Below are 144,179 nucleotides of genomic sequence, written 5' to 3'. Positions count from 1 at the left end.
ATGGGGTGGTGGTACATTCCTACAGCACCCTTCGGCAATGTAAGAAGTAGCACACCGAACATCGGTGCGCGACCTCTTTTATATAGTTTAATAGCAATAAAAAGATAGGCGGTTACAAGTTACACATTCTAGGTACATATAAGGTCATTTTTGGAACACAGCCAGCATGTGGGAGGAGTTCAACAACACTGGTCAGTTAGTGCTAACATTCCTAAAGAGTGACCAGTTGATGCATAGTGCGCATGTGCGCTTGACCAGTACTAAAAATAGCCTGTTGCCGAGCAGGATAGGGACCATGGGTATCAAGAAAGGACAAAAGGGCACACTGACCACGAGGCAGCGTGTTCATAGGAAACGGAAGTCAGAGGGATTCAAAATGGCCCCCGTTCGTTTTGGTCAAGTTAACAGAAAAGACCGTGTAGCTGTGCTAAACGCTAACTCAGGAGCTGCCAAAACACGACACCGTCACTCCCATATTTACGTGTACGGACATCCGTTTGTGGTAATCACGGACCACAAGCCACTTCTTCCACTGTTCCAAGGGTCCTCCTCACGGCCCCCCCCCTCGCATCGAGAAGTGGGTACTCCAGCTCCAAGAATACCAGTTCACAGTAGAGTATCGGCCAGGCTCCAGAAATCCCGCCGACTACCTGTCGCGCCATGCCCGCCTGGTCACCGAAGCAGAAGCAGCAGAAGCTGACGCCACTGAAGAGTATGTCAGAATGATTGTAGAGCGGTCGAGGCCGCTGCCAATCTCCCTTGAAGACGTGACACGAGCTACCAAAGACGATGACTGCCTGCAAATTGCCATCCAGGCCCTCCAGACAGGAAACTGGAAACCACAACAGAGCCCGGCGTCGTTTCGCACCCCAGAAGCCCAGGCCACACTAAGAGCACTCTACCAAGTTCAAGGCGAGCTATCCATCTCCCCAGAAGGATGCCTCCTGAGAGGTCCCCGCCTAGTACTGCCAGACAGCCTCACCCAGCAAGCGGTCCTCCTAGCCCATGGTGCCCACCAGGGCATAGTGAAATCGAAGAATCGCATCCGAACCAAACTCTGGTTCCCAGGGCTTGACAAGAAAGTCGAAGAAGTCATCCAACGATGTCCAGTGTGCCTAGCGACCAGCCTGCCCAACCCCCCAGCACCCGTGATTACAGAGGAAGGGCCAACCACACCATGGGCCCGAGCCAGCGCAGATTTTGGCAGCCTCCCGGGAGGGAAATACATGTTTGTTGTGGTAGACGACTTCTCCAGATACCCCGAAATTGAAATCCTGCCCTCCACCGCAGCCTCAGATGTGGTCCCAAAGCTAGAGAAAATTATAGCGACCCACGGCCTCATAGGGGAACTACGCACTGACAACGGACCCCCCTTCAACGGCAGTGAACTGGCAGACTATCTACAATCACACCGCATCAAGCACCGGAAGATAACCCCCTGGTGGCCCCAAGCCAATGGCGAAGTCGAGCCACTTATGAGAACTCTAAATAAGACTATCCAAATTGCCATGGCAGATGGACAAAACCTAGAACTAGCCCTCTTCCAATTCCTGAGGGAATATAGACTGACACCTCACTGCACCACCGGGATCCCTCCAAGCCGCCTGTGTTTCAACCGAGCAGTGGTAGATACTCTCCCGCACCATCCCATGTGGGCCTCAGCTCCAACTCCGAAAAACCGATCCATGGAACAGCGAACAAGGTCCAACAGAGACGCGTCAAGGCGGAGGAGAGCTGCAGACAGCCCCATTCAAGTCAGCGACCTGGTGCTGGTGAGAGATCGCCACCCGGGAGGGAAATTCCGCCTCCCATTCGAATTGCACCCGTGGACTGTCACCAAGGTCAATGGTACCATGATCACTGCAACGAGAGGGAGAGGGACAGTCACCAGAAACGTATCATTTTTCAAACGAGTTTCAAGTGGAGAAGACGACGGATTCCCGGACTCAGTTGAACAATACCCAAGGCCGGCCCAAGATCCACAAGAAACGGAAGGAGAAGACGCTCCCAGCGAAGAAGAAGCCCCGCAAGCGGATCCGACCACATCGGTCAAGAATGAACAAGAACCGCCTGTTGCCCAAAACCACTCTGGAACTGCTGCAGCCAAAGACTCTGAAGAACTGGCTCCCACACAAACGGGCGAGCGCAGCCTGAGCAGATACAACCTGCGTACCTGCCCAAAGCCATCTCAGAGGTACCGGGACTTCGTAGCCTGTTGCAGACGCTGAGAGAGCTCGAGCTGCGCAGCTACTGTTGCACAAGTAAGACTGTTCCTTTTTGCATTTTTGAAAACCTCAGAGACTATGAGCGAGAAAGTTATGAGATAATGTCATGTTTGGTTTTGTTGTATTTTCCCTTAGGGTAAAGGAGGAATGTAGTGTTGTGCTAAGTGGACGCATCCACTTCAGCCCATGAACAATACTGCCCCAATTGTTGTCCCCCCCCCCCCAAGCGTAAGTTAAGTGGTTCCGCCCGACGTGAGACGGAGGGCACGTGTGAGAGCAAATAAAAAGCCCAGGACCCTGGGCGTGGCAGGCTATGTACTGACCACCACTGTCACACTGTGTGGTCTCTGTCCTTACCAGTTATAGGCCCAACCACGATACGACAGCAATCACCCATAAGGGTATGCTGGCGCCAAAGGACAGCCAAGGCAGAGCAATCTGACGCAAAGCTTCACATTCACGCTGAAAAGAGCAGGTTTCAAGGGCTTTGTGGAATGTATATGCTTGGAGATACGTCAGAGATGCAGAGGTAGCGAGTTCCAATGCTTTACAAGGAAGGAAAGCTCAACCTCCCAGCTGCTAAGGACGGATTCGGGAACTCTGATATAAGTGATGAGAACGTGAGAGCCTCAGAGGAGTAGAGTGTCCCACCGTGGCTCGTCGCCAGGCTAGCCCTGGGGATGGAAATGTGCCTGGGACACGCAGAGACTTGAAGAGAATGTGCTTAGGGATCGAAAGCCACTGCAATCTCCCATAGAGGGTGTTATAGGGTGTTTTCTGGCACGTCTTATATCAGGCCAAGGGGCGTATTCTGAACTCTTTGAAGATGAGACAGATCACTAGCAGATAAGCCTAAACAAAGCAAATTGTACATCCCCGGTCAGGGTACCATCATGAATTAGGATACTTGTCATCCTGATAAAACAGGTAAGAAAGGAAAATAACTCTGGAGAAAACTGAGATGGAAAAGACATGACACAGAAATGTTGGTAGGAAGGTGAGAGCTTGGTTAGTAAGGAAGCATCAGTTGTGAACTGCCTTAACCCGGAGTGGGTGGAGCAGGTCATTCAGCTGGCCACCGGTTGGCTGACCAGGCACAGGATAAGCGCATAACCTACGGGGTAAGTACACTCTCCAAAGCCAGTTTTACAAGATCCGTGTAACCTGGTCCCTTTGATAGCTTAACATAACATAATGTAACGTAACATAACAAAACATAACATAACAAAGAGGACTTTGTTCATCTAGTTTGCATTTAACCAAAACTATCAGAAGCACGAACCACGGGGCATATTATCAAGGGGGTTTATCTCCGCTTTTTTGGCTTTAAAAGCCAAGAAAGCGGAGATAAAATTATCTCCCTATTACCTAGCTGTCGCTAACACCAGTTAGCGACAGCTAGTAGGAGATATCGACCATCTTGGGCCCCGCTTTGCATGTCAGTGATATTTATCACTAATGACATGCAAAGTGGGCGTGCCAAGATGTTAGCGACTGGAAACAGTCGCTAACATCGCTATCTCCTATTACCAACTTTTGGAGATATTCGCGCTAAGCGCGAATTTCTCCAAAAGCTAACACTTGCCCCTGAGCAGTTCTTAGCCATGTTATCCAATGGTAGGTGGAGAACATGGCTAAGAGCATTAGCTCGGTAATGCATGAATATCGCTGACTTTTCAGCGATATTCATGCATTTTGGCCGATTTTTATCGCTTAGGAGATAAACCTTGATAATAGCAAGGTTCCTAAGCGATAAAAATCGCCGCAGCTCGGCGATAAAAATATTGCCGCTAAGCCAACATAGCGATAATTATCGCTAGTTGTTGGTAATATGCCCCCACCTTTCTAAAACATGCTATGAACTTCAGAGGCATAAGGACATGCAGATCCGCTATCATGGCAGGCTTGGGCCCAACAGGTACCCTGTTGAACTGCCACTTAATAAAGGGGCATATTATCAAGGGTGTTTATCTCCGCTTTTTTGGCTTTAAAAGCCAAGAAAGGGGAGATAAAATTATCTCCCTATTACCAAGCTGTCGCTAACACCAGTTAGCGACAGTTAATAGGAGATAGCGACCATCTTGGGCCCCGCTTTGCATGTCAGTGATATTTATCACTAATGACATGCAAAGTGGGCGTGCCAAGATGTTAGCGACTGGAAACAGTCGCTAACATCGCTATCTCCTATTACCAAGTTTTGGAGATATTCGCGCTAAGCGCGAATATCTCCAAAAGCTAACACCTGCCCTGAGCAGTTCTTAGCCATGTTAACCAATGGGAGGTGGATAACATGGCTAAGAGCATTTGCTCGATAATGCATGAATATCGCTGACTTTTCAGCGATATTCATGCATTGCGGCCGTTTTTTATCGCATTTGCGATAAACCTTGCTTATAGCAAGGTTTATCTGCGATAAAAATCGCCGATGTGCGGCGATAATTTTTGTCTCTAAACAAGTTAGAGGCAAAAATTATCTCTATTGGTTGGTAATATGCCCCAAAGTTCCTCCCGGCACATGCAAACATATTAAAAAAAATAATAATAATAATAAATAAATACACTATACGTAAACAATAAAAAAAATCATTCATAACATAACATCTCTGTAATGTAGAAAGCTGCCCTGCTGCAGACACAAAGCCAGGGGTCCTGCCCAAGGCCTGTGCTGCGGCCTTCCTTTCAAATAAACCCAAGCAACTACATCTGAGACAAGTTTTCAGGAGTCCCTGTATAGATGTGTAGTTAACTGTCTACAGAAACTGTACGGTAGGGCTCATAGCGTGCACAACCAGCTTCTACTGTGCCCATGGAGGGCCTTGTGAATGAGCCCGTGGCTGTCTCCAGCGGCCACGGAGACTTCTCGCGTGGGCTGTCACGTGGCGCTGGCTCTGTATTGAGGCTGCCATGTTCACCCTCCTCTTGAAATGCCAAGGGCTGTTCGTGAAATTAGTAAACCCTTCACTCCAGCCCAGAAGTGCTTGCAGTTTGAGCTGACAGGCACTTAGCCAAGCAGTGAAAACATCCTTAAAAGGCTTGCACTTCAGACTCGTCGCACATATAATCTTCGTTGTCTGCTTCTGAATAAAGACCCCCGAGAAATGCATTAGCCTTTTGTCACTTATACTAAGCAGCAGAATCCTGTTAAGGAACCGTCAGGTGGACCAGGTGCCGGATGAAAGGGGTGCAGTAAACGCGAATGAACACAGGGTGGCAGTGTTCCCCCTTTTACGCTATTATCAGTCAGAAAACCTGGCTGTCTCAAACATATTGAGGCTTACTTAAAAGACATTCAAGCAGCAGCACGCCGCCTTGCTGGGAAACGGAACATTATACAGCTCATTCCTGTCCTTTCCTTGCGCTGGCGCCTTTTGGCTGTCTAGCGCCAACCTGGCACACTTGCCCTGTGGTGCAAGGCCGGCCGGGAAGGGGAGGGTGGTAGCAGGGCAGGACTGGGGACCAAAACCGGCCCTGGCAAAGTGCTTGGACGCACCCGCCCTTACCGGGGGTTGGGGGTGCCGCCGAGCTCTTTGCCAGGGCCGGTTTTCGGACGGTTTTGTTACAGGGCCGCTATGCTGCAAAAGAGGCCCTGTAACAAAATCGGCCCCCAAGGGCCCAAAACTGGCCCACACCCGTGCGGCGCACTGGGGAATTGCCCGGTGCCCGCTAAGGCGAGTCCGGCCCTGGGTGCTAGTGGAAAGCACCACTTCCGTCTCACTGTTGCCACTTTTTGCTACAGGGGGCCGATATTGTGCAGCTATGCTTGAAAACCGGCCCTAGTAACCCCCCCCACTGCCGCCAGGGGTCCAAAACCAGCCCCCACCCTGGCGGCCCACCGGTGCGCGCTACATCCACTCCAGCCCTGCCAGGGTGCCTGTGTTGCATGCAAGATTGTTTATGTGCAGGACAGGGCATCTTCCTGCTTACAAACCATACTCAAAGTTGTTTTCCTCTTTCTAGGGAGCAAAATTGTGCTGCACTGCCCTGCGTCACAGGGAAAGGGGAGGAGTGCACCATATTATTCAGAGCAACACATTGCTGTCTTCTTCTCTTGCGGCATTTTGGCAGCAGAGTGTCAATGCAGACACCCTTGCACCATGGCGCAGGGGTGCCTGTGTTGTCACCTTCCTGCACAAAAACAATCTTGAGAGGCTTTTTCCTCTGAATGCAGCACACATAGAAAGAGGAAAAAACAAGGAGAACTATAGAGATTTCTCCTAGTTACACCTCACCAGAGAAGGCGTAGTATTTTGGTGCATTCAAAGGTTTGCAAGTCCTGAAAATCTAGGACTGCGTCAAAATCCATGGAAGCTGCGTGGGAACACCCACTGCAAAGCCCATCTAATGCTTACCCAGCGCAGGGTAAGGCAATGCAGTGATTTGCGCTCTGCGCTGCTTTACTCCAGAGTTAGAAAGTCTCTCAGAGCCACGCACAGTGGCTTTGCGTGGCTTCATAAATCTGCCTTAGAGATTTGCATCGTGCATGTACCACGTTGTGTGGTGCAAGCAGGACACAAGCATCTCATAAATATGCCCCTAAGTGTTTTGCAGGATGCAGCACACTTAGAAAGAGGAAACAACAGGGAGAAATAAAGGAATTTCCCCTCGTTCCACCTTCACTGGGGAGGCGTAGCATTTTGATGCATTCCCAGGTTTACCAGTGTTGATCAATCTGGGAATGCGCCATAATCCTTGGGTGGATGCGTGAGCAAAAGAATGATGGATTTAACCCAGATCCTTGTGACTGGGGGTGAATGTCTGCATCGTCCAGCATTCCGTCCATCCATTGTTTCTTTTGCATCTGTCGCCCTAAGTGGGAAGGGTTGCCCAGACGTGGGTCCCGTGCTCACTTTGCCACTGGATTCAAGTTGGCCTGGCTGATGAGGGTTGATGCCCTGAAATCGGTCCCAGGAGGGTTGTTTCCAGTCCAGGGAGGACTTAGTCTGGCAGTTTGGGTTGGACTGTTCTCATAAGGAACAGGGTCAAGACTGATTTGCATATGGCTGGGTCTGAACTGGGGTGGTGTGGTGAGCAAAAGAATGGTGGATTTAACCCAGATCCTTGTGACAGGGGATGAATGTTTGCATTGTCCAGCTTTCCGTCCTTCAATTGTTTCTTTAACACCCACGCTCCACCCATGGAACCCCTCCCTGGGCCAGTGTAACGCAATGCAGCAGTTTGTGCTGCATTACTACAGATTTATCAAGCCACCCAGGGCCACGCATGGTGGTCTTGCATTGCTGGATAAATCTTACTTTAGTGTTGCGTCGCCCTTGCCATGTAAATTTGGCCCCTGTAATGCAACAATCTGCATGAAAGGGGCGTTCCATGGATGTTGCTGTGGGTGTTCCCACGCAATATCCATTAAAACTAGTACATTCCCAGATTTACAAGGTTTTCTAAACCTGGGAATGCATCAGATACCTACGCCGCAATGAGGAGAAACAGCTTTATTTCTCCTCGTTTTTCATTTTTCTATGTGTGCTGAAGCACACATAGAAAGAGGAGAACACCTTTAATAATAACAATACCAGCTTTTGTAAAGAGCACAGCTACCTCCGGAGAGGTGTCCCGGCGCTGGGGGACGTTGGGAAGATTAAGCGAGCTATTGCCCAGAGTCACACGGTGCTGGGCCAACCTGCCGCCGGTGATCAAACCGTGAACCCCGTGGTCCGGAGTCAGGCACCCTGGCCGCTGTGCCACACCTCTTCCACCACTTCCAGGATCAGGCTCACCCCTACAATGCAGACTGCGTTGGCACATGGCAGCCCTTTGTGCGCCAGTGTAGGGGAAAAGGACAGGAATGCGCTGTATCTTACAAATACAGCGCATTCCTGCCCATTTATTTTGACACATGGCAGTGCAGCAGGAAGATTTGATGCCACGCGTCAAAATATTGTAAATGGGGACCTTCAATTTAAATGACTATAATGTTGCTCCATCAAAAATAATATTCCAGGCCAGATTCTGGTATAATGATACTGACTTACCTCTGAATTCACTAACGACATTGTCATGAGGGCGAGGTGGGGCACGAATATTTTAAGTTTGGGTGAGGAAAGTCAAGATGGGCAGCTGCTTTGTTGATGTTTTGGGGGGCGAAGCTCTGGAATTCTCTGCCTCTGCAGCTGAGGATGGAACCTTCAGAAACAGTCTTCCGTAAGAGGTTAAAAACCAGCCTCTGCCATCCACTCTGGAAGAGGGTCATGTTGGGTAGGAAGGCGGCAGAATGTCCGCCGCCATCATGTTCTGTTAGTGGGCAGGACTGTTGGGGTGTTAGGCATTTGGACTTTCTGTCGCCAGCGTGGGGAGACGTATTTGGGCTTAACAATGCGATTTATGAATTTTGTTATTAATTTTATTAATATTCTTAAGTTCATATTTTAAAAACTGTCGCTTTTAATAAATGCCTGCTATTGCAGTGATAGAATCTGGAGTATTAAGGTTAAATGTTTCTGCATGTTAAAGAAATCCATTTGTCAATTTTGCAGGGAGTTAATCATGATTTGTGTTGCATGAATCCATGCCAGCTATTTTCATGGTTCGGCTTGTGCAGTGCCTCTTAGAGCCAAGCCAGACTCTTGGCTTGGTTAGGGCTCGGCTTCGTGTTAAGAAGTTGGTTCGCCCATGTATACCAAGTCTGCAGCAACCCTGACTTAAAGTCAGTGTTGCTTAAATGGCAGATCCGACTGATATTGCCAGGCCAAGACCCAACTAAGAAATTATTAAAGAAGGCTAAAAATGTGGGGAATACCACACACGGCGTACTCGCTGCGAGATACAATTGAATTAACTGACGTACCAGGATGGGTACAGAGGTGGAGTTCCCCATACTTGAGGAGCCTTATTGGTTATATTCTGACACCAATTTGGGACATTACCAGGTCAATTGGGGAACTGGATTAGTTAGAATCTAACACTTCCATTTCTAATATTTGGAATTATGGGACGGAATTACAACTGGCAAGAAGGTATATTGGAAGAAGCTTTTAGCCCTGAGGAAGATGTGGATCAATTCTCCCATCAGTGCGACAAAACACGTGTTGGCTTTGTAAGGCTAAGGAGTGACACAGTTGAACAATAGAACAATAAAGAACAGGAAAAGAAGAAGACTACTGTTAAGTCTTGACTGATATCTGATATTGGCTGTTAGGTGTGTGCTGGGGTACATCATTTACTTTGCTATGTTGTCTTAGACCACATATTAGGGAGTAGGGTGGTTCTCCCTTTGTGGAAAAGTAAATTTTGCCATGTTCTGTGTCCCTACGCCTCATCCATCATATGTTATGTGTGCATGACCAATATGCATATGTTATTCCCCATGTCCGATTAATGACGCAATTATAGTTGTGTCCACCTCTAGTATGCCAGTTTCCAGTTCTCGTGAATACTACGAATATCAGGCCTATGTAAAGCTACGTTGCCACGTTCCCCAGTGTACACGTTATTCCATTATAAAGTCCCCGTTTCCAGGCCTCAACAGGGCCCGGACATCAGATTCAGCTCCTGTCTCCTGAAGCCTCGCTAAGGAGCGATACAGCCCCCACCTGTATCCTCGACCTTTCACTTGCTTCCTGCCTCACAGTGCCCGGTGCAGCTTGGCTCTGCCTCTGAGTCTGCCAAAAGTATGTTATAGTTCCAGTTATCAGTTCAGTCCTCCTTCTCTGCATTCCTAAGCTACTGAACTGCATCAATAGTTTCCGTCATTGTCTAGCCTTCACGTCTCCATATTAGAGAAATACTGTATTTACTGGTCATTTAATATTCTTCATCACGCACTACATGTAGAATAATGCATGGTCCAGTCTTAGAGTCAAGTTAGCTTTTCCCCTCATGACTTCTAGTTTATATCAACATGTTCCCTAAACATCAGATACTAGATAGGGTTTAGGTACATGTCGCTCCGACCCTCCAGACTTTAGTCTCTGCTCCTAGCACAGAGTTCATAGCCCCCAGCTTCTCCTAGTAACACGTCATTGCCAGTTTGCGCGCACCACCAGGTTAGAGGTCCCGGCTCCTTAGGTAGCCCCCTCCAATGTTTCCGCCCCATTCATGACATATTCTGTTACGTCTGCACCACATGTCTATGTATACGCCCAGTTACACCTACTTTTACTGTTATCTTTCGCGACTGCTACGCGTCACACCTTCTGCTCCACCCACTGCTACGCCTACTGCAATGTAATGCTATGTGTTCGCGCTATGTATATATGCCCGTGTATTGTTATTAAAAGTTAGCGCGCTCATCCCAGACCCAGCCCCGGCAGCTGCCGGGCCACTCTAGCCCTGCCATTCTGTTCCTATGCAGGTTGTCCTGATCCTGTCCTTATGCTGTAATAAACCTGCAGAAACTCCTACTACCTCGAATCTTGACTCTTATTTATTGAGCTATCTGTTATGATATATGCCTAGTCAAAAATAGGGTATTATTTATTTATTTACCACATAATGGCGCCCGAATAGGGACTTGCCCTTTCCCCACGCGTCGGTGAAGCCACGCCGACCCCCTGACCCTCTGCAGTCGTGACGGAACCATACTGGCCAAGTGCAGATATTTCTGCTTCAAGTATCCCTCAGGCCCACGGAGGAGACGGAGGAGGCGGTCCAGCATCCAAACGAGACGGTGGAGGAACGCGGCGAGTCCCGACCAGAGCCCAAGCCGAGAGTCCAAGGTCCGAGGTATCCGGAGGCCCACCCGTAACTGAAGTTCGAAGTCCGAAGTTCGTCGTCATCAGTCCAGTCCAGTCCGAGGCCTTCCGTTCCGTGCTGCCCGGTGAGTACCATTGCAGGGGTAGTATCTAGACAGGACCAATCTAAATTGACTCCTGGTCCGTGGGTTGGTGGTACCCAGACTCACAAACGAAGTGTTCACCTAGGTGGATACGGGTCTTGATGCGTCCCTTTATGGGACCGGTATGTTCCGTACTGTTACAGCAGTGCATCCAGTAACTCTAGTCTGTTCCGTTCTCGAGAAAATTCTTGTATTTCTGTTCTCAGTATTCCAGGTAATATTCTGTTCGAACTGTTATGTTATGATATTGTTTAATGTATTTTCAATGTCGTGGTATGCCTGAATTGTTTTCCCAATTGTTATTGTTCTTTGTGTATTGTATTGTGTTCCGATTCAAGTTTACAATGCCGCTCTTTTCCAAGTTACGTCAGTTAAAAACTAGAAAGGGTTTATTAGAAGAAGCAGTTCCTGTTCCGCCGAGGGACAGTCCAGGTCATTTTATGTATCAGAAACATGGCATAAGTGCCATATTGTATCTAGATTTATGGGTAGAGTATACCAAACAGTTAGAAGAAAAGTATAGATGGCCTGTATCGGGTACATGGGATGCCGAATGTATCATGCGAGTAGAAGAAGCATTATGGAAAAAGAAAGCCAGACAGTCACAGAAAGATGCCATCGAGTTATGGCGTAAAGAAGCGCATAGAAGAACCGAAAAGGAAGTCAGAAAGTCAGAGTTAAGTAGAGAATCCCAAGAACGAGCCCAAGAAAGAGAATTAATCGAGATAGGTGAACAAGTCAAAGCCGAACAGTCAGACAGACAGAGGCATGCCCTTATTAAGGGTATGTATCCTCTTCTTGCCGAGAGCTCGCCAAAAGCGACCCCAGAGACATCCAGTAATTTCCCGCCACCATTAGTTCCGACCAAGCTACGTCACAAACAGACCGCAGCTGATATTTTTATTTCGTCCTATTTGGACGACACAGTCCCAGAATATGCAAATCCTGTTCGCGCTCCGCCAGTCCCTGTAAATCCGGCACTTCCCGCTCTTCCAGACACCGGAGTACCTGCTACGGTACCCCCGGTCCAGCCAGCATTTCAACTTCCCGCTCCGCCACGAAGAATGTCCGTCGATGATTCTAGTTTAGGGGCCGCAGGAGGAGGTCCTCCTCAAACCCCGCCGCCACACAAGCGTTTAACGTTAGCCGAATTACATGCACAAGCGTCACAGCGTACGCCTAGACATCAGACGGTAGCAGAAATAAGAAAATCCCTTGCCGAATGTGTCTATGATCCAGTCCCAGGCGAGGATAATATGGTTTTATATTCGTTCCGCGTAAGAAAGGTGGCCGAGTATCTAGTCACCTTACCGAATATGAAAGAAGATCTAGACAGAATATATCGTTTCATCCGTACAGGGGATGATCCAGAAAGTATTCACGAAGCCATGTCTCAAAGGAAAGCCGAGATCCAGCTCATGATATTAAAGTTTCTGATTAATTGTCTAATAAGAGAACAAGATTACCCGTCTAAAGATTCTGCCGAAATGAGAATCCTGACAAGGTGGAGTGATAATATAGCCGAGGGTAAGCACAAGACCGTCGGTGCCATGGAAAGTATGTACAAGAAAATCCGTAGAGAGATAATAAAGATACACGAACAGCGTAAAGCAGCACAAGTAAGCGAGAAAGAAAGTACCTCTGATCCTGAAGAGGAAGACGACGAGAATTCTGCTAGAATAGCGTATGTAGGAAAATCTAGATTTCCAGATCGTCATTTACGTCTAGAACCCAAGTCTATTTTCCATCATTCAGTACCAGAACAAGGTTCCCTAGAACAAGTATTTCAAGCTACCGATCACATTCTGAAATCACGAATCGGTTACAGTGAATTAAGTACTAGGCATGAACAAGAACTAGTCCGATCAGCAGTCCGATGGATTACTGATTCTACCACTTTTCCAGACGAAATAGTGGCACAAATGTTTCTGAAACTGCCCCCAGCCGAACAACGACTGGTGGGTATGTATATGATCCAGCACCTCATTACTCTGTATGAGGGTCAGCACTCTGATCCAGGCCCGTTACATGATGTCCTGAACGAGTTACTCCAGTACAAATGGAGAGGTCTAGGTACCGATTTAATTAGTGTCATTCTAGAACAGCGTCACAAATATAGAACGTTCTTGAACCCGCATTTTGTTCATGTCTCACCCCCAGAAAGTAAACCGTTTTACATAGACAGACAGAATCCGTTACGAGAAGTCCACCCAGTCAAAGGAACGGGTGGCGAAATGCAACGAGTGTTTGTATACACTCCAATTACAAAGATGGAACTCCTCGAGATGAAGAAATTAATTCCCTGTCATGACAAAGATCCAGCAGGGTTCCATAGAGAATTAAAAGACATGCTCCGTATGGGAGAATACACTTACCCAGATATCATTAAAATGTTAAAAGTTCTGCTACCCGCAGGGGTGTATGAAAAGTTAAAGGAAAAAGAATGGGAGGTGGGAGAGAAAAAGATAGATTGGGCAGTTCTAGAAGCTGAAGACAAGGCACGTGTACCAGGTACCGGTCTTGGAGATAAATGTAAAGAATTACCAGAATTATTAATTCAAGTTTTACCCAGATTATTGACAACGAGAAAAGAAGACTGGGATGCAATCTCAGCCTGTAAACAGAAGCAAGATGAAGATATTAGTGATTTTTATTCTAGATTTGAAAAATGTTTCAGTATCAACAGTGGTCTCAAGACAAGTAGTGAGTCATACCCTCACCTTTTCGTTACTAAATTAGTCGAGAATTCAAGTCCACAAATTAAAAATCGAGTTTTGAAAGTCGAAAGCACCTGGCAAGCAAATACTCCGTCCCAGATGCTCCAGATGCTTCAGTATCACCAGAATAGAATCAGGGAAGAGCAAGAACACGAGAGAAAACGTATGAAAGACACGAAAATGAAAGTGCTAGTTGCACAATCTGTTCCTCAAGACAGCCAGAAGAGGGGTCCGAATCAAGCCAGTCATCCTGCAGCTCCCGTTAAAGGGAACTGCAATTATTGTAAACAGCCAGGTCATTTTATAAATGAGTGTGCAGTTCTGAAACACAACATAGCTACTGGTAAGACTAAAGAAAGACCACGTCCGCCTAGACAAGAACAAGTTTCACAGATTCCTCAGCCACAGAATGCACAACAGACAGTTACAGCACCGCAGCCTATTGCTGCAACGCAGCATGTCACATCACAGATGTACCAGTATGCGCAGTCTGAGTATCCAGAGTACCAGCCATATTCATGAAACAGCCTAGAGAGGGAGGTAGGCTTGCCTCTCATCGAGATACCTGTAGATCAAGAAGGTCCCTATGTACACAGTCAAGTATTAGGGAAAGACAGAAAGTTTCTGATTGATACAGGGGCAAGTAGGACCACAATTAGTCATGCCGAAGTTCCAGGGGCTCCGCTCTCAGGCTCAAGAAATGTTTCCCTTGGATTTTCAGGAAAACCTATCGTTAACGAGATATCTAAGCCAGTCACTCTAGAAGTAGGTCCATTGTCCCGCACTACTGATCTGTTACTTACTAAGTCATGTCCAGAAAATCTATTAGGCATTAAGACACTGAAAGAGTTGGGTGCAGTCATATGCTGTTCCCCAGAGGGAATACGACTGTTCCTACGTGACTTTAAGGGTCACTATGTATTACGAGATTTTGATTCAAGACTGTCTAATGTTCCGCAGCATTTGTGGGCGCAAGGTCCAACTGATGTAGGTTACATGCAAATCACACCCCATCGTGTGACTCTAAAACCAGGTGTAGTGTTACCACGAATCAGACAGTATAGATTGCCACCCGAGGCTGTAGCAGCCTTATCCAAAATTATAGACGAGCTCATTGCTCAAGGAGTAGTTGTAGAAACTGACTCCAATGTATGTAATTCTCCGATCATTCCAGTCATGAAACGTACTGACCCAAATGCACCCCCAGTATATCGATTAGTGATTGATTTACGAGAACTTAACAAATGTATTATTCCGCAGTACCCAGTTGTCCCAGATATCTCTTCCCTGTTAACAGCCATTGATTCCGAAGCCATGTTCTTCACTGTCATAGATCTCAAGAATGCATTTTTTAGTGTTCCCATTCATCCAGACAGCCAGTTTCTTTTCGGATTTTGTTTAAATGGAAGGAGCTATATGTTCACACGCGCTCCTCAAGGTTTCACAGAAAGCCCTAGTATTTACAGTCAAGCACTGAAGAGACAACTAGACAATATTCACATGCCAACTGACACTGCCCTGCTCCAGTATGTCGATGATCTACTGATCACAGCCCGTTCTGAACGTGATTGCGAGCGAGCGTCACTTACAGTACTGTATTTCCTAGCCGAGATGGGGCACAAGGTGTCCCCTTCGAAGCTTCAATTCTGTGTCCAGCAAGTGGTATACTTAGGACACTTGCTGTCCAAGAGGGGTAGGCAGTTGACACCAGACCGTATCCAGTTAATAGCGAGTCTTCCCCAGCCCAGAACCCAGAAGGAGGTACGTGCCTTTATCGGCCTTACTTCTTATTGCAGACAATGGATTCCCCAGTATGCATTTCTAGCCAAACCACTGATACAGTTAACGACACAGGAGGCAGCCGCATCGACTGTTCTCCCTTGGACATCTGAACATACACTTAGTTTCAATGAGTTAAAGACAGCTTTATGCCAAGCTCCAGTTCTAGCTACACCGAACTACAGTAAGCCTTTTACACTTTTCGTCACAGAACGTGAAGGTACAGCATTATCTGTTCTCACACAAGATCAAGCAGGTCAATACAAGCCCTGTGCTTATTTTTCGAGCACATTAGATCCAGTCGCCCAGGCGTTGCCTGCGTGCCTCAAGTCAGTTGCAGCCACAGCACTAGCTATCAGACAAAGTGATTCCATAGTTTTAGGACATTCCCTGACAGTACAAGTCCCACACTCCGTGGAAGTTCTTTTAAACCGAACACAAACTCAGCACTTGACAATTGCACGTTTAACAGGTTATGAATTGACACTGTTCCAGCCACACATAGAAATTAGACGCTGCAACGTCCTGAATCCTGCTACACTGTTACCATCAGTTAATTCAAATCCTGACCCACATGACTGTGTGGAAATAGTTAACATTACGACAAAGCCAAGACAAGACCTGACAGATATTCCATTACCAGATCCCGACCTGACACTTTATGTGGATGGTTCATGTATGAGAACTAGTACAGGAGAACTAGTCGCCGCGTATGCAGTGACTACTGACACCGAAGTTATTGAAACACACCGTATTGACACTCTGTCCGCTCAAGCAGCAGAGCTAGTTGCTCTGACACAAGCCTGCATACACGCCAAGAACCTGAAAGTTAATGTTTACACAGATTCACGTTACGCATTCGGAGTTGTACACGACTTCGGAGTGCTCTGGCAGGAGAGAGGTTTCATGACTTCTCATGGAACCAAGATTCAGCATGGTCTCCTTATTCAAGCCCTGCTAGATGCCATACATTTACCGACATCTATTGCTATCATGAAGTGCAAAGCACATACGAAAGTTACTGACATTATTTCTCAAGGTAATGATCTAGCAGATCGCACAGCCAAGCTTACAGCACAGACTCCAGACATTCCAGTTAACATGACACATACTCCAGATCTGACTACATGCATGACAGTTAAGGACCCTACACAAGATGTCATAGATATCCAGTTACATGCTACTTCCGATGAAATCAAGAAATGGTCCGAACAAGGAGGGGTCCAGACAGATCAAGGATGGTTAACAAAGGGTAGAGCCACATGGTTTCTCCCCGACTCTATGGTTCAAGTCATTGTTAATACCGCACATAGTCCAGCACATTTAGGAGAAAAAGCTATGTTAGACAGTATCCAGAACATTTGGTTCAACAAGCATTTACGAGCTGCAGCCAAGCAGAAAGTCCGTACCTGTATGATATGTTGTCAGTTTAATCCAGGTAAAAGTGTCCCGGTGGAGCAAGGTGGTTTCCAGCCTCCTGACCACCCTTTTGAAGTCCTCCAGATGGATTATATTCAGATGGAGCGATGTCGAGGTTTCAAGTATGTCCTTGTAGTTGTATGCGCTTTGTCCAGGTGGACAGAAGCATATCCAGTCTCAGATTACACAGCCGCGACCACTGCTAAGCAGTTGGTTCGTGAATTCTTCCCCCGTTATGGACTCCCAAGGGTCGTATATTCTGATAACGGCCAGCCATTCTCATCTGAACTCATGAAGCACGTTTCCCTTTTGTTAGGGTACCAGTGGAAGTTCCATTGTGTACGCCATCCCGAAGCAGCCGGTCTAGTCGAGAGACATAATCAGACTCTGAAAATCCGCATTGCCAAAGTTTGTAAAGAAAAAGGTGTGGACTGGCTAGTAGCTCTGCCAGTCGCTTTGTTTTATATGCGCATGGTCGCACATTCCAGATCAGGTCTGTCCCCGTATGAGGTCGTATTCGGCCGCCCCCCTAACATGTGGGGTACTCCTAGACCCCGAAGTATTACTGATGTTTCATGTAATATGCTGACAGATTACCTAGCTTCCTTGATGTCTGCCCTCAACTCATGTCGTTCACAGGTTGCCGCCGCATTTCCAGACAATACCGAGGTGGCACCGCATGAAATCGTTCCAGGTTCGCTGGTGATGATCCGAAACTTTGACAGATCAAGTCCGCTGGAACCTCGTTGGAAGGAGCCCCGTCAGGTCCTCCTGACCACCCGTACTGCCGTCAAGCTGGAAGGCAGGAAGGGGTGGATACACCTTTCTCATGTAAAACTTTTCAATGGATTGAAACCCGTTTCTAAAAATATTTCCAAGGATTCCCAGGATTTTAAAGACTGCCGAAATATTGTTCCTAAGGACTGTCCCGCAAAAGACATTGACACAACCCCTTCCCTGTTAGAGAAAACTCCGCAGCAGGAGTATAAGTTAAAGCTCCGGTCTAGTAAAATAAGTCAGTCAGTTTGATTGTCTAAGTCCTCCCCTAGGTGAAACGGTTAGGCTGTTTCTGACATGTATAAAATAGACCCCCATAGTGAGAGAGTCAGTCAAAGCTCAATTCAATGTATCATTTTTCTAAGCTTCATATTATTCATCAGCATTATGATTTCTTGCATCAGCTATGCATTTTTCCTGTATTTTTCAGTTTCTCATGTAAATAAGTCTGCTAATGTTACAGGAGAGCACACGTTTAGTGATCTGCCTCCTCACGAATATGCTTACCGCCTCGCTATGCGTAACAATTCATTTATCCGTATGTTACATTACTCACACCAGACCAGCAATACCACTAATTGTTGGGTGTGTGGTCGACTCCCCCCTTTCCAGACCCCGAAGGGAGTTCTGCCACTCTTTCCTTATCCATTCTCACATAATGGTTCGTGTGGAGCATGGTCCACGTTAACGTCATCCTCAACAGATATGTCTTTTCTTAACAGTACATGTTTCCCAGACAAGCAAGGTTTCCCCCACAGAACAGGTTTAGATCTAGAAAATGAAGTGTATAATTTAGGTAATTATTCGTCGAATTTCATGGTCCTGAATGTTCAGTCTGATACTACTCCAGACTCACCTGCTATTTCAGTACTACCAGTCAAAGGCGAATTATGTGTCCGTAGTCATGGTTCTATACACGTAGGACATAGTGATTGTACTACTATTATCCAGTATAGTGACAGTGGGAAATCTAATTTTAAAGCTTCACGTCATTCTTATTTTGTTTGTGGTCAAACTGCATATGTTCATCTGCCCCTCGATTGGGAGGGAACCTGTTACATTGCCTTCCTACTGCCACCTGTTTTTCTAGCCCCACCTGACTATCATAGAAACACACATCTAGTACATACTAGACACAAGAGAAACCTCCCGATTGTCGATTATACTGAAACCGCTGCAGAGCAATTCATTGATATTGATAAAGGTGTGTTCCCTTATTTAGGTACAGTTGTAAACAGTAAGCTAATCCGTAGGTTAACAAGAACCCTTGAAGCAGTAGTAGATGAGACTGCCTCCGCTCTAGGTAATTTAACCGAAGAGCAATCCTTTATGAGAATTGTTGTGCTCCAGAATCGTCTCGTTCTTGACGTCATACTGGCCGATAGGGGCGGGGCCTGTAGAGTTCTCGGATCTAGTTGCTGCATTTTCATTCCTAATAACGCGCCGTCTGTTTATTCAGCTATAACCAGACTTCATAAAATTGCCCATCTGTTACACCAAGATCCAGGCACCTGGACATGGTCCGGTTGGTTCTGGAATATAATTTCCGCATGGGGATGGAAAATCCTGTCCTTTCTAGGTATTGCAGTAGCGATCATATTCAGCTGTTGCCTCTGTATACAATGTGGCCCTGCGATTTGCGGCATTTGTGCTACCTCTTGTATTCCTAGTCCCAAGCCCCGTTCTAAATCCCGTTCCAAGACAATTCGAGATGAGCAAATGATACTATATGAAATGATAGATGGTATCATGAATATTGATGTTTCCTGATGGAAACGTAGTGACAAGGAGGGAATGTGGAAAAGTAAATTTTGCCATGTTCTGTGTCCCTACGCCTCATCCATCATATGTTATGTGTGCATGACCAATATGCATATGTTATTCCCCATGTCCGATTAATGACGCAATTATAGTTGTGTCCACCTCTAGTATGCCAGTTTCCAGTTCTCGTGAATACTACGAATATCAGGCCTATGTAAAGCTACGTTGCCACGTTCCCCAGTGTACACGTTATTCCATTATAAAGTCCCCGTTTCCAGGCCTCAACAGGGCCCGGACATCAGATTCAGCTCCTGTCTCCTGAAGCCTCGCTAAGGAGCGATACAGCCCCCACCTGTATCCTCGACCTTTCACTTGCTTCCTGCCTCACAGTGCCCGGTGCAGCTTGGCTCTGCCTCTGAGTCTGCCAAAAGTATGTTATAGTTCCAGTTATCAGTTCAGTCCTCCTTCTCTGCATTCCTAAGCTACTGAACTGCATCAATAGTTTCCGTCATTGTCTAGCCTTCACGTCTCCATATTAGAGAAATACTGTATTTACTGGTCATTTAATATTCTTCATCACGCACTACATGTAGAATAATGCATGGTCCAGTCTTAGAGTCAAGTTAGCTTTTCCCCTCATGACTTCTAGTTTATATCAACATGTTCCCTAAACATCAGATACTAGATAGGGTTTAGGTACATGTCGCTCCGACCCTCCAGACTTTAGTCTCTGCTCCTAGCACAGAGTTCATAGCCCCCAGCTTCTCCTAGTAACACGTCATTGCCAGTTTGCGCGCACCACCAGGTTAGAGGTCCCGGCTCCTTAGGTAGCCCCCTCCAATGTTTCCGCCCCATTCATGACATATTCTGTTACGTCTGCACCACATGTCTATGTATACGCCCAGTTACACCTACTTTTACTGTTATCTTTCGCGACTGCTACGCGTCACACCTTCTGCTCCACCCACTGCTACGCCTACTGCAATGTAATGCTATGTGTTCGCGCTATGTATATATGCCCGTGTATTGTTATTAAAAGTTAGCGCGCTCATCCCAGACCCAGCCCCGGCAGCTGCCGGGCCACTCTAGCCCTGCCATTCTGTTCCTATGCAGGTTGTCCTGATCCTGTCCTTATGCTGTAATAAACCTGCAGAAACTCCTACTACCTCGAATCTTGACTCTTATTTATTGAGCTATCTGTTATGATATATGCCTAGTCAAAAATAGGGTATTATTTATTTATTTACCACACCTTCCTCTTTAGCACCGCTGTTTCCTAGAACTACATAAATATATAATTTGTGGACTTTCTTTTAGGGCACCATTTCCCTACAAATCTACCACCCACCATTTCTAAGGTAACTCCCTGGTAAAGTGCACTACATGTGCCCAGGGCCTGTAAATTAAATGCTACTAGTGGGGCTGCAGCACTGATTGTGCCACCCACTTAAGTAGCTCTTTAAACATGTCTCCCGCCTGTAATTGCAGAGTCTGTGTGTTCAGTTTACACTGTCGACTTGGCATTTAAAAACCCTTGCACAGCCTTAAACTCCCCTTTTATTACAAATAAGTCACCCCTAAGGTAGGCTTTAGGTAGCCCATAGGGCAGGGTGCTGTGTAAATAAAAGGCAGGACATGTACTTTTAAGTTATACGTGTCCTAGTAATAAAAAACGACTCAATTCATTTTTCACTACTGCAAAGCCTATCTCTCCTGTAGGATAAGATTGGGATTACCTTATTACATTTTATAAATGTAATTTCCAATTGAGAAGAGTTTTTATCCCAAGTTTGGTATCTCTGGAATCACTTATATTCATGTAATGGTGGATCTACCTGGAACCCGCCTCCATGCCCCTTCTACCCCTTTTTTACACACTGTTCTCCTTCCCAACCCATCTCCTCCTTCTTTCTTTTTTCCCCCTCTCTTCTCACATTGAAGCTCCTCTTCCTCTCCCATACAGCAATTGTACCTGATTTAGAATACGGGTGGCTTTGACCACCTCACAGACAATACTCTTGTTGTTGACGTACTTTCCAATTTCTCATAACGCAGTTCTGCGATATCTATACTTTGTACTCTGCACTTCTGAAATCAAAATAAAGAATAAAAAGAAAAGGAAACAATGGCTTCACTCAGTGAGATGTGACCTTACATCATCTTATCCCGTTTCATAAACATGCCTCACAGAGCTGCTTTCATGGAGAACAGTCTTCCTGGTTGCCATGACCACTGCAAGTTGCATTATTGCAAACCAGATGCAGTCTTACACCATTTCCTCGCAAGGCACTGCACTAACAACACATCCACAAGGATATTACTGTTTTTTTCATCTAAATAAAGAGAGTTTCTCTCATTTTTCTTTAAGTAACCACAGTCAGCTGCACTTTCAGATTTAATCTGACCAGAAAAAGTGACCGTTCATGCCGGACTGACCATCTTATCCAATTCCCATTGTTATTCTCTTCCAGTAAATCTTTCCCAAAAGGGTCTTGTTCGCGCTATATAACACTCTAAAAATCAAAACAATAAAAATATTCAACCAGAGCCAACCCATTGCCTGTGGCATTCCACAGGTAGGATGTGCAGGACAACCACCTGGATCACCCACACACATTCTGCAAGCCGGACACACTTGCAGCTCCTTCCAGTGGCTTTGCACAATTTGATGAGACATCCCAAGGGATTAGGTCTTGCTATGGGCAGTTGCTGCTGTTTGGGAGACCTCATGTTACCAATATTTCAAAAAGAAAATGTAAGAAGTAGTACAGAGAGAGTGGGCTTTAGGTTACCCCAGTTCAGCCATTGGCTTTCATCGGATTTTTTACAATGAACTAAACCCTTTTTGTGATTTCAGAAATCCATCAGCTGTTTTGCAACTCTTTCCTAATCATAGTTAAGACGTAGCCGGAAAGGAGTGCTCTTCCCTGTTTGCAATTTGCAATAACATGGATCAATAACATGGATCAATCATTTGTGACTTCAATTGCAGTTGCAAACCATTGGTCCCACAAGACCACTGCCTTCTATCAATCGTAGTTTTCCAAAATTATTTACATTTTGATTGCAACCCTGGTTGCTATAAGCAACTCTGGTTCTTTTTTTCTTTTCTTTACATGTTAGAATGTGATCATAGGGGTGGTTGTCTACTGTCCCTTGCTGGCCACCTTCCCTGTAATTGCAGACAATTGCAGTGGGTAGTAAGCTGCGACCTGTTTAATAAATAATAATGAGGCAGGTCATTCTGCGGTCACCTGATATTCATCATATTAAAAACTGAAAGAGTTTTACATAAGTGGGTTTGCAACATAAAATACTGGTCTCCCAGAGTTGTGCAATCTGCCGCTGTTTTTTTTAACCAGTATGTTAGTACATCTGGCTGAAAGTCACTTATGTTCATTTACCCTGCTCCTCTTAAAGCATTGACAACCTTTAGTTTTCAAATCAGGCAGGAAGCAATCTGCTAACTAAACCCTGGACTTCAATTTCTTATTTAACTCAGAGGATTTCTGTAAAGAATGTATATCTTTCTGCCAGTGCACTAGTGAAAAACACTGAGGGGCATATTTACGCCACCAGAACTTCAGTTTTCTGACATTCTGGTGGCTTAACGCTGCCTTGTAAATAATGTCTCTATTCACGCAGCAATTAGTGTGAATTGGGTGTGCAATGAGTTTTGCAATGGGGGTTCCACCGCAACACCCATTGCTTTTTTATGCTACCCAAGATTTACAGGGTGTGGGGCAGGGCAAAAATACCCCAGGGGAATACCTGGTCTTAAACAGGCAATACGAGGAGAAATGTTTTATTTCTACTCGTGTTTTGCTCTTTCTACATGTGCTGCATTCTGCAGCAGGCATAGAAAAAGCAAATCGCCTGTAAAGATTGTTTGCATACTGCAGATAAACAATCACCCCTGCGGCGCAGGCACCCTTGCAACATTGTGCAAGTGCATACACTGGTGCTAAGCAGCTTCTTTAGTGCCAGCGCTAGGGAAAACGCAGGGGGGCACCACATTCTTGTAAATCCAGTGCATCCCAGCATTTTTAAACTGATGGAACGTGGCATTACGAATTTTGGCGTAACACCGCACTCCCCCAGTTCCTAGTAAAAATGTTCCTGAATCCCCTTGACTCAAAGGAGCGCAAAGTAGCGCATAGAGGTACATTGTCTTACTTTAGACAACTTTCCAGCTCAACTCAGGACATTCATTGGAAAGTAAATCTCAACACGGCATTTTGCTTAGTCACCTCTGTTATGCAAACCCGGCGCAAAGTGTTAGTAAATCAGGGTATTCTTGAGTTGAGCTGTGGTGGCAGCAGTCCTGTAAATGGCTATCTTTCTAAGCAATCTTGAAACATGCGTTTTTTCCCTTAGGAGTAACGTCTCCAAGTAGGCACACCTTCTTATAATATCATACCAGTTCAATGAATTTCATGGAGAACTTATTTTGCGTGCTACGAATTTTCATCCGGGTCACTTATTCACCATTTTTACTTTGTGTGCACCGGTCGATTTCAGTGTCGTATTCACAAATCTTGACACATTACCATATTCTAAACAGGTCTTCATCCCAGTAATTTCGTTGCGTGTGCACCCACACTGTTTCGAATAGTTCCATGGTCCCTTATTATTTTCACGCACGAATTCACTGCACTTTTTTCACTTGCACAGAAATACACTGTAAAAACGCTGAGTGCACTTTGTACTCCTACATTTGATACATCAGAACACTTTAACAGCATACGTTGTTTGAAGCAAATACTGTTTGATTGCTCGTTGTCCACCTTTTATAATGTGTCACTTTGACATTCTTTATGTTTTATCTGAGTTTTGTGCTTAAAAATGTTGGGGCACATTTACAATAAGTGGCGCATCCCTGCATATCAGCAGGGATGCGCCAGTAATTGTGCGCCGCAGCACCGCCACCCTGGATGTGCCGCATTTACAATGCGGCGCACCAATGGGCAAAAACGGCACAGATGCGTCAAGCATCTGCGCCGTAAAAGCGGCACATTACTGGAGTTGCGTCACAAGCGCGACGCAGCTCCAGCAAGGCTCTGGGGGGCCCTATCTTGTTAATGCTGCATCAATCCTTACGCCTGCTTCAAGCAGGCGCAGGGTTTTGACGCAGCATGGGCCCCAAAGTGACTGAGTGAAATCTTGTAGATTTCACTCAGCCACTTTTGGGAGGCGTTCCTGCGCCGGAACCCCCCGCCCGCGTGCAGGAACACCTCCTTCTGGCGCAGGGCTTTAAAACATGACGCATCTCCCAGATGCGTCACGTTGTAAGTACCCCGCACCATGGCGCTTCTTTTGTGCCGCCGCTGCGTCACAACAGTGACGCAACGGCGGCATAAAAGGGGCGCAAGGGGCTTGTAAATTTGCCCCGTTATACTTTCATGCTTTCAGAAGTAAAGTCCCCTGAAGAAGGGCTTTAGCCCGAAATGCATAGGGCAGAAAAAATGTGGAACAAGATATAAATATAATGTACTATAAAAATAATAGTATGAAAAACATCTAAAAATAAAATACAACAGATTGAAAAGTTCTCCATGAAATTCATTGAACTGGTATGATATTATAAGAAGGTGTGCCTACTTGGAGACGTTACTCCTAAAGGAAATAACGCACGTTTCAAGATTTTCTATTACCCTCATGCCCAGGAGGGTTATCCAACTCGGCACCCACCACCTAGAGGTATCTTGTATAAGATTTAACCCACCGGAGTGCGATATCCACATCTAATTGGATCATAGGGCCTCATTTATGAAAAGTGATGCATCGCTGCGTGAAAACAGCGATGCGTCACTTTTCACTGCGTCCTCCTTGCGACACCAATGATGCGTCATATTAACAGTATGACGCATCATGGCGCAAGGAGTTACAGATACGTCAGGATTTCTGACGTATCTGTATGGCGCAAAAGTGACGCATTGCTGGAGTGTGTCACAAAAGTGACGCAACTCCAGCAATGTATCCTTTCCCATGTGAAAGGGCCTGCGCCAGTCTTACGCCTGCTTAACAGCAGGCGTAAGAAATTGACGCTTTTGTGTCCTAGAAGTGGCACTGTGAAATCTTATAGATTTCACTGCGTCACTTCCATGACCCTTTCTTTCGTCAGAACGCCCCCCCTGCATACATTATACCTGGCGTAGGTATAATGTAGCGCAGGGGTTTACAAAGTGACGCATCTAGGTAGATGCGTCACTTTGTAAATATGGTGCAACAAGGCACATTTTTTTACGCTGCTGGCGGCGTAAAAGTGACGCACGGCCTCATAAATGAGGCCCCAAATATCTTCCTAAGCAGCCAGATATCTGTACCCATTCTTACCAGACTCTCAGAGATTACCATGAAATCGGCAATCCTCACGCAAAGACGAGACAAGTGGAGCGTGTGATCTGATCTGACAGGTATTTAGCGATCATGCAAAATAAACATGCTTTAATTTAAAAGCTGCCACTTCATCATGCGCCTTTAGACCTGCTGCGGTCTCCTAGCGAGCATTGTCAGCCTCTGAATAATGACCCTGAAAATGCATTAACGCCCCGTGATAATGAGCAGCGCAGATTATTAGGAAAAGTCACGCGGGCCAGACAGCATTGTGTGCAGTACACCAGATCAGCACCAGGTGGCGATGTTGCACATTACAAGTTGGAGAGTTTTGTCATACAAACGGAATCCCTGTACAAGCATTTGAAATGCAATAGGTCTCGCATTTACGCATGTCTGAGCTATTGGCATTGTAAATGACAATGCCTTTTATTTATGTTTTGGTTTTTAAAACATAAATAAAATACATTGTTATTTGCAATACCAATAGCTTCAACTCGCTTAAATGAGCGACCTATTGCATTGCAAATGCTTGTTTCATCCCAGCTACTTGGCGCTGCCCTGCATGGGAATTCCTACCTGCAGAATGACAACGCTGTCCAGAACCGCCCATTCCTTCCTGACTTCAGTGACCATGCATGACCTCCACTTTTACCCTTACTTTATCAGTACCACAGAATCAGTACTTCTAGGTTATTTTTTGCCCAAATATTCTTCTGGGGACAGTTCCATGGATTTACAACACAGTCAGTAAATCAAGGCCATTACACCACAAGTCTATGCTCATAGGCAGGGCCACTGGAATAACGCAATATTGTGGCCGCCTCGTTCTCGGAGTATTTACATATTTTCCACACTTGCTGCATGATTCAGATCTCCTGTATCAGTTGCAAACATATATTCTAGCTCAGATGGATCAAAAGAGGCTTTAAAAAGCATAAGCCGTGGTTCCCCGGGGGGACAGACGCTTTGCAAAGATTAACTGTCACCATTTCATTTCTGACGGCTGTATTCGGGCGTTAGAGTGCTGCTAATGAGAAGAAAGGTTTCCCCAGACAGCACTACTGTGTTGTAAAATGACAAACTAGCAAAATACTGCGACAGAATGTGCCATATTGCGCTGCATCATTGCACCTCTTCTGTGTCTGTTTACGTTTGTACCTCTCAAGTCCCTGCCACACCTGTTCTGACCTGGTTCTCAGCCTCTAGAGCAGCTCTGCTGACCTGGTTCTCTGGCTCTACAGAGGCTCTGCTGACCTGGTTCGCTGGCTCTAGAGCGGTTTTGCTGACCTGGTTCTATGGCTCTACAGCAGCTCGGCTGACCTGGTTCTCTGGCTCTATAGCAGCTTGATGACCTTGTTCTCTAGCTCTACAGCAGCTCTGCTGACCTAGTTCTCTGGCTCTATAGCAGCTCTGCTAACCTGGTTCCTAGGCTCTCCAGCAGCTCTGCTGACCTGGTTCTCTGGCTCTACAGCAGCTTGCTGACCTGGTTCTCTGGCACTACAACACCTCTGCTGATCTGGTTCACTGACCTGGTTCTCTGGCCCAGTTCTTTGGCCGTAGAGCAGCTCTGCTGACCTCGTTCTCTGGCTCTACAGCAGCTCTCCTGACCTAGTTCTCAGGCTCTAGAGCTACTCTGCTGATCTTGTTCTCTGGCTCTACAGCGGCTTTGCAGACCTGGATTTCTGGCTCTACAGCAGCTCTACTGGCTTGGTTCTCTGCTGATATGGTTTTCTGGGTCTAGAGTGTCTCTGCTGACATGGTTCTCTGGTTCTAGAGCAGCTCTGCCGACCTGGTTCTCTGGCTCTACAACAGCTCTGCTGACCAAGTTCTCTGGCTCCAGCGTGGCTCGGCTGACCAGGTTCCCTGCCTTTCAGTAACTCTGCTGACTTGGTTGTCTTGCTCTAAAGCAGCTCTGCTGATGTGGTTCTCTGGTTCTACAACGGCTCTGCTGATCTGGTTCTCTGGCTCAAGAGCAGCTCTGCTGACCTGATGTTCTGACTATAGAGCGGCTCTGCCAACCTGGTTCTCTGGCTCTACAGCAGTGCTGTGCTGATCTGGTTCTCTGACTCCAGAACGGTTCTTCTGGCCTGGTTCTCTAGCTCTACAGCGGCTCTGCCGTCCTGGGTCTCAGGTTGTACAAAGGCTCTCCTGATCTGGTTCTCTGACTCTAGAGTGGCTCTGCTGGCCTGGTTTTCTGGCTCAAGAGCAGCTCTGCTGACCTGGTTTTCTGGCTCTAGAGCGGCTCTGCCAACCTGGTTCTCTGGATCTACAGCAGTGCTGTGCTGATCTGGTTCTCTGGCTCCAGAACGGTTCTTCTGGCCTGGTTCTCTGGTTCTACATCGGCTCTACCAACTTGGGTCTCAGGTTCTACAAAGGCTCTGCTGACCTGGTTCTCTGGCTGTACAGCAGCTCTGCTGATGTGGTTCTCTGGCTCTACAGCGGCTCTGCTGACCTGGTTATCTGGCTTTACAGCATCTCTGCTGACCTGGTTCTTTGGCTCTACAGCAGCTCTGCTGACCTGGTTCTCTGGGTCTACAGCAGCTCTGCTGACCTGGTTCTCAGGCTCTAGAATAGCACTGCTGACCTGGTTCTCTGGCTCTCCAGCAGCTCTGCTGACCTGGTTCTCTGACTCTACAGCAGCTCTGCTGACCTGGTTGTCTGGTTCTAGAGCGGCTCTGCTGACCTGGTTCTCTGGCTCTACAACAGCTCTGTTTACCTGGTCTCGGACTCTACAGCCACTCTGCTGACCTGGTTTCCTGCCTTTAGAGCAGCTCTGCTGACCTGGTTCTCTGGCTCTATAACAGCTCTGCTGAACTGGTTCTCTGGCTCTAAAACTGCTCTGCTGACCTGGTTCCCAGACTCTATAGCCGCTCTGCTGACCTGGTTCTTTGGCTCTACAGCAGCTTGGCTGACCTGCTTCTCTGGCTCCAGAGCAGCTCTGCTGACCTGTTTCTCCGGCTCTACAGCAGCTCTGCTGATCTGGTTATCTGGCTCTACAGCGGCTCTGCTGACCTGGTTTTCTGGCTCTACGACGACTCTGCTGACTTGGTTCTCAGGCTCTAGAGCGGCTCTGCTGACTCGGTTCTCTGGCTTTAGAGCGGCTCTGCTGACCTGGTTCTCTGGCTCTACAACAACTCTTCTGACCTGGTTATCTGGCTCTACAGGAGCTCTGCTGACCTGGTTCTCTGGCTCTACAGGAGCTCTGCTGACCTGGTTCTCTGGCTCTACAGAGGCTCTGCTGACCTGGTTCTCTGGATCTACAGCGGCTCTGCTGACCTGGTTCTCAGGCTCTACAGCTGTGTGCTAAAACCCCGAATACAAATACCAGACCAGCTGTTGCCATTGTTTAAAAAGGAGATAGTGTAACGCTGCAAGTAAAAGATCCAGTCCTGATCCCTAAAGGAGACAGGGCGGTAACAAGGAGGGACAAAGAAACCTCATTATCAATCAGAAGCCAGCATTTACCATGGGCGATGATGCCAGCCAATGAAAAATATGGGCAGGGCTTCCACTCCACTTCTAAAACATACCCTAATACAGCACGCCACACAATCAACCTAAAAAGGTGGAGAAGGTTCAGAATGACACTGAGGGACAGGACAGGGCAAATCCATCTTCTAAAAACATATTATATGCAGCTGCCAATGATGGTCAGAAATCAACCAGTTTCTAAAAATAAGATATGCGGTAACTGCTGGGTCCCCAATGAATACAGACAGTGAGTGACAGGATTCCTCGGTGGGCAATTGTACACAGCCAAAAAATGCTTTCGCTGTTTTGTTTTGACTTGGACGCCGATCTCCAATGGTGTTGCTCACATTCGACAACGCAAGGGTCGATTTGCTAAATCTAAAACTTTTCCTGACTGCGCAATGTAATTTAAATATGCCACCACCACACACAATTGTCGATTTGGCAAATGTCAATGGCGAAATTATACTAAGATCTCGCATAGAAACTTCAGCCCATCATTGGCAATCATGTCCTTGAGGTCTCCATTATTTATCCGGACTAATTGCTTTAAGGTCCTTAGCTGATCCTATCTTGAGGGTCTTAAGCCCAAATATGATTTTTTTTTGTCCTGAAGATGGTCTACTAGATGTATCAAAAGACAAGACTGAACCGTCAACATATCTAACCCATGTTTTTCATGAAAAATGTTTATATAGGAATTTGTCATTGCATGTTGAATGATAATTTCTATTTGTAAATAGGTGAAAGAAATGGGTTTTTCACAAAAGTGATAATGAGACAATTTTAACTGAAAGACAATCAATCTCTATCATTTTTATTTATGTTGAATGTTCTTTTGTACCCTTTCAATTGAAATTATTCAACTACACACATCTTTACAAAACAGTATACACCCGTTGTTGTTCTCATTGATACATTCACTTTTGATTTCTTTTATTGATTTCTATAATTCATATATCTGAGGCCACTAATCTGGGCACTCCCAATTGATTTTGATAAATTAAGCTTGAGTATTTTTAAATGAAATTCCTTGTAGGCACTATTACCTGATACAAATCTTTATGTCTGTTGAGGTATACTTAGTAATAGCGCCTTAAATAAGGAGGAGAATGACTTGCGGTGCTAAGAATGCTCTTATTAATTAATCTCACCAATGTGGTGAGACCTAGGTGGGGTGGCGACGGTGACCCAGAAGTAACCACACAGACACAGGTGTCAATCAATCAGGTTTCTTATAAAGTGCGACTACTCATCCGTAAGGGTCTCAAGCCACTAAGTGAGGGGTGAATCTACGGTTCAGTCTAAGGGCTAGGTCTTGAGGTCCTCCTTGAATTGCGGCAGTTATGGTGATTGCCTGAGGTGAAGAGGCAAGGAGTTCAAGTCCTTTGCAGCACGGTAGAAGAAAGATCATCCTCCAGCCGAGGTCTTGCGGATCCTTTAGATGGTGGCCAAGGCCAGTTGGGCGGAGAGTAGATGTCTTGTGGGAGTATGGAAGGAGAGGCGTTGGTTGAGGTATGCATGTCCGGCATTGTGGGGGGCTTTGTAGACGTGCGTGAGGATCATGAAGGTAATTCTTTTTTGATAGGTAGCCAGTAAAGGTCTCTCAGGTGGCCGGTGATGTGGCTGCAGCATTGGAAGCTCAGGATGAGTCTGGAAGAGGCGTTCTGGATTTTCTTCAGTCCCTTTAGGAGTTTCTGGATGGTGCCAGCCTAAAGTGTGTTGCCGTAGTCGAGTCTGCTGCTGCAACTTGAACATCTTACGGAGCAGGCAGAGCATGTGGAAGCAGGAGGACGAAACAGCGTTGATTTGGCAGTTTATTGAGCGCAAGTAGTCCAGGATTATGCTGAGGTTTCGTACGTGGTCAGTGGGTGGGGTGGGGTTCCGAGCGCTGTGGGCCACCAGGAGATGCCCCAGGCAGAGGTGGTGGATCCCAGGATGAAGACTTCGGTCTTGTCTGAGTTTAGCTTGAGGCAGCTGTTCTTCATCTAGGAGGTGAGTGCCTTCATCCCGTTGTGGAAGTTGCTCTTGGCAGCTGTGGGTCTTCTGTGAGGTAAAGAATTAGCTGGGTGTCATTGGCGTAGGAGACAATGTTGAGTCAGTGGCTTCTGATGATGTCTGCAAGCAGGACCATGTAGATGTTGAAGAGGGTGGGGCTCAGAGAGAATGCTTGAGGCACTCCGCAGCTGATCTCTGTGGGTCCTGAGTTGAACGATGGAAGTCTGACTCTCGGTGTTTGGTCAGTGAGGAAGGAGCAGATCCATTCTAGGACTTTGTTATGGATGCCGGCATTGTGAAGTCTTGCTCAGAGGGTGTGGCGGGAACAGCAGACCTGCTCTCTTCCCCTGCAGCTCTACTGTTAAGTGCCGCTGCCCTGTGCACTGCTTTGTACAGGTAGGTGTTCGAAGCCCTCCTCCACCGGCAGGCTCCTGTCTGCACCTCATCCCTGGTGGTTCAGTGGGAGAGCCTTGCTCATCTGCTGGTTTCACTACTGTGTGTGCCCGTTTTCTGTTGTTTTTCTGTCTTTGTCTTCTGTCTTTATTATTGTGCCTATTTTCTTGCCTTTTACCTCTGTATTTGTTTTGGTTATCTGTTGCCTTGTCTCTCTCTATATTCTGCCCCTTTTCCCATTCCTGCCACTGCTGCCTCTGCAGACTCTCCCCTGTCCTGCTTCCCACTCCTGGCTCTGAGCTGCGCTTCCCTCCCCCTTCCCTAATAGATGGCAGTCGCTGCACACCAAAGGCAAGCCTATCTGCGCCCGTCCACGACCCGGCAGCGGCCAGGGACCCTGGATCTCTGACCATCTACTGCTATGACTCAGCTGCCATCCTCACACTCAATCCCAGAAGGAACAACAACTGACAGCTATTCATGCCGAGCACCACCCATGAAAAAAATTCAAAGTGGGGAAGGATCACTTGTCCTGAGTAACCAGGGTTTTGTAATTATTCGTTCCGGTACCGTTAAAACCCCCTCATTTACGTACTTAGGCTCGAATGGCGGTATATCTTGATTCTCCGCCTTTCTTTGGTTTCTAGCTACATGACAGCATCATTATTGGGTTGATTTGTGTGCTTCCTCCACCCGGAGGTGAACCACTGGTTAGTACAGCAGTGATTTAGTGATGAAAAAGGATTAGTGTTTAAGGAAATGTTCTTGCTAAAAAGCCTGGGTACCCAAAAAGAATGCAGTTTTATTAGGTCTGGTATCAGGCTTGTTAAAAAATATTTTCGTGTGCGTAGGAAGGAACGTTATGGGGCTTCCGCACTATTTAGAGTCCGTAAAAAGGTTGACATGTTTCAGCCTTAGTCTGCCTCAGGGGGGGTCAAGTAGGCTTTCTTCAGGATCTAGAAACTAGTGGAAATGAAAAAAACAAAAGAACCTCCTTTTTGTGAGGGTTGGTCTAGGTATATTATCCTGACCTGTATCAAGGTCTATGAGTACCTGTAAATAAAAGAGGAAACATAACAAATAAACGTAGAAAGTGGCAGATTGTGCTTCATCTCATGATAGTTGCTGTTTAAGTACCATTTAGACGGAAGAAAGTCAAGAAACAAAGAAATGGCAATTCTTAATATGGCAAAATTCACCCATTCCTTCTTGGCAAAATATCTCTCATTGTCCACAATGTGTATGTTCAATGGTAACCCCATGATATTAAGGTGGCATTGTTTTGTTTAATCAATCGTGCATCAGGGGTTTCAAACTTTTAAACCATTCACAGATCATGTGTCAGCTTCGTGTGTATTCCTGGATAGCGGGCATATATAATGCGCAGTTGTTTTGAAAAATGTATAACCGGGGTCGTTTCAATGCGTAATGTGGCCACAATTGTGTTGGTAAATATGATACTTGTGGTATTCGATTTGTGTGAGTATCAGAATGCATGCGTTTTGTCAAACGTATATTAGCAATAATATTAATGGTTGGCGTACTATGCCCGATAGTGCGAAATATGGTACTAATGTTTATAATTTGCATGAGTATCAGAATGCGTGCGCTATGTCAGCCGTATGTTAACAATAACATTAATGGTTGGCGTACTGTGCCCGATAATGCAAAATGTCATTAGGGGTTGTCGGCTGCGGGCAGGCGTTCTTGAAATGAAGAACGTTCCTTAAGGTGGTACGCAGTTAATTAAAAAAGAATAGATTAAATTAAACATGCTGCTTGCTGCCGTACTCGCGTACCTTGTGAGATTTATTCGAAACTTCGTCGGGCTGCCAAAAAAGGGGGGACCTGCTCTTGCGCAGTATTGCAACACTTGTGCTTACTCTGCCCTTCTGGACCCGGATTCGGTAGGTGGGCCGTCTTCCGGTGTATTCATGTCTTATTTCAAAATTGTTAATTACTCCTCATTTTTTGGCGGGATCCTAATGACATAATTGAGTAGGGCTATATTGAGCTCTATACATGGATACAGAACTTGAGAGATACATTTGATGTTTTGTATGTATATACAGCATTTGTGCATGTTTATCCTGTTTTGCCGTTGGTGCTCAACTTTTCAGTTTGGTTTCATTTAAGACCCAAGTGAGCGAGGCTAAGTTAAAAAATATGGTACACATCACAGTATACAAAAGGAAGCTCCAGGAAATAAATCGCGAAATGAACGAAACAAAGGAATGTCTGACACAGAACAAAATACAGAAACTCGGTAAAGACCTGAAAAAGTTCCCAATGGAACATATGCACCCCTAGAGCTCATAAGAATATAAAGCTCCAGACAGAACGTCTGATAACAATTCCAGTGCAGGAACATCCACAGATGGCTCAGATTGGAGTAGTGAGGATTCATACACTCCAAGAAGAAACAGAGACCAGAATCGCCGTCCGAACCGCCGCAGCCCCTATATGTGGCAAACCCCACACCATGTGAACCAAGAGACACCCTTCCAGCCATTTAATCAAACCTTCCCTGGTTGGATGAACCCCTACTTCCATGGTCCACCACCGATGGGACCACCCATGGCACCACAGATGGGACAAGAATATGCACAAAGGATTCCTTTTTTAGAGAGAGGCCGCCCAACCAGAGAACAAGATGAAAAGGTTAACCTGGACAGAACAAGGGCCCCAAGTACACACAAAGAGCATGACAGGGAGCAAACCAAGCATGAGCACGACAGCCTCATCGTCAACTTGACAGAACACGTCTTAACTGAGGAACAAATTAAAGTCCTAAACAAGGGACTAGGTTTTGTCCCTACTCCCCCCTTGGACACCTTCAAACTTCAATGTGAAATGGCTGAATTTTGCCGCAAGTTGAAATTAAAGGCTTTCTTCAACCATCTGGAAGAATACACCAGAGTTGGAGATACCTCCCTACGACGAAAATTAAGATTTTGCCCAATGAATAGCCAAACACCGATTGAAATTTTGACTTTCGAGCAAGCGGTGATGAAAGAGATAGATGACTTGAAGAACCAAACAACTCAACCATTTAAGAATATCACGAATGCCAAACAAAGAGCATTAGATGAACTATGAAGAATTCCGAAATAGTCATCAAGCCCGCGGACAAAGGCGGAGGAATCGTCCTACTAAGCAAAGAAGGATACAATATACAATGCACAGAACTGCTCGCAGACCAAAAATTCTACAGAAGAATTACAGTTGACCCAACAGAATGTCTACAAAGGACCATTGCACTAATGGTGGAGGAAGATGAAGTGAACAATTGGATTTCCAAGAATGAGGCAGAATTTCTACAAACGACAAAGCCAAGAACACCCTACATTTACTCACTTCCAAATACCCACAAAACCCGTAAACCACCACCAGGGAGACCAATTGTCTCGGGCATAGGGTCGGTTCTAGAACCACTATCCCAGTTTGCTGATCAGTATCTGAAACCTTTCGTTCAAAGAACCCCCACATACCTGAAAGATACTAGGGATTTACTAAATCTCATAGCTCAACCAACCTACTCGGAGGAAACCATATTACTTGTAGGGCTCGACGTAGAGAGCCTTTATACAAGCCTCCCCCAAAAAAAGACTCTAGAAACCCTAGAGAAAGTACGGTTTAACATTCAATGGAACCACAAAACACCAAGACACTTTGTCCTGGAATGTTGCAAATTTGCTTTAACCGAGAACTACTTTGAATACAATAACACCATGTATCAATAGTGCCATGGAACTTCTATGGGCAGCACTTTTGCCCCAAGTGTGTATGGGCTCTACGTGAGCGATTTCGAAGAGACCCACATAAAAACACGACTAACCCCTGCCAAAAGAAGATTCTTTTTTGGAAGCGCTACATCAACGACATCGTCATGATCTGGGAAGGCGACAAAACAAGCCTGGAAGAATTCCATAAATGGCTGAACACCAGAGACGATTGTTTGAAATTCACCCGCTCAGCTGATAAGAAGAACCTAGACTTCCTAGACATTACCATCTATGCGGAGAGAGGCACCCTACAGACGAGAACCTTCTTAAAGCCAACTGCAAAGAACAGTCTGCTCTCTTAGAAAAGCTTTCATCCCTGTCCTCTGAGGGGAAATCTCCCTTACAGCCAGTTTTTGTGACTCAGGCGCTACTGCAGCAACATACATGTCTATAAGAAACAAGCAGAAGATCTCTGTACCAAACTCAAAGCACAAGAAAATCCAGAGAGGGCAATCAACAAATGCAAGAAGCGAGAGAGAAATCAACCCAGAGAGTGTCTCTTAGAAACCACTACAAGAATACCAGAGAACAACACAATAACCAGCGTAACCACCTACAATGCCGACTTCAACAATGTAAAAAAGATTGTAAACAAAAACTGGAGAATCATAACGTCTGGAACACTGACCTGGCCTAAACAGAGATTCGCCAATAAGAGGACTCAAAATCTTAAAGACATACTCGTACATACGAGACCACCACCACAAAAGAGAAATGACCACACCCCACAATTATGGAACTACCCACCAGTAATGGGTCACTACCCTTGTGGGTCATGTTCAGTCTGTAAACTGACAACAACAACAAAGACTATAAAACTCCTTCCTAACCTCAAATGGACAATCATATACCACACCAATTGCAATACCACTAACGCAATATACATGATCATCTGCCCATGTAACCTACGTTACATTGGGATGACGTGCCGCAAAGTAAAACAGAGGATAGTTGAGCACAGAAGCAACGTTAAATGTCAAAGGAACACCACCAAAATGAGCAATCACTATATCCTGACAAAAAACAAACTAAATGATTTACGATGGGTCATTCTGGAAACTCTCGCCACAAAAGACCACAACGCAGAGAGAATCCTTTTTGAAAAAGAACAAAGATGGGTTCACCGCTTACAGACTAATACCCACGGTCTCAATGATCAAATTCCCTGGCTGAGCTTAAATCGTTGAACACATATAATGTTGCCTATACATACCACCATGCAAATAACAATTAGGCATGCTTAGCAATAAGTCATACTTATCAGCTGAAGCTCAATCATGTACGCACATAAGTAAACACCTCCTGTGCTATCCAAACGACACCAAACTGAAAAGCTGAGCATCAACGGCAAAACAGGATAAACATGCACAAATGCTGTATATACATACGAAACTTCAAATGTATCCCTCAAGTTCTGTATCCATGTATAGAACTCAATGTAGCCCTACTCTATTATGTCATTAAGATCCCGCCAAAAAATGAGGAGTAATTAACAATTTTGAAATAAGACATGAATACACCGGAAGACGGCCCACCTACCGAATCCGGGTCCAGAAGGGCAGAGTAAGCACAAGTGGTGCAATACGGCGCAAGAGCTGCACCCCCCCTTTTTTGGCGCCCCGACAAAGTTTAGAAAAAACTCCGACAAGGTACGCGAGTTCTACAGCATGTTTAATTTAAGCTATTCTTCTTTAATTAACTGCGTACCACCTTAAGGAACATTCTGCATTTCAAGAACGCCTGCCTGCAGCCGACAGCCCCTAGTGACATTTTGCATTATCGGGCACAGTACGCCACCCATCAATGTTATTGCTAACATACGGCTGACATAGTGCACGCATTCTGATACTCGTGCAAATCATAAACATTAGTACCATATTTCGCACTATCTGGCATAGTACGCCAACCAACAATATTATTGCTAACATACGGCTGACACAACGCACGCATTCTGATACTCACGCAAATCGAATACCACGAGTGTCATATTTACCAACACGATTGTGGCCACATTACGCATTGAAATGACCCCGGGTATACATTTTTCAAAACAACTGCGCATTATATAGGCCCACTATCCAGGAATACACACGAAGCTAACACATGATCTGTGTATGGTTTAAAAGTTTGAAACCCCTGATGCACGATTGAATAAACAAAACATTGCCACCTTAATATCATGGGATTACCATTGAACATACACATGGTGGACAATGAGAGATATTTTGCCAAGTAGGAATGGGTGAATTTTGCCATATTAAGAATTGGCATTTTTTTAGTTTCTTGACTTTCTTCCGTATAAATGGTACTTAAACAGCAACTATCATGAGATGATGCACAATCTGCCACTTTCTTTGTTTGTTTGTTATGTTTCCTCTTTTATTTACAGGTACTCATAGACCTTGATACAGGTCAGGATAATATACCTAGACCAACCCTCACAAAAAAGAGGTTCTTTCGTTTTTTTCATTTCCACTAGTTTCTAGGTCCTGAAGAAAGCCTACTTGACCCCCCCTGGGCAGACCAAGGCTGAAATATGTCTACCTTTTTATGGACTCTAAACAGTGTGGAAGCCCCATAACGTTCCTTCCTACGCACGAAAATATTTTTTAACAAGCCTGATACCAGACCTAATAAAACTGCATTCTTTTTGGTTACCCAGGCTATTTAGCAAGAACATTTCCTCATGCACTAATCCTTTTTCATCACTAAATCACTACTGTACTAACCAGTGGTTCACCTCCGGGTGGAGGAAGCACACAAATCAACCCAATGATGATGCTGTCAAGTAGCTAGAAACCAAAGAAAGGCGGAGAATCGAGATATACCGCCATTCGAGCCTAAGTATGTGAATGAGGTGTTTTTATCAGTACCGGGACGAATAATAACAAAACCCTGGTTACTCAGGACAAGTGATCCTGCCCCACTTTGATTTTTTTGATTATGAACAAGGAAGCTGAAGGGATCACAAACTCTTCCTTCTCCCTCTTTTGATTTAATCCATCTCGAGCACCACCCATGGCCAGTTCTACTGCCGTTACTGCCGCCAGACCTTCGCCACCATCCGCACCCCCACGGCAACCACCCCCACGTCAGACGCCAACACTACTGAAGCCCTGAAGTGCATCCTCCTCAATGTGCACTCCCTGCACAGACAAACTGTAAATATATGGGACCTTCTCGACACCCTGTCGCCAGACTACGCCTTCTTCAAAGAAACCTGGACCAATGCCTCTTCTGCCCCCGACATGGCCACCACCATTCCTGACATGTACAAGATCCAGAGGAAGGACCGCCCCAACCGCCCAGGAGGAGGACTCGCCATTGCATACAAGAGCTCCCTCTGACTCTCCACCGACCCCTTCTCCACCACAGAACACCTTCATTTCCAGATCCAGACCAGCCCTAGAACCTCGCTTCGCCGGCACCCTCGCATACAGAACCCCAGTGCCTAGCGCTTAGTTCACCACAACCATCGCTGACCTCATCGCACCCCACTCCATCGCCTCCATGGCCTTCATACTCATCGGAGTCCTGAACTTCCACCCTGACAACCCCAGCGACCCATTACTCCACCACCATTGTTGACAACCTCGCCAACACCGGACTGAAACAGCTCGTCACCTACCCCTACCCACAAAGCAGGACACACCCTCGACCCCATCTTCGCAGGTGGTAACAACATCTGATTCATCCACACCACGCAACCACTATGGATAGACACCCACTGGGTACATTTCCTCGTCAACAAACCCACGCCGCCCAAACCTGCACCCATCCCTCCACGAAGAAACTAGAGCAAAGTCACAGGGGAGCAGCTCAACTCCACCCTCAACTGCGATGCACCCAGCACCTCAACCAATGCCAACCTCGCAGCCAAACAATTCCACAGATGGATCACCAACTGCGCAGATGAGCTTGCACGCCTACGCAACCCAGACAGACAGCACCCCAGGAAGTCCGCCTGGTTTACCGCCGACCTCCAAGAATCCAGACACACCAGCAGATGCCTCGAGGAGAACTGGAAAACAGTAAAACCACAGAAGATCGCACCACCTACAAGAGCGCCATACCAAACCCCCCAGTGAAACCACAGACATCGCCCCCTCCCATGACCCCTGCAACAAGATTGGCTCCTACTCCATCTGAAAATCAAGGGCCTCTACGACAACTTCAATGACCAGACACCTGACTCCGAAACCTCTCCCTCCTCCAGCAAACCTGGCAGAACCCAAAGAATCAGACTGCCGCCCTTCCTCTCCGACCCCACTGAAATCAACTGCGGAGTATCCCAAGGATCATCGCTCAGCCCCACGCTCTTCAACATCTACATGGCTCCCCTTGCCACCATCGTCAGACAGCGCAGACTCAGCATAGTATCCTATGCCAGCAACACCCAGCTCATCCTCTCCTTCACCAAGGATCCCATTACCACCAGACTCAACTTCCAGAATGGAATGAAAGACGCTGCATCCTGGATAAGCAGCAGCTGCCTGAAGCTCAAATCAGAGAAGACAGAGGTCCTCGTCCTCTGACCCTCCCCCTCTGCATCGGACCACACCTGGTGACCCACTGCCCTCAGCAGTCCCCTAACCCCCATGGACCATGCCCGAAACCTCAGCATTGTACTCGACTCCTCCCTCTCCATTGCCCGACGGCTCAACACCGTCACCTCCACCTGCTTCAACACCCTCCGCATCCTCCCAAATCAAGGAAGACCATTACCCACGCACTCATAACCAGCAGACTGGACTAAGGAAACACCCTCTACGCCGGGATCAACAAGTCTCTGCTCCGCAAACTCCACACCATACAGATCACAGCATCAGACTCGTCCTCAGCATCCCTCGACACGAACACATTACCCAACACCTGTGTAACCTCCTCTGGCTCCCCGTTGAGAAGTGAGTAACCTTCAAAATACTCACCCATGCCTACAAATGCCTGCACAACACCAGACCTCAATATCTTAATGATAGAATCTCCTTCCACGTACCCAAGAGGAACCTCTGATCCATCCGCCTCGCCCTCGCCAAACTCCTGTGCATCTGCAGAGCAAGAACAGAGTGGAAGAACTTTCTCCTACATCGCGGCCAAGACCTGGAACGAGCTCCAGATCGACAATAGACCCTCCCCCACCCTGCACATCTTACATCTTCAGGAAGACCCTCAAGACCTGGCTCTTCGACTGACCAGAGCTGTACCCCCCACAGGGCCTTGAGAACCTCACGGGTGAGTAACGTGCTTTAAAATCCCCTGATTGATTGATTGATTGATTGATTGATTGATTGGACAACAGCACCAGTGGAAGGCGTCCATGCACAGCATCACCTGCACTTTAATGAAACCATTGTTTAGGATGCTGGGACGTATGAACGTGAGAGCGCATTTCGGGTGTCATGTTCCTTCCCAAATGATACAATACCGGTTGTTGTGGAATAAATAACTTATAGATTTTGGTGTTTCATGCACCACAACCCACATAGAACAGTAAAAACCGTACGGGTTTTCCCATTAAATTTCAACAGATTTGACATTCTCAAATTTAATGAAAGTTGAATTATTTAGAGTATCCAATAATTATCAGATGTATTAAGTACCTAACAACTTGTAGTTCCAACCTGTGCATAAACAGGGTTTTAAGTGCAGCTCAGAAATAAGCCCCCAACCCACAATCAGTCCCTGTTAGAAATTGGGTTTCTGGTTTGCAGAAGTATGCACCCTGTCCAAGCATGAACCACAATCCTAGTCAGGGTAAGTATCAACATACCCTAAATTATTCTGTACTTACCCTCTGGTAGCTTGGCACAGAGCAGTCATGCTTAAATTAAAAGGCAATGTGTAAATATTTGTGCAACTCTTCAGTCAGTAACACAGTGAAAACACCACAAAAAGACTCCACACTAGGTTAGAAAAATAGAGAATACATTTATAAATAAAGCAATACCATAACGACAAAAATCCAAGTAGAAGTCGAGATATGATTTCTCAAAGAATAAACCGAAAAAGCGCTTAGAAACAATGCGCGCTTAAATGGGATATCTGGTCACGACAGACCGGGCAAAGTCAAAAGTTCATGCCGACCACAACGGAGCGTGAGCAAGATACAGTGACCCACTTAGGCCCTCTGAACAATGGCACCTCCATCCAGGTTGGCGTCGACATCGAAGAATGTCGATGTTGAGCCACACAATGGACGAGATGTATCAAGTTTCTTTAAGCAACGGCGCTGCTTCGTCAGTTATAAATGCGATGCACTGGTTCTGAATACAATGCCTGGATACTCTCCACGGAACAGGTCCTGCCTCCCTGCAATCGAAATTTGCTTGGTACGCTCCAACTAGACAGCTTCGATCTTCCACTGCCAAGTTGGTGCAGGTACCAAGATTCAGGAAGGTCAGAGCTGGAGGCAGATCCTTTGAGGTGGCTGCTGCCAAACTCTGGAATCTGCTCCCGCTCAAGATCAGGCAAATTTCTGAACTGCTTCCATATAGGAGAAAGATCAAAACATGGCTGTTTCCCAAGGTAACTCTTTGAAAGATCACGCTCTAGTTGCTAACGTCCGTTCTGAACCAGTCAGCGCCAGGATGCCTGCAAGGTGACAGTGCGCTTAATAAATGTCTTAAATAAATAAATAACACTGCTTCCACAGCAGAGGATGCGTCAATTCCATAGGCGATGCACTGGTTTCAAATGTGATGCGCAGGCTCTGCTGCACGCTTAGATGAGGATGCACAGGTTTTGACACACGCAAAGTCAAAGATGCGCCGGTTCCGGTGAGGATGCGTGGGTTGGCTTGAGAAAGTGTCCAGGACGGGGGTGGTACCACTTAGCAGGGCAGTCTGACAGCTTTCAGAGTCCTGATGCAGGTGGAAGTCTTTTGTATACCTGAGACTTCAATCAGGAGGCAAGCCAGCAAGCCCCGGGAGTCACTATGGCTTCTAGTGATGCAGGTCCAGTCCTCACCCAGGCAGGATGAGAAAAGCAGGCAGCCGGGCAGTTCATCAAGGCAAGGGCATATCAAGGTAAAATTCCGGCAAGTCAGCCGTCCAGCTGAGTGGCAGTCCTTCCAGAGGTACAGCAGTTATTCTTGGCAGAGTGGTCACAGGTCCAGAAGTGTACTAGAGCCCCTTGCACTGCTTGTACGTCACTTTTCTTTATGCACTGGCGGCGCAGTGTGGTGCTTCATATTTACAGGGCCACGCAAAGTCACACTGCATGGCTTTTGGTGGCCTTGTAAATACGGCCCCTTTTCATGCAGCACTTTGCGTGACAGGGGCCTGCCATGGTTGTTTCTTTGGGTGTTACCATGCAACTCCCATGGATTCTGCCCTACTCCTGGATATACAGAATTTCATAAAACTGGGAATGTGTCAGAATCCTACGCTTCCCCAGGGGAGACATAAGGAGGTGTAACGAGTAGAAATACTTATATTTCTCCTCCGTTTTTTCCTCTTTCTATGGGTGCAGCATTCTGCCAGCACTGGGGAAAGCAGAGGGATCCAGCATATTGTTGTAAATATGACGCAACTCTGTGCTTTGAAAGTGAAGCAGCGTGGCACAGCCAAATGGCTTGTGGTGCCGCACTGTGTCACTTTCTTGTAAATAAGGCACATGGTGTCAGAGGTCCAGTACTTATACCCAGTTGCACCTTTGAAATGGGGGAGACTTCAAAGAAAGCTTTGAAGTGCACAGAGTCCTCCCTTCATGCCCTGGCTCCAGACTCACTAAAGGGGGTATGTAGCCCTTAGTGTGTGGGCAGGACACAGCCTATTCATGTGTAAGGATGAGGCTGTGTCCAGCTCCCCCTCTCATCTCCCACGATCGTCCATCCAGTCACACCTAAGCTCCCTTTGTGTGTGGCTGTTTAAAGGGAATACAAAAACCCAGCTGACACACTACCCAGACTGAACAGAGACAGACCCTAGGCCAAAAATGGCTAAAGTAAGAAAATGCTAACTTTCTAAAAGTGGCAATTTCAGAACTACAATTTCAAATCCGACTTCTCCATAAGTTGTGATTTTAAATTGTGAGTCCAGAGACCCAAACTTGAAAAGTCTATCTCTTCACAAGTGGGCATTACACTTAAAAGATGTAATAAGTAACCCCAATGTTATTCTTTAGGAGGGATAGGCTTTGCAGTTATATGACGTTACAACGCATGCTTTTAACCCACATTCAGTTACAACACAAGTTTTTACAATGACGTGCTGTCGGGGTGCGCTGGAGTTTGGAATAGTATAATTTACTTTTCCAACTCTAGTCTGTGCGACAGTAAGGAACGTGTTGGAGTTAAATACAATACCTTATATTCCCTACAGCAAGCCATTTCTGTGTAATGGCATGCGGGGTAAAAGCATGCGTTGTAAAGCATGCGCTGTAACGGTTGTTTCCCAGGCTTTGCAATAGTAAAATGTGACTTTAGGAGTTTTTCACTACCATGGCATGTGAAACTTTAAAGAACATGTCCTGCCTTTTAAGTGCATTGTACCCTGCCCTGTGGGTTATACAGCGCCTATCTTAGGGGTGGTTTAGATGTATAACAAGGGACGGTTTAGGGTTTATGTTGCCAGGTCAAAATAGCAGTGTAACTGCATACACAGGCTCTGTAAAGGCAGGCCATGTACATGGTTAGTGGACTACTTAAGTGTGCGGCACAAGCAGTGCTGCAGGCCCACTAGTAACATTTAATGTACAGGCCCTGGGCACATGTAGTGCACTTTAGTAGGGACTTATAATGAGCCAATGTTATCACACACTTTAGCACTGGTTAGCAGTGGTAACATGTACAGAGTCCTAAAGTAAAACAAAATGAGGTCATAAAAAGAGGAGGAGGAAAGCAAAAAGTCTGGGACTGACCCTCCAGATAGGGCCATTTTCCTACCGGCTCTCTTCCTTTTTCACAAAAGAGGGATGAGAGGTCATCTACCCGGACCTTTCTCAATATAACCGAATGCACATCAAAAAGATCTGACTTTTCTCAAAGATTCCTTTTCTGTTTCTCTCAGACTCAGCTATCCCTGGGAATTGCAAGGCCCTTGCCCATAAGAGTGTGGCATGCTTCAACGTTGTGCTTCCCACATCCTAGACCCCATAGAGTTGAAAGAGATTTCTACCACTGTAAGTGGAAGTGAGGGGATTTTTATATAATTACTTATTTGCGGGATTTGCACTCCACAAAAACCAACCAGAGATAACATATGTAGCTGCTAGCAATATCTAGAGCTATCCTAAAGTGATTTTATTGTTGGATGTCCTGATTAAATAAAAGATGGATAACAACATGGGATGCTAATTATCCTATTATCCTATAGTATTGTCAACATGTTTTGGCCATCTGTAAAATGCCCATAAAGTCAGCAGCCTTTTTAAGGAACTAAAGTCTCTGGTTCACACAGTGGTAACTAGTCACTAGAGGCTACCTTAGTTCACCCTACTGTCCTATACAGGAACATCAGTGGCCTGTTGTGTCAGATATCTGTAGATCCACAACCTATGCAAAATGAATTACTAAAAATACAAGAAACATGTTGACAATAATATAGGATGGTAGGGTATATTTGATCTCTGGTTAGTTTGCGTGGAATGGAAGCTACACAAATAAGAAATTATAAAGAAAACCTTTGCTTCCACTTACAGTGGTTGAGCCCACCTTGAACTTTCCAATTCAAATACATCATCAGCTGCACCAGCTACATAGAAACTCCTACCTACTACATGGAACACCCTATGTTCAAGATACACATTGCAGCCAACCTCTCTGAGGTGGAACCCTTGACTTATACCGGACCCTCCACCAGTTTTGGTGAGGACATCACAGACTTCTTCACACCGCTCATCATCAATAGCAGTACCTTCATCATCCTTGGAAACATTAACTTTCACCTAGAAGAGTTCACTGACCCAAACTCTATAGCGCTTTAAAAAAACTTCAGAAACGTAGGTCTCCTCCACGCAGCCGGACTGGGAATAGAGACAAGCCCTGGCAGCTCCACTTGACCGGCCCTTGGGGTGGAGGGGGCGGGTGCTACAGAGAAGCTACAGCCCGCGGGATGTGCGCTAGTGTCAAGTACCACTGCCGCATTTGTTACAGGGGTGCAATATTGCAGCACAGCTGCAAAACCGGTCCCCAGTAACAAAACTGCCCCCCATTGGTAAAAAAACTGGCCCCACCCTTCCGCCCACCATGAAAATGCTACAGCCAGACCAGCGCTGCTGCTCCAGTTCGTTACTGAACTCACCCACCACGGACACCTGTTGGAACCAATTTTCTTCTCAATCACAAACATCACAGTCAACATGTCACCAGCTGTGACATTGACAGACCATGAACTCAGCCGTTTTAGCATACCCATTCTGCACCACCACAGACCTATTATCACTGGACCAGCCCACTGCTCCTAGAAAAGCATCACAGAAAAGGGCTGGGCTTGTGCCCTATCTGTGCAAAGGCCCAAGCACACCAACAACTTGCTGAAGCCTCAAGGACCTCAACAGCTGGATGACTGCATGCACCAACAAACTGGCTCACCTCAAGCGCATCCTGATAGCAAGAGCCCAAACACAGGCCAGCTGGAACACAAAGAAACTCAGGCAGATGGAACACCACTGCAAGCTACTGGAGCACAAATGGAGAACAAGTCAAGACACCACATCTAATTTCATCTTCAAATCCGCCCTTAGAGGCTATCACCAGCTGATACGGAACACCAAATGAACAGCTCTTGCAGATACCATTGACACTGGTACAAACAACAGCAAGGAAATCTTTGCCATCATCAAAGATTTTAAAGTATATCCTTCCATCGCCAACAATATCACATCCTTGCAAGACCTGTTCAACAAGCTCTTATAATTATTCAGTAACAAAATCACCTCTTTAGATAGCAACTTACACCCTCAAATAAACATCGTCACCATCACAACTCAAGTACCTATCTTGGCTGAAGAACAAATCCTGAACTTGTCATCTGCTGACACCACCATCAAACAGCCCTCAACCATTAAGACCATCCACTTGGAGGCCCAATCTATCCTTGGCCCCTCCATCTCCCTCTTACAATACCTCACGGTTTTACAGAAACAAATCAATCAATGCCTCACTGACCACCTCAGCAGCGACAAGTTCATCGATGCCATACAGTCTGGATTCAGCTCAACTACTGCAAAAACACAGCACTCATTACCACCACAGACAACATCTGCATGATCCTTGACAGTGGAGACACTGCAACACTCATTTTCCTGTACCTGTCATCAGCATTTGACACCGTATCACACCCCATCCCCATCAGGCATCTGGCTGAGATTGGCATCCAAGGCACTGCTCTCTGCTAGATTTGCTCTTTCTTAACGGATAGAACACAACCGTAAAGCCTGCAAATTAATTTGCGGGGTGCCTCAAAGTACCTCACTCAGCCTCACCTTCTTCAATGTATATATGATTCATCTAGCCAACTTCACCCACGCACACAACATCAACATCGCGCGACACGAACATAGATGGCTTGCAACTCATAATCTCCCTCCTGAAAAAGACACCAAATGCAAGAAACAAGTTCACCACCGCTGCAAGACCAATGTCACTAACTGGATGAAAGGCAACTGTCTAAAGTTCAACACTGACAAGAAAGAATTTGTGATATGCAGCAAGAACACCTCGCCTTGGGATTTTAACAGGTGACTGGCTGAACCTAGCACCCATGTATGGAACCATGGAATCATCAACAGGAAAAGGGACATGACCACGCAAGTCCAACGCCATCACTGCATCCTGCATCCTGCTTCCACACCTTGAAGAAGATCTTCTAATGGCTCCCAAGCCACACAAGAAAAAACGTCATTCACGCCTAACTCACCAAGTTGCACTACAGGAGCATCCTCTACTAAAGAATCACCAAGCAACTCACGTGAAGACTACAAACCACCCAAAACTCAAACTCAGCCTCACCCTTCCACATAGAATTCACTTCACACCACATCTCAGGGAGCTCCGCTGGTTCCCACTACACACACGTGCTAATTTCAAACTACTCACACATATTCAAGGAACTCCACATCTCAGGCCCCACTCACCTGAACAGTCACATCTCCTTCCACCAACCACCCAGACACCTCTGCACTACAGGACTCCTACTCACACACATCCACACCTACAGATCAGGAGGACGGCTGCACTCTTACATCACTCCCAAAGCATGGAGTGACCTCCAATTCCACATCAGACCTCCTCCTCTCATCTTAAATTCCGCAAGAAGCGGAAGACCTGGCTTTTCAATGAGGCAGGGCTAAGCACACACACCTGCACATCAACAGGGTACCTTTGCGGGTGATGGGGCTTTACAAATGCATACAGTACAACATAACTTAACAGCAGGTGACTAACAGTGAGGGATCTAAACCCGGCACCAAGATCAATAGGAAGGAATCTTGAACTGAAGAAATGCTGAGTCTCCAACAGCAAGCTGACTAAAAAGAAGTCTCCTAATGTCAGAGCCTAAGCCAAGCAAACTTATGGTAGCAGATGTTGTTTACGCATGCGTACGTCACTGAAGGAGGATGTATAACAACACCAAGACTTGATGGAACCCAATGGTACCAGAGTACAGAGACATTTATAAAAGACACAAACATGCAGGGTTTCAAGCACCACTGACAACACCATGCAATATCTACACATCTTCCATGTTTCTACGAAGAAATAACCTGGAAGTGATCAAGGACTGTACGACAAGTAAAGTGAAGAACTCACAGGTATATTGGATGTCTAGCATCACTGTATAAAGTCCACCCCAACCTCAACACCAGTGTCTAAAAAAGGACCCTACTGGATGTCTCAAACTTTTGACCATTGAATGGGAAGATTAAATGAATTCGCAAAAGAGAGTGAGGAGAACAACATCCTTCCAGGCTGCTGTCCCCCAAGGGTGATACTGGTTCCTTAACACTATGGGCCACCACTTGTGGAAGACGTGGTATGTAATGCTTAAAATACTGTGCAGAACATGCGTATAATGTGAGTGATGTGTGTGGAAGAGTGGGCACATGCATAGTGTAATGGGAGAGAAACTAAAGAACTTGGAAACATATATTTCAGAAAGCAAAGAAGTGATTTGATATAAATTGAATGTGAAATATAGAACAGTGACTTTTTATGTTTTTATAAGCAGGACCGAATATAGTCCTGAGAGACATTTTGTTATATATAAAGAAAAACTGAAACAAGTTCATCTTGTTTATCACTATTATAAAATATAAACTGATGTAAATGAATCTCTAATTCAAATGTATTTGAAGTATTGATATAAATATAAAATACATCTAATGCAAAATAAACAGTGTGGGAGATTATACTGAAACAGATGTACAAATGTAAATTTGTGGGAATAATAAAGTAATTTGAGCATCACTCTTTCATAAAGAGGGGGGTTCAAAGCTGGATATATTTTACCCGTCACTGCTGCACTGAGAGCCTTTACAGGATACAAAGCGGATCCACAGTTGGATACATGCTTGCCCGTCACTGCTGCAGAGAGCCTTTACAGGATAAAGAGGAGATCCATCATTGGATATGTTCATGCTGATCACTGCTGCACTGAGAGCCTTTACAGGATGAAAAGGAGATCAATTGTTGGATATGTTCTTGCACTTCAATGCTGCACTGAGAGCCTTCAGAGGATGAAGAGGAGATCCATCGTTGAATATGCTCTTGCTGGTCATTGCTGCACGGAGAGCCTTTTTAGGATAAAGAGGAGATCCATTGTTGGATATGTTCTTGCACATCAATGATGCACTGAGAGCCTTTATAGGATAAAGAGGAGATCCATCGTTGGATACGTGCTTGCCCGTCACGGCTGCAGAGAGCCTTTACAGGATGAAGAGGAGATCCATCGTTGGATATATTCTTGCACATCAATGATGCACTCCGAGATGAGGGCCATGGTAGACACACTTGAAGACTTGCTTAGTAACCACTCAAACAGCGGGATCATATTGGCTGGGGACTTCAACACCCAGAATCTGGGGAAAGTAAAAGATGAATCACTGCACATGGATCGCGCTGGGACCTTATTAAACATCTTTTTAAACACATACCGATTAAGGTCAACGCACGACCCACAACTTATCAACTATGCCACGAATAACGCTTCACAGGGGAAGACCAAACCCTCAATTGATTATATCTTTATGTGCAATTGCCTGTATGAACAAGCAGCAGATTTCCGCAATCCAGTGCTACAGACCAGTGATCATTTTCCATTAGCCATAGCCATCTCGCTGCAGACAGCCAGTCTTTTGAATATTCCCTTCTAAGGCCACTCTAAAGGAGAGGAAATACATGTACTCCCGAGAAGGCTAAAATGGAATAAAATAGATACAACTGGCCTGTCTAAGTGGAAAAGCAATTGGCCCGCACTCGCTAAAGACTTTACAGCTGGCAATATATGTGAGAATTTGACCAACTTGGCACCAGAACTGTATCGCCTTTTGTCAGGCAAAAGACCACACCAGCAGCAAGACTCTGTAGAAAAGGTGTGCTGCAAAACTCAACCAAGATGTGAAAATATCGCACAAAGCAAGCAGGACTTAAGACAAGCCAACCGTGAACATACGAGAGAGGGTAATGATAAAACGCTTCAAAACCGGTTGTTAGCAAGAAAAGCTCACAGGAAAAACATATGGGCTCACAAAAGGCAATTGCAGTACTCACAATGGCTGCATATCTTCTGGTCACATATCAATAGGCTGTCCAGCCACGGCCACGACCGGTGCAATGGGGTCGCCAGCCACACATGGGTTTCCTATGTGACTACACTGTACTGTAATGTTCTGGACAACAGACCAGTAAACCATCAAAGAGTTTCTACCAACATCAGTTCAATTAACCCCCGTATAATGACCACGAAGGAAGCTCCTGAAACTCTTGACGCAGGCCCTCGGGTGACACTAATATTAAAAAATATTTGAAAGGATGGGGCCCCGGGACCCAATGGTATGCCTGGATGCCTCTTTAAAGAAGACAGTGATTTCTGGGGAACTTTACTTACTCCACTTTATCAGTTCTCCCTGAATAACTCAATGGTGCCTGAAGCCTGGAAAGGCTCCCTGCTTCAACCGATACACAAAAGGGGGGACACTGGGGATCCAACTAATTATAGGTTGATAGCCCTCTTGGATATTGAGGCAAAAGGATATACAAGCCTCCTCCTGCAAAACCTGCAAAATTGGGCTAACGAGAATGAAATTCTTCCAGTATATCAGTCCGGTTTCAGGCCAGGAGTTTCAACACTAGACAACATCATAGCCCTCGCCTATCTGGTAGAACAGTCCTCCCAGGAAAACCAGGGGGCATATTACCTATGATTAGCGATATTTATCGCTAACGATGCTTAGCAACGAATTTTTTAACGCTAAAGCATCGCCGGAAATTATCACAGAGATAACTTGCTATTAGCAAGGTTTATCTCAGAAGTGATAAAAATCCTCAGGCTAACTGCCAAATGAGAGATTATCGCTGGAAAACCAACGATAATCTCTCGAAGTTTGGCGTTAGCTTGATGATAGGGGCTCACAAACTTAGCCATGATATCCACCTTCCATAGGATATCATGGCTAAGTCAGGAAAATACCAGGTGTAAAAAAGCAATGCTAACCGCGGTTAGCGCTGCTTTTTTTATCACTAACATGCAAATTTGCGTGTTAGCACCCTGTTGCTGATAGGGAGATAATTTTATCTCCGCTTTCTTGGCTTTTAACGCCAAAAAAGCGGAGATAAATCCCTTGATAATATGCCCCCAGCTTCCACTTTTTGCATGCTTTGTGGATTATTCCGAAGCATTCGATGGAGTCAACAGGAATTTGCAGTGGAGGAAATTACAAGATTGGGTGATTCCGACTACCCCGCTGAAAGCAATTATTGCTCTTTATACCGGAACTTGGGTACGCGTGAAGGTATCGACGTATGCAGTAACCCAAAAAATCTACACATATCGAGGTTTAAAACAAGGGTGTGTACTGGCACTGTGGTACTGAAATTCTGCACCCGTGTCAAAAGAATCGCCGTATCATGACGATTTTGGTAACATCAGACCGAAAATGACAAGTGTAAGGTGTGCGAGTATTTTTCGTCACATTTGAGTGACGAGATCACCATGAAATCAGGGATTCCGTTCTGAACCCTCAGATTCCATTTTGTGTACGGCAGCCATTTTGTGGTTGCCCTCACATAGGCCAACGATTAAGGCCGAACGAGTCTTAGAAACACGTACACTCTCTGTTGACTTCTGTGTGACCTGGGCAAGCTGACTCAACTGCCCGAAGCCAAACCTGTTCGGCCAGTTCCTTCTCCAGTGGCCGATCGAGATTAGGAATCAAGCCACAACATGCCATAAACCCTGTATTGCACACAACTATGTCTACTCTTACTCACACCTGTCTCTGTTCCTTTCTTTATGGCCTGCTTTACGATGAGGAGGTGCCCAATTTTATTAGGGGTCCGTCCGATTATCTGATGAAAAGTGTTGGGCCTTGCCGGGTAATTGATTGTGGGCTGGACAAACTGAAATATGGGCTTGTCATCATGATTCTGCTTTTTCTTTGTCGTGAAAATATGTGAATGGTCAACTGTAAATAAGGAATGTTTGCCTCAAGCATAATATTTGGTATAAAAGGGATGACCAGCTTTGTAAAGTTGAGCAGTCTCCTGAGAACATACACCGTGTTGTACTTCTAGGATACCTGTTACTGGTTGCAGCCAATAAATCTGATCTTAGACGTCACCAAGAAGTCTCTGCATTTCTGTAGTCTGAGACAGGAGAATCCGAAGTCTTTGGGTGTGTCCCCTGGCACCGCTGGGTTCTAACTAACCCGGTACTTTAGCACCCTTGCTTTTTAATCTCTACACTGCCGACCATGGCAAAACAATATCTAAAGCCAATCTGGTACCCCCAAAAATTGGATCTACTAGACCAGTGGTTCCCAAAGTTTTGACTCCTGAGGACCCCCAATGAGTCACCACTGGAAGCCGGGGACCCCCAAGCAATTTGTATGATTTAAATTTTAAACATAAACCAGTAATTCAGAAAAAATAAACACGCGTGCACACAAAACAAATACTCGAATTACTAAGGATTTTAGGGGCATATTTAGAAGCCCCTATCTCCTTGGGAACATCACTTTTTGCAACGTTCCCGTGGCGATAGAGGCTTTGCCTTATTTACAAGGCAGCGTTAAGCAACTTAACATGGCTTAATGCTGCCTTGTAGATAAGGTCCCCTGTCACACAATGTCTAGCGTGAAAGGGGTGGGCAGTGGGTGTTGCGGTGGGAGTTCTACCGCAACACCCATTGATTTTGACGCTGCCCCCTATTTACAAGGGCAGCATTAATAGGCGGTAGTGCCAAAATTAAGCCAGGGAAAACCAGGTCTTAACTTGGCAAAATGAGGAGAAATCCTTAATTTCTCCTCTTTTTTGATTTTTCAATGTGTGCTTCTTTGTGCAGAACACATGGAAAAAGGAAAACGCCTTGGATTGTTTATGAACAGGAAGGTGACCCTTCCTGCACATAAACAATCTTTTTAAAAAAAAATGCAATTTTGTAACTTCCATGTGTGCGGCATTAGGCAGCACACATAGAAGTGACAAAACGGAATTTCAAGATTGAAGCAGGACCTTCCTGCACATAAACAATCTTCCACTGCATACACACACCCTTGCACTATGGTGCAAAGGTTCCCCGTTGGCGCTACACTGCTAAGTGTAGCGCCAGAACAGGGGAAAACGCAGGGCTGCACCATATTCTTGTAAATATGGTGCAGCCCTCTGTTTGCGAAGTGGCGGAGCGTGTCGTTAAGCCAAGGAGGCTAACAACACGCTCTGCCACTTCTATTGTAAATATCCCCCTTAGTATTTTATATTCAAAGAATTTGCAAAAAACAAAACATTTTAATGGGAAAGTTGTTGCTGCATCTCCGTGACTAACATTTAAATGGTTGGTTTTATTTCGCAGTACAAGGCTCCTGCTCCTGCTAGGGCCAGACTGGTAACCCAAAGCAGCCCTGGCAAATCTTATCAGACCAGTCGCAAACGGTGCACCCCAAGTGCAGTGAGTGAGCCTGACCACCACAAAGGGGGCTTTGGGAGGCTCTCCCTCCAAGAAATTTAGGAAACATTGGCGCAGCCTAAAACACATATATCATTATGTATTAAATTGTATTGGCTTTTAACGAATACTAAATGAAGACCTTACTATACACCAGTATACGACAATCTTTGTTGGGGTTCTTCAATGATTCCCTAATTATCATCCTTCAGCAGTGCCTCTCATCTCTCCATAGCCTCTGTCACATGTATTTCATTTGTTTTATAGTATCTCTCATACCATTGTAGGATGTCGGAGCACTTTACATCACATACATGTAGAGACAATGAATCATACGTGTAAATCAGTGTATAGAAAAGGTTACATAAGGCAAAGGGTACTACAATGTGTAGGATTCACATGTCATTCATACTAGTAGGCATTTTTAAAGAGTGCTTGATCCGGAGAAGCGCACACTTGGGATTCAGAACATCAGCTAGTGGTTAGCATTGACTTTAAAAAATAAAAATGTATTTCTGCCCATATAAACCTTTTTAGCAGCATCAGGATAATGAAAGACTGGGAAAAAAACATAAGTTACTAACTTGTACCATGCAGTTTGCAAGCAGCTCTTTGATGACAGTTTATAGGTCACTGTGCTATATTACGATTGTCCCTTATGAACTGCAGAGTAACAAAAACAATCTGTGACAAAAGCAGCAACCTACTGACCAATGCACATAAAACACTGTTTTTTTAAATGCATAGTACACGTTCTTTACACCCTCTGTTCTGTGCTACGTTAGATAACTCAAAGCTGCAACTGGACAAAACTCTCATCTCTCCAGCAGGTGCATTAATCACTGGCGTTATTTTGACACTTTTATTGTTGCTCTAAAAATGCTAATTAGACAAGGAACTTTGCAGTGCTTTTAAAACTGCCTCTTGCAGACCCCCTAGGAATGTGTCACGGACCCCTGGGGGTCCGCGGATCACAGTTTGGGAAACACTGTACTAGACTGTTTCTACTGCAGTATGCAGACGACATGGCGCTCATGAACCATACCAAAATGGGCATGCAACGAACACTGAATGCATTAAGCATCTATAGCGACGGAAATGATTTAAGAGCAAATGCAGGGAAAACAAAGGTAGTAATTTTCGGGAAGTATGCAAATAAACTAAAAAAACAATGGAGAATGGGTAACCTGAAAATAGCAACAACAACTAAATACAACTACCTAGGGGTCTGGATTATGAGCAGTGGGAAAACAGCAGCATACACTGCATCCATGGAATCAAAAGCTAAGACAGTGACATACGCCCTTTGCAAATTGAACTCCAAACTAAGTAGCCCGACAACTGGACCCATTAGAAAGGTCATAAAAGCTAAGTTACTCCCTTCAATTACATATGGCCAACTAGCTTTCCACGTGGCATCAATCAACATCATGGAGCGTGCCAATTGCCAAGCATTTAAGCAGATCTTCCATATACCCGCTTATGCTTGAAACATCTTGGTACGGCTTGAATTTGGGCTAAACAAACAGTGCTATGAACACTGGGCGTCGATTGTTCGGTACTATCGAGGGATCTGTGCTATCCCCTCAAACGCAATGAAGGCAATATTGGAGGACATTTTTATGAAAAGTAACAACTCGTGGGCCAACGGCCTTCTAACTGCTTGCACTGAATTGCACCTTGACTTGTCCGATTTTATTTACCAACCTGGAATTTTAAAAACCATTTTAAAGAAGCAAGTTAGACTACTATCCAAGGAAATGGACATGAAGGAACTTGAATCCTCTAGTAGCAACATCAGTCCACTAGCCAGTTCCTTTCATGATAAACTGAGTCAGCCATACCTTGACTCCACCTTGAACAAGTCTATTTTAAAGCAAATTCTGTCTGTGATATTGATGGTATTACCGATAAAAGACATCAACGGGCGTTGGAAAACACTAGAGTCGGTTACTACTTGTAGATTGTGCCATCAGTACGAGGAATCCATGACCCACATGATCTGCTCATGCCATCGCTTGTATTATGCACGTCGCACTTTACTGAAACCCCTCTTTTTAAAATATGGGATACGCACCTGCACAGACGCTATGAAACTCCTCTTCAAGATGGAGATCCCAATGGAATTAGCAAGATTAGCGATATTTGCACATAAGGTGAAAGAACTACTACACAATGACTCAGTCAAAGAGTAGAAACAGTAATTTTAACCCACGTTTCATTGCTGTAATTATGAGAATAACTGCAAACACAACAATGATGGACAGAATGTGGATCAATGTCACACATTCACCCCAGTCCAAAGATCTGGGCCCAAATCCATCGTTTTTCCACTCCACACCACCCTGGGTTAGACAATGGCGATATGCAAATCAGCACTGACCCTGTGCCCCATGGGAACAGTCCAGTCCGAACTACAAAAGCCATGTCCTTCCCAGAACGGAAACAAGCATCCGAGGACCGGCCCGGTTTCGAGATAACACCTCTCTTCAGCCCGGCTAGCTTGATTCCAGTGGTGTGGAGTGCCTGGGACTCACGTCTGAGCATCCCCAGTACACTTAGAGCGGTAACTGCAAACACAACAATGATGGACAGAATGTGGATCAATGTCACACATTCACCCCAGTCCAAAGATCTGGGCCCAAATCCATCGTTTTTCCACTCCACACCACCCTGGGTTAGACAATGGCGATATGCAAATCAGCGCTGACCCTGTGCCCCATGGGAACAGTCCAGTCCGAACTACAAAAGCCATGTCCTTCCCAGAACGGAAACAAGCATCCGAGGACCGGCCCGGTTTCGAGGTAACACCTCTCTTCAGCCCGGCTAGCTTGATTCCAGTGGTGTGGAGTGCCTGGGACTCACGTCTGAGCATCCCCAGTACACTTAGAGCGGTAACTGCAAACACAACAATGATGGACAGAATGTGGATCAATGTCACACATTCATTGTGGTAGGGTATGCTCAGATGTGAGTCCCTTGCTCACTGCACCATCAGGATTCAAGCAAGCCGGGCCGAAGACGGCTGTAATGCCAGAAACCGGTCCCCGGAAGCTTGTTTCCTTTCCAGTGAAGAATTGGCTTGGTAGTTTGGTCTGCCCTGTTCCCATGATGCACTGGGCCAGGGACAGACTAATTTGCATATAGCCAGGTTCTGAACTGGGATGGTGCAGTGAGCTAAAAAACGGTGATGGATCAAGCCCTGATCTGTTGACTGGGTAGGAGTGTTCTGATTAACTCAGATACTCTGTCCATCACCACCCCCTTTTGAAATATTTTGGCCACCATAAGTGTGGAAGGGTATGCTCAGACGTGAGTCCCTTGCTCACTGCACCATCAGGATTCAAGCAAGCCGGGCCGAAGACGGCTGTAATGCCAGAAACCGGTCCCCGGAAGCTTGTTTCCTTTCCAGTGAAGAATTGGCTTGGTAGTTTGGTCTGCCCTGTTCCCATGATGCACTGGGCCAGGGACAGACTAATTTGCATATAGCCAGGTTCTGAACTGGGATGGTGCAGTGAGCTAAAAAACGGTGATGGATCAAGCCCTGATCTGTTGACTGGGTAGGAGTGTTCTGATTAACTCAGATACTCTGTCCATCACCACCCCCTTTTTGAAATATTTTGGCCACCATAAGTGTGGAAGGGTATGCTCAGACGTGAGTCCCTTGCTCACTGCACCATCAGGATTCAAGCAAGCCGGGCCGAAGACGGCTGTAATGCCAGAAACCGGTCCCCGGAAGCTTGTTTCCTTTCCAGTGAAGAATTGGCTTGGTAGTTTGGTCTGCCCTGTTCCCATGATGCACTGGGCCAGGGACAGACTAATTTGCATATAGCCAGGTTCTGAACTGGGATGGTGCAGTGAGCTAAAAAACGGTGATGGATCAAGCCCTGATCTGTTGACTGGGTAGGAGTGTTCTGATTAACTCAGATACTCTGTCCATCACCACCCCCTTTTTGAAATATTTTGGCCACCATAAGTGTGGAAGGGTATGCTCAGACGTGAGTCCCTTGCTCACTGCACCATCAGGATTCAAGCAAGCCGGGCCGAAGACGGCTGTAATGCCAGAAACCGGTCCCCGGAAGCTTGTTTCCTTTCCAGTGAAGAATTGGCTTGGTAGTTTGGTCTGCCCTGTTCCCATGATGCACTGGGCCAGGGACAGACTAATTTGCATATAGCCAGGTTCTGAACTGGGATGGTGCAGTGAGCTAAAAAACGGTGATGGATCAAGCCCTGATCTGTTGACTGGGTAGGAGTGTTCTGATTAACTCAGATACTCTGTCCATCACCACCCCCTTTTTGAAATATTTTGGCCACCATAAGTGTGGAAGGGTATGCTCAGACGTGAGTCCCTTGCTCACTGCACCATCAGGATTCAAGCAAGCCGGGCCGAAGACGGCTGTAATGCCAGAAACCGGTCCCCGGAAGCTTGTTTCCTTTCCAGTGAAGAATTGGCTTGGTAGTTTGGTCTGCCCTGTTCCCATGATGCACTAGGCCAGGGACAGACTAATTTGCATATAGCCAGGTTCTGAACTGGGATGGTGCAGTAAGCTAAAAAACGGTGATGGATCAAGCCCTGATCTGTTGACTGGGTAGGAGTGTTCTGATTAACTCAGATACTCTGTCCATCACCACCCCCTTTTTGAAATATTTTGGCCACCATAAGTGTGGAAGGGTATGCTCAGACGTGAGTCCCTTGCTCACTGCACCATCAGGATTCAAGCAAGCCGGGCCGAAGACGGCTGTAATGCCAGAAACCGGTCCCCGGAAGCTTGTTTCCTTTCCAGTGAAGAATTGGCTTGGTAGTTTGGTCTGCCCTGTTCCCATGATGCACTGGGCCAGGGACAGACTAATTTGCATATAGCCAGGTTCTGAACTGGGATGGTGCAGTGAGCTAAAAAACGGTGATGGATCAAGCCCTGATCTGTTGACTGGGTAGGAGTGTTCTGATTAACTCAGATACTCTGTCCATCACCACCCCCTTTTTGAAGTAATTATGAGAATGGCTCAGAAATGATTATGTTTTAGATATGTTTAACAGTCTTGTTAATTGAAATGACCATGCTTAGTTATGATCGAACCCAAGCAGTTTCCTTTTGTAACAATTTTAATTAATTGAAACAATAAACAAATACTTCAATGATGCACTGAGAGCCTTTACAGGATAAAGAGGAGATCCATCATTGGATATGTTCATGCTGGTCACTGCTGCACTGAGAGACTTTACATGATGAAAAGGAGATCAATTGTTGGATAAGTTCTTGCCCGTCACTGCTGCTGAGAGCCTATGAAGACTAAAACAGGAGATCCATCGTTGGATATGTTCTTGCACTTCAATGATGCACTTAGAGCCTTTAAAGGATAAAGAGGGGATACATCGTTGGATATGTTCTTGTCCGTCATTGCTGCACTGAGAGCCTTTACCGGATAAAGAGGAGATCCATCATTAGATATGTATTTGCTGGTCACTGCTGAACTGAGAACCTTTACAGGATGAAGAAGAGATCCATCGTTGGATATGTTCTTGCACATCAATGATGAACTGAGAGCCTTTACAGGATAAAGAGGAGTTCCATCGTTGGATAAGTTCTTGCTGGTCACTGCTGCAGTGATCCTTTACAGGATATAGAGGAAATCCATTGTTGCATATGCTCTTGCTGGTCACTGCTGCACTGAGTGCCTTTACAGGATAAAGAGGAGATCCATTGTTGGATATGTTCTCGCACATCAATGAAGCACTGATAGCCTTTACAGGATAAAGAGGAGATCCATCGTTGCATACGTGCTTGCCCGTCATTGCTGCAGAGAGCCTTCACAGGATGAAGAGGAGATCCATCGTTGGATATGTTCTTGCTGGTCACTGCTGCACTGAGAGCCTTTACAGGATGAAAAGGAGATCCATCATTGGATATGTTCTTGCTGGTCACTGCTGCACTGAGAGCCTTTACAGGATGAAAAGGAGATCAATTGTTGGATAAGTTCTTGCCCGTCACTGCTGCGAGAGCCTTTACAGGATAAAGAGGAGATCCATCATTGGATATGTTCTTGTCCGTCATTGCTGCACTGAGAGCCTTTAGAGAATGAAGAGGAGATCCAACATTTAATATGTTCTTGCACTTAAATGATGCACTGAGAGCCTTTACAGGATAAAGAGGAGATCCATCGTTGGATATGTTCTTGCACATCAATGATGCACTGAGAGCCTTCACAGGATGAAGAGGAGATCCATCGTTGGATATGTTCTTGCTGGTCACTGCTGCACTGAGAGCCTTTACAGGATGAAAAGGAGATCCATCATTGGATATGTTCTTGCACATGAATGATGCACTGAGAGCCTTTACAGGATAAAGAGGAGATCCATCATTGGATATGTTCTTGTCCGTCATTGCTGCACTGAGAGCCTTTAGAGAATGAAGAGGAGATCCAACATTTAATATGTTCTTGCACTTAAATGATGCACTGAGAGCCTTTACAGGATGAAGAGGAGATCCATCATTGGATATGTTCTTGCTGGTCATTGCTGCAGAGAGCCTTTACAGGAGAAAGAGGGGATCCATCGCTGGATATGTTCTTGCACATGAATGATGCACTGAGAGCCTTTACAGGATAAAGAGGAGATCCATTGTTGCATATGTTTTTGCTGGTTACTGCTGCACTGAGAGCCTTTACAGGATAAAGAGGAGATCCATCGTTGGATATGTTCTTGCACATCAATGATGCACTGAGACCCTTTACAGGATAATGAGGAGATCCATTGTTGCATATGTTTTTGCTGGTTACTGCTGCACTGAGAGCCTTTACAGGATGAGGAGGAGATCCATTGTAGGAAACGTTCTTGCACATCAATGATGCAATGAGAGCCTTTAGAGGATGAAGAGGAGATCAATCGTTGGATATGTTCTTGCTGGTCATTGCTGCACAGAGAGCCATTACAGGATAAAGAGGAGATCCATTGTTGGATATGTTCTTGCACATCAATGATGCACTGAGAGCCTTTACAGGATGAAGAGGAGATCCATTGTTGGATAAGTTCTTGCCCGTCACTGCTGCTCTGAGAACCTTTAAAGGATAAAGACCCTATCCATTGTTCAATATTGACGTATTAGGAATCCCCAATCTCCTTCTCAGGGGTCTTACCAATAAGTAGTCCATTCAAAAGCAGCAAAGAAATCAACAGAGAATCTGAAATATGAAAAGACATCTTTATTACAATTAATTGTGAGGCTACGTCGCCCAGCCACGCCTAAAGCGACTGAATGAGATAGCCTCCTGAATGGTCTGAGCACAGACCCTTTATACAAATTATTGTGCCCTAGGCACATATTTGAAGTACATTCCCAGAACGTGCACACAGATGCAAAACCCACTTTCAAGATAAGTCCAGGCCATAAACAATGTCCACATAATGAATACATTCTTTAGCTGACAAGGCCCGATAAACCCAAAACAGTAAGATCACAGCCCATGTCATAAATAGCTCGTGGAGGCAGGAGCAGGAACAGATGGAAGTAAGATAAGGCAGGGTGTGTGTGCGATGAAAAGGTTTATGGCATGATGCTATCTTGCTCGGCCACTGGGAGAGGAACTGACCAAACAGGTCCGGCCTGGGGCAATGGTTCCAACATGCTCAGGTCAGGGGAAAGTCAATCAAGGTGTACGTGGCCTTTTGGAATCGAATTTAGCTGTGTGTTATAGCCTATGTAAAGGGCAACACACAAAATGGCTGCTGTACACGAAATTGGGAGCCAGGGGTTTCAGAACGAAAATGACGATTTTGAGGTGAAATTGTTACTGGAATATGACGAAAATGCTTGTACATAGTGTACTAGCCATTCTCGGTCTTTTGATATAAAAATCGTCATGCTACGACAAAGTTTATTACACGAGTTCAGAATTTGCAGTACTACAGACGCACCTTTTGCCCTTACATAGGCAATAACCTATACTCACGCTAGTCTGAGTCCAGATCTATATTTTATAAAAAATCCTCAAGATGTTACTGAAGCATAATCCTATTACCTAGCGACTTTCTCGGGACAGGTCTCCCTACACACGCAGTTGCACAAAGGCCATATATGGCAGGACCAAAATAGGGAATGCCTCCATCTGCAGTATGTGGCACAAGACCACACACCCAACAATCAGTGATGTTCACTACTAACTGGTGTCGATGCAGAAACTGTACAAGAGGAAAATCAGTAAACTCTGATCTCCTAACTATCCGTGTTCGGGTAAAATCTAGAAAGATGCAAAGAAGTAGAAGTAGGAAAGGACATAGGTTTGGGAGGTGGGTACAGATGTCAATTGGGCAGCAAAAACAAACCCACCCATAAAGACAATGCCATGTTTAAAAAAACACTAGAAAACACGTCATTAAGAACATATAGACAAAGTAGTGACCGCTATTACAAATGAATCATAATTTTCCACAACCCTAAGCAAAAGTAAATCCTAAAATTATCTAGTACGTTTTTAGGTCTTCCTATGCATTTCTGTAATTCATTATATGTTCAAGTGAAACAGTGGTGACCCTCATTAATGCTCTGAGGTGAAAAGGGGATACTTTTTCACAGAAAATTGACTTCATTCTGCTTTTTCTAAACAGAATACTACTTTAAAACAATGCCAGCAAAGCAGCAAAAATTAGTTTCCAAACTCCAATTCTATACAAGCTCACAGAAAATACCCAGAGTCCGTCAAAGCCTCTGCTGGCAGGCTTCTATTGTCCATCAAATCCGCTTCCAGTGTCTTCTTCGCGTTGGGCCTCTTCATTCAAGCTTTTCATGACTCAGTATCCGTTGGAGTGCCCTCCTGGCAAACACTCATAGCTCAATTACAAAGTCTCAATGTCTCAAGGCAGTGCACCAGTGTCTCTTCTTCGTGGCAGACACTACAAATGATGTGCCCTTCATTGATCAAGGGAACAAAGCATTTCATGCAGATCCAAGCACTACTGAGAAACAACCCAGCAAGATCAGCAGCACTTTCAGACTCCAACACTCATCATTGAGTGTCAGAGGACGCTCAAGCTGTTCTCTCATGGGCACCGGAATGTAGTGCCTTTTTATCCTCAGGTGCACTGCCTTTCCGCTGGAGCAAAGGAAAAGAGGTGTGTGGGGGGGCCAAAAACTCAGGCCAAGGGGATCAGGGGACCGCGCGCTGTCAGAGGTTCAAGCACATGACAGTTGAACAAACTGAACAAACTGGATGACAGCCCTGCCATCAACAACAGGGATCCTTCGCATCTTTGAAACCAGCTCCTCTTTACTTTTCTTTGTACAACGCCTTCTGATGAAACAAATGGCTTGCTTGGGAGGTACTATTGGGGGCACGCTGATGATCGCTGTCACGCTGACGATTGCTGTCACACTACTTTCTGGTTGCAGGAATTGTAGAGCCAAGAAGTCTGTCTTTCATCTGTCATTGATGGAGAGTGGGCTTAGTCTCGATCACAGGTCTGCAGGGTATCACTCTTCCTTTGACTCTGGAAGATCCCACAGAACCTAGTGATATAGGAAATGTGACACAACTGTTAGTTTCCTTCAAATCAAGCACAAAAACAGTTCATGGGTTTTAACAAGGGGACTGCAAGCAGGTGGCCTGCAATCTACAAGGGAGTGGCCACACGCCATGGGACAATGTTGGTCTAGAATGCACTGTCATTTTCAAAAAGCAATTTCAAACATAAAGGTAGTAGGCAAAACAGTGTCTCTGGGCTTTTCAATTGGGTTTTCGTGTGAGAGCATATCCTTCATCATCGAAGGGTAAATACCTACAAGAAAATTCTATCTAAACGGATGTTTTTACATTTGGTGGCATTGTCTAATGGTGCAAATACATATTTTCCTCAATGATTAAGCCTAGGTGTTCTAAATTCCTTATCTAGAACATCTCAAATAGAGAAATGACATAATACAGATTATCAAGGACATGAAGAAAAATCCCTTTAAAAGTTGTGCATTAAGTGCACTATGCAATACAAAGGCTAATGATCAAATGTGCAGGCAAAAGGACACAAACTAGAGAGTCCCTTGTATTTGTATGATTAGAACACATCTGATCCCACCAAAAATTAAAGCAGCAGGAATAAAAGAGAACTGAGGAATTAAAATAGACATTGAAATTTTGTCATGTTCAAAAGGTAAACTTAAGATATCTCCTATTGAGATGGAAAACGTGTCTTGCTATAACATTGGGTCAGTTAACCAGCCTGTCACTACCCCGATAGTCAGTCTGAAAAAAACATTTTACATAACATGGGGTCCCTAATACATCACTTCAATCTAGAAGTGTGCACATAAACAATACACCCATAATAATAAATGGGCTGACTGGTGAAAGGAATATGAAAAAGAGAAATGGAAATAGGACACAACTAAAATCCCCAATAACTAAGCATGATGCGACATCGGTCAGGGGAGAAGCAACAAAAGAAAAATCTATAGGAAGAACAAAAATTACTTGAGTGATAGTCAAGTTTGTGACATAATACCAAAAGCATGGATACAAAAGTTACAAATAGTGCAGAAATTTGGACTCTACCACTGGCCCTTACACCATATACAGTAATGTCAGTTAATGGTCCAGTTCCTTCTGCAGGGAAAAAATGAAAAGTTTAGGTCACCTTTAACAAGAGCCACAAATCTATAATTTCATCCTTAGGTCCAATCAAGGATACATAAATTTAGAATTACCTGGTCCATGAGGGAGAGGGCAGTATTGTGACTCCTGTATATCTCTTTTATTTTACTTCAATACTATTATGGCCAAATTTTGACATACACTGGTGAGGTGTTGTCTATTCGTGTCCACAGCATGCAAACATCATGTCTGTGAAATTTAGTATCAGCACAAATTTTACCTAATTATTGTAAAAGTGACACATATCGTCATATATGCCTCCTTACAACACAGGAAAACTTGTAATAATTTCTTAAGCAGCAACATAAAACACAACCAACATATACCAAGCCATCAAATATACATGCAGTATAGCAAGCACAAAAAGGCATGGACAAATTACAATAGCACATGTAAAGAAGCAGTGACGCATGTATTCATGCAGCCCAAAACACAGAAATGCAGGCCTGCTTAATTTGTCAGGTTTAGAATCAAAATCAAAATTGCACCAAAATTATACTTTCATTTAGTCTCAAAATTATACTTTCACTTACTCCCACCCTTTTGACAGGAGATCACCAGCACTGGAGATTGAACTGTCAAATAAAACTTACAGCAGGAACGGTTCATAAAGGGGAAAATGCTAAATCATGAAAAAAAAACACACCAACATTTCCTTGCAAAGAAGTCATAATAAAAACCCATCTCTTTTCAACATGCTGCCGACTGCACATAACATACAAAATGCCAACTGCAATTAACCATCTTCAATAAACATACTAAATCCCAACTTTCCAAAAGTAAAACACATTCACAGACACTCTACGTCCCCTGCGCCAGGATGCCCTGAGGTCCGAAAGGCCCTCAGCAGAACATCTGGTTTCACTTACTCCTAAACCCCCACCTCACTGACCTTCAGGTCAAACTCTGCCTGACATACTCCGTGCGTTCCTTGACCACCCTCCTATTCGTCTCTCGAGCTGACAAAGGCAAAAAACTGTCCAACTCTTTTTAACCCTCCTATAATCAACCCTATTGAAAAACACATGTTTATAAATGAATTCTTTTATATGCTAAAAATTCATTTATGATTAGATTATTAAAACATTCACTGTGAAGAATTTGCTGAGCACAACACTTGTTACCACCCTATGCAATGATACTCATTTCATCAACCCTAAACATGAATGCCCAAGTAGGCCCTGCCAAAGCTAGAACCTTCAATCCTGATATTAAACAAAACCCGTGCACCAGTCACATTGGCTCACTGAGGCAGCATAGCAACCCCGAATAAGAATAACTGGCAAACTTGTATGATACCTAAATGTATGTATTTACTAAAGCCTAAGACACTGTAAAAGTTACTTTAATGGCAAGAAAGCCTCTTTAAATAGTCTAATTTACCCATTTTCGACTTTGGAATTTAGGGAACTTAAAAGTTAATATCCTGTGATTGCTTTACATATTAATCATCCTCAGAATGTCCTTTACACATTACAGAGGTTGAACATGGGGCATCTCTCATGTAAATCCTAGAGAAAAAATGTTTTACGCCTGCGCCAAGCGAAAACCAACATGCAAATTACCTAACTATTCAGTAACACATAACTTAAATCAAATTTTAATGCTAGGGGGTCATAGCATGAGTACTAAGCTTTATAAATATCAAAAAACGATATTAAAAAGCACTTATTTTTTTTCAGATAATTTTTTCATATTTAATAATTTTTCTTTCAAATATACCAATTATCTTTTTATGAGAATTCCATATATAAAGGTAAGTTGCATCCCTGGCCTATAATTTTAGATGAGTTCATGTATGCGCCGAAGCATAAAAACCTAACTTTAAACACGGTTTATGCAAAGTTCCACCCATCTTTAACTGGAAAAGTGCTGGCTGAATGAACATTCCTATCAAATGTACTGCAGCTGAAAGGCTTGCCTGTAAACATCTAATACAGTGCAACTAAGAAAAAAATGCTGTTTATTTATTTTTGCAAAAATAGACAATTTCGGTTTTTTCTTTTTGGGGCCTTTTTATATCCATTGAATGTTTTTCCTAATTTTATCGTTTTTAAGCGTGTAACGGCAGTTTTGTATGCGTGCATATACTAATGCATGTAGGTACAAAAAATGTTATAAATTCGTTTTTCTATAAAACACACAATTTATTTTTGAGGCCTTTCATATTCCTAGTAAATGCGAATTTTAAACTTTATCTAATTTCAATCCTTCAACATTTTGCATAGCGATTTTAGCATGTCGCATGGTAAACTGCTGCATTGTTCATGTAATTTTCGACCTAATATTAATTAATCCAACATTTCACTCAACAAATGAAAAACATCAAGAAACTCTTAATACACACATTGAGCTAATTTCAAACAGAAACAGAAAGTGTTGAAACATTCAGGACACACAATACAGCGCTTTTAGGCATTTTGTTTCATAAATTCGCGCCAACGCTATTCACAACAGAAGTTACAGTAACGGCAAAAACCACATTTAAACACACATGGAACCCACAGGTCAATACATAGGACTGAAACAGGACAGCCCAGACTGTACTCAAAACCCAACCATTGTAGCTGTAACCATATTTACAAGAAACACTTCTCAATAGTGTTCAAAAAGACTGCATAAACAGCTCAACAGACCACTGTATGTGCAGGAAACCAAAAATACACTCAATACACTAGCTTTAGGTGGCAGAACACCAAAAATCGTTTTGCATGTAAAATTGCCCAGAGCAAAGGATCCTTGTTTTGCATTATGTCATATTTTAATTCCCTGGGGATACAAAGTCACCAAGGAAGAAATATGTTTGTATATCTAAACCTATTTAGATATTCCCTTTAGGGGAAGCCGGCAAATCCAAACGTATATAAAGTTGGCCAACACAAAACTCCAAATATGCTAAGATCAGCCATCTTATAGCTCACTAATCTAGCTTCCAAACTTCAAGGGGGCTATCTCTATCGATACACTCGTAAATTTACAAGACCCTCGGTTATGAAAATTGCAATGTTCAAATAAACTTAAGCGCAAAATACCAAAGAACTGGGAGCGACCCAGTTATACTCCAAGTAAAGCAGATGGAGAAAAGTCTCTTCATTATCCGCCTACACAAATTGCAATTCGCATATCCAAACCTATACAAACCTTCAAAGCTATAGCAAACAAATAGTTGTCCAAATTCTAACTGCCAAGTTCAAACTGCAAAAACACTTAAGCCAAAATGGGTTCCTCAGTCGTGAGTGACATCTTTTGGAGAGTTTAAGTCAGAAAAATCAAAAATATACTGGGCCGCAAAGACAGAGAATCCCCCAGAACCTCTGTGCACAGAGTACCTCTTTTAGTAGATTTCTGTCTTGCCTTCCCCAGTAGTTTTCCGTCCTCTGACAAAGTTACTTCTCCAGATAATCACTGCTTGACGAGGCCCGCTGTTGGGGCGTCATTTGACGTATTAGGAATCCCCAATCTCCTTCTCAGGGGTCTTACCAATAAGTAGTCCATTCAAAAGCAGCAAAGAAATCAACAGAGAATCTGAAATATGAAAAGACATCTTTATTACAATTAATTGTGAGGCTACGTCGCCCAGCCACACCTAAAGCGACGAAATGAGATAGCCTCCTGAATGGTCTGAGCACAGACCCTTTATACAAATTATTGTGCCCTAGGCACATATTTGAAGTACATTCCCAGAACGTGCACACAGATGCAAAACCCACTTTCAAGATAAGTCCAGGCCATAAACAATGTCCACATAATGAATACATTCTTTAGCTGACAAGGCCCGATAAACCCAAAACAGTAAGATCACAGCCCATGTCATAAATAGCTCGTGGAGGCAGGAGCAGGAACAGATGGAAGTAAGATAAGGCAGAGTGTGTGTGCGATGAAAAGGTTTATGGCATGATGCTATCTTGCTCGGCCACTGGGAGAGGAACTGACCAAACAGGTCCGGCCTGGGGCAATGGTTCCAACATGCTCAGGTCAGGGGAAAGTCAATCAAGGTGTACGTGGCCTTTTGGAATCGAATTTAGCTGTGTGTTATAGCCTATGTAAAGGGCAACACACAAAATGGCTGCTGTACACGAAATTGGGAGCCAGGGGTTTCAGAACGAAAATGACGATTTTGAGGTGAAATTGTTACTGGAATATGACGAAAATGCTTGTACATAGTGTACTAGCCATTCTCGGTCTTTTGATATAAAAATCGTCATGCTACGACAAATTTTATTACACGAGTCCAGAATTTGCAGTACTACAATATTTTCTTGGCCTTCACTGCTGCACTTCGAGGCTTCATAGGATAAAGAGGAGGTCCTTTGTTGGATATGTTCGTGCCCGTCACTGCTGCAATGTGAGCCTTTACAGGATAAAGAGGAGATCCATCTTTGGATGTGCTCTTGCACATGAATGATGCACCGACTGTCAGGTATACCTCCACGGGATCCAGTTGATGCACCTATGGTTCCACCTCCAAATGTCACCAACACCCCGAATTGAATATACAGGGTGTTCGAGCCATTAGGCGAGGGAAAAAAATAACAAACTAAAATAAAAAAAACAAAGGGAGGAAAAGGTAAGGGTCTGCAGGGAAAGGACACCTGTAAAAGAAAGCAAGACACATTCAGTAATTGCTAGCATTTAAACATACTGCTACACTCATAAAGTCCCACTAAACATGCACAAGTGTACCTGTTTATAAGGGAAGAAAAGACCTTTGATAAGGAACCAATCTATTCACTCCAGTACTGCCTTTAGGATTCCCTATGGAAAACATAAGCAAGATATGAATGTGGCCTTCTCACACTTTGATACTTCAAACAATACTGTGACTCTAAGCAATCCACCTCCTACATACCACAGGGTAGCACCGAGGACATGTGGTATACGGGGGTCCATGGAGTCTAAAGCAATCAATACAGATTTAGTCAACAAGCAAAGGGCACGGAAGTGTGTAGGAGGCAAGAACCACAACACTCCGCCCCTCAAAACACCTGTCTTGGCGTACAATATCCACAATCAATGAAACAGCAACGCGTAGTTGCGTCCACCACAGCGTTCTGTTTACTTCCAGAACACTTTCCCTTTGAAACACGGTAACGCGTAGTTACATCACTACAGCGCTCCGCTGCTGAGTTCAGGTTTTTTTATATATATAAATAGTACATTGCCAGGTAATCACGGTAACGCGTGGTTTCGACCGCCACCACGCTCCGCAACAAAAGAACACAGCCAGTATGTGTACTGATACTATCCTCGTATCAGTGTAGTAAAGAACAAACAAAACACAGTAACAAGCCACCGCAGCAGCGGTTGAAAAAAGTACTCGGTAATAAATTCACCAGTAAATATGGAATACTGTCTTACCGCTGCCGGAAGGAACAGCGCGATGCACCAAGGAACTCCCAGGACGAGAGATCCGACTTATGACTCACCGATACCTCTAACCGGTGAAAGCAGGCAAACAGGAACTGGCGTGCAGAGCATCCGCTCACACGCCGGGGGACGGAATCAGAATAACACGCACCCGGAAGCGTGTCTCCACCTCTAAAGTACTTCCTTAGGAGAGCAAGAAAAGATCATGGGAACTGTAGTTTTCCGTGTCTAGGTAGGCGCAATACGGCGGAATGTGACACCGACAGCCTTTACAGGGTAAAGAGGAAATCCATCATTGAATATGTAGCTGCACATCAACGATGCACTAGTGCCTTTACAAAAAAAAAATGGAGATTCATCATTGGATAATTTCTTGCTGTTCACTGCTGCACTGAGAGCCTTTACAGGATAAAGAGGAGATACATCATTGGATATGTTCTTGCTGGTCACTGCTGCACTGAGATCCTTTACAGGATAAAGAGAGGATCCATCATTGGATTTGTTCTTGCTGGTCACTGCTGCACTGAGACCCTTTACAGGATAAGGAGCAGATCCATCGTTGGATATGTTCTTGCACATCAATGATGCAATGAGAGCCTTTACAAGATAAAGGATAAAGAGGCGGTCCATCGTTGGATATGTTCCTGCCCATCAATGCTGCATAGAGAGCCTTTACAGCATAAAAAGGAGATCCATCGTTGGATTTGTTCTTGCACATCAACAATGCACTGAGAGCCTTTACAGGATAAAGAGCTGGTCCATTGTTGGATATGTTCTTGCCCGTCAATGCTGCATTGAGAGCCTTTCAGGGTAAAGAGGAGATCCATCATTGGATATGTTCTTTTCTTGTGACTGCTGCACTGGGAGCCTTTACAGGATAAAGAGGGGATCCATCGTTGGATATGTTCTTGCACATCCAGTAAGCACTGAGAGCCTTTACTGGATAAAGAGTTGGTCCGTTGTTGGATATGTTCTTGCCTATCAATGCTGCACTGAGAAACTTTACAGGGTAAAGAGGAGATGCATCGTTGGATATGTTCTTGCTGGTCACTGCTGCACTGAGAGCCTTTACAGGATAAAGAGGAGATCCATTGTTGGATATGTTCTTGCACATCAATGATGCACTGAGAGCATTTACAGGATAAAGAAGAGGTCCATCGTTGCCTATGTTCTTGCCAGCCACTGTTTCACTGGGAGCCTTTGCAGGATAAGGAGGAGATCCATCATTAGATATGTTCTTGCCGGCCACTGCTGCACTCAGAGTCTTTACAGGATGAAGAGGAGATTCATCCTTGGATATGTTCTTGCCCGTCACTTCCTTACTGAGAACCTTTACAGGATAAGGAGGAGATCCATTGTTGTATATGATCTTGTCCGTCACTGCTGCATTGAGATTCTTTACAGGATAAGGAGGGGATCCACATCACTGCATTACTCTAAAACATTAGTCATTGCTCCTACATAATATTTCAAACTCAAGGTAAGTCTAATGAAAGGCCCTTAAAACGTGCATTCCAACGGTGACTCTATGAGATAAGTGCCCACTACTGTTATGCAAACTGCATCAAAAGTCAGGATGCATAATGAGGGTAAAGATCACTTATGCTCTTATAATGCCATCTGGTATATTTGTTAGTGCTGTCAGATCATGCTGCCTTTGAGTAATAGGTGGGTAGTGTAGGGAACACATTGTGTGCCTCCAGTTTCAAAAAGAGACCAACATAAACTGTGTCTTGCCTCTTGCAATCAGTAAACAATACTATTTGACATTATGTTATGATATCTTAATGAGTGAAGTCTATTTAAACCTCAGAAACTGTTTAACTTTCTGATTGGTTGGCAGGGTACAACATCATTACATCACATGACTTAAAGCTGCAGAGAGAAGATATTTAGTGTAAGTTATTGTCCTCTTTCACAGCCTGAGCACTTAATAGCGCCACAGCTTGCTTCAATGAGCTGTAAGCGACTGCTTGAGACCTCTTTTTCATTTCAGTGTCTCTGGATCTGAGATAAACTGAAGGTAAGATGTGTTTGTGAGTCTGGCGTGAAAAGTCACATGTGAGGTTGTCTTGCCTTGTTGTCTCAAGTCCTGCTATGGCTGCTCCTGCATGGAGTTGTGTCAGTTCTGTCACGTGTTGTCCCTGCACACAACAGTTTGTCTCTTCATCCATTTAAATTTGGCACTGAAAAAGCTGCCTATCACCAATGCAGACACGCTTGCACCATAGTGCAAGGGTGCCTGTGTTGCAGGGACTCCTGCACATAAACAATCATTAAAGGCATTTTGCTCTTTCAATGTATGCTGCATATCTTTGTCGATACGTATACTCATTCTGGTCTCTCGTTCGGCCTATTCCTGGTACTGTACGGGAAGCATATCAGGCATAAATGGCTTCGAGTATGGACCCAGTGAGTGAGACACTTACGCCTGGACTCCCTGGCTCCTTTGTCCTATCAATCCTTTGCTGCACTCTCTTCCACCTCACTGTGTATAGCTCACATTGCTGTCTTCCTCTTTCACTGACACCCATGTACACACTGTGGGACTTATTTACAAGCTTATATTATATGGGAAAAAGTGACAAACCAGTGCCGCTAGGGGCATGTAAATTAGCCTTGGTCTATCTATCTATCTTTAATCAGGAGGAACTTCAGCCACCTTAGTGCAGACACATGTAAATAAGCCCCTGTATACCTCTCCGTCTGCTTGGATCCTCACTATCTCTGTCTCCCTCTCTCTATCCCTGCCTCTTACCCCTTCTGCCCTCTGACAGCCTCTTTCGCTTCCTCCTTCATGTGCCATCTACCTCTGCCTCATTTCTATCTCTTTCTGTTTCCATATTTCTCTTCCCTTTTACATCATTTTTAGGCTTGTCTGTTTCCCTCTTTCTCAACTCACCTATCGCTACATCTCCATGCCTCCTTCATCTACTGCTCTGGCCCTTTTTGTACCTCCCTCTTCCCCTACCGCACTACTGGCTCCTGTTACCCAATCACTCTGCAATGTGTCATGAGTGGATTGCACCCCGAGTGCGGAGAATCCACCACGCGTGAGGAGACTCTGCCACAAATGTGTGGCCACTGCGCACTCATAACTTCACGACAAGTAAGTACCTTTGTAAATTGGGCCGTTGGTGTGGTATTTCTGTAAGGTAGTTATGGGTACTTAAAGGTTTTATATAGCGCTGGCTAGACCCAGTGGTATCAGAGCGCTTTACATGAGCATCAGATCATAGTTACAGGTTACATCGTTACAACGGTAACACAGTTATTAGAGCATGGCAACATGGTTACAGCGCCAGGATGCCTTTTTGGTGGTAGTGCGCTTTATAAGTTAAATAAATAAATATTAATAATAAATAAATAGTACTTGTATGGTCGAGATAAACAATAAGCACAAATACGACATTAAAATACACAAAACACACACAAATCCAAGAATTAAAAAAAACATAAAGATTCAACAGATTAGGAGTAGATAAAAAAATTAAATAAATTCGGGGAACCCAATGCTTTCAGAGACAATCAGTACAATTTGTTCCTTCCCTAGATACATGCGCCTTATAGCGATCGGTCAGTAGGAGTTGGCCAGACATATGTTAAAACAACTAATTTCCCCACCCTCTTCCTTTGGATAGTAGCTGCAATTAAAAAATCAAAGATAGTTTGTCAGACAGCATCGGATTGAAAACTGCTGCTGATATTTCATTGCGTCCTTGCATTTCCGAATCTGCAATTATCTTAAAATTTGTTTTTAAAATGTGGCTGTGTTGAGCAGTATACGACTCACACAAAAGTGTAGTTGTGAGTGTAGGGCTAAAGAAATGCAAGGGCATGGGATCAGATCTTTGCTCCTGTAAACATTAGAGGGATAGGACACCAAGTAGTGGGCCATTTAAACAAAAAATGTCTAGCAATTTCTAAAGACCCTGTCCTGGCCATAGGGACACAGTCATCCGCACACATCAACATAGGGAGCAAGTGAGTCCCTGCCTTTGGAGGATCAGCTGAGGCAGCGATAAGTATCTCGTCCACGTCATAGATGTAAAACCTGAATAGAAAAGGGGTCAATACACAGCCTTGCCTGACACCATTTCTGATCTTAAACAGGGAGGTGCATTCCCCGCCAGGGCCAAAGCAAACACTGCCCTCAACATCCTGTTGCAGCTGGAAAAGAAAAATAATTATTTGGGGATTAGCACCCTTAGCTGATAGCATGTTCCACAGTTTAGTCCTGACTATGCTGTCAAAGGCTGCACTAAGGTCCATGAAAGCCAAATAGAGACGGGGAACATCCATGACAATGCGGTCAAAACACCGCGCTGCCATTACCACACGTCTTTTACAATGCAGGTCGTTACCACGACTGCGCTGGAGGGCGCTCTAGACTAAGGAATAGTAGATTTACTATTCCAACACCTTTCCTACTGTACGTAGGCTGGAGTTGGAATAGTAAATCTTACTATTCCTAAGTCCAGCACCCTACAGCGCAAGTCGTGGTAACGACTTGCGTTGTAAAAGATGCGTTGTGATGTACCGCGATCTAAAAGATTGCGTTGTAACATCATACAACCAATAGAGACAGCTTTTTTGGTATGGGTGTATTTGGACATTATTAAGTGGAGGTTCAAGCACTGGTGGACAGTACCCAGACCAGACATATAGCCGAATTGAACTTGGGTTAAGATAGTCCTCTCAAGAGCCCAACATTCAAGCTTATTTAGCAGTACCGTACGTACAAATTTAGGTGTGATGTCCATTAAAGATATGGGCCAATAGCAATACAGATCGATCTTGTCCCCCTTCTTGAAGATCAGAATGATAATCGCCCTAGACCAGGATTTAGGAGGACCAACCAGGGACACACATATGAATAATCTTGTCAGCAAGGGAGCCCAGAATGTCAGATTGCACTTAAACATTTTGGCTGGAATGTTGTCTGGCCCGGGTGCCTTGTTACATGGAGACCTGTTTATTGCTGAGGTATATTAAACATACCTTGAGGCCGGGTTCCGCGTCTTCTCTGCTCCTGCTCTCCTGCCTCGGACAGGTAGCAGGGAGCCAGGCTAACTTCACCTAAGCCAATCATAACGCTGCAAGCAATGCCGTGACATGGCACTTAGCCAGGGGCTGGAGGGGTGGGTATGATCTCCATGCAGACTGTATTGAAGCCTACATGGAGAACAGGGAAGTGCGCATGACCAAACAGTCATTGCGCACTTAGGAGTAGGCAAACCACTCCTCCCCTGCTCCCAGAGTAGAGTAACACTGCCCACCCGCCCTCCCGCATGGCAGGCGGACACAAACCCTAAAATGATAATAACTAGTAGGTAAATACTATTTACCGATTCTAAAATACCGAATTTTACCGATTCGGTATTTCAGATTCGGTAAATGGTTTGTAGGTATTGATTCGGTAAATTTTATCGAATTGGTAAAATTCGGTACTTACCAAGTCGGTATTTACCGATTCGGTAATTCCCATTTATTCCTATGGGCCTGAAGGCCCATAGGAATGAATGGGAATTACCGATTCGGTAAATACCGAATCGGTAATAGGGGGAAGATTTACAAGGGTGGCAGGGTGTTACATTGACACCCTGTTGCACCCCTGAATAGTACATGGATGCACATGTGGCACACATACATGCCCTAAGGGCATGTATGTCTGCAACATGGCACTTTTGGAAATGCACAAATTTGCTTTTTCAAAGGTTTTCAATATTTACCACCAACTTTTAGTTGGTGGTAAATACCGAATCCTTAACTCAGAAATGCACTCACTTGAGTGCTCCCTACATTAAGGATTCGGTAATTTACCAAATCGGTATTTTAAGGAATCTGTAATTTACTGATTCCTTAAATTACCGATTCGGTAAATTACCGAATCCTTAAATTTAGCCCCTACATCTCAAATGCCCAATACCGGTCGGTAACAGCCGAAATTCGGTAATTTGGGCTACCTACATCTGGCCCTAGGTTATTATCATTTTATGTTTTTAAAGTTGGCACTACTGTGAAGCAGTGGGGAGATGCTCCTCCGCCATAGCAGAGGAGCTGCCACTGCCTGCCAGCGTTTGAGGGCTGTGTGCTCGGTAGATGGAAGCCTGCTTACATATATCAGCTTACGCACCTATGACTGAATCGGAATCGGAGCCCTGGTTCCTGGTTAAAATGGATCATTCTTTACATCCTTGAGTTTGTTAAAAGGGAGCCTTGCTCTGCATACTGCCATCTCCTCCCCCTCTGAAGAAACTCAAATATTAATTCTTAGGGGTCTCACTAATACAAAAAGAAGAATCTGACACAGAAGCTGGAATATAAAGAGAACATTTTTATTAAACTCAAATGAGTGAGACTACGTCACACAGAAGCCTTAGCAACTGAATGAGGCAGTCTGCTAGAATGGTCTTACTTCACATATTATATACTCTTTATCCTGCCCCAGGCATGTAAATAGTTGTACCAATTACATTCCTAAACAAATGGAAAATCTGGAGGGTCAGCAGGTGAGTAGCCTTTGGGATTTTAGCAGGATATGGGCAAAACATTATAATTACATAGTTCACAAAGGTTAATCTGATTTAGATGGCACTGCAGGGCATGGCATGATTACATGTACAGTATACCAACCCAAAAGTTAATCATTAGGAATGTCCCAAATTCAATCTCCAAAAGCCGGACAAACCTATAATTGAAAGCATAACCCATGTAATGTCAGAACATAAAGGAAACAGTAATAGATGCTGAACAAGATAAAACATGTGCAAGGAAACTAAAAGGTAACGATGTCCTGAACATTGATTGGCAATCTCAGACAAAGATCGATCAGGGAAATTGGCTTTGCGAGGTCAGTTTCAGGTGAAGAGGTCAGTTTCTTACAGTTTATTCCAGAGTCAGAAAGAAACCAAGTTAATGTATACATGGACTAAGAAGGCCAGGCCACTTTGTTCGCCAGGCTACCTTCACAGGCCTACATGAGGGCAACACAAAATGGTGGCACAATATAAAATGGAGTCAGTCTCGAGAATTACAGAACCTCAGTCCCTCCTTTTGCCATTACGTAGGCAATAACCTAAACTCATGTGAATCTGAATCTAGGTCTATATCGATATTTATTAGGTCGTCAAGGTGTTGCTGTAACATCATCTTATTATTCTCTACTTCTCTCAGGACAGGTCTCCGAACACACATAGTAGCACAAAGACTTACTTCTTGTGGACCATTTTTGGATGCTAGAGGCGGAGCCACTTCCTCTTCCATGGCATTTCAGTCAAATGAGAACTTAATTAACATTTACTTTATACAATTGCACTGGAACCGCTTGTGCAACTGTGCCCAACGTCCGTTCAAAGCCTCTCTGGCAGGCTTCTATCGTCCATCAAATCTGCTTCCATTGTCTTCTTCCGCATTGGGCCTCTCAATTCAGGCCTCTTCATGAAAATAGTACTGCTTAGTTGGAGTGCCCTCCTGGCAAACACCCACAGCTCACTCGAAAGTCTCAATGTCTCAAGGCAGTCCACCAATATCTTTCCTCTGCGGCAGGCACTACAGATACCATGCTCTTCGGTGGTCATGGTTGCAGATCACATCGTGCAGACCCAAGTACTATTAATCGAGAAAGAGCAACAGACTTTCACGCTCAGCAACACTTTCAGGCTCCAACACTCACTATTCAGTGTCAGAGGACGCTCGGGCCGCTGTTTCATGGGTACCACAAATGTAGTGCCTTTTGCCAACCGTAGATCCTCCAGTGCACTGCCATTCCGTTGGAGCAAAGGAAAAGGGGGGGTGGCCAAAACTCAGGCCAAGGGGCTCAAGGGACTGCACACTGTCAGAGGTTACCAGCACATGACAGGTAGAAAACTGAAGCCTCAAAACAACAGGGATCCTTCTCTTTCGCTCTTTTGCACTGAAACTCATGTTCTGCGTTGAACAGGCCTCCTTCTTCTCTGGAGTCCACCGCCGTCTAATGAAGCAAGCACGATGCTCTGGAGATGCAGTTGATGAAGCACCGGCAATCGCTGTCCAGCTTTGTTACTTTCTGGGTGTTGAGACTGTAGGGCCAAGACGTCCGCCTCTCATCTGTAGCTATCATTGATGGGAGTTAGGATTCGTCTTGATCACCGTTCTGCAGGGTATCATTCTTCCTTTGACTCTGGAAGATCCCGCAGAACCTAGTGATGTAGGAAATGTGACACAGTTGTTAGTTTTCTTCAATTTAGTGAAAAAACAGTTCATTCCATTTAACAAGGGGACTGCAAGCAGGTGGCCTGCAATCTTCAAAGGAGTGGCCATACGACATGGGATTATTGTGATCTAAAATACACTGTCATTCTCATAGAATACAAAGACAAAGGCAGTAGGCAAAACAGTGCTCCAGCCTCTTCAATTGGGTTCTCTTCATTATTCTCTGCCATCTAAGGGTAGATAGCTACATGGGAATTCTATCTGAATGGATGTCCTCACACATAGTGGCATTGTCTAATGGGGTAAACATTTTTTTTTCTCAGTTATTACCTCTAGGTGTTCCTAAATTCCTTATCTAAAACACCTCAAAAGAGAAATCACATGATACAAATTATCCGGGACATGTAGATACCGCCCTTTAATAATTGTGCATCAAGTGGACTATGCAATACAAAGGCTAATGATCAAAATGTAGAAACAAAAGACAAGAACTAGAGAGTCCTAGTATTTCCATGATTAGAACACATCTGATCCCACCAAAAATTAAAGCAGCAGGACCAAAAGGGAACTGAAAACCAAATTAAAATAGGCATTGAATTTGTCATGTTCAAAAATTAAACGTAAGGTATCTCCTATTGAGGTGGAAAACTTGTCTTACTATAATATTAAGTCAGTTAACCAGTCTGTCACTACCCTGACAGTCAGACTGGAAAACATCGAAGTAGGCCTAAAGAAAATTATTGAAAACCAGTCAGGTCATGCAAAAGGGAATTATACATAATATGGGGGTCCCTGGTACATCACTGCAGTCTGGAAGTGTGAACCTTAACAATACACCAATTATAATAAATGGGCTGACTAGTGAAAGGAATACCGAAAAGGGAAATGGAACTAGGACACAGCTAAAATCCTCAATAACTAGGCACGATGCGACATCGGTCAGGGGAGAAAAAGAAAAATCTATAGGAAGAACAAGAAATTACTTGGGTGATAGTCAAGCATGTGACACAATACCAAGAGTATGGGTGATACACAAAAATCTAAAATAGTTCACAAATGTTAGCTCTGCCACTGGCTGCTAAACCATATACGGTAACCTCAGCTAATGTTCCAGTTCCTTCTTCAGGGAAAAAAATGAAACCTTGTTTCCTTCATGGTACAAAGCCATACATTACTTAGGAAGCAGAACAAAACTGACTAATGTAATATAGAAATTAGGTCACCATGTACAAGAGTCACAGACCTATAATTTATCCTTACGTCCAATCGGGATACGTAAATCTAGGGCTGCCTGTTCCTTAAGGGAAGAGGGCAGTAACGTGACTAACAGCAGGTGACACACTTTGATCCTGTATATCTCTTTTATTTTTCTTCAAATACAATTATAGCCAAATTTGACATACACTGATGAAGTGTTGTCTGTCTTGTTCACAGCATGAAAATATCATATCTGTGAAATTTAGTGTCAGAGCATATCTACCCAACTGTTGTGCAGCGATATGCACCGTCATGTATAACCCTTCACAACACAGGTAAACTTGTATTAGTGTCAAAAGCAGTAACAGAAAACAAAAACATGCAAAAAATAAAAAAAAAACGCACATGTCAAGCCATCAGATATACTTGCTGTATATCAAGCACAAAAAGCATAGACAAAACAATAGCATATATAAATGAGCGGTGACGCACAACACCATGTCATGTACTTTTATGCACTGTGAACCTGCAGCCCAAAACCCAATATTCGGGCCTGCTTAATTTGTCAGGTTTAAAATCCCCACCCTCCGTTTGACAGCAAATCACCAGTTAGTGGAGATTGACTGTCAAATACAACTTACTGTGTTTCTTCCGACACACAGGACCAGCAGGAACAATTCATAAAAGGATAAAATGCAAAAATATGTAAAACGCACGAACATTTATTTTCAAAAGAAGTCATAATAAAAAAAACACATCTTTTTTCAACATACTGCTGACACTGCACATAACACACAAAATATCAACTGTAACCAACGATCTTTTGAAAACATGCTAAACCACCTTAATTTTGACTTTCCAAAAATAAAACTCTTTCACAGACAATCTGCGTGTCCCGTGCGCCAACACCCTTTGAGGCTCTGCTTTTCCAAGCAATGATTTCTCCATCTGTTTACACTTACTCCTAACTCCCACCTCACTGACCTTAAGGTCGAAATCTGCCTTGCGGGTTCCTCAGCCCTCTCCCTCCTTCTCACTCTGAGGCTGACAAAGACAAAAAGCCTTCCCAACTCTTTCTAACCTGCAATAACCAACCCTATTTAAAAACACATGATATATATATTACTCCTGTTAGGGGCTACAATTTATTCATTCTTAGATTACTAAAACATTTACTGTGAATAATTCGCAGAACATAATAACATAACATACCAGCTTTAGAACAAATGTTTGCTACTACCCTATGCTATGGTACTCATTTCAGCAACCTTAAATGGATGAACGTCCCAGTAGGTCCAACTAGAGTTAAAACCTTCAACCCTGATATTAAACTCAAACCTCTGCACCAGGCACATTGGCTCACTGAGCCATTAAAAGCAACCCCAAATGGGAACAACCTGCAAATTTGTATTATACCTAAATGTATGCATTTACTGAAGCCTAAGGCACTTTAAAGCTATTTTAAATGGCAAGAATGCTGTTTGAATAAGGACAATGTTACCCAAATTCGACTTTGATATTTGGGGCACTTAAAAATAAATATCCTATAATTGTGTTACATATTAATCATCCTCAGAATGTTTTTTTACAGATTACAGAGATTGGACATTAGACATATCTCATGTAAATCCTTAGAAAAATTAGTTTTTTAAGCCTGCGCTAAGTGAAATTCCATATGCTAATGTCCTCATTATGCAGTGCAACACTACTTAAATTAAATTATAATGCTAGGAGGTCACATTATGAGCATTAAGCTTCATGAATAGTAAAAAACGAATTTTGTAGCCCATATTTTTAATATTTATATTTCATAATTAATCATTATTTTTAATAAACCCAATCATTTTTGATAATTTCACTTATAAAAGCAAGCTGCATCCCTTGCCTATCATTTTAGACGCATTCATTTATAAGTCTAAGCACAGAAGCCTAACTTGAAACATGACAACATTTGGCGCCACATTTTTTCTTTCTAAAAAGGACAATTTTTATTTAGCAACAGAACCAAGAATATGCGTACAAAAATGCTTAAAGAGAGGAAAACCCTTAATTGAAATGTCTTCCTGTAATACAAAATAATGAACCTTAGTTTTGGAACCTTTTGAAAACACCATTCTGAAATGCAAAGATTCACCCGTGTTTAACTGAGGGCAAAGTCCTGGCTTGAGTAAATATTCCTGTCTATTCTGTGACCTACAAAGACAACAGCTATTTACTCAGTGGCAATAAAAGCTCTCCTCTCAGTATTGTAACATGAGCATGGTGGCAGTCTTTTTTAAACTAAGACATGTCAATGCGTGTTCTATAATATGCGTCTGAGTTCAGCAAAAAAAAAAATTACTTCAGCTGAAGTGTTTGCCTGTTAATATCTAATACAATGTATGTAAGTAAAAAATGCTATAAGGTTGTTTTTCTACAAAACACATCATTCGTTTTTGAGGCCTTTTTCATTCCTAGTGAATGTGAATTTTAATTTTATTTTTTTAAGCATTTGGACATTTTGCCTAATAGACTGAAAACATCAAGAAAAACCACAACCACACATTGAGCTCATTTCAGACATAAACAGAAAGGGGTCAAACACTCAGCACACACAATACAGCGCGCTTTAGCCATTTTATTTCGTGAATAGCGCCACGCTATTCACTTACAGAAGTTGCACTAATGGGAAAACCACATAGACATTTAAACACACATTTAACCCACAAATCAATACACAGTACAGAAACAAAGGACAGCCCACAGACTCTACTTAAACCAAACCATTTGTAAATACTAGTTGTAAGTCATATTTACAAGAAACGCTTCTCAATAATGTTCCAAAAGACTGCAAAAACAGACTGCTATATATCCAAGAAGCCAAAATACACTCAATTCACTAGCTTTGGCTGGCAGAACACCAAAAATCGCTCTGTATATCTTCATTCATAAATTGCGCAGAACAAAGGATCCTTGTTTTGTATTATGTCATATTTTAATTCCCTGGGTATACAAAATCACCAAGGAAGAAATATGTTTTTAAATCTAAACCTATTTAGATATTCCCTCTAGGGGAGCCGGCTAATTTACTTCACATCACACTATGGTACCTTCCAAAAAGCAACACATTCTCTGATGTGAGCTTGAAAACAGGTATGCCAAAAATACTGCAGAATATGCAATATTATACCCAAAGTAGTGCTTAAAGTACTGTTCGTACGTGCACCGTTCAACAAAATCAGATGGAGAAAAATCTCCTCATTACCTGCCTACACAAATTGCAATTTGCATATCAAAATCCATACATATCAAAGTTGGCCAACACAAATTCCAAAATTCCAAAGCTATACCAAACAAATAGTTGTCCAAATTCTAACTGCCAAGTTCTAAGTGACCTAACGGTCTTTTTTTTTTAAATACTCACGCCAAAAAGGTTCTCAGTCAGGAGTGACATCATGTGGAGGATCAAAATCAGGAAGATCAGAAATATACTGGGCTGCAGATACAAAGAATCTACAGAATCCCTGTGCACAGAGTACTTCCGTAGTAGAGTCTTGTCCTGTCCTCCTCAGTAGATTTCAGTCTCCTGACAAGATCACTCCCTCAGAAAGTCACTTCTCTGATGAAGCCCACGTTGGCCGCGCCATTTGAAGAAACTCAAATCTTCATTCTCAGGGGTCTCACTAATACAAAAAGAAGAATCTGACACAGAAGCTGGAATATAAAGAGAACATTTTTATTAAACTCAAATGAGTGAGACTACGTCACACAGAAACCTTAGCAACTGAATGAGGCAGTCTGCTAGAATGGTCTTACTTCACATATTATATACTCTTTATCCTGCCCCAGGCATGTAAGGGAGTTGTACCAATTACATTCCTAAACAAATGGAAAATCTGGAGGGTCAGCAGGTGAGTAGCCTTTGGGATTTTAGCAGGATATGGGCAAAATATTATAATTACATAGTTCACAAAGGTTAATCTGATTTAGATGGCACTGCAGGGCATGGCATGATTACATGTACAGTATCCCAACCCAAAATTTAATCATTAGGAATGTCCCAAATTCAATCTCCAAAAGCCGGACAAACCTATAATTGAAAGCATAACCCATGTAATGTCAGAACATAAAGGAAACAGTAATAGATGCTGAACAAGATAAAACATTTGAAAGGAAACTAAAAGTTAACGATGTCCTGAACATTGATTGGCAATCTCAGACAAAGATCGATCAGGGAAATTGGCTTTGAGAGGTCAGTTTCAGGTGAAGAGGTCAGTTTCTTACAGTTCATTCAAGAGTCAGAAAGAAACCAAGTTAATGTATACATGGCCACTTTGTTCGCCAGGCTACCTTCACAGGCCTACGTGAGGACAACACAAAATGGTGGCACAATATAAAATGGAGTCAGTCTCGAGAATTACAGAACCTCACCTCTCCTGTTTTTTTTGGTGTAGTTGATCGGCCCAGACAGTGTAAACTGTGTTGTGGACAGACCTACACAAAGGCTAAGGGCCAGGGGGTTATGATCGCTCAGAATAGTAGACAAACTCTGATACCCCCTCACCTTCCACCCCCAGTTCTTTGGGAGTGCAACTAAATCAATCCAATGCCCGCTATGTTCCAAAAGAGTAGGTTCAGGTGGGTGCAAAAGTTTCAGCATTGTCTGCAGATGGATTGACCTAGTTGCTCAGAGAGGAGCAAGTGATACTTGTAGAATTTACAAGCTGCCTACTTGGGACAGGAAGGTTGTCTTTGGACATAAAAGACAAAAGTCCACATTTGAAGTACTTTGCTCATAACCACATGCAGCCATAAGAGAAAAGGAAGAGCTCTCAGAATTGTCACAGTCTGCAATGGAAGGTGTAGCAAATATTGGTTCAGCATCCGCAATGGTAAATGGGGAGCCCACCTTTCACAAGGCAAACCTCTGGATAGCAAGGCAGTCGGTCAACCTCCTCAAGGACATCAAAGCGGTTAAATGTTGGAATAGAAAATTACCTGTTAGCACCTGGTCCAGGTCCATGCTTGCAAGGAAAATTTGCAGGATTGGACCAATAAAAAAGCCCAAAGGGACCAGCAGAATTTCTTGTGGAAAGCCTTGGTAGCTTGCAAGTCTATTAAGGATAAACTCCACCAAATTGCGATCATGGATGCCCCATTTAAGGGTGCCTTGGGAGGGGCACACTTCAAAAAGTGACATCGGCGAATGTTTCAGTATAAACTTCTGTGATCGCAATTTGGTGAAGTTTATCCTTAATACCAAACATCACTAGAGATGCTCCCATGGGGGAAGGTAAACCAATGCGTTGCTATATTTTTTAGCTGATCAAATGTTTCATGTTGCGCAGGGCGCAAATGAGATACATTCTTCAGAACAACGATGTAGGGAGTGGACTCGGGTGGCAGATGTAGGATCTGGGGTGGATAATGACGATGGCTATTGTCGTGAGTCTCCCTGGTCATAGAATTAAAAGGAGGGGATAACCGAACTGTTGGGCAGCTGTATCCATCCGGTAAGTCAGGATAGGGGCCAGGAGTTATATGAGTCAATCAATCAATCAATCAGCATTTGTAAAGCACACTCTGTCACCCCAACAACTATCTAGGCACTGTGTCTCTGTCGAAGAGCCAGGTCTTGAGTCTTTTCTGTGAAGTCTGCCAGTGAGGGGGCTGTACGGAGCTAGAGGGTGAGGTCATTCCAGTTATTGGCTGCGATGTAAGAGAATGAGTGGATACCGCTAAGCGTGTGTCAGATGCGGGTGTGTCTGTGAGGGCGAGTGAAGAGTAGCGTAGGGGTCGAGCGGGTTGGGGAAGGTTTAGTCGATGGTTGAGGTAGGCAGGTCCTAAGTTGTGAAGGATTTGTAGACTTGTGTGAGGATCTTGAACTACCATCTTTCCTGGAAGGGGAAACAGTGGGGGTCTCAAAGTCTGGGGGGTGATGTAGGTTCATTTAGGGAGGTCCAGTATGAGTCTGGAATAAACGTTCTGTATGGTCAGGAGTGTTCTGAGGAGCTGGAGGAGGATGCTGATGTAGAGGGTATTGGCGTAGTCGAGGCGGCTGATGATGAGGGCCTCTGTGAGTAGTAGAGGTGATAGGAATTTTGTGACACCCCTCAAAAGACTCCTTGGAAGCCGCTTTATCTTCCCCTGAGGGTTGGAGCCGAGAGCTCTGACTAGGGTGGAAGTCATTCTGTTCTGGTAAGTGATCAGGATTAATCTGAGTTAGCAGGGCTGTCAGGGATTTATTAATACTTTGCAGGGCCCCAATCACAGGGGGTTAGGAGAAAAGCTTTCTAATTGCCTCAGGACACTACTAGTGCTAACATCACCAGAGTACCCAGACAAAGCTTTGGTCAGATTTTTAAAGGCAGGAGGACCATCCATACTCGCCGTGGGCCCCACCACCTGGTGTTATTTTTACTCCACACTTGGGCACAGGGTTCAAGCTGCTCTTTTTCTATTTGGTAGGAGGAGAAACAACCTCCTCAGCGTTAGAGTGGTTATCAATACGAGGTTGGGGCTCCTCGCAAACTGTAATAGTATCAAGGTCCTCAATAACTGCATAGGAATTTCCGGACGCTGGTAAAGTATCATTTATAGTTGAGTTGAGTCAAAGGATCTTGCATCTCTGGCTCATTCTGGGGAGTTGGTATTTTGCTCAATATTGGAGGTCACTATTAAACATCTCTTAGTTGCCCCCCAGCTTCTCTTCCACACTCTTTATTTCTGATCCAATGGCCATCATGGCAGTAGTCAAGAAGTTGGTGATAGTTCCAACCCCCCGCTGATCAGCCCTGGGACCCACGACAATGCTTACCTTCCACGCACCCATTCCTCTAAGCGGGGCAAAATCAACTTTGATGGTCATCGCTCGCTGAGCTTGGAGGGGTGGCCCAGCCTTCTTTGACGGGTCTGCCCTTGGCCCGGGCTCTGCCCGGGAGCATCCCATGCAGCAGAGCTCTGGGGCCATTTAAGTAAGCTAAATCATACTCAGCTGATGAGGCGGCAAGTAGTTCTGGGCTATGGAGTACCCAATGGCTGAATAATGGAGCAGAACTGTAGCAGAGCCAATGTGCTAGCACTGCCCACAATCTACAATGTTACTCTGGAGGGGCAATGTAACTCTCCTTATACTTATATTCAAGTGACCAAAAATCAAGTTGATTTTCAGAACACATACAAGTCTGACCCACATCTTCAACCATGAGTGGTATTCAGAGGGTGCATCTACAACTATGCAGACCTCTTTATCCTGTAAAGCTTATTTGTTGCTGGCAAAGGGTTGTGTTACTGGAATCAGATGGTTGTTGATTAGAACATTTCGCGTTCTCTAGCACTCTGATCTCAGTGTAGGAAGCATTGACTTTTAAGGTAGTTACTCAGAACTCATTCATCAATGGATCGAGGAAGTGAACTGACCCTGAGGAGTCTGGAAGCAGGATGAGGGAGAGACTAAAGAAAATTGGAGAGACGACCGAGGACACTAGACTCACCGGCAAAAGGATCTGACGTGATATGGTCAGCAGGACCATGCAGGGTGAAGGAGATCCCGCCTAGAATGCTTCACTAGATCCTGAGGGGCATACATGTACAAGCTGGTATCCCCACCATGATGTCACCTATAGTGATGTTGTAGTGGCGATAGGGGCTGCGCCTTTTGTAACTTGGCTTAACGCTGCCTTGTGAATAGGCACCCTTTCAGGCTATGGTTAGCCTGAAAGGGGCCTGCAGTGGGAGTTGTGGTGGGCGTTCCACCGTAACACCCATTGTATTTGACGCTGCACCCTATGTACAAGGGTGGTGTACATAGGAGGCAGCGCCAAAATTAAGAACAGGAAAATCTTGGTCTAAAGTCGGCGAAACGAGGAGAAATGCATTATTACTCCTCGTTTTTGCTTTTTTCATGTGTGCTGCCTTGTACAGCACACATGGACAAAGCAAAAAGCCATGGATTGTTTATGTACAGGAAGGTATTCCTTCCTGTACATAAACAAACCATGTTAAAAATGCCATTTTGTAACTTTCATGTGTGCTGCATGAAGCAGCACACGTGAAAGTTACAAAATGACATTTTAGGATTGTTTATGTGCAGGAAGGTACACCTTCCTACACATAAACACTGCTTCCCTGAACGCAGACACCCTTGCACTCTGCTGCCAGGGTGTCTGCGTTGGTGCTAAGTTGTTAAACTTAGCGCCATCGCAGGGGGAAATGCAAGGCTGCACCACATTCTTGTAAATATGGTGCAGCCTTGCGTTTCAGAAGTGGCGGAGGGTGTCGTTAAGCCAAGAAGGCTAACAACACGCTCCACCACTTCATTGTTCATATCCCCTGAGTTCCTCTAGTCTCAAAAGTAAGATCTAGTGGTGGGTGGCATCAAAGGTGATGGATAGATCCAGAGTTCGTGCTGCAGTCACTGTCCACTGTTGGCATCCCAGACAGATATCAGAGCAGATTCAGCTCCTCTACCTGGGCAACGCCTATTTCATCATAAGAGAATATTTTGCTTCCTTCTATAAAGTGAGATAACCAAGAGAAGTCAGATCGTTCAATCAATTTCCAGAAGACCAGACCAGTGTAGATTAGTTAGTACAGGGTTGTATCTCCTAGTTCATGGTTCTTTATCTTTGATGAGTCATCTAACCTATGAGGTTTTACTGAAATCAAATTAGTATCAAACATCATGAGATTGAAGTCTACTGTTTTCAAGTTCAAGTTCAAGTTCGGCATTTGTATAGCGCCTTATATACCCAGAGGGTCTCAAGGCGCTTGAAGGGAGGGGTACTTTATTTATCGAAAATCCAAGTTTTCAATTGTTTTCTGAAGGAAAGGTGGTTCTGAGTAAGGCGGAGATGGGTGGGGAGAGAGTTCCAGGTTTTGGCTGCTAAGTAGGAGAAGGATCTTCCCCCCATGGTGGATTTGTGGATGCGTGGGATTGTGGCAAGGGCTTGAGTGGATGATCGCAGTCGGCGGGTGGGGGTGTAAAAGGACAGGCGCGTGTTGAGGCATTCGGGTCCTAGGTTGTAGAGGGATTTGTGTGCGTGGGTGAGGAGACGGAATGTAATTCTCTTGTTGACGGGGAGCCAGTGGAGGTATTTCAAATGACCGGAAATGTGAGCTTGGCGGGGGATGTCTAGTATGAGTCTGGCTGAGGCGTTTTGGATGCGCTGGAGTTTTTTCTGTAGTTTGGTCGTTGTCCCGGCGTAGAGGGTGTTTCCGTAGTCCAGTCGGCTGGTGACTAGTGCGTGGGTGACCGTTTTCCTTGTTTCGGAGGGGATCCAGCGGAAGATCTTTTTGAGCATGCGCAGGATGTTGAAGCATGAAGAGGAGACGGCGTTGACTTGTCTGGTCATCGAGAGGGAGGAGTCGAGGATGAAGCCCAGGTTACGTGCGTGGTCCGTGGGTATGGGGGCGCTTCCCAGGGATGGTGGCCACCAAGAGTCGTCCCAGGCAGAGGGTGAGGAGCCTAGGATGAGGACTTCAGTTTTGTCAGAATTTAGTTTTAGCCGGCTGTCCTTCATCCATTCGGCTACTTCTTTCATCCCTTCGTGTAGGTTGGTTTTGGCGGTTTTAGAGTCATTGGTGAGGGAGAGGATCAGCTGGGTGTCGTCTGCATAGGTGATGATGTTGAGGTTGTGTTGTCGTGCGATGGTTGCGAGGGGGCTCATGTATACGTTGAAAAGGGTGGGACTCAGTGATGATCCTTGTGGTACGCCGCAGATGATTTCGGTGGCCTCTGATCTAAAAGGGGGGAGACGGACTCTCTGGGTTCTTCCGGCGAGGAACGAGGTGATCCAGTACAGTGCTTTACCTTGTATTCCGATGTTGCTGAGGCGTTCAATAAGGGTGTTATGGCAGACAGTATCGAAGGCTGCGGAGAGGTCTAGTAGGATGAGAGCGACAGTTTCTCCGTTGTCCAGGAGTATTCGAAAGTCGTCTGTTGCTGCGATGAGGGCGGTCTCAGTGCTGTGATTGGCTCGGAAGCCGGTTTGTGAGGAGTCAAGGGATTTGCTTGATTCGAGGAAGGCGGCTAGCTGACTGTTTACAGCTTTCTCGATGACTTTGGCAGGGAATGGGAGGAGCGAGATGGGGCGGTAGTTCTTGAGTTCAGTGGGGTCTGCTGTGGGTTTCTTCAGGAGGGCGCTGAGTTCGGCGTGTTTCCAGCTTTCCGGGAAGGTAGCGGAGTTGAGGGAGCAGTTGATGACATCTCGTAGATGGGGTGCGATAATGGAGTCTGCTTTGTTGTAAATGTGGTGGGGACAAGGGTCGGTTGGTGATCCTGAGTGGATGGAGTTCATCAGGTGTATGGTTTCACCAGCTGTTTCGTCTGTCTCGTGGGATGTGCATGCCCTTGGTGCCTGGTTGCACTTCTTTGAATTGTGCATTAGACCGCTGAGCTTTCACCTTGTTTATGAAATCTACAACATATCCTTTATCTTTCTTTGTTTGTGCTGTGCAGTTTGACTCTTTCAGCATCTTCAAAGCGTCATCTGGGAGAGTAAACACCGGGTGAGTGTTGCATGGTGGAAGCATTATATGATATGGCAGGGGGGCCTTATCGCGTGATACTAAGACAATACACAAACGTGGACCTCCGGTTCACCCTCAGCAGCCTTAGCTTGGTCCTGGTAGGGTAGGTCGAGCAGTCAGGAGTACTCTGAGGAACATGTGTTAAGCATTTCACAGTACCAACATTGACGATACGTAAGTGACACGACTCGAAAGAAAACTTGACACCAATTTACAAAATTGTAGGCACCAATATAAACTTGGTACGATGCATATAACCAGCATTATAGATTTTTAAAGTGTTCATAAAAAAATGCAATAAATCTGTCAAAAGTCAATGGGAGAAAAACACACTTAGCAGTGCGATACTTGTAGGGCGAGCTCAACGGAGCTCTCTCGTGGTTAAGGTTCTGTAGGTCCCTAGACCAAGGCTCGGCAGTCGGCTCTCCGTTACCTTGGCATGGAAGTCAGGGTCCAGGTAGTTGGCAGTCCTTGGTGCTGACGGGTAGTTGGCAGTGCTTGGTGCTGACGGGATCTGAGTTAGCTGTCAAAATGCAACACTTGGCAAAACCACACTTGCCAGTGAAGATACACTCTACCCTCGTGAAGTAGAGGCTTTTGGGATCCCAGGACCTGAGTGCAACAGCGGGTCTCTTCTACCTTGCTCAGCGGCGTCGGTTACAGAGGATAGCTGTCAGCTGTCAATGACAGAGGCAGGTCGCGCCAAAGATGCTTTGCTGCACACTCAACGACACCAAATTCAAGATGCAGGTCACAACAGCGGGGTCGTTTTGCGCTGCAGGGCGCGCTACGAAATTTGTTTTAATAATTAAATTGTTTACTTACCTGCAATTATCCATATGCCGGTTTTTAGCACCCTCCACCCTGCCCCTGCCCCTCCCCGCCTCCCTGCCCCACCGTAACTCCCTCCACGGGCCGCGGGTGGAGTAATGATTTGAGTTCTATCTTTCAGAAAGTCGGTCAGCCAATGTAAGGCAGTGCCGTGTATTCCTATCTCCTGAAGGCGCTGAATTAGAATAGATGTGTGACACGGTGCCAAATACTGCTGACAGGTCGAGTAGAACTAGCATAGCTGGCTTTACGGCATCCAAAGGAAAAATGAGACAGTCTGTCACTGCTACAAGGGTGGTTTCTGTGCTGTGTTGAGGGTGGAAGCCTGATTGAGGGGTATCCAACAAGGAGTGAATCTCCATGTAAAATGACAGCTGGTTACGTACTTGAGGTTCCAGCAGTTTGCCAATTATTAGGAGAAGAGATATGGGACGATAATTGACAGGGTCAGAGGGGATCAAGGTGAGTTTTTTTAGAATAGGTGTAACATAGGCAGCTTACAATTCCCGAGGGACGGTAGCTGAAGACAACGATAGGTTACATAAAGATGCGACTGATGGAACTGGTAAGGAAGCTAGCCTGGTTAAAACGTGAGGGGTACATAAATCAGTCGGAGAGCCAGATTTGATTTTGGCTATAAGATCTGACGATTGGATCTGTGTGATGGGTTCAAATAACTCCAATGAAGCCTGAGTTTTATTGTAGCAAACGTTAGCTGGGCAGGTGGAGGATGAAGTTGACAAGTTGTTCTGAAAGTTGCGGTTGATGTTATCTATGTTATCCACGAAATGGGAGGCTAAGGTGTCACAGCGGGTCTGAGTGACCACTGTAGTTATGGTACATGCACAAGGGTTGGTATGTAATTTTATAACCTTAAATAATTATTTGGCAGCATTAACCGCTTGTGCAATTCTGTTGATGATGTATGGTCTGCGTGTATTTTTTATCATGGTATGCTATGTTCCTTGCATTTGTCTGTAGTGTTGTTTGTTGAGAGCATCTTTGGTGCATTTCCATTCACGTCCCAATCTCTCGAAGTTTTGGCAGTTCTCAGATCAGCCGTATACCAAGGGGCATTAGGTGGCATAGGTTTACTGGCATACGTATGATTAGGAGCCACTATATATGCATGTGTGAGGGAGATTGAGAACGCGGTCCAGGCGGAATTATTGTCTGTGGTGTTCTCTATTTCCGGAGCCAAAGAGGCAGCCTGGAAGCTACCTGTGGTCACCTGCTTCCAATGCCTTGCACTCCCATATCTGCCCATGGTGACGTTGGTAGGGATGGAGTTGACAGGAATTTAAAATTATAATGCACAATGGTCTGTCCATATTAATGGTTCAGGTACATCCATTTGCATGGACTGGGAGTTGGTAAAAAGGACTCCAGAGTGTGGCCCGCTACATGGGTGGGACCTGTTCTGTCAGATGGGGATCTAACTTTTTTAAATTGGATAGTGGATTGGAGGTCTCAGAATCTAATGCTATAATTGAAGTCTCCAATAAGGAAGAAACTTTGCGTAGAAAGCACATGCGGGGAAATTAGTTCCACTAATTTGATGCTGAAGTCTTTCTTAGAGCTTGGGGGTCCATAAACTAGAGCTCCATAACTCTGTGTGAAGAACATTGAAACCTGAAACAGGGGTCCCACTGATACTTGGTCCTTTTAAATCAACAAAGAAGAAATTGGCACAGAAGCTGAAATATAAAAGAGCATTTTTATTAACTTCAAATGAGTAAGACTACGTCACACAGAAGCCTTAGCAACTGAATGAGGCAGTCTGAGGAGAAGAGAAAACAGAGGCCTTATATATGCTGAGGGTTACATACTCGCAAAAACAACAGTTGATGGACAGAATGCAGAACAATGTCATACATTCACCCCAGTACAGAGATCTGGGCCTAAATCCATCGTTTTTTTGCACTCCACACCACCCCAGTTCCGACATGGCCATATGCAAATCAGCCTTGACCCTGTGCCTCATGGGAACAGTCCAGCCCGAACTGCCAAGCCATGTCTTTCCTGGACCGGAATCAAGCATCCTACGACCGGTTTCTGGCTATCAGCCGTCTTCAGCCAGGATAGCTTGACTCCAGTGGTGTGGAGAGCATGGGACTCACATCTGAGCATACCCATCCCACCCGGGGTGACAATTGCAAAAGCAACAGTTGATGGACAGAATGCAGAACAATGTCATACATTCACCCTAGTACAGAGATCTGGGCCTAAATCCATCGTTTTTTTGCACTCCACACCACCCCAGTTCAGACATGGCCATATGCAAATCAGCCCTGACCCTGTGCCTCATGGGAACAGTCCAGCCCGAACTGCCAAGCCATGTCTTTCCTGGACCGGAATCAAGCATCCTAGGACCGGTTTCTGGCTATCAGCCATCTTCAGCCAGGATAGCTTGACTCCAGTGGTGTGGAGAGCATGGGACTCACGTCTGAGCATACCCATCCCACTCGGGGTGACAATTGCAAAAACAACAGTTGATGGACAGAATGCAGAACAATGTCATACATTCACCCCAGTACAGAGATCTGGGCCTAAATCCATCGTTTCTTTGCACTCCACACCACCCCAGTTCAGACATGGCCATATGCAAAATAGCCTTGACCCTGTGCCTCATGGGAACAGTCCAGCCCGAACTGCCAAGCCATGTCTTTCCTGGACAGGAATGAAGCATCCTAGGACCAGTTTCTGGCTATCAGCCGTCTTCAGCCAGGATAGCTTGACTCCAGTGGTGTGGAGAGCGTGGGACTCACGTCTGAGCATACTCATTCCGCTCGGGGTGACAATTGCAAAAACAACAGTTGATGGACAGAATGCAGAATAATGTCATACATTCACCCCAGTACAGAGATCTGGGCCTAAATCCATCGTTTTTTTGCACTCCACACCACCCCAGTTCAGACATGGCCATATGCAAATCAGCCTTGACCCTGTGCCTCATGGGAACAGTCCAGCCCGAACTGCCAAGCCATGTCTTTCCTGGACCGGAATCAAGCATCCTAGGAACGGTTTATAGCTATCAGCCGTCTTCAGCCAGGATAGCTTGACTCCAGTGGTGTGGAGAGCATGGGACTCACGTCTGAGCATACCCATCCCACTCGGGGTGACAATTGCAAAAACAACAATTGATGGACGGAGGGTTACATACTCAGCATAAGCCCAAGAGGCAGTCCTGGCTCATGTAAGCATGCAAAAATGACTAAGATGGGCATACATAATCTGCTTGCTCAACAAAGTGGGAGGAGAGTTACTTCTCCACACAGCAGCAAAAATAGCCTGACAGTTATACTAGAGAAGCAGGTGCATTCTACTAGCTAGGCCCTTCTGGGCATGTGCGAAGGTGGAAGATGCTAAATATAATTTGTCTCTAGGCAGACTTCAAGAGCAGTTAACACTGAGGGAGGACAGAGCACATGGCGAGCACATGGCAAACAAAATGGCTGCCAGAAATACAAAATGGCTTTTAGCTCATGCTGACAAATCCGTCCAATATTTAACATGTGTGGAAAATCGTTTTTAAATATCCCAATTTCAGCCCAGTCGGTGAGCACTGAGTTGAGTAATGTTTCTTTGAGTGAGTCTCGGAAGACCATGGCTACTCCCCCACTTGGTCTTCGTTCTCTGTCCAGTTTCACAATTTTATAGTTTTCCTGGAACACTACGGGAATGCAAGGAAGAGCTTGAGGTTTGATCCAGGTGTCCCTGATAAAACATAAATCAGGTGAATGATGAATTACCTGATCCCAAATCTCTATAGCATGCTTAGAAATGGACCTTGCATTAAAATAGATGCTCTTTAATGTCAAAGAAGGATTAGGCTGGTTACCCTTGAATGTGTCTCTTGTATTGGTGGATAAGGTGTTGGGAATAATAGGTTGTGTACCAGAGGAGAAGAGGTAATCATATTTAAGAGACAGAGAGGGTACATTGTAGGCGGAGCATGAGATCATACAATTGCAACTTGAAAAAGGACCTTCTATGTTAGGTGGCTGTAGTGACAACATCCTGAGGGTGTACTTCACTATGCTACCCAGAATACTCTATTTTGGGTCCTTTCAAAATGGCAGGACCCTTCCTCGGCTGTACAGACATCCTAACCCACCCTAAAGGTGTGGTTAGTCTTTTGTTGGTGTACGCCTCCTGAATACCTCATTTTCCTGCCTGTGGAGATGAACAAGGCAGGAAGGACTTTGTCCTAGAGCAGTGGGTTGTGTTTTTAATGGCGATGTAAATATAAATGTAAATGTATTGCGACTTATATAGCGCACGTATCACCCGAAGGCATCAAGGCGCTTGCCTTGGGAACCCGTCCTGGCTTTTCCCTGTGAGATAACCCTTACTGGGTATCCCAGGGTGAAAGCCAGGCATCCCGCAGCGGGTGGGCCGCCGTAGTGGAGATTAAGCAACTATTGCCCAGAGTTGCAGCGTGGGACCCCATGATTAGAATAGGCACCGAGGCGAGAATTATTGAGTCCGTGGACATTTTTTGGGCTCAGGACCCTGCCGCGTCGGGAATTGAACCCTGGTCCCGGGCCAGACCTCTGCATCAGGGTCTGCCGCTCTAATCAGTGAGCCACACTCCTCCACTGCGATGGCATAGGGATTCATATTGATTGACGCGATCAGTGAGGAATTTGTCAGGGGGTTGGCACAGGTACTGGAGAGGAACTGAGAGGATTTCCATTCACTTCCACCATTTCAAAACCTACTTTTTACGTGCAGGCTCTAAAGAACTTAAAATTTGTAACCCTGCCGCTTTTTAAATATGCAGCTCCTGCCCTCGGCCTACCTAGAATTGACTTTTGCAATGCTTTACTAGTGGGCATGCTATAACGTACACTCATGCTGCTGAAACCTCCCCTCCATGCAGCGACAAGTCTTGTGTCATCTACCAAAAGATGTAATTGAATTACTCTAAGCCTGGGTGATTTATACTGGCCAACCATTGATGATACAATGAAGCCCAAACTAGGATATATGGCTTTTAAACTATCCTCTGCAACTCTCAACCCTGTGCGAGTCCCTGCCCAAACAATCCATGGCATCAGAGCATCAAGACACAAAGATAATTTACTATTCAAACCACCTGCCTTCAAAAAGATTCACTCCCAACAGCAAAACCCACACTCATGTCTTTTCAGAAACATCTGAAAAAGCAATCTCTTTGGACTGTCTATCAAGATAATTCAACTTATATGTCCAACCCCCAAAAAACGGCTCAATCACTCTTTTAAGAACAAGCATTGGCATAGCTAATAGGTCTCACCTTTGGGACCTTATAAGTGGACTACTGTTAACAAGTAGGCAGTAGTGCCTGTGAAAAGCACAGCGCTGTAAAAATAAATCACATATGCAAAAGCAGGCGGCCCCCTAAGGCTCAGGAGAACCCGAAGCCCAGACGTCGCTGGAATCTTAAAAAGAGCCCCTTATGACATGCCTCCTGGTGAGCCAGGAGTGAGTGACACATGATACAAACATGGGCTAGGATCGGCTGAAATATGCTGCAGGTGGTGGGTCAGGTAGAGGGAAACATGGTTGCTAAAAACGACTAATACAAGTCAAAATGCACATAAAAAAAGTAATCTGCAGGTTTATTCCCTTTCAACGAAAAAGTTTTCAATTCATATATATTCGCGTAGTGCAGCTCTTATCTGACTGCGTACTGATGACCACAAGGAGGTTGTTTTAAGCGCAAGAGGCTCACGATCAATTTATTTGAGAGTCTTTCAGGGTCACCCAAATGCTAATGAAGGTGTGTAGCACAGTTACGCCACAGTCACACTGTTGGAAAAACTTATATTAAAGACTGTAATGGAAAAATGTTAAGAGGGGGGGACTACATTCCGCGCAAGCCTTTGCGGCCGGACGCCGCTCACGCCAATTCCGCACCTGGTGGCACATAAAAGATCCTGAGAGCTCCCACGTCGCGGGACGCATGCGGGCGCCGGGCTAAGCCCGGGCAAAGGGCGGGCCGTCTGTGGCCGTCAGGGGTCAGAAGAGGCCGGGCCCAGGCCCACCCTCTTTGCAGGTCATTTACCCTACGAGACTCACTTCCCTATTTAGTCCGTTTCGGACTGGACTCTGTCTTTTTCATTTTTATTCTTTCCTTGTATTTGTTTTGCTATTTCGGCCCTGGGTACTTAATTTGCATTTAACCGGCTATGTCTACAAGGTGAATTAGTGGTTGATAAGAACATAGTTAGCCTAGGGCGAAAGTTTTCGTGCTCCCCCCTTCTCTAACATATTGGCTTGCTGAGGTCAGGGAGTACGATATGGGGAGGCGGAAGATCGTACAGAAGGTGGATAGTCTTAATTGTGTAACAAGGGCAAATGTTTCCACGATGGACGCATATCTGTTAAGAGCGGCCTCTGCGCTTGATAAAGAAATAGAACTGGTTAACAGACAGTTATCTAGATCACCCTCCACGAGCGTCCCTCTTCTACCTGGTGAGACAAACAAAGTAAATGAGACCGCTTTAGCGGTATTGGATGGGTCCCAGTTACTTTGTGCCGGGTCAGAGTCTGGGAACTCTCAAGAAATATCCTTCCCGGAAATAAATCCCCCTGTGCATTCCCCGGCTGTAACCATTGTATCCAGGGCAAGCAGGGTGCTACCGATGGTGGGTCCTGCGGCCCGGCGATCCCCCGACAAAAGATCCTGAGAGCCCCGGAGGAGCGGGTGCTCTCTTTGCTAATTCTTACTATTTTGGGCCAAAAACTCACTGCGACCGCTGCTGCCGCCGCAAGCCTCCTTCTTCTATGCTCATTCTGATATGCCGACGCGTTGCGAATCTTAGGTTGTGGTTGCCTAGCTTCTCATCAGGGCTCTCTGATTTTCTGTACGAGATTTAAAAAAAGAAAACATTTTAAGTAAAATTAAGGTGGGGGTATTTATTTTTGATTCTGCACGCTTTTCTACTACCTCTCAAGTCAATCAATCAGTACATTTGTAGAGCGCGCTACTCACCTGTGAGGGTCTCAAGGCGCTGAGGGGCTCGGGGGTGCCGCTATTGCTCGAATAACCAGGTCTTGAGGTGTTTCCTGAAGGTGAGATGGTACTGGGTCAGTCGTAGGTGTGCGGGGATGGAGTTCCATGTCTTGGCTGCCAGCTAGGAGAACGATCTTCCTCCGGTGGTGGTTCTGCGAATCCGTGGGACGGTGGCGAGGGCGAGGCTGGTGGAGCGGAGCTGGCGGGTGGGGGTGTAGAACGAGAGGCGGTTGTTGAGGTATTCGGGGCCCATGTTGTGGAGCGCTTTGTGTGCCTGGGTGAGCAGCCTGAACGTGATCCTCTTGCTGACAGTGCAGGTTTCTCAGGTGGGCGGATATGTGGCTGTGGCGAGGGATGTCGAGGATGAGTCGTGCAGAGGCGTTCTGTATGCGTTGAAGGCATTTCTGAAGTTTGGCTGTGGTTCCTGCGTATAGGGCGTTCCCGTAGTCCAGTCGGCTGGTGACTAGGGCCTGGGTGACCGTCTTTCTGGTTTCGGTGGGGATCCACCGGAAGATCTTTCGGAGCATGCGCAGGGTGTTGAAACATGAGGACGAGACTGCGTTGACTTGCTTGGTCATTGTGAGGGAGGAGTCCAAGATGAATCCCAGGTTGCATGCGTGGTCCGTGGGTGTCGGTGCGGTGCCCAGCGTCGTGGACCACCAGGAGTCGTCCCAGGCGGATGGGGATTGTCCGAGGATGAGGACCTCCGTCTTGTCCGAGTTGGGCTTCAGACGGCTGTGCTTCATCCATTCTGTGACATCTTTCATTCCATCCTGGGAGTTGGCTTTGGCGGTGAGAGGGTCTTTGGTGAGGGAGAGTATCAGTTGGGTGTCGTCGGCGTAGGACATGATGTTGATGTTGTGTTTGCGTGCGATGGTGGCGAGGGGGCTCATGTAGATATTGAAGAGGGTTGGGCTGAGCGAGGAGCCCTGGGGTATGCCGCAGATGATCTTAGTGGCTTCGGAGCGGAAGGGAGGGAGGCGGACTCTCTGGGTTCTGTAGGAGAGGAACGATGTGATGCAGTCCAGGGCCTTTCCTTGGATCCCAGTGTTGTAGAGGCGGGTTATTAGGGTGAGGTGGCAGACAGTATCAAAGGCTGCCGAGAGGTCCAGGAGGATGAGAGCGGCTGTCCCTCCGTTGTCCATCAGGGTCCTGATGTCATCGGTGGCTGAGATGAGGGCGGTCTTGGTGCTGTGGTTGGCTCGAAATCCGGACTTTGAAGGGTCGAGCGAGTTGATGACTTTAGCCGGGAAGGGAAGAAGAGAGATGGAGCGGAAGTTCTTGAGGTCTTTGGGGTCCGCTGTTGGTTTCTTCAGAAGGGTGTTGATTTCTGCGTGTTTCCAGCTTCCAGGGAAGGTGGCTGACATGAAGGAGCTGTTGATGATGTTCCGGAGGTGGGGTGCGATGATGGTGTCGGCTTTGTTGAAGATATGATGAGGGCATGGGTCGGATGGCGAGGGAGTTGCAGAGGTCATGCGACGGTGTGATGTCGTTGTTGCTGGCTCTGGGGTTGGAGAGCTCTTTGACGATGCTGAAGAGTTCCTTGCTGTTGTGGGCGTTGTTGTCCAGCCGCTCTTTGAACGATGTCCTTTAGGTGGTGCGGATCATCTGGTGGTATTCGCGGGTGGCGCTTTTGAGGGCTGTCATGTTTTCTGATGTCCGTTCATGGCGCCAAGCTTTCTCGAGGGTTCGGCATGATTTCTTTGCGACTCTGAGAACTGTCTGTGAACCATGCGGTTTTTCTGTTGCTAGTCTTGCCTGGGGGTTTCTTCAAAGGAGCAAGGTCATCGGCACAGTTGGTGATCCACTGTGTGAGGTTGTGTGCTGCGTCGTTGGTGTCAGTGGTGTCTACAGGCGGGTTCTGGCTCTGTGATGTGGTCAGTTGGTCTGCGGTGACTTTGCTCCAGCATCTGCGGGGGATCTGTGGCATCTGGTGGTGGGAGGTGGTCTTCTTGAAGGTGAAGTGGATGCAGCTGTGGTCGGTCCAGTGTAGTCTGTTGGAGTGGCTGAAGGAGACGTGGTTGCTGGCGGAGAAGATGGGGTAGAGCGTGTGGCCGGCGAGGTGGGTTGGCGTGTCCACCAGGTGCTTGAGTTCGAGGTTGACCAGGTTGTCGAGGGTGGTGGTGGTGTTGTTGTCGTTGTTTTTCTCCAGGTGGAAGTTAAAGTCTCCTAGGAGGATGTACTCTGGTGAGGCTAGAGCGTGCGGGCTGAAGTCGGCGATGGTTTCGCTGAATTGTGTCCGTGGGCCCGGGGGTCTGTAGATGAGTGTTCCTTTGAGGGTGGTCTGGGGGTCGGTGTGGATCTGGAAGTGTAGGTATTCGGCGGCGGTGAGAGTGTCTTCGGAGTTGGTCGGGACGCTGATGGTGTTCCTGTAGATTATGCTGATTCCTCCTCCAGGTTTATTGACGCAGTCCTTCCGGGTGCTTAGTACCTTGTGAGATGATGGTACTCTTCATCTGTTATATCTCAGTATTTTCCGATCATGGATTTCTTTCTAGACTGGGGAGTTTCTGTCAAAAAGACACAGTGATTAAATCTCAGTAATATTCCCAGTGATATTCCCTGATGAGAATCAGCGCCAGGAAACCTACGGTGTCAGTGCGCTATAGAAGAATCCTTTAAGATAAGATAAGATAAGAATCTAGGCAACCACAACCTAAGATTCGAAACGCGTCGGCATATCAGAATGAGCATAGAAGAAAAAGGGATTTTGTGCTATATTGATGAAATATGTGGTGAATAAGTATATGCGCTTATGGCTATATGTAGATTTTTTTGAAAATCTATGAGATAAATTGTTTTCAATGTATGAGTCACATTCATGGTCACAATTGGTTTAATGTGTTTTGTATATAATTATGTGTATTGTGATGTAATATGTACAGTTTGTGTTTGAATGTAAATACATTTGCTTGTGGTGTATTTTTTGAATATATGTAAATTTTGCAATAATTTTTCCTTTTCACAAAGAATATAAAAATAAAAATAAGAACAATGACAATGGTCTAAATAAATTAGAGGCACAAACATAAAGAGATGTGTTTGGCTGAGGAGCATAAAATACAAATGCTCTTTCTAAAGAAGTAGAGATTCAGGCACATTTGTTTTTTGTAATTTTAAGGCCCTGCCTGTTTCTTATCCCCTTGGGCCAAACTCCTCTTTGGATCTGGACTCTATATGTTAGCACGTGTTCTCTCCAGTAAAGCAGTGGACTTTTTACAAATTATACTCCAAGTATAGCGCTCTGAAACACTTGTTTAGGCCTTCTATGTGCTACAAAACCTGCATAAATAAAAAAATAGAATGTTGCAAGGTAATTAATTTTACACCGGGTTTCCATCGCATTTACCATGTGCACAAACCCATTTGAGGCCTTCTCTTTGAGAACAATAATGTTCTAAAGAGGTCACGGTTTTTTACTCACATAACTAAGACAGCTATTACGTCATATTTAAAGGCGGTGACAGTCATCCAAGAGAGAGTTCTCAATCGGGTCCAGATTTGGTAGATTTTGCGCCATCATTTCTAGAGTCAGGAGCCCTGGCTGCTGCCCCGCGATGCCGTCTGAGCCGTCACAATGCACACACAACTATCGCTGTAAATGCCTCTGTTATTTGAAGGGTGAGTCACACAGTCAATGCTTTTGACTGGTTCTATTTTAATTGAATAACATTCCTATTTAAAGGTGGAATATCTCCGGGCTAATGTACCTGCTGTAGAGATCTGTATAACTTACAGCTTCAAATTCTTAACGGGCTGGCTTGTCATGTTATGCCTCTAAGGTTTATACACTTGGTAACTTTAAGTTGGTAAACATCAACAACTTGTAATAATTTCATAAAGACAGTTCAGTTTAAATTAGCAATCCCAAATTCAGTCAAATATAAATAACTCGCTATATGGGGTTAAAGAGAGACCAGCCTGTGGGGGTTCTGGGGTTATTCAGATAAGGGCTCTCAAGGCTCTGGTCGGATGGTCTGTACCCAACATGCCACACATCCACTCATTCCAGTCCATGTGTTAGCTCAGCAGGTTCAGCTGCTGCTGCAGGCATCTGCTTGGAGATTATTTGTCTAGCTCTCAGTTAGAGTGTCCCATTGAGTGCACTTGCCTGCTGCTGAGGTCTGTGTGTACCCTCACGTCACAGGAAGCTTAGTGGAATGCATGCTGGGTGATCAGATGCTTGTTCTTCTCAATCCAGATGCTCGTTCTTCTCAATCCAGATGTCTGTCCCCTCTGACGTGTATCAATTCACTGCAGCCAGACATTTATGCAGAACAGGAGAGGAGGGCATTGAAAACAAGAGCGGCAGGCTGCTGGCAGCAGGGGGAGGCGCGCGCGTGCATCGCACAGCAGCAGGGGGGAGGCGGAGGCTGGGCGATTCCCTTGTGAGAGCGATAATTGCTAGCATATGGCGGCGCTCGCTCCCACAAGTGAATCGCCAGACGTGCAGGCGTTGCCATTGAAGGCAATGGAACGCGTGCACGTTTTTGGCTGAAAAGCCAAAGCGATAGCTAAAGGTCTTTTTGCCTAAGCAGTGCATGTGCGCTGCTAAGGCGAGACCTAATAATGATAACTTTGTTACTATATTATTAGGGGTGGGTGTTTGGAGTTCGCGGTGTTTTGCTACTCTGCGCTCCACTTGGAGCGCAGAGTTCGGCAAAAACCTCTGCTCTGCCTTGTAGCGGAGTTTACCACCATCCGCAGCCCAGCCCTACTATGTAGTACATTAGCAAAGTTAAACCCATTCACAAGATAGCCTTTGCACATACGCTTTGCGTTAGAGAAAATGAAGCATGCCATTCTGCAGATACTGACATCCAGTGGAACCCATGTATATATGTAGCGCTTCTACCTCTGGCGAAGCGCTGCCTGTGTAAATGGGTCAATAACACAATGCAGACACACATGCAAAGGCATTATTCTCACATATTAGGCTCCTGGTTGCCAACAAAGTGGCACTTTTGTGTCTGTGTTCCTTGGTGGGTTTCTTAGAAAGGGGAATTCCCAGGTATGTGTGCACCCTTTTTTGCTTTCAAAGGGTTGGCTAGAACATGTTATCAATTTTTCTGAAACGCCTGAAAGAAAATAGCTTGACACCCACAAAGCTCTGTGCATTCAAGATGGACACATAGAGTTGTCAAAGAAGATGAACTCTTTGTTGTTTATTTTGTAGCCTTACTGTTCCCACTTACAGATCTCCATGGAATGGCACAGAGTTTGTCAGTAACTCTGTGGAATTCTGTGGAGTGAAACTCTGTGAACTCTGCCCAGGCCTAGATAGTATGGGCCTCATTAACAAGATTTTGACACATAGCAGCGCAGCAAGCCTTCCTGCTGCGCTGCCAGGCATCAAAAGAAAAGGGCAGAAAAGCGCCGAATCTACAAGATACAGCGCATTCCTGTCCTTTTCTCCTGCACCGGTGCACACACAGCAGCCGTGCATCAGTGCAGACACCCTTTTTTTGCAAGGGTGGCTACACTGATGGGTTGTTTGTTTTTGTGCAGGAAGGGACACTTTCCTGCACAAATTCCTTAAAGGCATGTTCCTCTTTCTATGCATGCTGCAGAATGCAGCACATATAGAAAGAGGAAAATATTAGGAGAAATAAAATGATTTCTCCTCGTTGTGCCTCCTTATGCTTCCCATGAGGAGGAATAGGACTCTGACGCATTCCCAGGTTTACAAAATGTTGAAAATCTGAGAATGTGTCACGTTCCATGGATGTTGCGTGGGAACACCTACAGCAACACCTATCGTTAGCCTCTTTGATGCTGAATTATGCGTGAAAGGGAAACATATTTACAAGGCTATGAAAAGTCATGCAGGGTGACTTTATGTGGCCTTGTAAATATCGGCAAGCCAATTGCACTCCGGTGCATCAATAAAAGTGACGCACCGGCGGTACAATGAGCTTGTAAATACGCCCCGTCGTTCTTGTAATTGCAATGTTCTCTTGAAACTTCTCATCTTGTTGTGTGATGTTCTCTGTAGACTTTGCATCTGCATCTTGTTCTACGTAAAGCGTTCTCATGCCTGCTTGAAGGATTAAATAAATAAACTCTGTCCTACTCTTATCTTCATCCTCCTCCTCCCCTCTCCCCTGTACCTCTCCCATACAGGAAAAGGTGCTTGAAATGGTGTGCAGAGTAAGGAATGGACCCAGCGAAGTGCAGGGGGCAGGTTGTGGAAATGTGTAGGGGAGGGAAGAGGGAAGCTGATGCAACTGAGGATGGTAGGGAGGCTTCAGAACAGGCAGCGGGGGAGGATGTGTACAGGAAAGGTTTGTGGTGAAGCAAAAGGTGGACAGGGTAGAAAGGTAACAGTGGGCTGCGATAAGGATGCATAGGTGCAGTAGGTAGGAAGGGAAACAATGGGTCAGGTAATGTGGGGGTAAAGGGGAGGGTAAGTTTCCAAAGTATCAGTTTCAGAATATTAGTATCTTAAATATCATTTAAATAATGTTTCCCATTGGCATTAAAAGTAGAAAGTATTCACCTAGGAGCATATTTATGACTATTGAGACGCAGGGCAGCGCAGCCGGTCACCTTCTTGTGCTGCTCTGTGTCACAGGTTAAGGGCAGGAATGCACTGTATTACTCCAATAGGCACATTTCTGATCTTTCCCCCTGCGCTGGTGTCGTTTTAGCAGCCTAGTGCCGATGCAAAGGTGCCTGTGTCAAGGGGGCCTGTGTTGCATGCAGGATTGTTTTTAGGCTGGAAGGGGCAGCTGCCTGCACAAAAATCAACCCCAAGAGGCATTTTCCTCTTTCTAAGTGTGCTGCAGAATGCAACACGCATAGAAAGAGAAAATATGAGGAGAAATGAAAATATTTCTCCTCGTTACGCCTCACCTGGTGAGGCGGATCTTTTTGGCACATTTGCAGATACACCAGGTTTAGTAAATATGGGAATGCTTGAAAAAACATGGCAGCCTTGGGTCAGTGGTCAGGAAAAGATGGTTGCATGACTGCTAAATGCAAAGGACCATGTCATGGAAATGTGTGTCAAATGATAAAGGTAAAGGTCCTACGCTAGATGAACTGGAGCAGTGACTTTTTAAAGGATTTCTGGGTACCTGGGCAAGATATATTTCAGAACCCCCTGTTCGTAATTTTACTACCCATTTATTTTCTAATTGAAGCCCCTATGATGCCAAACAAACTTTCAGAGCCAGGGTTCACACATGCACACTTGAAACATGTCTTTCTGTGGCCCCAACATCCTTAAGAGGCCACGTGGCAAAGAGAGAAAGACTCAGAGGGAGAGGGAGGCCGAGAGCAGAGAGGCTGAGATAAGGACAAGACTAAGGTGTGCTAGATATACAGAAACTTTACTTTCCCAGTGGGCCCCTAGGAAGGTGGGGGCCCTGGGGAATTGCCCACTTTGCACTTGTCTGAAAATGTCTCTGAAAGGAAGTAAACCAGAAGTGCTTGGAAAACAAGACTTTTCAGTCACTGGAATACTGTCAGACGCCCAGGCAGGGGCAGGCGCACTGCGCCTCATTATTTGTTGCAGTTTTATAAAGCGCAAACTCGACCCGAAGGTATTGGAGCGCTGTATGTCAGCACCAGTTACATTACACAAGGACACTTTCATTCTTGGTAGGAACAGGGAGATTAAGGGCCACATATATAAAAAATTCAATTTTGTATTCCCTAAATAGGGAATATAGCGAATCCTACAGAGTCACAATTGCAATTAGGGAATCGCTATGAGGAAACGCTACTCCATTCGTTCCTAAAAGGCCCATAGGTGCGAATGTTTTTGCATTACCTAATTTAGGATTATCTAATTGGTAATCACAAATTAGGAAATTCAAAACCAAGAGTGCCCGGGAGCCTAAAGCCTCCCTGAAGCACCCCCAAAAATGATGTGCAAATGTAAAGTGCACACATGCCCTAGGGCTGTGTGCGCTACAAGGCACTTTGAAAAATGCATTTTTTGTGCATTTTCAAAAATTGCACATGGTTACCATCGACTTGTAGTCAATGGTAATAGAATTTCCCAAACGGCCAGTTTGCATTTAGAAAATGTTGGTACATGTGCTAATGGAATCACAACTTGCGATTCCCTATTTGGAGTTCCAATTTTAGGTAATCGCAAAAAATTGTGATTACCTAAGACGCGCTGCCAAAGCCTCTCATACATCTCGAAAGGCTATTTTTCATTCGCAAACAGTCAAATGTAGCGATTGGCACAGTTTGCGAATGCAAAATATGTTGATACATGTGGCCCCAAGTGATTTCACCAGCATCACAGGATGCTGAGCCCGCGCCGAGACTCAAACCCGGTTGTCCAAATCCAACACGGGCAGCTCTGGCCGGCTCAGGTGACTGGCAGAGAAGTGGCAGCTTGCAGGATGCGTAGCGTCCAGCTGCAGGGTGCGTAGCGCCCAGAGGTCCCTGCGGAGCGCACTGGCACATCAACACATAGCAAGGTCCGGACGTGTGTGTTATCTCCTGCCAGGGACATTCCGGCGCGTTTAGGAACGCTGCAGGCCCGAGATGGCGAGCGAAGGCTCGCGGAGGTGGGCGATGAACAGCCAGCCTTGGCTCTGTCTCCCCCGTCGCCATGGCAACCGATGCGCAGAAAGCATCTCATTACATCCGTCGAAGCAGATGAATTGGCACCTGAGGCCCAGCCAAGGCTGGTACAAAAGCCGACGACAGCACCTGTGAGCCGCAGGAGTCACCCCAGTCCAAGGGCTCTGGACAGGTTTTCATCTGGAGGAAAAGTGATTTCTTGATGCGCTTGTTAGCGGGTGCGACAGAGCAGTTAAAGCCCCAAAAGGATGTCATTTTGGCAAACAGCCCACTGAGCAACGTGTTTATCATCACCAGACAACTCATTGACTGTGAGCACTCCACATACAGTGCTCCGTGTGCCTCGCAGCAGCACTGTACAGATGTCTGATCATGTTTATACAAATGTATGAACAGTGCACAATCACAGCCATAGATCACACACAAGAATTTGTAGACTGGCGACACAATAGATTTAACAACAAAAACTCAGCGCCTCATTTATGGCTATTGGTGCAGCGCAGCGCAGCGTCACCCTACTGCGCTGCCCTACGCCAAAGTGAAAGGGCAGGGACCTCATTTATGAGGCTGTGCGTCACTTTTACGCCGCCGGTGCGTCACTTTTTGTGACGCACCAGTGGCGTAAAAAATGCGCCTTGTTGCGCCATATTTACAAAGTGACGCATCTAGGTAGATGCGTCACTTTGTAAACCCCTGCGCCACATTATACCTGCACCAGGTATAATGTATGCAGGGGGGGGGCATTTTGACGCAAGAAAGGGCCATGGAAGTGACGCAGTCAAATCTATAAGATTTCACTGCGCCATTTCTTGGCCGCTAATGCGTCGAAATCTTACGCCTGCCTCACAGCAGGCGTAAGACTGATGCAGGCACTAACAACATGGTACTTGCCCATATGAAAGGACACATTGCTGGAGTTGCGTCACTTTTGTGACACACTCCAGCAATGCGTAATTTTTGCGCCTACAGATACGTCAGAAATACTGACGTATCTGTAAGTCCTTGCGCCATGATACATCGTATTATAAATATGACGCATCAATCATGACGCAAGGAGTGCGCACTGAGAAGTGATGCATCGCTGCTTTCACGCAGCGATGCGTCATTTCTCACAAATGAGGCCCCAGGAATGCAGCGTATTTAAGCAATGGGTTGCTTTCCTGTTCTTCCCCCTGCGCTGGCGCTGTTTCAGCAGCCTAGCGTCAATGTAGGAGGCCAGATTATTTTTGTGCAAGAAAGGACACCTTTCTGCACAAAAACAATCATGAGAGGTATTTTCCTCTTTCTGTGTGTGCAGCACACATGGAAAGAGGAAAAACCGAGGAGAAATTAAGTTATTTCTCCTCGTTACGCCTCACCTCGGGAGGCATACATATTTGGCGCTTTTCTGTATTGACATGTTTATGTAATTCGTGGGCATGGTCAAATTCCTTGGGTGTTGCATGGGAAAACGCACGGCCACACCCATGGAACCCCTCCTGGGCGCAGAGTGAGGTGACACAGCAATTTGCGCTGCATCACCTTACTCATGATGAACCCTGGGCGTAGTGGGCGTAGTGGGGCTACGCGAAGCACCACGAAGTGGGGGGGAATCTACGTGTACCCCCCACTTCACGAAGCCCCACTACGCGCCGCCCGCCTCTCTCCCGCCCTCCTCTAATGCCCTTAAGATATTTACAAACATTCTAAAAGTAAAATAGACTTACCCGCGATGCGGCATCGCGGGGTTCCTTCTTGCTGGTATCTCTGCCGACTTCTAATTCACAAATGCGCATGCGCGGGCGCCCGCGCATGCGCATTTTGTGAAGAATTCTAATTTCTAATTTAAAACATTTGTAGAGCGCAACGTCCACCGAGCGGTTTCTTGGCGCTAACAAGGTCCGGTTCACTGAGGATTGCAGGGGTAAGCAAGTTTATAAAAGGAAGGCCTGTCTAAACAGGAACGTTTTGAGATCCTTTCGAAAAGAGGCATAGTGGGTGGCAAAACGTAGGTGATCAGGCAGAGAGTTCCACAAAGCAGGGGCCAAGGTGGAAAAATTGGCACCACCCCACTTTTTCCGCTTAAAACGGGGGGTTTGGAGGAAAGCTTTGGAGGAGGACCGGAGCTCTCTGGAGGGAACATAGTCGCTAATCTCCGAAGCGATGAAGGCCGGGGCAGTACCTTGCCGGGCCTGGAAGGTCATACAGGCGGTCTTAAAGAGGGAGCGCTCCCTGATAGGCAGCCAGTGGAGCTCCCTAAGAAGGGGGGAGGAGTGATGGTAACGTGGGAGACCGTAGATAAGCCGGGCCGCGTGGTTCTGCACCACCTGGAGCCTCCGTAAGCTGTATGCCGGAATGCCATTATAAAGGGCATTGGCGTAATCCAGCCGTGAGATTACCAATGCGGCCATGATCAGTTTGAGAGCCTGGGGGGAGAAAAAACGGGAAACAATACGGATAGTTCGAAGGGTGAGGAAGCAAGAGGAAACTACGGAACTGATTTGGGAGTGAAGAGTGAGGTGACTGTTCATTTTCACTCCCAGTGTTTTAACTGTGGCTGAAGGGGTAGGGGCGGGACCAAGAGAGGGGGGCCAAAAGTGGGGGTTCCAGGGACTGGATGAACCACCAGTGAGAACCAACTCGGTCTTCTCCGGGTTCAATTTGAGGTGGTTGTGGTTCATCCAATCCCTGATGAAAATCATAATGGACTGAAAATTAGAAACAGAGAGAGAGGAAGAAGACAGGTCGAAGATGAGCTGGAGGTCATCTGCATAATTAAATACAGTGACCTCCAGCTGCTGAAGAGCGAAAATAAGAGGGGAGATGTAAAGGTTGAAAAGTAAGGGGGAAAGGGAAGAACCTTGGGGGACACCACAAGTGACGGGGAGTGGGGTGGTCGTGAAGGCTCCCAGCCGAACCGCCTGGGTACGGTCCCTCAGAAAGGAGGAAAGCCAAACCAGGGCTGTTCCCTGGATTCCGGCCGCCTTGACACGGGACAAGAGGATGTTATGGTCAACCGTGTCAAAAGCGGCGGAGAGGTCCAGGAGCACCAGCGCCTGGTGTTGGTTGTGATCCATTCCCTTCCTGAGTTCATCTAGGACCGATACCACGACTGATTCGGTCGAGTGCCTGGGACGAAAGCCAGCCTGGCGGGAAGCCAGCCCCCCATTTGCCTCTACGTGGGCACTGAGTACCGCGGTGACGTGGCGCTCTAGTACCTTGGCTAAATAGGGCAGTAGGGAGATGGGGCGATAATTGGCTGAGATGGTTGGGTCCGCGCCAGGCTTTTTCAGTATGGGCACTATGGTGGCAGCTTTGAGTGCGGGTGTCACGACTCCCTGGGCCAGAGAGTTGTTCAGGACAGTGACAGGGGGTTCAGGGCAGCAGGAATAAATTTGCTGCAGAATGCGTGCAGGGCAGACATCTGCAGGGGAGCCCGATTTAACCTTAGGTAGAATCTCCAAAAACACTTCCTGGGTAAGGGGGGGAATAGAGGTAAGACAACTTGGGACGGTCTGAGGGGGAAGATCGACGAAGGCAGATGAAGGGGGAGGGATGTTAGCCTTGATGGTAATAATCTTGTCTAAGAAATATGAGTTAAGTTGGGTACATAAAGACTGGGATGGAGGAATTTGGGGTGAGGCTCTGTCAGAGAAGGCTAGATCATTCACAATGTTGAAGATCTCCCTGGGCTTGTTTTCGGCTGACGTGATTTTGGTGGGAAAATAGGCGGTTTTGGCATCAAGGATTGCCGTTTTATATTTGGCAAGTGCAGAGAGGTAGAGGGTTTTTAATGAAGGACAATAGTCCTTCCTCCAGTGTCTCTCTGCTTGACGAACGGTCAATTTAAGTTCTTTTAAGTTGCCATCAAACCATCTATTAGAATCCTTGGGTCGACGGATGGAAATACGGCGCAAGGGGGCTTCAGAGGTCGGCAGAGATACCAGCTAGAAGGAGCCCCCAGACGCCACATCGCAGGTAACTTTTTTTTGTATTTTTAGAATGTTTGTAAATATCTTCAGGGCATTAGAGGAGGGCAGGAGGGAGGCGGGTGGCAGGCAACTTCGCTCCGCCCACGGAGTGGGCGTAATGTTGCCTACTACGCCTACTTTGTAAAGCGCGAAGTAGGCAACACTACGCCCACTCCGTGGGCGGAGCGAAGTGCTACGCCCACCCCTACTCATGATTTATGAGGCCACTCAAAACCATGCAGGGTGGCTTTGCATAGTTTCATAAATCGGATGAGCCCTGAGTCATGCATGCACCACTTTACGTGGTGCAAAAGTGACATGGAGCTCTCATAAATAACCCACTATCGGAAACCCTTATTAAAATGTGGCAAAATGCAGCATAACAACCAAAGTGGTCTCACTGTGTGAAAGGAAGAGTGAAAAACAACCCCTTTTCTATTAACATTCTGTGCTGCATAAAGCAGCACACATGTAAGTTACAAATTGGCATTTAAGGTTTGTTTATGTGCAGGAAGGAACTCCTTCCTGAACATAAACAAACATCCCTGCTCGTAGACACCCTTGCACTCTGGTGCAAGGGTGCCTGCGCTGGCAATAAGTTGTAAAACATATCGCCATCGCAGAGGAAAACGCTAGACTGCACCATATCCTTGGTAATATGGTGCAGCCTAGCGTTTCCGAAGTGGCGAAGAGAGGCGTTAAGCCAAGATGGCTAACGCCTCTCTTCGCCACTTTGTTGATAATATGCCCCTCAGTCCTTAAGCAGCAGGGCAGTTCTCTGGTAGAAGCAGGACAGTACTCTGGTGGCAGAAAAGTCCTTCTTCTGTAACGTCCACAGGTCCAGGAGTATTCTGATGAGTGGCTCTGCAGGTCCTGTATTTATATCTGGGGCCAGCCAATAGTTGTCAGGGAATACCCTCTCCTACGCCTACGTCTGATTCTGGAAAGTTCCTCCTTTCCCTTCTCGAGGCTCCAAGAAGTGTGGGGTGATCAAGGGGTGGTGTCAGTGTCTTTAGTGTGTGCTGGAGGTATGATCTTTGAAGTGTAAGCGGGGCAGGGCACAGCTTCACCCCAGCTATCCTGGCAGGATGGCCCATACCGTCCACACCTAGGCTCCATTTTTCCCACTGCCTGGCAGAAATACACAAAGCCCAACAGCAGAGCCATTCACAGTCATGTGACCCAGGATACTGGCAGAAGGCATAAATGGTTAGGACCAAAAATGGCAACTTTGTAAAAAAATGCTTAGGACCAAAAATGGCAACTTTGTAAAAAGTGGTATTTTTAGAATTGTGACTCAAAATCTGACTTAACCATTAAAGAGGATTTTGAATTGCAGTTCATTTGAGTCTAAACAGCACATCTCTATCTACTCCGAATCCAAAGTTATCACTTATTAAATGTAATACGGTAACCCAGTGTCAGTCAATGGATGCAATGGCCTCGCAGCAGTGAAAAACAACTTTAAGCTTTTTTCCACTGCTAGGACATGCAAAATTTAAACACACATGTCCTACCTTTTTAGTACAGTGCACCCAGCCCTAAGATCCTTTAGGGCCTACCTTTATGGTGATGTTTGTGTGGTAAAAAGGCAGGTGTAGGCCTGGCAAAGAGGTTTATTTTGTCAGACCGAAATGGCAGTTTGAAACTTCACACGCAGGCTGCAGTGGCAGGCCTGAGACCAGTTTTTAAAAGCTACTATGGTGGGTGGCACAATGAGTGTTGCGGGGCCCACTGGTAGAATTGTATTTACATGACCTGGGTACATGGTGTACCACTTTATTAGGGACTTACAAGTAAAATAAATGCGCCAAACAGGTGTAGGCCAATTTTACCATGTTTTTGGGAGACAGCCCAAGCACTTTAGCAGTGGTTAGCAGTGGTTGGCGTTACACAAAGTCCTGAAGCTAACAGAAACGAATTCAGAAAACTGGAGGGGGGAAGGCAAAAGGTTTGGGAGAATACCACATAAAGTGCGTCAGGTCTAACAAATAGTTTTTCAATTCTGTGTGTCTGCTGTACAGTGCAGCATCCGTGCACAGTTTGAAGAGTTTAGAAGAGTGAAAACATTTCTCCTTCGTACACCTGCCTTGAGGAAGTACAAGGCTTTGGCGGAAATCCCTCTCTACAGTTGTTAGGAGATAGGGATTTGAATCAAACCCCATGGGTGGTTTCACGGGAACACCCATATACCAACTATAGAACGCCCCCTTCAGGCAAAGTAGCACATGGCACTTCTTTTTGTTACTTGGGTCAACTTTCCAATGACAATCCTGATTTGCATTGGAAAGTAAACGCAGTCACAACACTTTGTGCCAGGTATGCATACAATACAGTAATGTAATCTAAGTAAAGTAAAGCAACGTAATTGGCACAAAGTATTAGTAAATCTGGACCTATGTTCTTATGAGATAGAACGCGCATAAAATAAGGAAATACAGTTTAAAAAATAATAAAATAAAATAAGCTGATGGTCAAAAATATATAACACAACAAGCTTACTTGCAGAGCACACAAGCACCCGTGAGAGATCTCTTGGTGCTGTTGACAGGCAAAAGTTGTTTATTGGTACCTAACGTCACGGTACTCATTTTACTTGGAAGGATTAAAGGCCTAAGTAAGCCCATCAGGATTTGAACCTATGATCATGAGATCAACAGTGGACGTAATAGTTCAATGATCTGCTAAACCGTCTAAAATAGGTAGCTGCATTAATTATAAATATCGGTTATTCTATATATTTGTAGCGTAGAAAAGAAGAACTATGACCAATAACAGGAAGGCAAGAGTCAGGGTCAGCAATGGGGGGGGACAGGAAAGGTTAGAAGAAAGAACAGATAAAGCAAAAGTCTAGACAGTTTTTTGAGGTGGGGGGTAGTTTAAATCTCTCCTGAAGGTAAAGTTTTGGTGGGAATCAAAGGACGTTTGGAGTGTGGAGATAAAAACTTGAGTACACAGCAAAAGATGGAATAATTCAAGGAACATTGGGTCATATTATGAAGAACAGCGATAATATTATCGCTGCTTTATTGGCAGGAAACTGCTGCTAAAGCGTCGATAAGGGGCTTGATAATATGCCCTTGAGAATTCCCATAGAAGCCCAGGTTCTGGTGTGAAGGACAATCAAACCTGGGCTTCTATGGGAATTCTGAAGGGCATATTATCAAGCCCCTTATCGCTGCTTTAGGCGGCAATAATGTTATTGCAGTTCTTGATAATGTGGGCCATTGTTTCTTAGATGCAGGGGGCTCCAAAAGTAGAGATCCAGTGCTTGGTAAATCTTATGTCAGGGTGAGGAGAAAGAGTGCTGGCCATGTACAAGTGAAAAATGATCCAACAAACACTTCGAGATGTTGTTGTAGGACAAAGGCTGTTTCCTACAAGTAGAAGCATGAGGTGATGTGCAATTTAATACATGTTTTTTGTGTTTATGGAGATTGAGTTGGTTGTGAAGAACGTATCTAAGGAAGTTATTGCAATTTCTAATAGAAGGCTTGCAGTAGATCCTTTGAGGCATATCTAAACACATGAATAAATATGCACAAATCACAGGGAAAAGAGTCATGACAATTAATAAGTGAGAAAAGTTAGTTAATGCATCTTAAAAGCATTCAGTTAAATTGTAGGATAGATAAAATCATATAAATTAAATAACATAGGTTCATATTTTTAACCAGCTTTAGTTGTTTTTTCAACATGTATTAAAATGTTATTGTGATGTACTCATGTGTAATAAGATTCCTAAGCATCCTTATTGAAATAATGATGTGTGTGAAGAATTAAATAAATGTAACATGCTTTAGATTATTTTACATGTGATATCGAGAGTTTCATTCGGAATTTCATCATTGCTTATGTAAAAATGTGCACCTAAAGAGACAAGAGAAAAGGGGTGCTGCATAGTCATATTTAGTGTAATTGCCCTGAAATCTCCAGGTTCTGATCTTTATATATGTACTAATGTAAATCATTTTGAACAATATAAATTTTTTTTATTTGAAATTATTTTACACGTTAGTACTTTGAAAATGCAGTAATATGCCATTTTTATATATGATCTTTTTCAATCCAACAAATAATAATAACCTGAGTGCTTGTAAGCTGAAAGAATTTTAGAATATTGATTTTCTATTATAAAAAGTATGCCTCTATTACTTTATATCCTGCACATTTTAAATTGTCTTTATTGTAGGCCAGCTTTATTCCCTATTATTATCTGCAAAAAAGTCGACCCTTTGGGAACGGATCACTGAAAGAATATCGACGGACAGAATATCGACCATCAAAAATATCGTTGAGAAAATACCGACAGTCAAAATATCGAGTTTCTATCTACAAACAGGTAAGTACAAAAATATCGAGTTAAAAATATCGTTTACAAAAATATAGTTGTAAAAAATATCGTATTTACTAAAAACAGTGTTAAATTAAATTAATATTAATAATTAATTACTAAAATATACTTAAAATTACTTAAATTAACTTATAATAATTAAATAATTAATGAAAGTTAAATAAATATTTTTTTATTTCATATTTATTAAAACATATATATATAGTAACAAAATATAATAAAATAATACCCAAAAACTGAAAACTGACCCTGAACCCTAAAAATACCCCTTTACCCAAAAACCCAAAACTGACCCTGAACCCTAAAAATACCCCTTTACCCAAAAACTGAAAACTGACCCTAAACCCTAAAAATACCCCTTTACCCAAAAACTGAAAACTGACCCTGAACCCTAAAAATACCCCTTTACACAAAAACTGAAAACTGACCCTGAACCCTAAAAATACCCCTTTACCCAAAAACTGAAAACTGACCCTAAACCCTAAAAATACCCCTTTACCCAAAAACTGAAAACTGACCCTGAACCCTAAAAATACCCCTTTACCCAAAAACTGTAAACTGACCCTGAACCCTAAAAATACCCCTTTACCCAAAAACTGAAAACTGACCCTGAACCCTAAAAATACCCCTTTACCCAAAAACCCAAAACTGACCCTGAACCCTAAAAATACCCCTTTACCCAAAAACCCCAAACTGACCCTGAACCCTAAAAATAAAAACCAATTTTTTAACTATCTATATTATATACTTACATATTTTCACTTTCTATATTATTTACAGTCGATATTACTTCACTTACCTTAAAAACGATATTTTGACTGTCGATATTCTGTCCTGTCGATATTTTGTCCAAACGATATTTAAAACTCGATATTATGTCCAAACGATATTTTGGAGTCGATATTATGTCTGTGTACCTTTGGGAACATTTGCTCTGGGAAACTGTCCTGTTGAACTCGTTCATGTGCCTACTGCTAATGGATCATTGTTTGGGAGTTTACGTATACCGAATGATCTGACGCAGTATGTTCCTCGCACCACCTCTTTCTATAATATGTGTCTTCTTTATGTCTCACGACAATCATCCTACACAATATGACTAATGGACTGAGTGGTCTGACACAATGAGGTGACCAAGGAGGTGTCGCCACTGGAACTAGAGTATTATAATAAACATTGATCTGAAGGCTAGGTAGATGCAGATGATTTTGCTGAGTTTGGCAGAACTCACTTATTTTCCTGACCAGGCACTGCCTTAGGGAAGTTTGCGGACTCCACATGCTTTCCTTTTGGACTGACATATAGGCTGTGTGCGCCATTTGTGGACTCTTTCTCTTTGGGACACTGCCATGAGCTGTTATGGCTCATTTCCTTGCTGAACTTTCCAGAGCTTTTGTCAACCTATGGCAACCCTAAACTAATTAAATTGACTAGCACTCCTTAAATCCTAAATGTTCATTAGTGATGTAATGCTCTTTGAATATCTTTAATAAATTCTACCTTAAACTAAATCATAGACTCTGAGTTCTGTCATGACTTGTCTCCTAAAAGTTGATTGTGCATGCCAATTTATTGATTAATGACAGGGAAAGATCAATATAGGAAGATCTCTAATCATCAGGTACTAATATTATTGTTTTGTATTGCCTTTTTCAGAACTATTTGTTTGCATTATTTTAGTCTGGCTAGATTTACGTAGAAGATTTGGACTAGCAGTGATAATTCTTTATAAATTCTGGTATTGAGAGTCATCTATATGAATCCAATTATTCATTTGTGAATCGGGTATCCAATTCCTGATCTTCATTGAATATCCAGTTGCTAGATCTCTAATATCTAATCCCTCAGTGGAACAATACAAGATCCATTGGCGAATCAATGGAGTGTCAGAATAGTAAACATTTGGTTGAGAGTTGAGAAAATAATTGGATCTCAAATTTCCCTGCAACAGGCTGTTTCCTCCAAGTAGAAGCATACAGTGATGTGCATTTTGATCCATTTTCTGTGCTTATGGAGATTAAGTTGGTTGAGAAGACTGTATCTAAGGAATTTATCGCATTTTCTGAGAGAAGGCTTGCAGTTGAGCTGAGGGACTGAAGCTAAGGTTTTATGACAGTGTCACAGTGAAGAGGAGAGCTGCAAATAATCAACTTTCAAAAGATTGTGTATATCACTCAGGTCTGGATATCTTCAAGGGTATCGCTCACATCTGCATATCTTCTAGGGCATCACTTATGTCTGGAGATCTTCGTGGGGATCACTCATGTCCGGATATGTTATGTTATAAAGTTTTGTAGAGCGCACAGCTGCCCCAGCAAAGGGGTGTCCCGGCGCTAAGCAACAGAAAGTAGAAGTGGCAGAAAATGGAAGACCTATGGCGGAGGGAATAGATATGTCTTGGTGGCCTTATGAAAAGCAAGATAGTTGTTAATGCTGTGGATGAAAAGAGACAGTGAATTCCAGAGTTTAGATGCCAGAACACGGAAGGAACACCCACCAGCCCGCTCCCTCCTTACTCGGGGAACAACCACCAGATGGTGATCAATCGAGCGGAGCTGACAAGTGGGAAGATAAGGTGACACCAGATTGGCCAAAACACCAGGGGAGGCGAAATTCAGAATTTTAAAAGTGATGCAGAGGGCCTTGAATTTAACGGGTCTAGCCACTGGCAACCAATGTAGCCGACGGATAGCATTAGTGATGGAACAAGTTCTAGGCAGGCCGAGAAGAATTCTGGCCGCTGCATTCTGGACCCTCTGCAATCTCAGAATCTCTGATTTTTTGGTTCCCAGGTAGAGCTAGCTGGCATAACCCAGTCTCGATAGAACAAAGGCTTGGACAATAACATGTCTAGAGGGCGGATCAAAAAAGCCTAACAGCAGTTTCAGACCCCGCAGTATGCCAAAGCATGTCCCTGACACTTTCTTGGTTTGAATTTTAAAATTTAGGGCCGGATCTACCCAGATTCCGAGGTTTTCACCACCCGTTTAGGGGCCGGTGCATAAACCAAGTGTAGCAGGCCACCATCGCTCACTCCACAGCTCAGGATTTTTTCCTACCAGCAAGACCTCGGACTTTCTGGCATTGAACTGGAGACAGTTAGCAGTGATCTACTCAGCGACGGAGGGAAGGCCGCTTTGAAACTTTTGGGCATGATGCACAGTATAGCCGGAGAGTGCCACAACCAGCTGTGTATCATCTGCGTAAACCACAATTGTAAGCCCTCTGCTTCTGGCCACTGCTTCCAGTGGTTGCACATAGAGATTGAAAAGAGTAGGGCTAAGGGCTGAGCCCTGTGACATACCTTGTTTGATGGAATGGACCGTAGAGGTGAAAGGGGGGGCCGTTACCTGGAATGTCCTATCTGAAAAGAGGAGGTAAACCAATCCAGTGCAGGGCCCACAATTCCTGCCTCCTCCAACCTTTGCAGCAGGATCTGGTGGGAAACGGTATCAAACATGGCACAGAGGTCTAAAAAGATCAGTGCTGAAGTGTTCCCCACATCCAGTGCTGCCCTCAAATGTTCTGTCACAGTTAAGAGAGCAGACTCCGCGCCGTGACCAGGCCGGAAGCCATTCTGAGAAGGGTCCAGTATGTTATTCTCCTCTAAAAAGCCTGTCAGGATGGAATTTTTGTGGGCTTTGGATATCTTAGAGGCCAAGGCAAGAGAGAGATAGGACGAAAGTTCTCAGGTTTGGCTCCATCAAGGGTTTTTTTTAGCAAAGGAATGACCCTAGCGTGCTTCCAAGACCTGGGGCCAATAGCAGTGGACAGAGACATATTGATCACCTGATCCAGTGGTATAAGGAGTTTCATCAGTTGTTCGGGCATCGTAGGGTCAGCAGGAGAGCCCGATTTAACTTTGCTGTACAGAGCATGCAGCTCGTCCTGGTTGAGCGTGTGAGTAGATAGAGATCGACATGTAGGGACAGGGCATGTCACGACCGGAGGGAAGGTTTTATAGATGTTTTCCACCTTGTTGACAAAAAGGTGGCGAGGGCCTCACAGTGCTCATCCGACGTGATCGAGGGCGCTGCAGATACACCTGCTGCTTTCAGATCTTTGAGTATAGAAAAATACTCTTGGTGGGGTTCATGCTGCCCCTAATCTGGTTAGAAAAGTAGGCTGCGCTTTCGGACTGGATAGCCCTATGATATTTTTTAATGGCTACCTGATAGCACCCCTTCCGGATTGGATCATAGTCCTGCACCCCTTCCGGACCGGATCATAGCCTTTGAGGGTATGACTCAGGTCTGGATATCTTCGAGGGCATCACTCACATCTGGATATCTTTGAGGGTATCACCCAGATCACGATATCTTCATAGGTATCACCTATGTCTGGCTATCTCAAGGGTATCATTCAAGTCTGGATCTCTTCAAGGGTATCGCTCAGGTATGGATATCTTCAAGGGCATCACTCATATCTGGATATCTTTGAGGGAATGACTCAGGTCTGGATATGTTCGAGAGTATCACCCAATTCTGGATATCTCGCGGGACTCACTCATGTCTCGATATCTCGAGGGTATCTCTCATGCCTGGATATCTTTGAGGGTATCACTCATGTCTAGATTGCTTCGAGGGAATTACTCAAGTCTTCCAAGCTATCACTCAGGTCTGGATATCTTCGAAGGCATCCCTTCAGTCCGGATAGCTTCTAGGGTATGACTCAGTTTGGATATCTTCGAGAACATAACCAGGTCTGGACGTCTTCAAGGGAATCACTCATGTCTGGATATCTTCAATGGCATGCATTCAGGCCTGGATATCTATGAGTGTATCACTCAGGTCTATATGTCTTCGAGGATAGCACCCAGATCTGGTTATCTTTGAGGGTATCACTCAGGTCTGGATATCTTTGAGGGTATCACTCCTGTCTAGATAGCTTCGAGGGTATCACTCAGGTCTTCCAAGCTATCACTCAGGTCTGGATATCTTCGAAGGCCTCTCTCTAGTCTGGATAGCTTCAAGGGTATCACCCAGGTCTAGCTCTCTTCAAGGATATCACTCAAGTCTGAATAGCTTTGAGGGTTCTACTCAGGTCTGCATATCTTAAAGGGGATCACTCAGCACTTCATGGGTATCAATTAGGTCTGGATACTATCACTCAGGTCTGGATATCTGCGAGGGTATCACTCAGGTCTGGATATCTTCAAGGGTATTATTATTATTAATGCGTTCTTGATATAGTGCATGGCAACACTTAGGCATCCCAGCGCTCAGCGCCTACCTTCATCCCAAACAGGAGACTCATTGCAAGTTCATATAGAGCCAGGTTTTTAGCTTCTTCCTGAATTCGAGGAGATTGTTCAAAGAGCTGAGCTGGGTTGGGAGCAGAGGCATTAACTGAGAACAGGCGGCCGCCCGCTCTTACCATCTTGAACTTAGAGATCCTTGCTTGATAGAGATTGGAAGATCTCAGGTTTCGGGTTAGTAGGTAGTAGGACAGTAAATTTTGTAGGATTTTTGGACCCATGTCTGGCTATCTCAAGGTTATCACTCAAGTTTAAATGTCTTCAAGGGTACCACTCAGGTCTGGATATCTTTGATGGCCTTACTCAGGTCTGGATATCTTTGAGTGTATCACACGCGTCTATATGTCTTCAAAGGTATCACTCAAGTCTGGATATAATTAAGGGTATCACAGGTTTGGATATCTTTGAGGATCTCACTCAGTTCTGGATATCTTTCAGGGTATCACTCAGGTCTGGATATCTTTGAGGGTTTCGCCCAGATCAGGAAATCTTCGAGGGTGTCACGTAGGTCTGGATATCTTCGAGGGAATTGACAAAGAGTGAGATATCATCTGGAGGGGAGACTTGTGGGTCTAGTGGTGTATCATTGTTGTAATGGTAGTATGATATGCAGCAGTGACCAGTGCATGGCTGTGTCCAGAGCCACAGCAGGAACATCTGATCCTTTCCTTAAACCAAGGATAGGTTTACGGCCAGTTTAAGAAAGCAAGGTTTGCACCATTGCTGGACTCATCTCAACTGGCGAATTATTGACCAGTGTACCTGTTATTCACTGCAGCTTAGTTTTTGGAGTTCACGTAGCGGGACATTTGAGACAACTCTTGGAGACTAATGACATTTTGGGAGATGTAGAGTCCGGCTTCGGTATTCATCTGAGCAACAACTCAGCAATAGGGCGGCAGTGTCAGTGACTTTGATGCCATAGATCATCACTCTCTGCAAGGAAGGATGTAGGAATCTGACATCAGAAGCTCAATGCATGGCTGGATTGCCGCATTCCCATCTGTTTGGGGATTCTTTTTTCACCAGCTCCTTGGCTGTGGGGTTCCCTTCGACCTCTCGCTCAGATGTTCCACACAGCCTCTTTTTTCATGAAAGGTTGGCAATACCTAAATCATTGTTTGCTTGGATAGGAAAAGATTGCCAGGAAACTCAGAGGCATATTTTTGAAGTAGTTGTGTAGTGCAGCGCAGTGAGTCACCTTGCTGCACTGCATCACTGGGAAAAGGTAGGAATGCGCCGTATTTAAAACATAGGGTGCATTCCTGACTTTTCTCCCTGTGCTGGTGCACAATATGCTGCCTAGCGCCCACACAGGCACCGTTGCACCACGGTGCAAGGGTGCATACTCTGCATGCGTGATTGTTTTTAAGCAGGAAGGGCCACCTTCCTGCGCAAAAACAATCCTGAGAGACACTTTGCTCTTTCTATGTGTGCTGGAGAATGGGAACACCATGGCAGTGCTCATGGAACACCTTCCTAGAGCAGAGTAATGCAAAGCAGCACTCTGCGCTGTGTTGCATCACTCCAGATTTTTGGAGTCACTCAAAGTGGCTTTACATAGGTTCAAAAAATCTGATTTAAGGTTTGCGTCACTCTTTCACAACATTGCGCGGTGCAAGAGTGATGCAAATAGGGTCATAAATATTGGCCTCAGTTTCAGCAGTGATGGAGGGCGTTAACTGGGGCACAGCTGTGCCAAGGTGAAAGTGATGATAGTGGTGTGACTGAGCTGCTGATGGTCCAGAGAGCTGTCCTTCTCTGATGGGCTCAGACCCAGACCCTGAAGAGACAGTAAAGAATCTAAGAGGCAAGGTTGAGTCTCAGGATAAAGATGCAGATGTTTGCAGTTACATCTGCATGGTTTTTTCTCCTCAAAATTAATTTAAAGCTACACTGCAATCACTCACTGTAGAAGGTAGAAAAGAGGTTGTGTATTCTAAGGCTGGCTGCTGAGTGTGAACTGAGAATAAACTGAGGGCTAAATAAGGCTGGAGAAGAAAGGGTTAGAAGGAATTCATCAGAGGAGGTTCTGCAGCCATGTGAAGCCACTTGTCAATGTTCCCTCCCCCACGACCTATACACATGGTGGCCATCTGCTGACTGATTGCACAACACATGTGTACTCAATAAATGTTGTTAAATCAATACAGAGGAAGTGTGGAGAAGTGTGGCTCACTGGTTAGAGGAGAAGTGTGGCTCACTGGTTAGAAGCGGCAGACCCTGAAGCAGAGATCGGCCCGGGACCAGGGTTCAATTCCGGACGCGGCAGGGTCTTGGGTCAATGTCCGCGGACTCGATAATTCTCGCCTAGGTGCCTATGCTAACCATGGGTCCCACTCTGCAACTCTGGGCAATAGCTTGCTTAATCTCCAAAAAACGGCCCCATCAGCGCCTGGGATGCCTGGCTTCACCTTGGAGGTGACGCTAGGCCGCCAGGGTGGACCCCGATGATGAAGCATGTCACCACTAGGTGGTGAGTGAGGGTTTTTTTAGAAAAGGAACAATTACTCCAGCTTCGAAAAACCTCCAGCGCATACGTCGGGTAATACTCCTTCTTTTGTTTTTCAATATCCATGACCAGGGGAACAGGAGTATTCCTCGTCCACCCAAAGTGGACACAATCCCTTACTCTCCCCTTTGTTTTCCCGGTGCCCAGGAGGGACCATCTCACAGGGAAAGCCAGGACGGGTTCCCTAGCAGTATACAGCGCCAGGACACCCCGAGATGAAGTAACAGTGCGCTTTACAAGTATACTTACTTACTTACCTACTTACTATAGTTTTGAAAAAATGTATTTGCTTGCTGCAGCTGAATGTATTGGTAATGTCTCCATCCTTCTGCGTCTTACTCCTTCAATGGCTCCCAGTTGCTGACTTGAGACTGGCTGCAGGGAGGGTGGGAGAGTAAAGGGTGAGTGAGTGCAAGTAGGAATAGCGAGAGGGCTCGAGGACAAGGGTTCTTGCGGGCGGAGATATAGGAAGCCCCATATGAACCCGAGTTTAGGGAGCAAGGGTTTCCCACCACAGGATGAGATGGTCTCTGTGGAAATGGACCCCGAAAGGTGGGGCACAGTCCTAACTGCAGAGAACTGCATGCCTGAGAAGGTGGTGAAACCCAAAAAAGAGCCCCCCACCAGGGCTTGGGTGATGAGGGTAAGGGATTTGTCTGTGCGGACCCCTCCCTCTGCCTGAGAGAAGAGGACAGATCCCAGATCTTTTTAGTGACCCTAGAAACATGAAGGGTCAAGTAAGCCCTGCTATGCAAATTATTACACAATATGTGTGAGTGCACACGTAGAGGCATAGGAGGTCCAAAAAAGGGACATACTTCAACCCCTCAGGGATACTAAGGAAGGGGATACTGCTATGGTGCTGTATCCCTTTCATTTCTGTGATTCTTTGTTACCATGGACATGCGCATCATCCCTTGTCACTATGCGGTACAGAATGTGGATGAGAGTTCCACAGGAGTATTTACTGCCACCATCCGAAGGACAAGATTGATGCGTGAATATTACAAACGGGGAAAGCCTTTTCCCTTTCCTGGAGAGCAGTTTAGGTGAAGTGGAGGCAAGAGACGCAATCAGAATAACCCAAATCCCTTTACCAAAGACTTGGCAGTCAGTCACGTTGGCTCCCAGGAGCTCAGTTTCCATAAGAGAGCTCAGGTGGCCGGTCCTCCCCTCCTGTGAGGGAAAGTTAAGACCCTTCTCCTGTGTATGTGACGCAGCAGCAGCGCCATGTCTGTGTCAGGCACAGAAACGCATGAAGCTTGCTTAGACCTCAGTCATGCCACAGCTACATAGCATGTTACATGTGCAAGCACAGTCGGGCGGATTCACCACAGCATGGTTTTAAAGGTGTGACGTGTGCCCACGTGGAGTACATCTGCGCATGCGTGGTGTTTACCACTGGCTTGAGCAGTCATATGCATTCCCTTCATACTCACAGTGCCCCCTTCATACAGCACACAAGCACCAATGCCAACAAACAACTCATGGGCAAAGTCTGCATTATGGCATGTATGCACAGGTCTTTCTGCTGATAATACGTTGTTTACATGCGCCTGGAAAAAGCTTTGTGAACCAGCCACAGTGTTCTATCCAAAGTATAGAGTGTTATGTTCTCAGTAATAGTTCATGTATATGTAAGAGTCTCTTCACCATGGTTATCGTGCTGGCTGATTTCAAGTTCCAGAGCTCTACTGTGAGAACCTGAGTGTCATCTTTTCTAACGTTCTGGTGATATCAGATGTCTTTAGTCTTCCAGGCTGCCAGGTTGTGTTGTACTTTGCATCTTTAATTAAGTCATCAGCAACCTTGTAACGACTGACTATCTGCATAACACTAGTGACGAGGATGCACTGTAGTAGAAAGGAAAGAAAGACACACGTTTCCTGAACTGCACAACTTCCAGGAGAACCCACAGAGCAGTACATGGTAGTGCTGTGTGTGCAATTTCAAGGATTTGCATAACAAAATTATACAAAACCTGTTAATCAACAGAACCAACAATCTGAAGATACAGAAAAGGCTACCAGGGCTTAAAGAACCTTCTTTAGAGACGTCAGTGAATGTACCAAAGGAAAGCATTAGGAAGAGACATCTCTCAAACGTTTTGAACATAAGGGCTAATGCAGTTAAGTAAAATCTAAATTCTGATTGAAATGATACTGAGGTGGTGTAATCGGTGAGTAAGACTTAAATGAAACGTTGAAAGGATGAGCAGTCTGTTGCTGACATACATAGCAGTGTTATAGGTGTGGAAGCATCAGGCACACAGGAGCAGAGACTGCATGTCAAGCATCGAAAACTGAATGTTTCAAATACAAAACAAGAGGATTTTTGTCCAGGGTGTGAATTGAAAGACTGATTAGGGTGCTCGAAAGAGGAGGGAGAATGTGGGGGCATATTACCAAGCCTGGCGATATTAGATTATTGCCGCTTTAGTGGCCGTTTTCGGCCGCTAAGCGGCGATAATTATATCGCCCTATTAGCAAGCTGTCGCTAACAGCAGTTAGCGACAGCTTTTAGACTATAGCGAGCGGTTTGGGGCCCGGTTTGCATGTCAGCGATATTTATCGTTAATGACATGCAAAGTGGGCATACCCAACCTGTTAGCGACTGTAAGCAGTCGCTAACATCGCTATCGCCTATGATCAACGCAGGCGTAGCGATGGAAATATTCACGCTAAGCGCGAATATCTCCAAAAGCTAACGCCTGCTCAGACCAGTTCTTAGCCATTATATCCAATGGGAGGTGGATATTATGGCTAAAACCCTATTGGCGTTAATGCGTGAATATCGCTGTATTCTCAGCTATATTCACGCATTTAGCCGCTATCGCCGGATATTTTATCGCTTTAGAGATAAAGGTTGCTAATAGCACGTTATCTCTGCGATAAAAAAAACTCGCTAAGCCCATTTAGCGATAAATATCGCTAGTTGTTGGTAATATGCCCCGTGGTTCGAACTGATCAGAAGGACGAGGAAGGAAACGATGACGAATCAGATGACAATGAGGAAGTCCAAGTATTGGTGGGGTGTGAGGGGATGCAACACTGACTGAGGCTGACAGTGTGGACGCAGAGTATCATCCACCAAATTGTATGGTAAATCTGGGAGGCACTGGTGTACAAAAGAGGCGGGATAGTTTTCACTATGTTCTCTAGTTGACAAGGAGTTCTGAGAGAGATTAGGAAAAGCAGAGTTGACTAAAGCTGACATGGTGCTAGAAGGATATAGTGGAGTCAAGTTACTCATGATGGAATATGTTTTATGGATTTGATTTATAAAGAGTGACATGTTTGTGGTACATTTTTAGTGGTGGATAAAAGCAATACAACACTTTGTTAGGACTGCAGTGAGCAACAGGCTTTTGGCATAATTTTAAGCCCCAGTTATCCAGATAAAGTAGTGGTTATGGTGAATATTTCATTAGCTTTAAGGGGATTGCTTAAGAAAATGCTAAATAGATTGTGTGCTGCTAAGGTGATTGAGCCAATAGAATGTTCAGGATGGCTAAATCCCACTGTGTTAGCTTGTAAGGCCTGTGGAAAAATAAGATTGTGTGTAGAGTAGATTTTAGAGATTTCAACTATAACATCTAGGTGGATAGGCATCCTTTGCCAATCATCAATGAGTTGTTGACAAGTGTGAGGAGCCCTGAGTTATATACTTCACTTGACCTCTTAATTTCTTATCCCCAGTTCATATTGGATCCGAAGTACTGGAATTTGACATTATTCAAAACACCTGAGTGATCTTTCTAGTTTGTGAAGATGCCATTTGGGCTAGCCTCGGTACCGGCGATTTTTCAAAGAATTATGCAGAAGTTTATTAGGAGGGCTGGAACCATTGTTTTTCCAGGACAATATGCTGGTGTGTTTGGGAAAGCAAATGGAACATATTGGAATTCTAAGGAGAGTGCTTTGTAAATTAGAAAAAGCATGCATGACTGTAAGTGTTGCCAAATGTAAGTTTACTATCAAAGAATATTTGGAACATATATTTGTCAACAAATATGTGAAACTTAAACTGAGATTTTTAGAGGTTTACAGAAACACTCCTAGCTCGAGGGACGAGAATTAGCGTAATTTATTTTTGGCTTGCTGAGTACTATGCCAAATTTGTGGATTATTTTTCTTATCGCACATGAACATTAGGAGGGGAAAAGGGAGAGATGTTTGCATGGCCTTCTGAGTATCAGGAAGTGTATAATGATACTAAAAAAAACATTTTAAATGGAATGGAGTTTAAGAATCATGATGCGTGTGATAAGTCTCTCACAGGTACTGGTGCAAGTTCACATGATTTGAGGGTGGCTCTTACATAATCGAAACAGGTCAGGAAACAGCAGTGGCGTGTGTTTCAAACCCCTTCAGGGGCGCCAAAGTGAGCTATAGAAATGTGGGCCTTACTCTGCTGGTGGGGGGTTCAGCACTTTAGGACCTACGTGTGGGGAACTTCCTTTGAATTAAGGACTGCTCACAGGCCACTCATACATCTCTTCTCAATATGAGGTGCAGATAAAGCTACTTCTCACATATCAGTAAGGGTATTTCCGGTGCAATGTAGGTGAACTTAGACTGCTTATCCAGACTACCATTTAAGGACCAAAGTTTGGAAGAGGATGATGTTTGGTTCGTGGCGGACATAGATCAAGCGTGATGTGCTTCTATCATGCAGGAGGCATGGAAAAGTGATTCTGCCTGAGCTAAAGCTTTGCAGGAGGTGATTGGACATGTATATGAGAGTTGGCAGAGGGCACGGAATGTAAACAGAATTGATTTGTTTGAAGCCAGTATAGTCAGAGTGATGGGTAGAGATGGAGATGGTGACAGGATGGTGACACCAGGAGATCTGCATGAAAGATTAATTAAGTTAATGCATGAAGAGCAGAATGTAATGTCATAGATGAAAGTAGGTCACATGGACTTTTGGAGGTCGGGCATGGATCACGCATTGAGAGGTTTGTGAGGGAGTGTGTAGTGGGTGCTAGTAGTGACAAGTCTCACACATCTCAAGAGACACCAGTGATACCTGTGGAATTTCCTAAACGTGCATATCAAAAAGTGGGAATAGATGTTTGTGGCCCATTTAGTACTAAGAATTTAGAAGCTATCTGTGTCAGTGCCTTACCTCAAATGGCCCAAGATGGGATTTCTGAAGAAAGTTAAGTATACCAATGTGATAAGATTTTGTGAGGAAGTTTTCAGGAGGGAAGGTTGTCCTAAATAAGTGATAACAGACAATGGGCAGCAGTTTGTGTTGCAATAGTTTGAAGTGTACCTCCAGCAACTGGATGAAAAGCATTACAAGACAGCTCTTTATCATCCTCGGGCAAATGGACTAGTAGAGTGTTTCGTAGACTGTTTGTGAAAGAAATATAAAAGGTGTTGTGGAGTTACGGGACAACACCAAATTCAGTGAGTTGTGAAAAGTGGGTTAGGCAAGCGAGAACTCAGAGTGTGGTGCTTGAAGATAGAACAAGTGGAATGTGCGGAAGGGGAGTCTGTGCGGTGAATAGAAACAAAATGTCATGGAAAGAGCCTCATGTCAAACCTGCAGATTTCCATACTGATGTGGAAGGTGGAAGGGACAGCATGGCCAGGAAGATGAGGAGAGGTCGTCCCAAAAACCATTAAAAAATTATGATAATTTTTATCCACTAGTGCCTGCGAAAGTGGGGCCATATTATCAAGAAAGGGCGATACATTATCGCCACTTTTATCGGCAGGAAACTGCCGCTAAAGCGGCGATAATGGGCTTGATAATATGCCGTTGTGAATTCCCATAGAAGCCCAGGTTAACACCAGAACCTGGGCTTCTATGGGAATTCACAACGGCATATTATCAAGTCCATTATCGCCGCTTTAGCAGCAGTTTCCTGCCGATAAAAGCGGCGATAATGTATCGCCCTTTCTTGATAATATGGCCCTGGATTTCTTTTTGTTTTGTTTGATTTGCATTTGAGATTTCTCGTTTTTAAAGTAGCAATATTTGCACATAGTTATTCGACTTTCTTATCACCTTGTTATTACACGTGTATTAGTAACATCATTTCCTGTTTATGATGTAAGAAAGGGTGTTGTGCTATATTCTCAGTAATAGTTCATGAACATATAGAGGGGGGTATTCACAAGGAAATGCTGTGACGCTGCGAATAATTTTTCAGCACCGCACTGCGTAATTTATAAAACGCACCGATGCACTGATTCACAAAAATATGGCGCACCTCTGTGTTTTCCCTTGTGCTGCAACTACAAATAGCTGCCGTGCACCAACACAGACATAATGAAGGGTTTCTGAGGTGCAGGGAATCATCCCTGCCACGCAGGCACCCTTGCACTAGTGTGCAAGGGTGTCTGCGTTGCAGGGAATGATTGTTTATATGCAGGAAGGACACCTTCCAGCACTTTTTCTGCAGCGCACATAGAAAGAGCAAAAACGAGGAGAAATAAAAGTATTTATCCTCGCTGTGCCAATCTAACGCCTACTTTTGAATTATGGTATTTTTTGGCGCTGCCTCGGGTTCACGCATCCTTGCAAATCTGGGGCAGCGCTAAGAAGCAATGGGTGTTGCCACAGCAACACCACATTGCATGCCACTTTCCCTGCGTGAAAGGGGAAGATATTCACTAAGCACTCCACTTTGTAAATATGGAGCAGGGCATTGCACAACTGTAAAAAGTGATGTTCCTTTGGCACAATGGCCTTGTAAATATGCCCCAGAGTCTTTTCACCATGGTTGTAGTTCTAGCTGATTTCATTACAATTCGAGATTTCTACTGTGAGACCTGAGTATCTTCTATATTAACTTTCTGGTGAAATTAGTGGACGTTATTCTCCCAGACTACCAGGCTTTTTGGTACTTTACATCTTAAAATAAATCGCCAGCAACTTTCTAAAGAGTGGCTTTTTTTCTTCACTTATTGCAGTCTTCCTGCAGGATTCTGCATACTGAGAACCAACCCCAGGCTCAAGCAAGCCCACGTTATTGGATCATATTGTGCAGCAGATTTGACAGGGCAGTTGAGGTCACACACTTGTTCCCAGTGAAACACTTGTCATGCCTGACTCTCACTGTGCCTGAACGCTGTAATTGTTTCCAGATGAATTGCTGGTGATTTAACAATTACCACCAGATTATGCCTGGGCTTTCTGGGAGCCCTGTAGCAATCAGTTTAATGCAGTGAGCCTTCCACACAGAAATCCCAATCAAGGAAGGGCTTCGGTCAACCTTTAATGAGTCCCTTCCCTCCTCCCTTCTTAATCCACAGATAAATAATATATTGGCACAGTGCGTGAACTATCTATCATATGATCGGGAAAGTTAGACCTGTGAGGCTTAGGGTTGACTCGTCTTCCCGCAAAACTTTTGCCTCACTCTTCTGTTTTTTTGCTGATCTTGTTTTGTTGACCTTAGGACACTTTAACACTGCTGACCAGTGCTAAAGTGCAGGTGCTTTCTCCTTTAAACATAATGAAATTGGCTTACATCCAATTGGCATATTTAATTTACTTGTGCGTCCCTAGTAAAGTGGTGCTACATGCGCCGAATGCCTGCAAATTCAATGTTATATTAAAATCTAACAAAAAATAGAGGCAACCCTACTCAATAAGAACCAGGGGCCTTATTTATGAAGGCCTTGCGCCACCGGTGCGTCACTTTTAACATGGGAAAAAGTGACGCACGGGCGGCGCAAGGCCTTCATAAATAAGGCCCCAGGGCGTTAAACAATGTCAGCAGCTCTCATTAGAAATGCAGTTGGATACAGGATGCAAGGATAATATTAACCGCAAGATAAAAAGGAACTGTTCAAGGATGTAAATAGGGAAACAAAAACATAGTAGTCATATATTGGTTGTGTGAAGAATTATCTGCATTTTTCCAAAATGCCAGCGCTTGATGTGCATTGTGTCTCACATGAACAAATAAATAAACAAACAATAAGGGACAATAGGCCACAGGTACATAGGTATTATTTTGCAAGTTCCTAATGGCACATTTTTGCAATTTGCTTTTAGGAAATTGCAAATACCTATGTAAGAAGATGTCCTTGACACATTCAGTGACTCCTTATGGGGTCTCAATTCACCTACCTCTTAAATATTCAAGAGGTAGGTCATTGGGAATCGCTAAAAAGACAGGGATGGTGGCCTGCGGGGGACAGCAGACCACCATGTCTGTGTTTGTTTTTAAATAAAGCAACAGTTCAAAAGAAAAATGCAGGGGACCTCTTCTTGTTTGCAACTGTGTTGCCACCTACTTGAAGTAGGCAGTAAAATACAAATGTTTTGTGACCTGAATTCAGCACTGAGAGTCGCTTTTAGGAAGGGACGCTCTAAACACACCCCTTCCTATCACTGAATTGCAAACCTATTTTGAGATTCGGTAATAGGTTACTAAATTGCACATAGAAAAAGGCATTTTTGCAGACACAAATGGCTTGATTCTGTGAATTGGGCCATTTGTGAGCTCAAAAAAGCTATGTACATGAGTCCCTATCTTTTTATACAAATAGTACAAAAGAAACATACAAGTTTCCAAACTGTGACAAATTACCAAATGGGTAAATTATCAAATGCAAGTGAGCCCTTTGTCAATCAAAGGGGTCGGATAATTGGTTTGTGTGTGTATGTCAATGACGTTTCAACTTCCTTTCCAATGTGGGGTCTCATCAGGAGCAAAGGATAATGGGGACACATGTTGATTAGAAAATATATGGAATGAGTACTTAGTATTGGGAGTATCAACAACACTGAGTCATATTGGTTGGTTGATGTCTTTGTACCTGATGGAGTCATAATACAAACGCAGAGAGTGCACACCACCAAAGTGTATAGTAAAGGGGAAGGGTACCCTGGAGGAGAACTGAATAAAGCATAAGATGGGGTAGAGGTAGGTAAGTAATAATAAGGAAAAATAAAGAGAAAAAATAAAGTATGATATGCAGCCCCATAAGATCAGGCATGGACAATTGTACCCAAATGATAGCTTGCTGCAGCACTTACTGTGCCAACCACTTAAGTAGCCTTTTAAACATGTCCCAGGTCTGCCATTGCAGCTGTGTGTGCAGTTTAAACTGCCATTTCGACCTGGTAAAATATATGTTTTGCCAGGCCTAAACTATCCTAACCACCCCACCCCCCAGCATAGGCCCTAAATAGCCCATAGGGCAAGGTGTAGCATATTTAAAATGTTGGATATGTACTTTTAACTTTTACGTGTCCAGATAGTGAAAAACTCTTAAATTAGTTTTTTCACTATTGTAAGGCCTACCTCTCCAATAGTATAACATTAGGTTAGTTATTACATTTAATAAGAGGTAACTTTCAATTGGAAGCAGGTAGGACTGTCGACTTTATTTGCTGTGAATCATGCCCCCAATTGGTGCCATCCCAGCACTGGACACTTGGAAATGGCCTGAATATGCTCTGACAACCCATCTGTTGTCATGTGAGCAGAACCAACGCATAGTGACGCATCTTCTTGCAGGTGCTTTGTAACCACCACTGCACGAGGCATCCCCAACGCTGGACCTCACAAGGCAGCATGCAGCTCCCTCAGAACCACCGCTGCGTGATATATCTTTGACGCAGGCCTTCTCATTGAAGACCCCTCATCGATGGCAGCATCCACAGCCATGCACGACTTTGCATCGCAGCCTTGCAGCTCCTTTGGAGCTGCCAGTGCGCGATGCATCTTTGACCCAGGAATTTGAGTCGTAAGCCCCTTGTCAACGGCATCATCGACCATGATGTAAGACTCTGCACTGCAGCTTCCTTGGAACCACTTCTGCCTAATGCATTCTTGACACAGGTTCTCGCAACTCTTCGCAACCAGGATTTAAGGTATTTTGTTCATTGAGCTTAACTTGGTCTCTGTGCCTCGCCTGCGCTCCATTGCGGCCAGCAAGACATTGTGATTTGTCCCAGTCCTGCGCAACCAGATAACCACAGTTGGCGCTTAGTCCTTCTGGGTACTATTTTTAGTTACAACCTTAAAATTGCATATCTCCGGTACTACTGATTGCATTTTTTTGGTCTCAAATATTTGATTACATTTTACTCTATTATTCTGGTTGCTGTGGGATTTTTCCTGTGTTGTGTTTTTACTTTATCACTGTTTGAAGTGTTGCATAAATACTTTACACAATGTCTATAAGTTAAGCACAGGTTAACCTGGGGTTTGTTTATGGTGTAACCTTGACAGGAATTGTGGTTGCTGCTTTCACCCCTCTCAACCAGTAGCCCAATTTCCTACTGTAACAATTAAACCCGGTAATTTTTTCAAAATATGTACTGCCCTATGCTATCATTTAGTCTCTCCATTTCAGACACTTTTTTTCATTATGGCATACTAGCCTGCATATCTTGTTTAAGGCTCCCATTAATTCAAAAATGTCCAGAAATAGTACTTAACCCCTTGCGTGATGATGACAGCTCCCGTCCGTTATGCGTTACAGTGCTCGTGTGCTGATGACGGCCGGGAGCCGTCATGACCACGCCCGCGATCGGAATGTCCAGCACAGGAGCGGAATTCCGTCCGCGGGCAAGGGGTTAAATAACAACTGCTCATATTTACTTTGCAACAGTTATACAAGACCCATTTTCAGTATTTCACGATTGTGTCAACAGGCGCAGGGTATCAACAGTTGCAAGTTGGATGGCACAGCGCATGGTAGCCACAAAAAAGCATTTTTTTTCAGCAAACATGAATGTTAGTTCATATTAAGCCACTTATGACAGCAATCATTAGGTGATTGCATTTATGAAGCAGTAGGGCGAATATTGTATCTGGATGTTCTACTTTGCAACTTAGTGTTAGTTTGTTTTGACCACAATGCGGATTTGCTACTGTCCCCTTCACTAGGGTACAAAACTGTATATTATGTACTGTGTTACACACAGTCCCAAAGCATAAAACAAAGGGACAGTGGATTAGGAAGCTTCCGCTCCTGTGTGCCGAACACTTACAACAGCAATGTCTTAGGTAACGGCAATGCCTCCAACAGTTTGATCGTGTGTAGGAAAACAAGGGCCACCCTACTCACATGGAACCAGGGTATCTATTATATAGCAAGGAACAGTAGTTCCTGTGAACAATGTTTGTGATGTCTGGTATTGGTTAGCTCAATGGCAATGTTTCTGGGTGAGGAGATGTCGGGGAGAAAAAAGAACTATATACTGGAGGACATTTATGAATATTTGAGTTTAATGTAAATACGTAATCAACTTACTCAACAAAGGTGCAAGGTTTCCCAAGTGAACCTTATTGAATCAAATTTTTGACAGTTTGTGACATACAAATAGATTTAAAAATACCAAAACAACCATGCCATAATATTCAGTGGTAAGTCACAGCCATCTAGTACAATGGTAGGGGCTGAGGAATGGTTTGTTTTGCGTTTATCAGCGTGTGAAGAATATCATGTGTACGCTGTGCACGAGGCCGCCGTAGTCAGCCTCTTCGCTGGTCAAGGTTGGAGGGTAAGTGTAGGAGGACCGCCGAGGTCAGCCACCGTTCGAAGATTGTCAAGATGGCGGCCTCGTGCACAGCCTACACATGATACTCTTCATACGCTGCTAATAACGGATACCTACTGCAAATATGGAGTCCCGTGGTTTTTCAAAAAAGTTACAGACGATGTATACCAGCATTACGCCGACAGAACTGTCAGTTCTCATCCCCTCACTGGGTGCCCGGCTGGGCACCATGTGAGTACCTCTTTTACAATACACTTCCCTGTGGTGTGCACTTGTCACTCTGACAGTTGGTCCACATTGTTTCAGGTGTCTCTCCATGTTAGGTCCTGAAGAGACCCCCTCTTGATGGTGGGGTCGAAATGTCATCGACACAATCCGAAAACGAACAATTCCTCAGCCCCGACCATTGTACTAGATGGCTGCGACTTACTACTGAATATTATGGCATGGTCGTTTTTGTAGTTTTTGAAACCTATTTGAATATCACAAACTGTCATAAATTTGATATTTAGGTTCTATGTTTACTTGGGACACCCCGCACCTTTGTTGATTAAGTTGATTACGTATTTACATAAAATGCAAATATTCATAAATGTCTTGCTGTACATGGTTCTTTTCTCTCTCCGACATCTCCTCACCCAGAAACATTGCCATCGAGCTAATCATTACCAGATATCACACACATTGTCCACAGAAACTAGGGGTGGGCGGAATTTGCGTATTCGCGTCACGCAAATCTCAGAGAAACGGTAATAAATCTCTGCGGACACGTAGAAATTCGGCGAACAAGCGGAATTGCTTGTTTGCGATGCTTTTTTACTGTTCACAATCGCTGTTTGCGTGCTCGGGGAAAAATATCTTGCAAACACGCATTTTGAGAACGCGAACAAGCAAAAAATTTCACGAAGTTGCGGAACTCAGGCTTTTGGGCAATTTCGTGTTCTCCGCGGAACGCAAAATTACCCAAATTCCGCAAATACCGCGAACGGAACGGAATTTACCACCCAGGCCTAACAGGAACCACTGTTACTCGCTATCCAACAGTTCCATGACATAATCCTCATTTGTAATGCGGGACCCCAGTGACGTCATAAATCCTCTTTTGGACCATAACTGTCCAAAATTATGGACCACAACAAAGCCATTGTGACTTTCAGAAAAATGTGTTACTCTCAGTTGGTCTGAAACGCAGGAGGCCCTAGTAAGAGCAACCAGTTCAGCCACTTGTGCAGATGCTACGCCTCAGAGCCATCATCATTTTAATTTTCGACTAATGGTAACAGGATAGCAGGATTCAGTGAGGCACATGCTTGAGTGTGATATTCTCTGCATCAAGAAGGATATGTTCATATTTGGTCAAACTGCTGCTGTCAGGTGCTGTGTTCGAGTACGAGTCAACAAGATTTCAACCAAATGGGGTACATAGGACAGTTAGGGGATGTCCCATAACTATGCTTTCATATGTTTCAATACTGACACCTTTTGCCACTACAGCTTTAAGGCAACCAGGCAGTCCTGCGGCTACAGAATCAAGAGTAGCAGAAATATAAGCCACAGGTCTTCTAGCATCCTCATGCATGTGTGTCAGCCCTGAGAGAGTGCAGCCCTCACTCTCTCTTCCGAAAAGCGTACAAGCTTTATTGTAGTGAGTTATTCCAAGTGCTGGGGCACCACAGAGACTTTCTCTTAGCTTTAGGAACTCAGCCAAACAGTCATTTTCTTATGGCGGCAGACCGGGCATATCCTTGTGTGTCAGCCTCTGTGAAGGCTTGGCCACTGGGTAAAACTTGGGGATACACTGTCAGCGGTAGCCCACTATTCCTAAAAGTATCCTGCCTTCCCTTTGTGCCGTTGGCTGATTCATTTTTAAATGGGAAGCATAGTTGCGCATTGTTTATGCTGCCACTGCGTCACAAAAAGTGGGGCAATGGCGGCGCAAAAGTGTTGCAAAGGGCTTGTAAATCTGCCCCAATCTGTCCTCATGTACGTGTATAGAGAGGTAAGTGTGACACAAATCAACCAAAGTGAATAGCGTTTAGACCGAATATCGGAATCAAAAATATTGCGGGACAAAATATCATGTCAAGAATATCGAGGACAAAAACATTCTGAAGGCAAGTTTCTATGGTTAAGTAAAGTTTTACTTTCAATCAATCAGTCAGGTATTAGTGAGTGTGCTACTCACCCGTGAGGCTCTCAAGGCGCTGGGGGAAAATGGGGGGGATTGTGCAGCTACGTATTATCCAAAGAGCCAGGTTTTGAGGATCTTTCTATATGCTTGCAGAGTGGGGATCGTCTGATGCTGAGGTGCCTTGACAATATATGCACAGTGAACCACTCTGCCTCACGTGGAATCTGAAACAGTATCACAGCCACATGACAACAAGGAATAACAATATTGTTAATCTTCCTGAGGTCCTGCACGATCCGGTATTTACCGATCGGTTTCTGCAGACCTTTGATGGGTGAGTAACATGGACTTCCCATTATGTCTTTCAAAATACCTTGCTGTATTATTGACTCAATCACTGGGGTAATCCCAGCTATCGTTTCTGGCGTTAAATTATACTGAGGCGCTCGAGGGTACTAAGCATTCGGTTTGACACTTATTTAGACAGGTTCAACTCCTTATATGAGACTTATCTTTCCTGAAAATCCCAGACTACAGGTTTCACTGTATCATTAAGATCCGGTGGTAGGTCTTCGATAGTCATCAAAGGGGACCGTCCAGCGGCCGATCATTGGCCTACCAGTTTAAATCAACATCTTTATCATGGGTCTGAAATTCCACACCTTTCACCGTGCAATAGATTGTGCAGTTTAATTTACACAAGTCAGGTCCCAATAGATTTATGGGACTAGAGTCACACACCACAAACCGGTGGCTTTCTTCAAATGACCCTATTTTGACTGGAACTTCTTTGGTAACAGGGCTTGCAATATGTTTATTAGCAACTCAACACAACTTGGATTCAGTGTCCGAGAGGGGAAGTTTGGAACTTCCGTTGTTCTAGCAGTGGAATGGGTAGGACCTGTATCAAACAGGAACGACAAGGGGTGACCATTCACCCCACCGCCTATGAATGGACCACTATTGTCTACCACTAAGACTGCACCAAGTACGTAATCTTCTTCCACCCTCAGGCACCGTCATTGTGATGGGCATAGTCCTAGCCAACTAATGAATCAAACATTGGGAACTGTTGAAATGAGTATATTCTGCTGAGGCATGGGGGCTTGAGGAACCTGCATTACTGGTGCTTGTGGTATATTAGAAGCTTGTGCTCTCTGCATTGACACATTCCGTAGCTTCACTGAATTGCCATTTTGTGTCTGCACAAACCCAAAATTCTGAACTTGATTTTCATTCATCCCCCTGTTGGGATCCAGATGACACCCACGCTTCCAATGCCCCAACTTGTTACAATAATGACAAGGATCAGATCTCTTCAGAGTCTCAAAATCAGTTGTAATAGTCGTATCACCTCGACCTCTACCCTGTGGGACACCATTTCCACCTTGGCGGTGGGTGGCATTTGAAAGTGGTGGGGCGGCAAGTGATTTGCATATTGCACCGTAGCGAGCGAGCGTAGCGAGCGAGCGTAGCGAGCGAGCCCGAACCCCAAAAGGGGGGTTTGGGGGGATAACCCCCCCCCTAGAAAATTTTGAAAAAAAGGAAGAAAAATCATGCATTTTCAAGGCAATTTGAGAAAGCAGAAAGGTTAATAAAGCAATTGTGAAAGTGCAGTTATTATATTAATAGATGGCATGACATAGGTAGCTGCTTATTCAGTATAACCCCAGAGCTTCATACATTCCGTCCTATTATGCTCAGGTGCTGAATTCAGACTATAAGACTTTCATGGAAATCTCAGCTCTAAGAGTAGAAGAAGTTGCACAGCAGTTGGGAAACAGCCTTCACAAAGCATTGGGAACCACGCCTTACCTTTACCACATTTACAGTAAATAATGGAAATAATAAAGTATTAACATATTTGTGTTTGTTAGTCACATGAAATGAGAAATGTTGCCCTGTCCAATGTATCAATACCAAAAACATGCACTTACCCCTACCCTCATTTTCAGGCTACTAGACCTCTGTGTGATTTTGACAGCATTTAGAAGCTTAGCCCAGGATCTTAAATCTGGAAAAATATCCACTTTCTGCCAGTACTTTTGCCCAAGCCCAAGGTAGTCCTCTGTATTTGTCTACACCTTCTAAAATCAAATGCAAGGAGAATGTTCCTGTTTTTGTTCTCCTAACTGTTCTCAAAGTGGAACAGGTGATCTGAAATGCAAAATTTAGTGAGAACCCTAGTTGACAATTTACCAAAAGGTATGTAGTGCTTCTGTTACGGCATTGGAGACCTTGGACATCTATTTATAAACTGGGCCTGGGTGGGTGGCAGGGAAAAACACAGAAAATGCTAACAGGTAAAGAAAAATACTAGCCAAAACTAAAACACACACAAACATCACTTAGAAACCGTCTCACTTTACTGCAAAATCCACCCCAGACCTTATCCCTCACTTAGTCGCATTGTGACTGTTAGGCAATCCTTGATACCCCCATGGTGTCCCTGGGCCTTTTGAGGTGCATCCAGAATCCCAAGACATTTCTCTAGATATCCACACAAGATTAATTACAACACCGACCATTGACAGTACATTTCAACACCACAGCATATTTACTGAAAGGAAATAATGTGTTTTTTGTGCAAGAATCATGTATTTTTTCAAGTCAATTATCAGCCCTTTGCCCAGCCGTGGTATTTAAGGTGGTACTTTTTCGGAGACAGGTGACTGTTCAGGGGCCAAATGTGGTGAGGCGTAAACTGATTTGCATACTGCACCATAGCGAGCGAGCGAGCCCGAAACCCATAAGGGGTTTTTGAAAAAAGAGAAGAAAAATCGTGCATTTTCAAGCAAATTTGAAAACTTACAAACTGCAAGTAACAAAAGGATCTCTCTGACAAAAGCAGTGACTCACTGACCTATTTACATCATATGCATGTTGTGATCTGCATCAGGTACATGTTCTTTGCAGCAGGCACATTAACCTTCTGCGCTGCCGCCTGCTGCCCTGTTCACTACTGGGACCACAAACATAGGCTAGCTCTGCCAGACTGCCAACGCACCTCCATATATAGGTCAACAACTGATTTTTCTATTTTTTGTTTTATATAGCGAACTAGACCCGAGACATCGGGTATCAGAGCGCTTTACATGAGCACCAGTTTTGTTACATTACCATTAATGTATGTATTGGCATGTATGTATTGGGATATTTATATAGCGCTGTACTGTCACCCAGAGGGTATCCTGGCGCTTTGATTCAGCAAGCCGAAACCACCAATGCAAAATCACACTACTCTCGGAAACAGGTGGGTCTTCAGACCTCTCTTAAAAGGTAGAAAGTCACCCTGACTCCTCAATGATATCGGGAGAGAATTCCAAAGTCTTGCGGCCGCAAAACTGAAAGACCGACCACCCATCCTTACCCTCTGGACTCTGGGAACCGTCACCAGATACGCTGAGGAAGAGCGTAGTCTCCGAGAGGTGGAGTACCATGAAAATAGATTCTGCAGCAAAACTGGGCCCTGTCCATGCAATGCTCTAAAAACCAGGCAAGATGCTTTAAAAAGGATTCGTTGATGGACTGGCAACCAGTGCAAATCCAGGAGTGCCCTGGAGGAAGAGGCGGTGCGCGGACAAGACAGTGCCAACTTGGCTGCCATATTTTGTACCCGCTGCTGCTTGCCCACCAGCGTACCAGGTGCCTCCAGAAGCAGTGCGTTGCAATAGTCCAACCTGCTTAGAATAATGCCCCGCACTACCTCAGGCCTAGCCCGCGCTGGAAGCAATGGAAGAACTTTACGTAACATCCGCAGCAGAGTCATGCAAGTGGCTACAGTTTTATTAACAAAGATGTCCAGTTGTAGGTTGGGGCCAAACATAACCCCTAGATTACGAGCAGATTCTGCTGCAGTCACTGCCCCAGGAAAGGAGGGATGCCAGAAATCGTCTGGCAGAGGACGTGGAGTCCGATCATTAGAACAGTACAACACCTCCGTTTTTGACCCATTGAACTGGAGGGAGTTGGAACGTAGCCAGTCCGCTGTAGCTGACATACAGCGGTGGAAGGTCTCTAAGGAGACAGCGTCCTTCCCCTCCAAAGAAAAGACCAATTGGGTATCGTCGGCGTAATTAAACACCGAAATACCAAAGGAACTTATCAATTGGATCAGGGGGCGGAGGTACAGATTGAATAAAATAGGACTGATGGCCGAGCCCTGGGGCACCCCCTGCCCCACTTTCCGTACATCCGACCTAAAAGGTGGTAATGCCACCACCTGCTGCCTGTTGTTAAGGTACGAGACCAGCCAGTCCCTTGCCAACCCCGTGACTCCGATCTCCTCCAGCCGCTCAATAAGGGTGGAGTGGCTGACCGTGTCGAACGCAGCCGACATGTCGAGCAGCACTAGAAAGGCTGCCTGACCCGTGTCGACCCGCGACCGAAGACTATTCAATACGGCCACCAGCGCAGACTCCGTCCCATGAGCTGGGCGGAAGCCAAACTGGGCCACGTCCAACCAGGTGTTATCCTCTAGGAATCTAGCTAGAGATCGGGTAACCATCTTCTCCATGATTTTAACAGGAAAAGGGAGCAAGGAAATGGGTCTGTAATTTGACAAGCAGGAGGGGTCGAGTGTGGGTTTCTTCAGGAGGGGTGAAACGACTGCCAACTTCCAGCTCTCCGGGACAGTTGCGGTGACAAACGACTGATGACAGATGGAGTATAATGGATGATAGAGTTCTTTCTGGAATAATTTCCAGAATTTGTGCGGGAGTGGATCCAGCGGGGAGCCTGATGACACAGTTTGTGCTAGTTTGCAAAACTCATCAAAGGAGGGAAGAGAGAAACAACTCAGCTGGGGTCGACTGGAAGATTCCTCCGGAGCTACCGGACTGAGAGAGGGACACCTCAGCTGAGGTCGACTGGAGGATTCAACCGGAGCTCCCAGACTAAGAGAGGAACACCTCGGCTGGGGTCGACTGGAAGATTCCTCCGGAGCTCCCAGACTGAGAGAGGGACACATCAGCTGAGGTCGACTGGAGGATTCAACCGGAGCTCCCAGACTGAGAGAGGGACACCTCAGCTGGGGCCGACTGGAAGAATCATCCGGAGGTACCAGACAGAGAGGGACAACTCATCTGGGGTCGACTGGAAGATGCTTCTGGAGTGCCCAAAGTGAAAGGGAGACTGCTCCGCTGAGGTCGACTAGAGGCTTCAGCCGACTCACCCATCTGGGAGCCACATAGAGAGTCATCTGAAGTGGAGTCAGTCAGCCCAGCGAGTCCGCCCAGGATAGTGGCGATCATATCCTCAAAGGCAGCGGCCAAAGAGTCGCATAAGGCCTGAGAGACTGGGATGTTGTTCATAGCACCAGTCGGGTGGGAAAGATCCTTCACAATCCTGAATAAGGTCTGCGATTTGTTGGTCGCCTGATTCAGCGTATCTTCTAGATAAACCGCTTTTGCACTCTTGATCTGTGCTTTATATTCTAGTAATGCCAGCCTGAAGTTGACTTTTGCTGCCTCTAAATAGTGCTTCCTCCAGGCCCTCTCTGCCCGCTTACATCTCAACTTCAATTGTAGAAGATCGCTGGTATACCAAGGCATAGCTCGGTTTTGTTTGTCCCTTGATCTATGCACTGGTGCCACTTTATCCAAGGAAGTGGATATCTGCCGACACAGGTTAGCGTAGCTTTCGTCAACGCTACCCTCCAGAATAAATCCCTCAGGAAGTAGAGTGGGCAGAGCCGGAGATTTTAAGAGTCTTTTAGCATGTCTCAGTCCTGTGTCATTCGACGAGAAGGCCGGTATATGGAGGTGGAAAGATACGAGTGCGTGATCCGTCCAACATTGGGGCAGAATGTCCTTCACCACCACCTTCTGAGCATCAGCAAAAACCATGTCCAGGATGTGACCCTTCACATGGGTGGCAGAAAGGACCATCTGTTGCAGCTGAATATTGCCACAGGCTTGGCAAAGATCATTATAGGCGGTATCCAGAGGACCGTTCTGCCACAGGTTAAAGTCTCCCAGGACTAACAGTCTGGTATGAGAGTTAGATAGATCGTAAATGAGCTCGATGAATTCCGGCAGAGATGATGGTGCATTACCAGGCGGTCTATAGCAGAGAACCCCTGAATATAGCGTTCTCTCATGCCCTTTAAAGGAGAAGCCCATGAACTCAAAGCCTGGTCCCTCCTTAATCTCTAGCTGTGAAAGGGCTAGGGTTTCCCTGAAGATGAAACCTATTCTGCCACCTCTGTTCTTTAAGCGCGGGGTATGCCTAATTTTATAGCCCGGAGGGCAGACCATAACCAGTTCTACCCCACTGTGCGCTCGTGTCCAAGTTCCCGTTAGGAAGAGCACATCCAGTCCACAGGACTTAATGCCTAAATAAACGTCACTTTACATGAATGTGTCTTATAAAGAGTCTTGGATAAATAGGTGAATGAGCACAACACATAAGCGGCAGCTTGCTTATTCATCTCAACCCCTTGGAACCCTACATGCCTTGCCCTTCCTTCCACCCTGCCGTCCATGCTGCAGCAACAAATGTCATTGAACCACTGCCACATTGTCAACTTTGAATTACAAAATATGTTAGACTTTTTGATGTAACATTCTCAACAAGCAAGGCATTGTAAGCAGCTTGAAAAAAGGGATACTGCAAACAAGCTTTTAGCATTTTCAGCAGAAAAACCAAGGCGAATCAGCGACACATTTGGTTATTAATGACAGCATGAAATTATATGCACTGCAATCTGGGAACAGTGGGCATTTTTCAAAGATCCTTCAAACGGGGGATGCTTCACAAAGCCGCCAAATAGGATATTATTTCCAATAAGGCTTCAGCAAAACGAGTTGTGTGTAATTGTACTTCAGGGGTGTAAATGCTATCTACGTTCATGCTTTATGTATTTTATAAATATCTCTGCTTTCAAGCAAATCAGGAAGTTCTTAATTATGAGCGCAATTCTCCCATGCATTCAATGTGCAAATATTCATATTAGCTAAGTAGGATCCCAAAAACAATTAGCTCGTAAATCACGCTGGAGTATATTTGACAGTGTGGGTAAAATAAGATGCATCTACGTCACCTGGTGGAATGGCCATACATAATACCTGACTGTAGGGTATGCAGATTTCACGAGACATGGGGGAGATGCTCCTATCCTCAAAGCCACAAATGGACCAGGTGATATCTTGCGAATAGCAAGAATCTAAATTGGATATTTTGCATATTCACTGGTCATCTGTTCTTAGCATCCCTGGAGGGGTGGTACAGCTCCTCGAGTGCCAGCCCTACTAAAAAACACCTTTTACATTTTAGTAGTTTTCGACTTGGTGCTGGCTCACACTGTGTCACTAGGATTTCATTTGTCAGGGTATTACATGTTTTTTGAAGCACGAAACAGAAACAGAGAGTGCCATGACTATGCAAAGTAGTTCAGTCACACCAGGCACTAGGATGCCAGCGACCAAACCACAGTGAAAGAAGGCAGCCATGATGAAAATCACGTCTTTAAGGCTGGCATAGGAAGGCTTTGACAGGAGGGCAAAATATGATACATTTTATGTACAAGACATTTTTACGTCATTTTTACAACTACCACCACCAACATAAACAATGTGCTGCCCAAGATCAAACGTTTCAGCAGGGTAGCCCGGAGTTAGGTGTGTTACTGCATCTCTTGTGTCTGGACCCGGTCTGTCCAGAAGCTCTCCCTGCGCTGTTGATTATATTCTGCATGCCAGACAGCAGGCAGTCGACAAAGAAGTGCTCACTGTAGCGCTGTCTCCGCTCTTTCTGTCTTGTAAAGCGACGAGTCTAAAATGTCCCCAATCCCGAATGCACAACCATTCAGCCAGCGCAGACCCCCTTCCTCCCAGTCAGAAGGATCCTCGCTCAATTTATAATAATAAGCTGCTCGTGGTCAAGAAACAAACATCTCTCTATTGAGTTGTGTCTTGTAGTTGCTGCAAAGATAATGTATTTCTCCTGTCTAATGCTGATAGCCCCCTCGGGCCTTTAGCAACAGGCAACCTTACATAATGATGACAGCAGAGTGCAGAGCTAAAGTTCCAACCATTTTTAAATGTGTAATTCCAGCTTAACTTAAAATGGTGTACTATGCTGTCAAGCAATAAAGGCAATTTTATAAATAAAAAAAGAGAACTCTCAGAACCCAGAGGTTACTTTGGCTCTGGAGGCCACCCCTTCGTCGGAGTTTTGTCATATGCATACAATCATGTTCGAAAATATATTATATGACACCAGTGTTTATAAAACTAAAACGCCCCCTCCCTTTTCCGATGTTTTTCTCCCCTGCCTCCACACATATTTCGAATGGCTTATCAGGCCTTACAAATTTAGCAACGCTTTTGTTTTCCAGAAAATGCCTCTTACCCCAGGTGGTGACAGCGTAGACAAACGACTCGAGTGAAGTGCTGTGTCGGACGTCTACTGCTGCCTGCGCGCACATGGTGACGACTAGAGCCCCTACACCAGGGCTGCCCTACACACTAGAAACTTTAAGTACAAGTGCAGTAGAAAACGAACTACTGAAAAACGTCACGGCGCGCATCTTGAATGGCCAATCACTGCATGGCTTCACCTGCTGAAGCCACACAGTGATTGGCCATGATATGCAGTGCTCAGCCAGTGTGCCATCACCCACGAGCGGCATCCAATAATGGATTGCCTGCCCTTT

The sequence above is a fragment of the Lissotriton helveticus genome, chromosome 2_1 (assembly GCF_964261635.1).
Source record: "Lissotriton helveticus chromosome 2_1, aLisHel1.1, whole genome shotgun sequence".
Taxonomy (NCBI): Eukaryota; Metazoa; Chordata; class Amphibia; order Caudata; family Salamandridae; genus Lissotriton; species Lissotriton helveticus.
This window is presented reverse-complemented; position numbering follows the sequence as displayed.